The 125780-nt window shown below is 41.1% G+C and overlaps 2 protein-coding genes and 1 long non-coding RNA gene across 4 annotated transcripts; all 3 read left to right on the top strand.

The window, feature by feature from the left end:
• The first annotated feature begins 5131 nt into the window (after positions 1-5131).
• On the top strand, positions 5132-8561 carry HSPB3 (heat shock protein family B (small) member 3). Its single transcript, XM_054289684.1, has 2 exons — positions 5132-5349; positions 7973-8561. Exons 1-2 carry the CDS (start codon positions 5132-5134, stop codon positions 8559-8561), a joined length of 807 nt encoding a protein of 268 aa, XP_054145659.1.
• A 12501-nt stretch (positions 8562-21062) lies between these two features.
• SNX18 (sorting nexin 18) lies at positions 21063-68388 on the top strand. 2 transcript variants are annotated; one of them, XM_054289795.1, is made up of 2 exons: positions 21063-22633; positions 68324-68388. In XM_054289795.1, the coding sequence occupies exons 1-2, from the start codon at positions 21088-21090 to the stop codon at positions 68365-68367; spliced, it is 1590 nt and encodes a 529-aa protein (XP_054145770.1). In that variant the 5' UTR covers positions 21063-21087; the 3' UTR covers positions 68368-68388. The 2 variants fall into 2 exon arrangements, with proteins under 2 accessions (XP_054145770.1, XP_054145762.1); XM_054289787.1 differs by lacking the exon at positions 68324-68388 and adding an exon at positions 45658-48102.
• Positions 68389-88402: 20014 nt separating this feature from the next.
• LOC128945916 (uncharacterized) lies at positions 88403-94383 on the top strand. The gene is made up of 3 exons (XR_008483903.1): positions 88403-88466; positions 88812-88895; positions 91988-94383. It is a non-coding gene; the product is annotated as an uncharacterized LOC128945916 (long non-coding RNA).
• The last annotated feature ends 31397 nt before the right edge of the window (positions 94384-125780 follow it).

The raw sequence follows: 125780 nt of genomic DNA, 5'->3' as shown, positions 1-125780 counted from the left end.
TGATATCCTCAGTGAATGCTCTGGGAATAGCAATGAGAGTAGGAAGCTGACAAATTGGACAGATAACCACGAATTATTCAACATCCAGCTGCCTTTAGCTACTATCACTCAGTACAGTTTGCAGAAGGGCAGCTTGCTTGTATGCTAATAACCAAATTTCCTTGTGTTTAGAACATTTTGTCTTTCATTCTACTTCAATCTTCTTTATCCATTCATCAGTCATTCTCTTTGTAAAACTGAGTATGTTTTGAATTGATAACAAAATGCCAACAATGCTAAGTCCTTTGACTGCATGTCAAGGCCCCCTCTGTGGTTTTGCTTATTATTAACTCTTAGGAATTATTTTCCTGTGGCTTTGTTCATCCCTGCACAAAGAAGCCCCCACAACGAAGGCTTTATCAACAATGAAGTCCACAGTCTTCTATCTATAAGTAGTTTTAACTGGCCCCAAAGAAAGCTACAACCTCTATGGAATAGCTAAGTAAATACTTATGCCTAGTAAATACACAAATTATTTTTTGAAACTTCTCTCTAAGAGTAAGTAATCACATTCAAGCTCGGTTGTACTAATTACTAATTACTAATCTTTTACTACAGAACTACACCATTAGCCTGCACAGACTTAATTTACCTCCTTGGTACAGCAAAGATTAATATGGAAGAAAGAGCTTCTACTGTGAAAATAAAATTGTTTCTATAACATGTGAGTTAAATCTGCTTTTATAAATATTATTTTTCTCTCATGACCTCACTACAAACACTTTATTGCTTGCAGAGCATCCTATGTAAACATAAACCTTAGCAAAATAAAGTTTAATTAAGGAACTTCTGACCTTCAGTAGAACAACATAAAAGCAACAGATTTTCACAGCAGTTATGATCTGTGTTATAAAAATAGATGTACTGACAAATATGTGTTGGGAGGATAGTATTGTAGTAATGAAAAGAAAGGGCTACCTTACCTACTAATCAGGTTCCTGGTCATGTTAAATAAATGTGGACATGTATAGAGATCTTTCTTTAAAGGGTATGGCAAAGACTGAGTTAGATTCTGCCAGTATTTTATATGAAATAAGGGCTTTTTTATGAAGAAAAACAAATGTCCATTTTTTCCAACATATGTGGCATGAGGTCTTTGCAAATAGGCAAGTATAAAAGCAGGCCAGAAAACATTTTTAGATTTTTCAAATTCTAACATGCATAAACAGAAGGTTGAATAAGAGAGAGGAGAAAAAGAGTTCTAAATTTCGGACCTAATACTTTTTTAAAGCATTCATGACTCATGTATATGAATAACCTACTTATCCACATCCCATAAATTAAGTTTCACAGTAAATTAATTGGCAATCTTAAAAAAGAATCTAGTCAAGTTCTGTTTTCTGAGATGAACGCATACTAGGAAAGAAAATATAATTTCAGAAGTAGTATAGATGATAGTGTTAATATTAAGAACATAAATTCTGCACTGATACACACTTAAGGGCAAGTCCAGTAAAGATAAAGGATTATGTAGTTTATAGATCAGAATTTGTTCCTCATACTTAACTGAAAGCTATCAACAGAAAAGGATTTCTAGCAGCAGATTTTACCACCTCTGCAGCCTTTCTGGCATTGCCAAAGTCAGGAAATTAGGACAATATGAGACTTTTGTTTTAATTCCAACACTAAAGGAAATAACAGTTCTGACATAGGAGCCAGATTTTGATTGGCTTTCACCATGTGGAGGGGCAAGGTGAGACAGTATTTTTGCCAATGAATTATTTGCTTTCCTTCTAAGAATTTAATATTATCCACTAAGTTACCATATGAAAACAATGGCATTGAGACACCATCAATATCCCATCAGTCACTCTACATTTGAGATTTTGGAGTAAGCCTTCCACTCTCACTACTTACCCAGTCAGTCTCCAGCTGCTCCTTGTCAGCTAAAGATGCTTGACGCAGTAGTTAATTCCTAGTATATCGAAATCAAACAGCATGTTTATGTCATTCCGGAGAGGAATTGTTCACTAACCACAGCAAACTCTTCCTGTAAATCCTTCACAAATCCTAGCAGTTTCTTTTTAAAGACTTTCTGGATGAAGTACTTCTACCCCAGGATCACGTTGACACTCAGCCCCAACAAGTTCTTGGCTGAGTTTTCAGGGATTCTTTGAACACAGATCTTCTTAAATCTCTAAATTCATTTAGTGAGTTCAATTATTTTCTGGTAAGAACTTACTTTGACAAATATATCCCGAGGATCAATACACCACATATCTCCACTTTCTTCTTAGGAAAAAGAAAGAAACAAACATCAAAAACCAAAAGGAGATATTCGGTGTTTTGTGCTAACATACTAGCATATTTATGTGTAATGTAGGACCTACACAGTACATAATTTTAAAAAGCATAAATTTTGCTACTTCCAGAACTTCATGGGTGAGATTTTCAGTACTTGTATTATTTTTACTAAAGTAGTCCACACGAAAACATGCACAGCTGAAAGTGTCCCCATGGATAGGGGTTTCACATCTTAAATGTACATGCCAGCACTAGCTATGAAATTTTAACAGGCCCAAAATACATGAGTCTTATTGTACTTCATTGCCTTGAGATATTCCTACCAAATCTCAAGTAAAACCTTCAGTGAGGCAGAGGAGTAGGAAACCTGAAAATTGGCTTTCTTCTTGGAACACTAGTTGATTTTTAACTGGTGAAAACTAAGACTGTTTCTACAGCAAGAGTGCTTTGGATCCTGACTTTCAATAGTAAAACAGAACTTTTTGACCCCCTAAGGCACATTATTCTCTTTTAATTGTTCATTTCCTCTCCACTGTTTTGTCAGCAAAAATTGAACAGATTATTATCACTCTAAAGAGTTTGCTTTCTATAGGAATTCCTCAAGAATTTGTGAGGCACAGATGCATTTGCCTCTAGCATACATATAAATATTGAAAAACAAGCCATGTGAAAAACAAAGCAGATTTGTGTAAAGAGTTGCAAGACCTCACTGTAACTTTTACAGTAATGTGAAATTTAAAAATAATTGTTCTACATGTTGTAATTCATGCCTTAACTGTTCTGTAAAGCAATTGTTCCAACAGCAGCTGCTGTGGTCCTGCCAACTTTCATCTGCTTCAGCTTCGTCCTTCATTTGCTCTTCTATCATCTCAACATGTCAAGAAAAAGTCTTGTAATAGTGGTTGCAATGTGTCAAAATGATAGTTCATTCCATGATTACTTATATTTCTTACTATACTTCCTAACAAACGAGCAAACACTTGATTTTTAATGCAAAAGCTGGGATTAGTTTTCCACTTCTTAAAAGACCCATAAGTTACAAGAGAGCATCAGTGCCCTGGAGAGATTTTCCAAGAGGTTGATCAGATCCAGCCTTTTCCAGGTTCTGAAGGACATGACCCACAAACAGAAGTCTCCCTTCAGTAAAGCTGGCTATGTAACAACACAGTCTTTACTACTTGCAAGAATTTTTATAACACAGCGTGAAGTCTTGCTGCAGAAAGAGTTATGTTGTGATTCACTGACCAATATAAACACCATGTGATTGGAATGAGACATTACTTAAAAAAAAAATCCCTCAATATTTATTGAAAACAGAACACTTAGTATTTGCTGATTAGGCACTTGCAGGACTCGTGGTTACATTGCTTATTTCTTCAGCGCTTACACAGATCCAGATCTAACAATCCAGCTAAAAAGACAGCTTATAGGAGCAATGGATTCAAAGTGATGGAAGTGAGATGGTAATTTTCTCACTCTAAACAAATATATTAAATGTCATGTGGAAAAAGACTCTTTACCAAGGAGTTTTCATGTGTATCACCCCATTTACATTGTCACATATATCTTATCTTACTATCTAGCTCTTTGGTACCAGCCACAAAGCCTGTATTTCCTGATTGGGCATAACAGAACATTGCTAAAATGAAAGGAACTACTTTTTCTTTCATTTAATACGTACTGCAAAGTCTTAAGTGACAATATCTCTTTTGAATGACATGTGAAGTAGATGAGTGGCATCCCTGTGTGCTTTTGTAAAAGTAACTTCAGTGCTTCATCTAGATTCATTTGGATAATTACATGGCCCTGATTTGAATTTAGCCTGTTAGCTTCTTCTACAAGAGTTCTTGTTCAATTCAGCCTGCCAGCCTTTTCACATTTTCCCCTTTCAGCAGTTACTGAATTTCAATGGTAGTTGAAATACAAATTTATCTTTGGGGAATCAAGCACACAGAGGATTGTGACAGGGTAAGCTACTATTTCAAAGTTGTGTCAAGCAAGAAGGAGCTGTATTTATTTAAGAAATGCATCAAAAATGTGTTCCTTTCATGATTTTTTGCACCTTAGATTTTTGCAGTCTAAAATACAGCTTTACCAGGATGCCTACTTCATATATTTAATAGCATCGCACAATCATAGAAAGGTTTGGGTTGAAAGAAACATTAAAAATCATCGAGTTCTAAGCTTCCTGCCATGGCCAGGGATGCCATCCACTAGATCAGATGGCTCAAAGCCCCATTCAATCTGCCTTGAACACTTCCAGCAATGAGGCATCCACAACTTCTGCAGACAACGTGTTCCAGTATTTCACAACCTACACAGTAATGAATTCCTTTTGAATATCTAATCTAAACCTACTCTCAGTTTAAAGCCATCCCCTCTTGTCCTACCACTACATGTCCTTGTCAAAAATCCTTCACCAGCTCTCTTGTAAGCCCTCTTTACATACTGGAAGGCCACAATAAGGTGTCCCTGGAGGCTTCTCTTCTCCAGGATGAAAAACCCCAACTCCCCACCCTCTCTCTGCAGGAGAGGTTCTCCAGCGCTGTGATCATCCTGCTGATGCTCGTCTGGACCCACTCCATCAGCTCTATGCCGCGCTCACACCAAGGACCTCAGAGCCGGATGCAGCGCTGCAGGCAGAAGGGCAGAATCCCCTCCCTCGACCTGCAGGCCACGCTGCTTTGGATGCAGCCTAGGACGTGAATGAAATATTTTTTCCGCCACCGCCTTCCAAAATAGTGAGAAAGCAGCTCATACCGGTGTGAAGGAGAGCAGTGCCCTACTCCGGCGTTCCCTGACGCAGAGCGCGCGGCCGGCCGGGAGCAGTTCCCCGCCTCGCCAGGAGATGCCGCTGTGCCCCGCGGAGCCGGCACCGCGCGCTCCCGGCCGGCCGTGCCCGCGCATCCCGGCGCCGTGCTGGAAAAACGGCGGGGGAGGCGGACACCGGGGACATCGTCGTGGGAAGCCAAGCTGCCCGGCTGCTGCTTCGGAAGAGCATCTCTGCAGTGCTTTCCCTGGGCAGCCTCCCCGCTGGGCAGCACCGAGAGAGGCCTTCGAGGCACGGTAAAATCGGGAAACAAAACCTGAGGCACCGAGTTGGTGATTTAGGACATCGATCCTGCTCCTGTCAGATCTGCTCTGAAGGCTTAAAAACACCACGGTAATCAACTGTTATTAAAATGTATTGCTGGATCGAATCCTGCTCTAGGTATTTGAAGAACACGGCATCATAAGCGTCAGAAGTGCCTGCGTGTTGCAGCACTGCGCCCATGTTTAGATTTGAAAGCCGAAAATCAAGGGTGTTTGTGTGTTCCACTTGGCATGTTCCCCACGTCACTAACAAAGAGATAAGAAGCATTGTGCTAATTCATGAGACCACAGGTGACAAACTGAGAGAAGGGACTGAACAGAGGAGAGGACAGGATAGGAAAGCAGAAACAGGCTCTACAGCTTCATTATCAAAATCTTTCAGATTTCTTGTCCTACAGAGTAGAAAGGGATCCTATAACCTTCTGCAGCATTTTGCATGCAACATGAATTTAAAGGGTATTCAAAGAATCTTTCGTGCTAATTAGACCAGACAGCTTCAAGTATGCTTAGCACAGACATTTGAAAGACTAACACAGCTGTTTCTGGGAATAGATACAGCTGTCCCACAGTGACTTGCAGTGAGACTTCGGTTTCTATTTGAAGTGTAACTATGGGCAAGTGTATCTTTTTCCAGAGATAATGGGAATAAATAAAACAAAATTTAAAAGTAATATTCCTGTACAGTACATTTATTAATGAAATGCAAAACTTAAGTAAAATAGTCAGGCTACCATCACAGAATTAATTAGGGACAGCAATAGCTTTCAGGAATCTGTATAAGCATAATATCACAACCAGCCCGGCATACTGCTTCACGTCAGGGTTAAAGTTTCTTCATCAAGTGAATCATTTGCTAGCAAAAGAGAAAACACCTGAGCAGATAACAAGCAATGATCTAGGTTGGCTTTATCACTATTTTAGTCAATCATACATATAGAATTGCATTTTAAAATTATTTCTGGAGGACACTTTAACAGGAGAAGAGCCAACAGTTAAATAAAGTAGCCTCACTCTCCTTATTCACAATACTTCTTTCTCAGAACACTCAATTAAACAGTTGGCCTTTAATGTAAGTTATCTTGAACTTTTGAAAATTTCCTTACATTCCAATACAACCTTTATAAGTTTAAAATAAAATGGCAGCCTTAAAGCTTTAATTACACATACATCTGGTAATTCTGCCCTGCTATTAATGCAATAAAGAAGTCAATATGTGATAAATATTGACGTTTACATGCCTCTTTCTTCATTACTCCATTAGCAACCAAAGATCCCATAATAACTATGGTAATGGAACATGTAAGGACAAGGGAGAGAGAGAACTCTGAATAACAACAGCCAAACAAGAAGGAATAAAAGTGTCTTATTTGATTATTTCTAACTATAGGGCACCTTTTACAGCACTAACAAATCAAACAAAAAAATCTTCCCCATCAATTGCCGTAACACATTCTGCTTCACATTACCAAGCTCAGCTAGAGTGATATTCTAGCACACATGCTAAAATTTAGAAATTACTTTCCTTCTTTATTGCACTTTTCTCTTAGCTCTTGTTAAACAAACTATTGACCTTTGTAAGCATTATCTGCCCTACAATCATAGACCGGCAAGAAGATTATAAGGCAGAGGCTGCAGAAGCTCCTTCTCTGGAGACACTTCAAACCCACCTGGATGTGATCCTGTGCAACCTGTTCTAGGTGAATCTGATTTAGCAGGGGGGTTGGTATAGATGATGTCCAGAGGTCACTTCCATTCCCAAACATTTTGTGCTTCCACAATTACACCTCAGAGAGCCCTGGAAGTCGTCAGTCCTGCTTTGCAGACACATGCAGTAGATGAGATCACAGGTTCAAGCTGTTAAGCAACAGAGGATGGGAGTTACTGGGACAATGTGGTAGCATTAAGGATTTAGAATTATGCCCCTGGGGGAAAATAACTCTAGGCTCTTCTGGAAGCTCTGAAACATGAGCTTTCATTGTAGTTCTGTCTGCACTCTTGTGGCTGACTCCCTGACATGTTGGAGATGTCTCTGCTGTGTTTGTAGGTCATTAAGATTGCAGATTCAGCCCTACAGACTCCCCTTTTTTGAGCAGAGATGGTTCCCTCCTCCCACCAAAAACATGGTGTCCTGGGGTGACCATGCCCAAATTTCACCTATGCACAGCTTCTGCAAAAATGTTCAATGCACTTGCTAACTTCACAGTTTAGCTAACCTGAAATCTGCTCCATTCCTGCTGCCAAGGTAATTAAACCTCTTCCCTCACTAGCTACACATTTCAATTAGAACATACAATTCAATTAGAAACACAGATTTTGTACTTATTACCACATATCCCTTGGAAAAACCAAAGTACTGAATTTCCATTTAAATAAAAAAAATCACATTATTTGTGTAATCATTATTCATAATTATACACAGCACAATATTGCAATAAGACGTGCATTAAAATGTTTCTTTTACTATTCCTGCATGAAAGCCATGCATGTGTTGGAGCCACTCAAGACTGCAGCTATAAATAGTGCTCTATTGTTAGTGGATAAAAGACGAAACAAGTCTCACAGCACTGCAGCACAGGACACTGTATTAAACGTTAAGCTCTGCCTGTTCTAAAAGTGAAAGGCGACATCAACTGATAGACTGGTCTGTGGGTAAGACACAAGGCTGGGAAAAGCTCAGTGTGACTCTGCAGTTTCCCAGCACAGCAGGAGCAGCAGCTGATCCTTCTGCCTCAGCAATGGCAGAAGCTGTCATAAGACATTGGGTGGAAACTCCTGTACGCTACCAGGAGCAGTTTGTTGGCCAGGAGCTGGAGGCACACAAACTGAACCACCTTTTATATGCTTTGCCGGGCCCTGCCACCGCTGCGCCGAGCGACCAAAGGTGCGCCCCAGAAAGCACGGCTGGGGCTGGGAAGAGCGGCCAGGAGGAGGAAAACACACAATTCCGGGTCTTGCTGGATGTTGTGCAGTTCCGCCCCGAAGATATCATTATCCAGACTTTCGAAGGCTGGCTCCTGATTAAAGCTCAGCATGGACCCAGGATGGATGAGCATGGTTTCATATCCAGAAGCTTCACCAGACAATACAAATTACCCAACGGAGTGGAGAACAAAGACTTGTCTGCACTTTTCTGCCATGATGGCATTTTGGTTGTTGAAATGAAGAACTCAGTGGAAAAGAATTAGAACCATGTCTATAGTTATCGGTGAGATAAAATCATTCTTAATGTAACAAAATTATATAAGCCATGCAATGCTGTAGGGTGTAGTAAGCAAGTAGCCGTATTTACTAAAGGAAATTATTTGTATATATTTTTTGTATGCTGAGTTTACTGTTTGATGTAAACTGTTGTACTGCTTGCCTCCAGCTACACATAGGTTGAAAACACAGGCTGTTCAAACAGTAGCAAATTCAGGCTAGTCTCAGCAGAAGAAAAGAAAAAAATCTATTTGATAACATATTGAAAATGGAGCACAGTTTTGAGTTAAGTAGCAGGAATTGTATTTCTAAGCAGTAAGCATTTGTTATACATAGTCATAAACATTAAAGAAGGAATGGACAAGTTGTGAATCTTATAGAAATTTTTAAAATCTGTTTTCTAATTTTTGAGATTAAATTCTTCTCTCTGGAAAAGCACATGAACTGAAAGATACCATCAAGAGAAAATCCCTATTTCCACAGTTCAAGCTTCTATATCAAAAAACTCTCAAGAGATTACTTTTTAGAAGTGTGTTGCATGTTTCAATCTATAACAAAAAAAAATTTATTTACTTGACTTTATTTGCTTGAAAACACAATAAATAGAAATTATACTTTCTGTCAAATTACTTTGAATGAAAACTTTTAAAGACATTTCTGAAAATTGGTTTTGTTTAACATAACAACTGAAGAAAAGATTTTTGTTTACAAAAGTACCAAGTTCTTCTTTGTGAAACCTCAGTAATAAAAAGACATTGCTCTTGCACAAATGCCTTTTTTCCTGCACATTTTAGGTAATCTTGTAATTTAATCTGATGGGTATTTAATTGTCCATGCTGCTTTACAATTAAGGCAATCCCACAACTCTGTCTTCAAGAGCAAATTTTTCTGCCAATGATAATCCCCCTTTCCCCATAGGAACACAGGCCCTACATGAATCTAATTTTAAATACAGGGGTTCCTTGCTGCAGACTCAGCTTTAGTTTCTGTTCCAGTGTCTCACATTTCATGAGAGTGGCGGAGGTGAAAAAATATCCACCTTCTCTATCTATGTGGTCTTCTCAATATTAAAAAGAAATTATGCTATGGGTTTGTAAATACTCATATATTTGAGGGTAACTGCATCTGCAAGTCGAACTGCCTCCTTTTATGTGTACTGGAGACTACTATGACTGGTGTGCTATGAATAGTAAAGGAATGTGGAATGGAAAGTGCCAAGTTAAAAACAGACGTTTTATCACAGCCATCTGCTGTTTGGACAAATCAAGACCATATTCAAATGAAACTGAATACAAATACAATTTTAGGAATACAACAAAACTATGATGAACAAAACCTGGGCTCTCACTGGCTGAAGCTAGAGAGTTCCTTTAGTTTCAAATTAAAATCCCAAGCGTGTATGTCGGCACATGTCCATTTATGAGAAAGATTTACGTTTTTGCTGTTTAGACTTAAAGATATTTGAAGCAATTGGTTTTGGAAAAGTGGGTGGTACAATTCTTGTATTTTACTCATTAATTATGCTAAAAAGTCAGAAAAATTTGTGCAAGAAAGGCAAAATAAACTCTGAATTGCAAATTTCCATCACATGCAATTATATTTTTAATGCACCAGAAGTCAAGACTGTAATGTTTTCTAACAAACTAAACCAAATATAAAACAAATGTCCCTGCACTTGTATTCAACCCCATGCTTTTCCCTCATATTGCCTGTGTTCAATTTGCATGTTTGTTTAAGATCAAATAGCAAATCAGATCTAGATTTCTACATCTAGGAGCTTCATCAGACAGCAATCTGGTAGAAGATGTAACATGGACTTAAGAAACTGAATTCTAGATGCAGGTCTAGTGTAGAATTTAAACTTTACAGACCAGATTTACAAAAACTGTACAAGCTTAAACCCATGGTTTCTACACCACCTCATGGCACAACTATTGGGATAGTGTCCAGGATCACAAGTTAGCAATCTGTTTTGGTGATGTTTGTTTTGTAAATTTTGTAAAAACAGAGAGTTTTGTAAATTTCATCACTTAAAATTACAAGTTATTATAAAAACTATTCTAGCTTTGATTGTAGTGATGATATTCCTAGCCCTATAGATGAGAATGATGATCTAAAAAAAACATAACTGATTTAATTATTTCAAATTAGATCATGGTTAAGCTACTGGAAACTTGGCAAGGAGTTAGATCATACAGCCAAAATCATATCATCTGTTCTATATATGTTAATACCATGGTTACACACAGGCCTGCTTATGTACATAGGCTTGCCTCACAAAACTGGGTGGAGAATGTGACATCTGATTGTTCTGTATTGCAAGTCTCTCTGCATCACTCTGTGCCCACATCTGTACTTACTCACAGTGTCATTCAGTCAGAAAACACTGGAACACCTTGACCCAGACATAGCACAGATTTATCCAGCCAAACTTTACCTTCTCTTGTAGACAGATCTTTACAAAAGCCTATATCCATGCTCCTTGGTAAATGGGAACTTCCCCTGACCTAGTACCTGAGTCTTCATGTAACAGGTACCACACTGGAGTATGGACTTGCCACTGAATTCCTGCATTTCAGCATCAAGAAGAGCATAGGAAATGTTTCCCTCCTTTTTTTAAAGTGGTGATTTATCAAAAGATTTTGGATGCATGATTTTTATGTGTTTACCAGAACAACCTCAAAGTACTTGGCAGACAGTTTCTGAATAATCTGGAAAGATCTGTTCTCACATATCTTATATGATATTTTACTTTTATAATCTGATTAGAACTGAATGTGAATGTCACATAGAAAGGTGCTAATATTGCTCATGGGCAGCAGACTGAGATATTAATCAACAGCAAAGGATTTCAGAACAGCTACAGATTAAGACAGGTTTAAGACATGCTGATGCGGTTAAATTAGGAACTGTGAAATTGGCTGTCTATAAAATTCTGGCCCAGAATAAGTGATAAGCCTGTGCAAGCCCTGCAGACCAAGTGTTACTGAGCCTTCTCAGCTCCCAACAGTGAGGGATTACCTTTGTAATTGATCAAACTGCTCCTCCAAATGGCTAAAGATGATTTAATGCATGAATATAAGCACTGTGAAAAATGCCTTCATACAGAAGAAAATGTATCAATATGGCACTCGTCTCCAAAAAGAAGGTAAAAAAAATAAATTTCCATAAGATTCTTGTGGGCAGAAAGCCCAAAAATGCCTTTCGTTGCCTTGCTGCCGTTTTATGGTTTCTGCTGCACCCAGGGCATTTGAGATCTCTCTATAGGGTCCAATATTGGTGATACAGTGAGCCAAGGCTGATATGATACCTACCAGTCACTCAATAACAACTTAGATGCAGCACTGGAAAAGAGAAAAGGAAATCTCTGGTGTATCATGGTAGCAACACTCCTGCTCTGACAGAAAGGTCTCACAATCCTTACTTACTCCACATCCAGGAATCAAAATGTTAGTTTTTAATCTGAGTAACCATACAAGACTGGTTTTTAAAGTGAGTAGAAATATTTCTGAAAACATTAGGTACACCTTCTGTTTGAAAGAGATGCAGACCTCTGTCTGCCAATTACCAGAGACAGTTGCTGTCCCCTCTCACCCAGAGGACAGCAGCTCAATAGCCCAACGCTGTGAACACAGAAGTTAAGTCTAAACAGTTACACCTGTACTGTACACTGGGTACTGAGGTGGCCCCACTTGTGCTAGCTCTGGAGCCAGAAGTACTGTCCCTGTGTGCTCAGGTCCAGAAAACTCAGACTCTCTGCTTCTGTGCTCAGGCTGAAAAGTCATCCCTTATTAAAAAAAAAAACCACTTGAGAAACATGGCACTCCAGCTCAGGGCTCCCCATTCAGGTTAAAGCTAGAGTGGAGATTTCTGCTGTCTGTGCCATGGTGGGCTGCATTTTCACCACAAATCCCATCAATCTGCTTTAAAAGTAGCCCTCTTTAGCCACATGGTAATACTGCTGATGCCAGCCTTTTCAAGGGGAAGTAGGTCTAGCAGCAGCTTGCACAAATGGAACTGGTGCAAACAGAGAATAATTTACAGTTCCTCTCAGGCTCCTTGGTGTGTTTACAGTGCTTTGGGTTGCCCCTGACCTCAGTGAGCACTGGCAATTGATGAAGCATGCGACTGCTGAGCTCTGCTACATGGCACAGAAGCGGCAGCAGGAAGGTCTGTGCATGAAGAGGAGACAGAAAACTGTAGAACCAGGGCAGGTAGGCCTTGGCACACAGCTCTCAGGGAGAGCCAAAACATTCTTGTTACCAACACTGTTTCCAGCGAATCCACACCACAGCAGCTACTGTCAAGAAAATACACTCAATCCCAAGTCAAAACCAGTAGATATATAAAAAAGTACTTGAAGACATAATATTTAAACCTTCTGCAAGAAATATTTGACTTTTTTGTAAAATAAGCATTTTAGGGGCTGAGAAATACGTTTTAAAATTACTTCAAAATTTTTTGGTTGTTAATAGAAAAGAAACATGTACATGGACTGAACCCTTGGTATGCTAGGCTGAAAGAGATGAAGCTACCTCAGCTACTATTTTCAACCACGTTTCTTTTCAATTGCATATCTCTTCAATTACCTTATCTACTAATTGTATATTTCATCATGTAAGCAGATATATCCATGTCAGAATCTCTAAAAGTTTCATTTGTTCTTAGCAGAGTTGGATGACATGGGAATAAAAGTGGAAGTGCCCTACTTGAACTAGCCACCTCAAAATTCCTAGTCAAGTCTTCATCAGCTCAAACTGGTTTACTGAATCAGTAGAAAGTAGCTAATCTGTGCAGTTATCCTTCTCACTGGCTCTGCATGGAGCTGGTTTGATCCAGCGACTTCCTCACTCAGGTGCTAATGTGCAGCCCCCAGGGCTGGCTGGAACATTCCTCTTTTCCACCACAGTACCAGGAGTAGAAGCTGACTGCTCCTGCAGATGATTCAGACACCCAGAGGGACCCCATGAGTAGTTCTCTGTATGTGTCAGATTTCCAACAAGAAGCAAGATGGGACCTGAGAATGTTTTGGGTTCCAGTGGCACTAACTCCTTTATTTTTAGTTCCACTCCTCACTTTCCAGGATATACCCTTCCCTTCTCAGCCTGGGCATAGAAGTTATCTGTCCCACAGACATCACAGCAGCACACTGGAGTAAGCACAAAGAGCAGGCATGGCTTCTGTCTGTGAACAAGCTAATCTGGAATTTGGATGTTGGGTTTAAATAAGTCCAACTCTTAACTAAAAATGATCCATTGATATAGCTATCATGAAAAATTAATGAAGGGGAATGATTTTCAGAGTAGAGTGTGACTAATAAAAATATAATTCTTGTACTCTGTCTTACAAGGCAGACAGAAGCTCATAAGCTACCTGCTCTGGTGACAGCTGTATGCATTTTAATAGCAGTTCAATTATATTTTGCAACTTTACCACAATTACCCAAGCACTGGTGGCATGATTAGTATGTACTGTACAAGATACTCCATAAATAACAGCCTCTGCCTTAATGTATATATGGAGCCTCAGGACTTGACCCCGGAATGAAACTGAGAGACCCAATACAGATTAGGAGACTATGAGACAAGTAAGTGAAGAAATATGAACTCTAGAACTTATCATAATAACCATAGCAATATTTAACTTAAACCTGCTAGAAACCTCAGTCTGAAATGACTAGTGTCGAGACAGATAAGGTTTCCAGATTTATTTTATTCCAGATTTAAAGGGCAGAAGGATCAGTGATAATCTCTAGTGTGACACCCTGAACAGAATGTGCATTATCTCATTTGATAACTTCCTCACTAAGCCAGCCCATAATATGTTTGAAAAAGAACATGTATTTAAGTAAGAGATCAAAACTCTATTTCAAGACTTCAGTTGATGGAAAACTCATCACACCCCTCCATCAGTTATTAAAGTGTTAATAATCATCATGGTCTACAAAGAGCAGGTTTTCCCTAGTCCCCTGAGATTTGTTCAGTGGTAATTTTATCTTAAAACAAAAAGTAATACTCCAGACAGCTTTTGGGACAGTCTTTCTATTATCCTGTTTTTATGAGTTACAAAGATACAAAAGCATAGTGCCTTCTACTAAATAGTCTTATTAGCTACTAATAGAACACAAATTAATTTATCAACATGAAAAACTGTAAGCATAATATTTCCACATAGAGCAGAAATACGTATCAAATAACTTTGTATATATTTAATACCTTTGTACCTTATGGATACGTGTATCATCATTGGTAATTTTGCCATCTTCATGTCCTACTCTTTAAACTATTGCCAGGATTCTGTTGCTAATTGAATATGTTCTGACCTCCTACTGACCATATAATTTTTAATATATTTTGAGCCTTCTCTTGTATCAATTGATATTGCTACCAACTCCTTATTTTTTCCATTTCTACTTTCACTTGGCCTTTTATAAAAATGTATTTTAGATTTGGATAATTCTGCTTACATGAGCACAGTTTGTGTTTATGGGTAGCAATAAACACTCTAAATGCATACAGAACAACCAGAGACAGGTTCTGATACTGTTTCTCTTAGGAAATTATAATCTCTTAGGATTTTACTACTGGTATGGGATCCCCTATACATCTCTGCGTTGAACTCCATCCTAAAGCAAATGTTCAAAACAAGGAAGCACCAGGCTACACCACCTGTGATAGGGAATTAATGTCATTCACTTTCACAAATACATGGCCCTAAGCAAGCACAGCAAGAACCTTCTCCACTACTTCAATATTTACAGGCCTCTATGTTCTCCAAAAGACCAGCAAAACACGGAAGCTAAAACTGTATGTAGTGTCATTTTGAGTCACTCAGCTTCTCAGAACTCTCCATGTCTTGAGCTGACACAGACAAATGAGTAACTCCTTGCCATATTTCAAGTAGTCCATGTCCTCAAGCAACAACATGAACAAAATTTTTCTCCTTGAAGAGAAAAAATATCCCATAAATATCCAAATATTAATTAGCCTTAATGGAAATGTCACTATCTCCTGATACAGAATGCACTGTATCAGCTTAAACACAAGGTCTGAGAAAATATAAGATACTTTGATGGTCAAAATGCCACCAAAACTGGTTTGTTGCCTCAGCTAGTGAGCACTTGTCCTGGTTTCCAGGCTGAGACCGAGAAGTCACTCAATGACTTAAAAATAAATAACATAAAATTCAATGACAGACAGTAAAAATTCATAAAGTAGTCTCAAGCCTCATCTAACCTGACCCATTGACATATATTACTGAGGAGCTGCCAGTGACTAGTCCCTCAGTGGGCAACTAGCCTCTGCCAGGCACCTTTCTGCACTGACCAGAGCGACTTCAGCTCAAGTCCTGTGGATTTTTAGAGCCCATCAGTATTTATTTTCCCATGGTAAACCTCAGCGTTAACATAAACACAGACCCTGCTAAGGAGGTCTTCTCTGCAATTTCTCTGTTCTGGGTGAAGACAGGGAAATATGCATGCAGGAAATTAATGAGTGCTCAATTCTTTATTCTTACTATACTATGACTTATTCATCCTATACAATGGGCTTATTGCTGGGACAACTTTACTTTCATGCCACATTTATATGGTCCATGGATATAATGCTGGCCTCAACATCAGCTACCCACTTAGCTCTCAGTTTTGCTTTTTATCAAGTATTTGTTATTACTAAAGGTATTAGATTGATAAATGTAAGATTGAGATAATCCTTCAAGGACTTAGGTAGCTCAGGACAAAGTACACCAGGCTCATTCATCCTCTTTTGCTGTCTCAGTCTTTACTCAGCAGGTAATTCTGCCGGTGTGCAGGCCCAGGGACTGGCAGTTGGCATGGACCCATTTGTCCATAACCGTGAGAGACTCAGCGCCCTCAGAATGTCAGCCTAGCACATACCACCCCTGCCACAGGATGGAAGAACTGCATAAATAAAGGATTTATCCTGACAGCATCCTTAGATGGTTTGAAGCATTATCCCTTCAGACAGGAAATGGAGACAGACATACATTCCAAGGCATATTAAATGGAGAGTGGAGAATAACAGAGTAGCAGCCACCTATTACACAGACTGGGGCTGAGATAGCTGATACATATTGCAAAGGCCAAGCAAAAGTCTCAGTGTTCCTGATCAATTATCTCTAAAGTTACACAATATAGTTTGAAAAAAAGCAATGTAACTTTTGTTTAATTCATGCTTGTGACTGAAAAATATCTTGTTTCCTTCTATATCTCACTGCATCTTCTCCTAAATTTCAGTTTATAGAACACTATGAAGTATTTTCATTTCTCTCAGTTTTATGTTTTCAAGTAAGATTTTTTAAAACAATTAAAATAAAATCATATTCCATCTTTCAGAAACTGAAAAAAATGCCACTCGAATAACATGTTTTTTCAAATTTATAGCCCTTTCTTTGCTGATTTGATAGTTCAAAGTCTTTACTTGCCTTTAGCTTTTTACGTTTAGCAAGTGAAATGTTGAAATAATTTTGTGTTTAAAATCATTTTGTGCCCTCTAGTGGCAGCCCTGCCAGGCACCCAAACTGTGACATCCCTATCAGAGATTACATAAAAATGGAAGCAAAACAGTTTATTCCCCTACTAAGTGAAATTTATTATCAATCTGTATGGTTTCCAAAAATTAAACTCAGCTCTAGTTATGATGAAGTAGTAACACCAGCTACAGATTTATCACAAATAGCAAAATCCCTCCAAAAAATCACATATACTGTGTAAGCATTTAATCAAACTTGCTCCTAGAAATTATATGGATGAAAACCAACCTATTTGTAGCCATTTCCTTGCACGAAGCACTATTCAGTGTATTTCCTATTATAGCATTGCTCAATGTCCACACAAACATTTTTCCAGGGTCCACAGAGGAGTACCATCATAAAGAAAAGGCTTAGTGCCACCAAAGTTTCATCTTCTCTCATGAAAATTCATTTTGCTTTTCTTACTAAAGCAGCAAAGCAATAGCATAAAGGAATAGTAACAAAATAAAGATGGAAAGGATTGACACCTTCAGTGAGAAGTTACACAGGGCAATATAAGGTTCCATTACATTTTAGTTCAGAGCCTCTCTTCATTCATTTTTTCTTAATTAAAGATAGATTAAAACCATACTTTTTTTCAAAAATGTTTAAATGTTTCAAAATTTTTTACACTAATTTTCTGTACTTGATCAGCAAAAAAATCATGCTGCTTTCAAATATCTCTTTTAGCACATATTAATGGTGTCTTGAGACACCTAACTCACATACAATGAGATACCCCATATACATGCTAGCCATTTGGTTTTAGTCGGCTTTTAGCTTTACTCCCTCAAATTACAGGTCCCTTGGAACACAGTAAATAATAGACATTTTCACTGAATTACAGGTTATTAGTCTTTATACTAACATTCACTTTGCCTCTGAAAATTCAATTCCCAATGAAGATGGTAGAAATTCCTGACCAAGCAAAACACTGAGATACTTGCTTTGTGCAGCTAAAATGCTCTAAGTCACTATGTACCATTCTTACTTTGAAACCGTTGTCTCTCCTAGCCCAAACATCAAGAGAAAAGCTCAGTAAATCCAGCTCTTCTGCTTGGCACTGCAGATGGTTATTGAGGACTTTGAAAGCTGTTGTTTTGGGTTTTTTAACATTTTTTAAATGTTTGTTAGAATGGCTTCTAATTTTGCAGGTCAGTTTTCTTGAAAATAATAATTGATGGTTTTAAGATGTTATTTATAATATGCACAACAGAGTGCCTCAGCACTGTGGTAATCAGAATTGGCTCACAGGTGGGAAATTATGGAAAACGTCATTTGTAACCTTTTTATTGTTCCAAATTCTTTTTGCAGTTTTGATCACTAGGAAAATAACATAGCACAAATTTTCCTTTCGTATTTTTGCTTTATTGAAAACATTAGTGCTGGAAAAACCATGACTCAATGTCACATAACTTAATTTTTTTATTAAAGTCTTCACATAAAACTGAAAGATGTTAAAGAATAACTACTTTAAAAATTTCACCTGAGTAACTAAGAAATACTACTTTCATTAGCTTTATAGATCTTACACCTTCAAATTCTCCTGGTAGCAGTTTTTGTCCCTGTTGGCCTTGACACCTTTGCTTCTGTTCCTTTGAGATGCAAACATCAAGCCAATGCTTACTAGAGATAAATCAGGCCGAAAGCACTGAGGGGAGCATGAGGAAGCAGGACAGCTGCCACCTCCACCAGACCCCAGGAAGTAAGAGAGATGCCCAGCTCAAAGTTGTCCCTTTGTCCTGCCCTGGCTGTGACAGCCACAGCCTGACAGGCACAGTCAGCATGACCGCTTGGAGCAGGAAAATCCCATTCCTGAACCAGCTTTGCACTTGTGCAAGGCATCTGTTTGTCACTCCACATTCTCCAATGAGAGTAAATCTTAAATATCTGTTTAAAACAAATCAAGCTGGTCAGCATCTGTCTAGTACTGTTCACGTGACAAAAAAATTTTTTTCTCTATTCAGAGAAAACAACATTAATCATTGAGAACATTGAAATTTAGATGAATTGGAGTGAAAAGTTTAGGAAAGCAGTTGGATCAGGTGCAGCCAAATATATATATAATGCAATAAGTAGTACAGAGAAGGCAGATCAAGGACAATTCTTCTGCAGTTTAAGCTGTGAGGATTCACATGAACGCACAAGATTTCCCAGATCAATGTTAGCAGTAACTTTGGAAGGAATACAAAATCCCAATCCCTTAACTTGATCTGCAGCAGTCAGAATTTGGGATGAAGTCTAAAGCCAAGGTCAAACTGATCCACATGTATCTCCTGTAGGGGTTTTAGTCCTTGCTGTAAGTTGGCCAGCGGGCGGACAGCAGCATGGTGGCTGTGGGCCAGCTGCCATGGCTATCTCTGTGTCTAGCAGCAGAGACCCAGACCTGTGTGAAGGACAGACACTGACAGTGCATCAGCTGCAGGGGCAGATACTGACCGATGGAAAGAGAGCTGTGGTGGTTCTAGGAGCACTAACAGGTCCTCATGCAGGGTTTGAGGATCCCCTCAGGGCCTGCTGGTGAGTGGTGAGTGATGATGACCAGGCCAGGTCAGGGTGTTTCTACCAGCTGCCAGCTCTCTCTCAGGAGACAGCTGATGCTTCTCACCTTAGCACTGCTGCAGATACTCAGAATTGCTCTCTGTAAACTTGCTGCAACACAAACGTGTTCCACAGGGCTGGCTACTGAGGAGCTGGTTGTGTGGTGAATTACATGTTTCTTTGGTCATTGTACTCAGTAATTAAAACAGACCTCCAGATTTAAGCATTAAAGGAGTTTGGGGCTAACATGCATAGACTGGGGTGACCTGACACATTAAAAAAAAATAGAGTAGACAAACTGAGCAACAGTAACAGGAAAGTACTGTGATGATATGTGAACTAATTGTGGAGAAAATGAAGGTCTGAAGAAGTGTAAAAAGTAAACCCCAGGTACCAAACATTAAAACCAGCAGTGAAAGGAAACCGTGGGTCTTGTAGCATTCCAGTGAATTGCTTCCAGGTGAAGACAAATTATTCCACACAAATCTACGAAGTAACATACTCTCTAAACTATGGCAGAGAAATAAGCAAGATACCTGGATGCTACTGGGAAAACATGAAGAACTGGGGATCAGAAACTTGTCACATCTCCTCTGAAACACTTCCTTCTAATTGCTTGTGAACAGGTAGAAATTTTGAGATAAATTTCTGCCTAGGGATCCAAAGAGAGGTAAAAGATGATTAACGGGATGGGATCCATATGACTAGACAACACAGGACAAACAGGTGGGGAAATAATCACGCAGGGAAAAAAGCACCTCGACCGGACTGAGGCTGTTCCGCAGAAAACCAACATCAGTGGCATGACTACATTTTCTGCGAAGGCTAAAATACGCGTTATCCACCAGCAAAACGCACCCTGACATTCTTTTTCTCTGGCCGCAGCAGGCAGCCGGAGGAGCGCCAGCAGCACCGGCGCGACCCCTCAGCACCCGCCTGGCGCGGCTCCCGCTGCGGCCGCACTGGAGCTCGGGGACAAGACACGGGGGCTCGGGAGGCTTCCCGGCCGGACGCGGGGAAGCGCTGTCGCGCCTTCCAGGAACCGGGAGGCGCTGCCGGCGGCCGAGGGGCGCAGGCCCGGCGGGACCGGGACACTCCGGGCCCGGGGGCGCTGGGCGCGGCCCCCCGGGCCCGCGGCCGGCAGGGGGCGTACGGAGGGGAGAGGTGGGGGGGGTGGGCCATCGATGGGGGCGGCCGCTCTGCGCTCGGCTGCTCCGCCCTGCCGCTCGGCTCTGGATTAGCGCAACTGGCGACGTGGGACGGCCCGGCCCGGCCCCGCGCCCGCCGCCGGCTCCGGGAGCGGCACCGGACCCGCACCGGGAGCTGCACCGGGCAGGCCGCCGACAGGACGAGGAGCCCGAGAGCGGCGGCACTCTTTGCGGCAACCCCACCAGCGCGACGCGGTGAGGGGCGGCGGCGCAGGGAGCGCCCCGGTGGGCGGCGATGGCGCTGAGGGCGCGGGCGCTGTACGACTTCAGGTCGGAGAACCCGGGTGAGATCTCGCTGCGGGAGCACGAGGTGCTGAGCCTGTGCAGCGAGCAGGACATCGAGGGGTGGCTGGAGGGCGTCAACAGCCGCGGGGACCGCGGGCTCTTCCCCGCTTCTTACGTGCAGGTGATCCGCGCCCCCGCCGCCGAGCCGCCGCCACCCGCCCGCTACGCAAACGTCCCCGTCGGCGGATTCGAGCCGCTGCCGCCCCCCGCCGCCTTCAAGCCGGCGGCGCAGCAGCCCCCGCCCGAGCCCTTCCCGCCGCCCCCCGCCGGGTATCCCTTTCCGCCCTACGGCGGCTCCTACCAGCCCAGCCAGGGCAGCGATGACGACTGGGACGACGACTGGGACGACAGCTCCACGGTGGCCGACGAGCCGGGCGCCCTGGGCAGCTCCTACCCCGACTACGAGGCGGCGGGCGGCGGCGCCCCGGGCCGGTACCGCCTGTCCACCCGCTCCGAGCCATCCCTGGGCCCCCGCGGCGCGGGGCACCCACCGGGACACCCGCACCCCCCGGGCGGCGGCGGCGCCGCCAAGAGCTCGGCCACGGTGAGCCGCAATCTCAATCGCTTCTCCACCTTCGTCAAGTCCGGCGGAGAGGCCTTCGTGCTGGGCGAGGCGTCGGGCTTCGTGAAGGACGGGGACAAGCTGTGCGTAGTGCTGGGTCCCAGGGGCCCCGAGTGGCAAGAGAACCCGTACCCCTTCCAGTGCTCCATCGAGGACCCCACCAAACAGACCAAATTCAAGGGCATGAAGAGCTACATCGCCTACAAGCTGGTGCCCAGCCATACCGGGCAGCAGGTGCACCGCCGCTACAAGCACTTTGACTGGCTCTATGGGCGCCTGGCTGAGAAGTTCCCTGTCATCTCCGTGCCACACTTGCCAGAGAAGCAGGCCACTGGCCGCTTTGAGGAGGACTTCATCTCCAAACGTCGCAAAGGCCTGGCCTGGTGGATGGACCACATGTGCAGCCACCCTGTGCTCGCTCAGTGTGATGCCTTCCAGCACTTCCTTACCTGTCCCAGCACGGATGAGAAGGCCTGGAAACAAGGCAAGCGCAAGGCTGAAAAGGATGAGATGGTGGGTGCCAACTTTTTTCTGACCATCAGTGTCCCCACAGGCCCTGGGGCCAGCCTGGACTTGCAGGAAGTAGAAAGCCAGGTGGATGGCTTCAAAGCCTTCACCAAGAAGATGGATGAGAGTGCCCTGCAACTTAATCACACGGCCAACGAGTTTGCCCGCAAACAAGTCACTGGTTTCAAGAAGGAATACCAGAAGGTGGGGCACTCCTTCAAGTGCCTCAGTCAGGCGTTTGAGCTGGACCAGCAAGCCTTTTCAGCTGGCCTCAACCAAGCCATAGCCTTCACTGCAGAAGCCTATGATGCCATCGGGGACCTCTTTGCAGATCAGCCCCGGCAGGACCTAGATCCTGTGATGGATTTGTTAGCGTTGTATCAGGGGCATTTGGCCAACTTTCCAGACATCATCCATGTGCAGAAAGGTAAGACCCTGTTGTGTTTTCTGAAACAATTTAACTTTTATGTATCAGTGACATGCAACCGATACAGGAGCCAGTGCCTAAATTTGCCTTGTGTCTGGCTTGCTGGCTTTGTGTTCAATCTTCCTATGTTTGCTTAGGTAAACTCTCTCTAGAAATACAAAAAACACATCAATGAGAATTTTTATTATGTGCCAAAGGCCTAAACATAGTTGGGAGTTTTGTTGATCAGAAGTTGCTGTGTTCGGCTGCATGTCTCTCAAAGTAACCCCATTGAACTAAACTGCCTATAAAAAATTATTTGGCTTGTTTACAAGCTGGAAATCAAGTGGTATGCAAACATCTATTACTCTGAGGTATGTGAGGTATCTTGAATCTTTTTCTATTAGGTACTGAATATGAAGTAATATGATGATGCAGGTACTCCTCTGATTGACCACTCTGTTCAAGGTGCACATGGAAGTGTGTGTTTTCCAGCATCAGTCTGATGAGATGTTTAAGGCTGCTGGGGCATCTTTGTTCAGCCAAGTGTCCTGTGGTGTTTGTGAAATAGTAATGGTCAGCTACAGTGTTCTTAGTTGTTCAACCTTCACCCTTATTATCATGAACAGATGCTGGTCACCTGTTATCCTTTCAGCATCTTTCTAGCTGAAACACGCTGCCCAGGTTCAGGTTGCTAGTTGTAAGGTACTTTGTGACCTGTCTGAAAGAAAGAAATTCAAAAATGAAAAAAAATCTGCTGTATTACTAATGACACGTGTCCAGAGAAACAGAGTTTGAAGTACTGTATATGAGGAGATGCTGCTGTTAAGTTATTGATAGTCATACATTCTTTACCATTGCAAGTAGGTAAGTCCATCATTAATTCTTTTTCTTGTTATCTTCCTTACCTGTAGTTTTCAACTCAAAGTTCAGGAGGGTGTGGGCCTTTCAGTTGTAACACCAAGGCCAATAAAACATCACATATGCTCTGCAGAAATGGTTATCCATAAGTTACCCAAGAAAATGCATGAGTTTTGTAGAAAATTATTTTGGAGATTAAATCCCAAGTGAATTGTCACCCAGAGCAAATCAGTCTTCTTATCCTTACATGAAATTTCCAGGAGTTTTGCATCTAAAACAGTACACTAAGTTTGGTAAAAAGAGTTGGAAAAGTTTTTTCAACAGAGCAGAAAGACAGCTGTCTAGAGGTATGCATAGCTGGGAACATCTGAGGAAAGAGATTTGCTACAAAGTGCACAATTTGTTGTTATTTAAGAAAATAAGCTTTTCATAAAAATTGTATGCATCAAAGTCTGATTTCCATTATGCTGTCAAATATCAAAAATTGTGAGTGTTAACTTGAACTATCTTAGTTTTATTTTGAAGAGGAAAGAGAGGTGTGAAGGTTAGCATTTGAGGATTTTCTTTGCTAGCTGCTGTGGTATTGTTTTTTGATAACAGCTTTCAAATATTTTAGATGTGGAGAGATGAGTGGCCTTGGCAATGCCTCATGTTTGGGAACAGAGCATGTTAAAGTGAGTTGTCATCTAAAAGGATTATCTGTAAGCTTCTGGAAAAAATAAAGGGACAGATACTTGTATTAGATGGGAAAATCCAGCATACTGTATATACTATTTAAATAAAATATCCTTAGGCTTTAAGGTTATATGGAGGTCTTCACTGAAGTATTTTTGGAAACAAGCCTTTGAAGAGAGGACTGGGAATAATAAGATATGTGCTGAAACCATCCTTATTTCTTTTGTAGTTCTATTTGAATTTACGCTTACTGGTAAATTGTACTTTGCTGAACTGCTGAAGGTTCATGTAAATAACTAGAGCAGTGCATGAGCATGAAGTATGTAGAGTTGATTTTGGGCTAGGCACTGTCCTGGAGCGGACTGGAGAAATGTCCAGCTCCCCTGCCTGCAGCTGTTAATGCTCCAGCACCTCTGAGCTAGCACTGTGTTCACAGTATCATCCATGGTACATAGTAGTCATAGGAATATGGCAGGGGCTTCAGAGGGTGGTCTCTTGAGTGTACATGGCCGTGACAGGAAGAGTTGTATGAGTTGTGTGGTTTTTGTTGTTTCTGTTACCAGACAGCAAACTAGACAAAAACCGAGAGTAATGTTTTGTGCTCCATATTGCTGGTTTATTACTCTTAAAGGGTACTATTAAGAAGGTACAGCTTTTCAATGCCAATCTGTAAACTTCAGATGAAAATATGAACTGTTTGGTGTTCTTGCAACATAAAGGCTTTGTTTTAAATTTACTGTCTGGGATAGTTGCCAATTTTGGGAAATAATATTGTCCCTATAGACTACACAAATATCTGTTTGTATAGTCAATAGCTATGAAACTGTGTTTGTGATAAGAAGTCATATGAAAAATAGGGTTGATATGTCTTTCTTCAAGGGTTTTATTTTCTAGTGAACAAGCTCATTAAGCAGTAAAATTACCCCAAAGTGACCTTAAAAGTTGCAGAAGCAGCAGCCTGACTGATACATTGTATAAATGGCCATGCCTTTAAAACTATGAACCCTGAAATTAGAAGCAGTGCTCTTTTTTGGCTACATAATGCAAATATATTACTTACTTCTGATAAAACCCAAGATGATATTCCCTTGCATCTACAGTAAAGGCAGCTGTACCAAAGCTTGCCTGTGTCTGTGCACAGAGCTGGAGGACTATGAGTGTGAGAATGATCAACTCCCAACCCTCCCAGCTCAAGCTGGATCCCTGCAAATCTATGAGGCCTGATAGGGTTCATCCAAGAATGCTCAGAGGGCAGGGTGATATCATTATGAAGCTCCTCTCATTGATTTTTGAGCAGTCTTGGAAATCCTAAGAGGTCCCAGCTGACTGGAAACTGGCAAACGTTGTCCCAGTTCTAAAGAAGAGCAAGAAGGAGGACCCCCTTCCACAGGCCTGTCAGTCTGATGTCAGTGCCTGGTGAAGTTCTGAAGAACCTTATTCTGAGAGGTGTCGAAAAACACCTGAAAGACAATGCAGTCCTTGGTCACATCCCGCACAGCTTCATGAGAGTAAAATCCTGCTTATTGAGTCTTCCTATTTTTATGACAAGCTAATCCACAAAGTTGATCAAGGGAAACCAATTGGTGTGATCTTTTTGGATTTCACTAAAGCTTCCATTGCTCTCTCTCACTGTGTCCTTCTGGACAAAATGTCCAGCTCACAGCTGGACACACACACCATGGGATGTGTGAGAGCTGGCTCATGGGCTGGGCACAAAGGGTTACAGTGCATGGGGTGGTATCAGACTGGGGACCTGTCACTGGGGGGGTTCCACAGGGCTCTGTCATCAGGCCTGTGCTCTTTGACATCTTCATACATGATCTGGACAAAGGATGAAAAGGAATAGTAAGTTTGCTGATTACCCTAAACGTAGAGGAGCTGCTGACTCCCTTGAGGGCAGAGAGACCATAAAAAATTAGATGGGCAATCACAAACCATATGAAGTTTAACAAAGGGAAGTGCCAAGTTCTGCACCTGGCATGGGGCAGCCCTGGATGTACAGACAGCCTGGGGAATGAGAGGCTGGGCAGCAGTGCCATGGAAAGGGCCCTGGGGCTCTGGTCCATGGCAAGCTGAACATGAGCCAGCAGTGCCCTGGCAGCCAGGAGGGCCAAGCGTGTCCTGGGGGCATCAGGGACAGCATCAGCAGCCAGGCAAGGGAGGGAATTGTCCTGCTCTGCTCTGCCCTGGGGCAGCCTCACCTCCATTGCTGCGGGCACTCCTGGGTGCCACAGTATCAGACATTAAACTACTGGAGAACATCCAGAGGAGGGCCATGAGGAGGTTGAAGGTTCTGGAGGGGAAGCCTGATGGGGAACAGCTGAGGTCACTTGGTCTGTGCTGCCTGGAGGAGACTGAGGGGAGAACTCATTGTAGCTTGCAACTTCCTTGTGAGGGGAAGAGGAGGGGTAGGCACTGATCTCTGTGTGATTGATTACATGACCCAAGGGAATGGCCTGAAGTTGTGTCAGGTGAGGTCGAGGCTGAATATTAGGAAAAGGTTGTTCACCCGGATGGTTTTTGGGCACTAGAACAGGCTCCTGTTTTGGAGATTTCCATTTGGACAATTCCCTCAGGCACCTGGTGTGACTCTTGGCATGTCCTTTGTAGGGCTGAGTTGAACTCAGTGATAACTGTGGGTCTCTTCCTACTTGGCATAATCTGTGATTCTGTAATTTTAACTGTCTTACCCTGTTGTGCTTTTGCTGTACTGCAGTTAGCTGAAGAGTTGCTGAATATGATTTCTGAGTGCAATTTGTGCTATGGACTGAGAACTCTGCATGTCTGAGGTTTTGTTTAAAAACTTTCTGCAACTTATGCAAAAAGAGCCACAGAGATAAAAGTTCCCCTATATGTGGGCATTTTCTTTTTCTCTAGAATTATGAACCAAAGCCATGTAAGCCTTGCCATTGCTTTGTCTGCATCTGACCAAGAAAATGTGTTAACTGTTGTGCTTTTAATTGTTTTGGGATTCAGGTCTTTCTGCCTTCTATGCTGAGGATATCATATGTGATCTGATTTGTGTAATTTGTGTAAAACACATGTACCAACGGACTGTGGAAATATTTTCAACCTGTTAGCTATCTTACTAATATTGTTAATTGATATTTTATGAAATGGCAGTAGCTTCAATAGGAGATTTTACAAGATTCCTTTTCTTTCAACTTGAGTTCCTAGAGTTTAAGTAATTTTCTGCAGGAAGAGTTAATGTTCCGGCTACAGAGGAGACAGACAAAGTATTTGAACATTTCTGTACCACATGCCAGTCGAGGATCAACAGGTCAATGCTTTGAGACCTTTCTTGGTGTCTTGTGCACCCTAGTCTTGGTCTCGGATTCATTCGATTGAGTCCTACAGCAAAGAATGTGCCAAGTTGGAAACCCCACATTTCCATCTGGAAATACTTGGTTTGAGAGTCCCACTGAGGCTGGTATAGAACATATCAGTATCAAGGCATACATCCCTTACAATGACTTCTGTTCTATAGGTCTTATTTGGGTAATTAAGTGATTAGGGAGAACCAGTGCCTGGATAGGGTAGACAGTGGGAGAGTGGTGTCTCAAGCTTCTAAATATCCCAATACTTTCATGCATCTAGCTCTGAGCTCCTTGTAGGTAAATGCTTCTGATGTGCATGTATGAAAAGATACTTGGGCATGTATGTGGGGTTTTTGGAATGGAAGGTATATATTAGACAGAAACACTTGTACACAGTTTTCTTTAGCCTCTGGCAAAACATTTGCAGAAGAGGGATATAAAGTTCCAGAGGTGCAAAACACTAAGCTGCATTTATCATTTTCTATTGCAGAACTGGTGTATGGTTCAAGAAATACTGGTTCCGTTTTTTTTAATTTTGAGAAGCAAAGCAGCTTCCCATTTGTAATGGATAATACCTTCTCTTTTATGCATTTAAGGTCTACTTGGGGAAATTCCCTAGGCATTCTTGGTGAAATAATTTCTACGTATTAATTGCTAAAGCTTTGCTCAACTTAATGCAATCTTCCTATTTCTGTACAACACAAATGCTCGCTGCAGGCCCATGCAAGTTCTGAAAATTCGTGCACTTGTGGGAATTGGAGACAGTGTATGCTAGTGTCCTAGCTCATTCTTATCTGGCTCTCTTGTCTTCATATTTGCTTTGTGAGGGTAGAGAAGTTGGCAGAGTTTTGGATATCTTTCTTTCAAGTTTTGTTTTAGGAATTACTATAATTGGCCTCTTGCAATTCATGAACGTGGAGGAAGTACTGACTAACATGCTATTTCATCTGTGCTTTCCAGATTTCTTCTCTCTTAACATTATGATGTTCTTGTTTGAGAAATTTCTGGCTATGGTTTTTACTAAAGAGACCTTAAAAAGTGGTCTAAATGTTTCCTGAGATACAGGCAATTCCATTTCCTTTGCATGCCAGGATTTAAGAGAATTATTTTTAAAAAATACTTGAATGACTTACTGTTTTCTGATCACTGTTTGTGAAAAGTGAAGTAAAGCAAATAGTCTTATTTACCTGAAGCAAACTTAATTCTAGACATAGGCTTTAAAGAATGCACTTGCTGTGTTTTTAGAATATTTACAAATATTACATATATGTTTTTTTATTATTTACAAGACTGTAGATAAAAAATCTATCTAGATGGAAATGCATCAAAATTTAAAGCACCGGAAAATCCAAACAGCACTGAAACCTGGAACTCTCTAACATTTTCAGCTTCCCTCTTCTCCCTCCTCCCGCCATGGAGAACTGGTATTGGAATTAATGAATAAATCAGACTGGTTAATATTGGCACCTAAAACTTTATATCACAGTATAAAAGCAGTGCTTTTCTCTTATGCTTGCTTCCTAAGCTCTTAAATTTGTTGTGCAGACAGGGTTTTTCTCATCACTGCTTTTCCTATTATCCACCTTGTAGGGCTTTTTCCTCCTCTGTCCCTCAGATGAATACACTTTGCATGGGCTTCAACTCAGGTAGCTGCTGCGTAAGAGCTAGGCATGCAATCCTAGCCAGATGACCCTTGCAGCAGTAAAAGGAGATGGGTGTTTCATCTGTGTAAGAGCTTTGGTGAGAAAGGATGCTCCTGAATAATTTCTTTTTTTTGCCATGTCAGCCTCCCCATAGCTGTCACATGATGATGTAACACTGTCTGCTTGCTGCTGCATTACCCAATATTGTCTCACAACATTTGAACATCACCTTAAGGAAATGGAGCTAAAATGCGAAAGAATCCTCACATTTAGAAATTGTATAAAATTACAACTGCCTTAGTTTGTGTGTAGTCAGTGTCAGAGGACAGGAGTAATGTTGAGCAATGCCTTTGCTTGAAGAAAATTAAAACAGTAAGAGGGGGAAAAAAAGGACTGCTATGCCCTGTCTATATGAAAGATAAATCGGTCTTTTTAATGTATGATTAATTTTCCTTTTCTACTCCCTTACAATCTCTGTTGCTTTTTAAGGGAGCAAGATTCATGCTGTTGTGATGGGTTATTTTCCTGTTACCTTCTGAAACTGGTCTGGTATCATACACTTTCAGTAACAGAGACATTTCATGGCTAATAACACACAAGTGGGTTGTTTTTTTCAAAACCTGCTGGTATCAGAGGAAGACTATAGCTATTTCTTCTATGGGAGAGACTACATGCATTACTGCACACCAGAAGGTCTGTCCAGTCTACCCTGCTAGTCCTAACTGGAGAAGTTTTGATTGGAGCTCACACTTGTAGGTTTTACTACAGGCAGTGCATATTTATTTAAATACAAATCTTCATCAGCTTTGTAGTCAGATCATAGAAAATGTCCCAATACTATGTGCTCACCACAAGTAGTAAGGCTTTATCCACTGGGAAGACTCAGTGAGCAATGAGCGAGTAGTACAACAGTGTAGACATTGAAGAATTAAAAATTATACTGTAGAAAGAGGAATTCTACTTCAAAACCAAAGTAATGCCTTTTAAAAGACATATGGAGAATCTATGGAGAGGGCTGGTTCTTCTGAAGCCCTGAGTGCTCCTAGTTTGGCTGATAGGGCTTCTATCCAAGTATGGGAGACAAGAATTGGTAGACTGAAAATGGAAAGAAGCTCCCAGAGCTCTTCCAGTTCTTTGTTAGCACATTATCAAAAACAAACAAGCTGCCTAACTTTTTTAGTTTTTAAGTCACCTTTAGAACCTTTAGAACAAGGACATGTTTCAGCCTTTCCAGCATCTTTCCATGACTTCATAGTTAGACTTTGAACAGTTAAAATGCCAAGTCAGTAAGCGCTGACTGTGTAAACTTAGCCAATTGGCATCTTATGTATTTTAAATTTCCTGGTTCAAATAACACAGAATTTGAAAATTTTAATTGAAAAAAATATGAAATTACATTTGACTGAGTTCCCAAACATGAGCCTTATCAGCAGACTAGAGAAAACAAATGGCACATGCTTTCTTATGCGGTCTTGTTTGTATCTTTCATAAAAGTCATGAGGACTTAAATAAAATGGAAAAAAACCCCAGACAACCCACCAACATTTAAACAATCTGTTCAGTTCTTGCCAGTGGCTTTGGGTTGTTATTGTAGCAGAACAGGAAGAAGTGTGATGTTTTCAGCCTTTGTTTTAAGTAGGTACACATAATGGGTGGATAACTTCTGTAATCATAGTGAACTGAGCTGTGCTTTTTATGCCTGCATGCAGTTCATTAACAATGTGAAAAGCGGGTTCATCCTGTGATTCGGAGTTTACATTTCTTTGTTGTCCCATAGTAAAAGCAACTTACTATTCTGTGCTATTCTGATTTTTTTAGAGTGTTTGTGATTTTGAATCTTTATATGCATGAGTAGCTATGCTGCCTATAACTAGCAGTATACTGAAGAAACTTTTAAATAATGTAAGTATAGCATTATATTAAAGTTTTCACATGTTCTGCTTTTGTATTATTTAACATATTTTAATGGGTTACATTAATGATGGCTTACCTTGTATGTTTTTTTCTGCTACAGAAATTCTACTTATTTTTGTTTATACAGAGAAACTGCAGAAAATGCAGTTTTTCAAACAAGAAAACTTCTTTTTGTTCTTGCCGAGAAACATTCAGAAATCTAAGAGAGGGCAGTTAAAGGGTACTAGGATATCAAAAACCAGTATCTGCATTTCATTTGTATCTTGACTCTTTTATATGAATTTATGTTAAACTGCCTATACATGTTTTATTTGCTCATCTTATGACAGTAATGGAGCTAAACAGATGATAGTGGACAAGCAAACACTGTAAGTTGTAGTTGTTCTTTGCTTCTCTTTTAGTCTTAACAGAATGCAACATCCAAAAGTAGGTGTTTCATTGTGCCCCAATAAAGAAGTGATGTAAGAGTCAATGGAACTTGAATTTATACTTACTTGTCTCAGTAATAGTTGGATGTTGATACACAGTGTTACCTGGTTCCCCTGTCCATCCACTTCCCATGAATCTTACACAAATTTTTTTGTAACAAGGAAAGAAGTCAGCGTTTAATGTAATAGTGCTCACATCCATTTTGGAGAGGAGGAGAAGGAGGAGACATTTCTGCTCATTCATTGTTAACTATTTCTACTGAAAATTAATTTATTTTATCCATGGACAGCATAATTTCTGATGATTGTTGTCTTGAAGTCAGCAGTATGAACAGAGCTTTTACAAAAGCTGTTAAAACTCTGGAGCACCTTTCTAACATAAAGTGCTTGTTCCTAGCATCCTAATTAGGAAAAATTCACAAAACCTGTGACAACTGAATTGTAATAGACCAACTCCAATTCTGGAAAAGCAGAGTAGTTCTGTATTAGAAAGCTTGTTGATGCCCTAGTTAGATGTAAACTAATGAGAAGTACTAAAAATTACTGAAAGGTTTCATCTTGGTACTTCTGCAAATTCCAATTGCCTAGGTTTTCAAGTGTGGTCCTAAAAAACATGACTGCCTTCCTAATGGGCAAATGTATTGTGTTTCTGGTGACCAGTCTAGTTTATGTTTCACTCTTTTTGGTCCCCCTAGTCTGCACTGCCAGCTGAAACCACACCAAAGAAAAAGTCTTTTGAATGGTATGTGTGAATGCCAAAAAGTACAGAATGCCTTAGAACTGGGCAAACCCGGCATTAATTAGCATTTGCCTCTCAGGTTATGGTGCAAAATGTTATGTTTGTGATAACAGACAGCTGTACACATAGTTTAACTGGATTTTACAGTCAGTTTAAACATGCTTTAGTGTCTAAAATACGGTCATTTGTTTGCTTAGAAGACTGCTAGTGTACAATGCATCAGAAGATAACAGTTTTAACATCTCTGCATTCAACATTTGAATGGAAAATATTAATCACATTTTACACACTTTTTCTATGTGGCTACCTAGCATTATGTTTTGTTGGGTTTTAAAAAATGTTATTAATGGCATTATGTGGGGCGCTAGATGCATTAAAATGATAATTCTGTGGTGTTTCTTTCATTTACTAGACCATGTTGCTCTCATTTTCTGTTATCAACTCCTCCAAAAGCAAGCTATGGCATCTGCTCACATAGCAGTGTGGTGTACCATGGCCCAGCAAAACATTGGTACTTTAGGTGCTACACACCAAGGCTCATAGATTCCTCTGGGGTACTCTGGACTGAAAAGCACATTGACAGTTAGAGATTTAAATATTTTTTTAGTAGTGTGATCATTTTACACTCTCTGAACATGCACAGGTATGATTACAGTCCTTGTAGATTTGGGTAAATAAATCACCTTTTCCTCTGTGTAAACGAACGGACAAATGTATGCTTAATGAATCTAATCAGATCTTAATAATCATACTATTTAAAATTTAAAAAGATATTAGTTAGACTACCAGTCACACTGGTAGTTTTGAAGAAATGACATTTTACACTGTGTATTCTAGCATCATTGTTAATTTGGTTTATGTTAATTAAATGAATTTATAAGTTAAAACCATTAGATGAGGTTACAGCTAATTAATGTCCTGTAATATCTTGCAAAGATTGTGTGAGCTGTTGAGTTGTGTAAATTAGGAAGCAACTTCATTTTTAACTGAAGAATGTGTTTTTTAGTGCCAGCTTTCAATAAGCTTTGCAGCAGGGTAACTGAAAGAGCAAATAATTATGTCTGATTTTAATAATTCTGTAGTCAGTGTTGATCTAGATGTCAGCAGAGTGCTGTAATTTATAAACCTAAATTTACAGGATAGTACTATGCTGTTCTGGGCTTTTTTTGAGCAATGGGCAACAAAAAAAGCAAAGGGAAAACAAAGATCACTTCTTCAACTATTGTTAGGCTGCAGGTTCTAAAGGCATTATAGCCATTTTCATGTATCTACAAAAACCTCTATAATACTAAAGTAATTGCAGTTTGATGCATTTGAGTTATATATTTTTGACATTTCACTATGCTAAAGGGAATGTTGTTAAAGTGTTTTTGTGCCCTAAAGGAGAATGTCATCTTTTAAATGCAAAGACTGGGTTTGAAAACTATTGTCTTGGCACTTAGCAAAAGAAAGTGGCAGAATTTTGCCTTTGGTATTGAAAATCACTTGCTTCTTTTGGTGTAAAACTGTAATACTGGACTTTTTTAAAAGCAACTCATTCCAATATTAATAACTGTAATGGTACTTTTCCCCTGTCTTCTGGTTTTAATTTCAGGCAAATTCCTATTATGCTGCTTTCCATTATAAATCTTGGCCAGAAAATGTAAAGAATTTGCAGAATCTCAGTGTAGGCTTCTTTTGTTAATCAGTGTTTAGAGCATTCTTAAGAAAATAATCTGTCAGTGAGGCAAAATCTCTGTTCTGTTACCATTTCACTTTCGATTGAGAAGGAGAAGTTTGGGGATTTTTTCAGAGTTGGATTTCACACTATGTGTTATCTCATTGTTGTGGTTTGAGCTCAGCTGGAAGCTAGGCACTGAGCAATTGCTCACTCAACCCTTTCCTCTCTCTCCCCCCACCTTAACCCCAGTGGAATGGGGAGGAGACTCGAAGTAAAATTTGTATGTTGAGATAAGAACAGTTTCGTAATTGATACTAAAGTAAAATGCAATAATAATGGTAATTAATAATAATGACAATAAAAAGGAAACAAGCAGGTGATGTACAATGCAGTTGCTCAGCACTCACTGACTGCCAGACCCCCTCTCAAACCCAGATCTGCTGTGCTTCTGGGTAACCCCCCCAGTTTATATCCTGGGTACGGCTTCTGTGGAATAGAATGTTCCTTTGGTCAGTTCCAATCACTTGCCCAACTAATGTCCAGTTTTCTTTTGTGCACCTCTTCACTGGCAGAACATGAGACTAGGAGGCAGAAAAGGAAATCCTTGACTCGGAAACATGCCATAGCAAAAACCCAAACATCAGTGTGTTATCAACACCGTTCTCACTCGGAATCTAAGACACAGCACTGTAACAGTAGTGAGAAGACACTAACTCTACCCTAGCTGAAAACAGGACACTCCTAAAATGCTTCTGCAATTTCCCTTGTGTTGGAGCTAATGATTGTGTAACCCAGAGCTGACCCGGATCACATAGCTAAGCCAATGATAGAGCTAAGGCATCATCTCTCTCCCCAGGCCACTTGCATTCTTTTATTGGATTAGTCATTTGAGACATCTTGTAACAACATCTTTGCTAGATCTGGAGTAAGAGGGACAACAACGTAGACCAACTTGCTCTGGCAGCACTGCTGGATTAGAAATAATGTTGTTTCCATGCACTAGGGTGAGCTACCTAGGGTTTGCTTTTTCACATCTTTAAGCAAAGATCTCTAGTTAAATGATTTCATCATTAAGTAAGGAAAAAGAAAATGTTTCTAGTCACATTATCTGCTTCTACATCTTTTTATGAAAGTAGCATCATTAATATGTTTATTTCCTTTTCCATTAGAGACGGTTTCTTAGATTTCTTTTTTTTCTACTGAGAAAAGTAAAGCTAAGGGAGTTGTTTGACAAGTTCAAAGCTCTCTCTTCATTAAAGTGCTTTGAAGGACACATTATGCATCCTATTAGAGTATTTAATATGCTGGACATAAGAATGGTGTGGAAACTATGTTGTTTTACCTTCTAGTAAGTAAGTGCACTAAATGTTATTTTATAGCTTGCTGGTAATAGAAAGGAAATATTTATTGCATAGATAAGTTTATTGGCACAAGATTTCTGAGATACAGCTGCTGAGAGAACATTTAAAAATGTGTTTGCTCTGTTTTAGTGTAATTTATCACTGTGAAAGAGATACTTTAATAGCTGCAATGATAAAGGCATTACAATCATGGGGTATAAAAACATAACCTGCTGGCTCTTACAAGTGGGTGAGTTTTCAAGTTGAATATTTTGAAGTGAGATACTGAAGGCTTTGATATATTGGTGACTTAATGGATTCTTGAGATTGACAGTGGATTTCAGACCCCAGTGAATTCAGCTGGTGCTTAACACTGCTTCAGGTGCTGTATTTAACAGTGTTGAACTGATGCTTCTTTGTGTTTCATCCATGTGCAGCATTACTGTATGCAGTTAAATTGCTGCTGCTACAGCAATGTACTGTTTGCGTTTTTTAAGAATGGAGCAAGCCCTGCCATGAAACAGATGTCATTGTGGTAAACACTGTGCAAACAGAGAGCAAAAAAAGGGGTCCTGCCCTGAAGAATTCTTTGTGTGGATTAGTAGCTTTGGACACAGCTGATGTTTCACTCCTATCTGTTGCATGCAGCACTTGAGAGCTGATGTTTGGGTGTTTTGAGAAGAGGTGGAAAGGGAAAGATGATACATCCTTTGCAAGTATCACTGCTCTTTGGATTCTGATTGCATGGGCTTGTAGGCACAGGACAAGCCTGCCTTCCTAAGGAGACTAAGGAATTGAGTGAAAAGCAGTCTGGATTGCAATCTGCAAGAAAGGAACCCCAAAACTTCTGCCTTCTGGCCACGCTGAGGCTGCAGCTTGGACTTGGAGATGCATATACATCAGCATGGGTTCACAGGAGTACACGTGTACTAACTGGATGGAGAGAAATTGAGTATATGGATCCAAACCCATCCTTATCTGACACATCACACAATCTCAAAACATTTGTTACTGGAATAAAACTGCAGATGATGTGAAAATAGATTGCTTGACCCAAACCTAAGTGCTTTTGGGTTCGGGATATTTTCTTTTCCTGAATGTGTACAACTCCTTCTACCTCATAGCAATCTCATATTTGCATGAGTAGCTTACTGTATCAATACACTTATTTTTTCCTCATAACTCCTTAGCACCCATTTAAGTTGCTGCTAGTACACTGTTTTATGGCTTGAAATTATTTATTTCTATTGAGAACTCTGCATTGTTCCTGTTTTCTTGGCTTCTAGCACAATATACTAGCACTAATTTTGCTAGCATGAATGTTCCTTGTTGAATGTGTTTGTATCATCTTGTGCTGTCTAATTTCATATTTCAAAACAAGAACTGAAATCTGAATCTCTTTTAAACCCCTAGCTGCAGTGAGTACAGGAGTCTGTTTACTGTAAGGATTTGGGCAGTGACAAACAGCATTCATATAAGCTCTTCCCCACCTTTAAGAACAGAAATAGATGTGGCACAGTTTTTTTGCATCATTTTTAATCCAGGCCCTCTTCACTTGTTAAAAGCTAGTCCCTATCACTGGGAAGTGACTCCTGACAGAAGGTCCTCAAATGCATGAGCAAGATTGAACAGAATCTGTGCATCTGGATCTAAAAAAAAGCCCAAGCATTTATTTTTATGTATTCCATCCCTCTGGGAACTGTGCTCTGGTATATATTTATCCCAGGCATGTACTCTGCAGGAGGCTTCCTTGAGGTAATATGCATGGGGAGGTGACTCCTTCTGTTTCTTCTTCCTTAAATATGTTTTAGTCTTTTCTCTGACTGCTGTGATTCAGCCTTCTTTTCTTTTAAATACATCTTCCTTTTTTTTGTTGTCCAAACCAATACTAGGTATTCACATAATTAAAATCAGAAGCCAGGATCAATCTCTGCAGGTGTACTTGTAGGCCAGTGGGCCTTGCTCCCAGCAGTGTCGCACCCCAGGGTGGCAGCAGGAGCTGTGGGGTGCCAGAGTGGGCGCTGAGTGGGATGGATCAGTTAGTGAGGGTGGAGCTGGGGGAGTTGATGGTCTGCAGCCTGGTTGCAGCAGATCCAGAGTTGTGAGCTGGAAGTCCTTAAAGGTTACCATCACCTACTGAGGCATCTCTGCACAAGAACCCTTCTCTTCACGAGGGATATACACAAGGGGCTGCTCTCCACTCCCTAATTCCCTGTCTTCTGTTCACTGTAGGATGAATCATTGAACCTTCCACATGGAGAAATCTCTGTTCCCGCTCAGGGTCTTGCTCACATAGATCAAAGTACAAGAAGTGTAGATTACGGAAAGGTGTTTGGAGAAAAATGAGCAATTTTTTGTTACTTAAGCTGCTTTCAAAGCCATGAAAACTAATAAGTTTTGTTACTTTGGATTTGCTAAGCTAAGTCTTGCAAATGTCAGTAGATGCTGAACAGCTTAAAAATGACATTTTAAAACAAATAATTTCTTCTTAGAGAAAAGGATGTGGTTTTAGGTGTTTTTCTCTGTGTTTAGGGAGAATTCTTTGTCCTCAAATAAGATAATATTATCCCTCTATAGAGTTATTTTAAGATTAATTATATTACTAATTCTCAGGTATAATTAAAAGTTTAATTTAAAGGCGTTTGAAAAAAACCAAGCAATAAAGTACAGCCTTATACTAAAGCATATGTATGAGCTTTGTCATATATTGCTGACATCTGGTTAAAGTCTGTCCAGGTTTTAAAAGTAATTCCACTACAGGGCCAGTATGATCCACATGCATTAATAGAGCAGTGTTAGTGATTGCACCGTACTTTCCCCACTGGATTGCTTCACTAATTATAAATCTTTCTCTTTTATTTTTGATAGCAAAAAATACATAATATATCTTGTCTGGAGAGCAGTTGTGTTTGGTAGTGTATGTTTTTTATTGATGTAAAATAATCTGAAGATTATACATGCTTCATAGCATACTTACGCTTTCAGCTGCTGATGCTGTGAATTTCAGTATTTCTTTTTCAGTTTAGTCATTTTAGAAATAACATCTAAAGCTGTTTCCCACATCACAACTGAAGAATTGTCATGTTTATTTAACCAGCTACATCTGGCTTCCAGTAAGTCCCAAATTTCAGTTTTTCACAGCTGTGCATAGATTCCTGTCATGCCCACAGAGCACAGAAAAAATTTCGCTAAGCCTAAATTTGTTGAAAGAAGTGTCCTTCTTGTAGGAGAAGGGATTAAGTGTTTTTCAGATCATACCCTACCCCACGGATTCCTTATTCCTTAGAGGACAACATACAGATCTTCTGGCACAGTGTCACTGCCAGCACCACTGCATGTGGGAAAAGGTTTTTCAGTGATGTTTTTGGAGCCAGGCTGGAGATGATGAGGTGTCCTGGTTTAGAGCAAATTTGTTAAAGAATCTGCAAAGGAGGGCCCCTCCAGAAAGCAAAACCCACACGGCCCCTCCCCCCAACCGGTTTGGGGAAAAAATTCCTTGGAGAGAAGTGGAAAGAACCTGTTTATTTCAGGCACAGCACCCCCCAGCACACAAAATGAACAATACCCGATGACACCGCTCTGAGAAAGATGGCAAAATCAGAAAGTCTCTTTCGGGGGTGGTTGCTCTGCTCTCAGTCCCTCCGGCACTGGGGCAGCTGCTGCAGCCAAAACGGTGCAAACCTTCGGTGTTCCCAGTCCCAGTCCGGAGCAGGTTCGAGATGGTCACAGAAACAAGAGAGGAGAAACAGTCCAGAAAGGAATGTGGACTGTTTAGCTAGAACTAACTAATAAGCAGAGGCCAAAGCAGAGCAGAAGCGAGAGCAGAAAAGAGAGCAAGCAAAGCAGCAAGCTGAAAGCAAGAAGTGAAAAACAGCCCTATGTACTGCTCGTCTCTGTGTCCCTGATAAGAGAAACCCAAACAAAACTTCCACTCTTCAGAGTCGGTCTTAAAAGCACAGAACAGATGAATGGGGATACAAGCATCATAATGTCACCCCAGGACATTCCACCCCTTATCCCCATATCATCAACATACTACAACACATCATGCATTATTCATACAAAATTTCCATCTGTTTCCCCAAAATTACAAGCAATACCCATCATGCCTTCATCACATCCCCACACTGGACCACTGAATCCAGGCCCTATATTACAGAGCTGCAGGATTCCCCCTTTTCACTTTAGTCACTTTAAGCTCCATCTGTCACTTGCTCAGACCTTTGACACTTACACATTTCCTTCTCCATCTTCCACTTGCCCAGACCTTCAACTCTTACATATTTCCTTCTATCTCGTGTCTGTATGGTTTAATGTACAGACAATGGCAGTAACATCCAATGAACAGTGATATTGCATATCATTCTTACCCCACAATCAGACCTCCCTGAGGTACACATCGTGTTGTTCCATCTCTTTGCATTATCCACCACGTGCAACCTGGTCCCTGAGCAAAGACAACCCCACGAATGGGTTTGTCTGTACTCGAGGCAGAATTGATCCACACAGTCTTCCCTAACAAACCTCTGATATGTACCACTGGGACTTTGTCTCCTTCTGTTACATTCAGGGACTCAGACTGGACAGGACCTGCTCGGCTGGTGGAACCTCGGGTGTTAACTAACCAGGTGGCCCTTGCTAAATGCTGCTCCCAATTCTTGAAAGATCCTCCACCCAAAGCTTTCAACTGGGTTTTTAGTAGTCCATTGTACCTCTCCACTTTCCCTGCAGCTGGTGCATGGTAGGGGATATGGTACACCCACTCAATGCCATGTTCCCTAGCCCAGGTGTTGATAAGGCTGTTCTTGAAATGAGTCCCGTTGTCTGACTTGATCCTCTCAGGGGTGCCATGTCTCCACAGAACTTGCTTTTCAAGGCCCAGGATGGTGTTCCGGGCTGTAGCATGAGACACAGGGTAGGTTTCCAACCATCCAGTGGTGGCTTCCACCATGGTCAGCACGTAGCGCTTGCCCTGGCGTGTCTGGGGCAGTGTGATGGAGTCAATCTGCCAGGCCTCCCCATACTTGTACTTGGACCACCGCCCACCGTACCACAGGGGCTTCACTCGCTCGGCCTGCTTGATGGCAGCACACGTCTCACAGTCATGGATAACCTGAGAAATACTGTCCATGGTTAGATCCACCCCTCGGTCTCGTGCCCATTTATAGGTGGCATCTCTGCCCTGGTGGCCTGAGGCATCACGGACCCATCTAGCTAGGAATGACTCTCCCTTATGTTCCCAATCTAGGTCTATTTTGGACACCCCTATCTTTGCAGCTTGGTCTACCTGCTCATTGTTTTGGTGCTCCTCATTGGCCCTACTCTTGGGTACATGGGCATCTACATGGCGGACTTTCACAGGTAGCCTCCCTACCCTGGTAGCAATGTCTTTCCACTCATCAGCAGCCTAAATTGGTTTCCCTCTACGTTGCCAGTTAGCCTTTTTCCACCTCTCCAGCCATCCCCACAGAGCATTGGCTACCATCCATGAATCAGTGTAGAGGTAGAGCTTTGGCCACTTCTCTCTCTCAGCAATGTCCAGGGCCAGTTGAACAGCTTTGAGTTCAGCAAGTTGGCTTGATCCACCTTCTCCTTCGGTAGCTTGTGCAACCTGTCGTGTGGGGCTCCATACGGCTGCTTTCCACTTCCAGTTCATCCCTACGATGCGACAGGAACCGTCAGTGAAAAGAGCGTAGCGTGTTTCCTCTGGGGGCAGTTGATTATAGGGAGGAGCCTCTTCAGCACGTGTCACTGGTTCTTGTTCCTCTTCATCTGTGACACCAAAATTCTCACCTTCGGGCTAATTTGTAATGACCTCCAAAATCCCAGGGCGATTCAGTTTACCTATATGGGCGCACTGAGTGATGAGAGCAATCCACTTGCTCCATGTAGCACTGGTGGCATGGTGAGTGGAAGGAACCTTGCCTTTGAACATCCACCCCAGCACCGGTAGTCGGGGTGCCAGGAGGAGTTGTGCTTCAGTGCCTATTACCTCCGAGGCAGCCTAGACTCCTTCATAGGCAGCCAGGATTTCTTTCTCTGTTGGAGTATAGTTGGCTTCAGACCCTCTGTAGCTTCGACTCCAAAATCCCAGTGGTCGACCCCGAGTCTCCTCAGGCACCGTCTGCCAAAGGCTCCAGGACAAGCCATGGTTCCCGGCTGCAGAGTAGAGCATGTTCTTCACCTCTGGTCCTGTCCTGACTGGGCCAAGGGCTACTGCATGGGCAATCTCCTGCTTGATCTGGACAACGGCTTGTTGCTGCTCTGGGCCCCACTGGAAATTGTTCTTCTTGCGGGTGACCAGGTAAAGAGGGCTCACGATCTGACTGTACTCAGGAATATGCATCCTCCAAAAACCTATTGCACCCAAAAAAGCTTGTGTCTCTTTCTTATTGGTGGGTGGAGACATTGCTGTGATCTTGTTGATGACATCTGTAGGAATCTGACACCATCCATCTTGCCACTTCACTCCCAGGAATTGAATCTCATGAGCTGGTCCCTTTACTTTGCTCTTTTTAATGGCGAAACCAGCTCCCAGGAGGATCTGGATGATTTCCTTCCCTTTCTCAAACACTTCCGCAGCTGTGTTCCCCCACACAATGATGTCATCAATATACTGCAGATGTTCCGGAGCCTTTCCCCTTTCTAGTGCAGTCTGGATCAGTCCATGGCAGATGGTGGGGCTGTGCTTCCACCCCTGGGGCAGTCGGTTCCAGGTGTACTGCACTCCCCTCCATGTGAAGGCAAACTGAGGCTTGCATTCTGCTGCCAGAGGAATGGAGAAAAATGCATTGGCAATGTCTACAGTGGCATACCACCTTGCTGCCTTGGACTCAAGCTCATTCTGGAGCTCTAATATGTCTGGCACGGCAGCGCTCAATGGTGGAGTCACTTCATTCAATGCACGGTAGTCCACAGTCAATCTCCATTCTCCTTCAGATTTTCGCACAGGCCAAATGGGGCTGTTGAGGGGTGAGTGGGTCTTGCTGACCACCCCTTGGCTCTCCAGCTCTCGGATCATCTTATGGACGGGGATCACAGCATCTCGAGTGGTCCTATACTGCCGTCGATGCACTATGGAAGTGGCAATTGACACTCATTGCTCTTCTCCCGTCAGGCATCCTACCGCAGATGGATTCTCAGACAACCCAGGCAAGGTGTTCAATTGCTGGAAGCCCTCTGTCTCTACAGCAGCTATTCCAAACGCCCACCTGAGTCCTTTTGGGTCTTTGAAGTACCCACTTCGAAGGTAGTCTATGCCCAAAATACATGGGGCCTCTGGGCCAGTCACAATAGGATGCTTCTTCCACTCATTTCCCGTTAGGCTCACATCGGCTTCCACCAAAGTGAAATCCTGGGATCCCCCTGTCACACCAGCAATAGAAACAGACTCTGTCCCCACATGTCTTGATGGGATTAATGTGCATTGCGCACCAGTATCGACCAAAGCTTTGTACTCTTGTGGTTCCAATGTGCCAGGCCAACGAATCCACACAGACCAGAGAACACGATTTTCCCTGGCCTCTACCTGGCTAGAGGCAGGGCCCCTCTAAGCCTGGTTATCCTTCTTTCCCTGGGCGTATGTTTTGGATGTTCCTTCGAGGGGATCAGACATGTCATCATTATGGATTCATCAGACCTTCGAGTGTAATCCTTCCGTAGGCCACGAAGGTCCTTCAGGGAAAAGGACTCAATATTTGCATCTGATCTTGCACCTGCTGCTTTGACTCCTGATTTTATGTCAGAAGGCATTGAGGTTCCTTCTCCTTCATCATCATCATCATCATCATCCACTGGTCGATTGGTCTTGTCCGTGCATTTCCCACTTCTAGTGCTGGTAGCAACAGCCATGGGTTTAGGTGCTGGCTTCGAGCCTGGGCTGTTAGCTGCAGCCTGAGTCACCAGGACAGTTGCTGATTTATCTCCCTGCCCCCCTGCCTCTGTCTGCTGCCCGACAGTATCTAGCAGTGTGCGATAAGCATATGCCAGGGCCCAGCTCACTGCAATGACCTTCCTCTCCTTAGGTTCATCCTGGTACTTCTCTTTCAGATATTTCCCCACCTCAGCTGGGTTCTGAATTTGTTCATGGGGAAAATCCCAGACTGTAGGGTCAGAGAATTCCTTCAGGATTTGGCCCATATCCTCCCATTTTCCACACCACTTAGGATTTTCCACACAGGGGTTTACTCCTGAGTCAGGGGTCTCATCAGCCCGTCTAGAAATCTCAGCCCTCATTCTAGAGAAGCAGCAGGCTGTATAGAGGAAGGTTACCAGACTGAATACCAGGAAGATGGTTTCTTTAACATTGAGGGGAAACTGAACATCCTTCACTAGTGATGCAACTGATTCATAGGAGAAGAAGGAAAGCAGAGGCTGAAAAACCTCATTCCCTTCTGCTCCTCCTGCAACAAACTGGATGTATAACCATAGCCATGAACCATTCATACCTGGAGCAGACCCTAGCATGTTTATAAACTTCTTGTACATTATTGCCACCAAGCCCAGCAGGATAGCTACTCTGGTCACTGCCCTTCTGATGTAAAAACTACGTATTAGGGGCAATACTAAAGCTATTTCTGGATAAGAAAATAAACCTAGGTACCAGAGAGGTATTAAAATCTCAAAAAACCCTAGGGACCAGAAATGCATGCAAACCTTCACCCCAATAGACATTATGAATTCAAAAAGCATGGCTATTAGCTGATTTAAACGAACACAGAGTAATAGCAACCAAAATGCAGTCAAAACAGGGTTTTTCCACTCTCTCTCAAGCCCCACATTGGGCGCCAATATTTTGTCTTGGTTTAGGGCAATTTGTTAAAGAATCTGCAAAGGAGGGCCCCTCCAGAAAGCAAAACCCACACGGCCCCTCCCCCCAACTGGTTCGGGGAAAAAATTCCTTGGAGAGAGGTGGAAAGAACCTGTTTATTTCAGGCACAGCACCCCCCAGCACACAAAATGAACAATACCCGCTGACACCGCTCTGAGAAAGATGGCAAAATCAGAAAGTCTCTTTCGGGGGTGGTTGCTCTGCTCTCAGTCCCTCCGGCACTGGGGCAGCTGCTGCAGCCAAAACGGTGCAAACCTTAAGTGTTCCCAGTCCCAGTCCGGAGCAGGTTCGAGATGGTCACAGAAACAAGAGAGGAGAAACAGTCCAGAAAGGAATGTGGACTGTTTAGCTAGAACTAACTAATAAGCAGAGGCCAAAGCAGAGCAGAAGCGAGAGCAGAAAAGAGAGCAAGCAAAGCAGCAAGCTGAAAGCAAGAAGTGAAAAACAGCCCTATGTACTGCTCGTCTCTGTGTCCCTGATAAGAGAAACCCAAACAAAACTTCCACTCTTCAGAGTCGGTCTTAAAGGCACAGAACAGATGAATGGGGATACAAGCATCATAACGTCACCCCAGGACATGAGGTTAATCAGCAGAAGCAGCCAGTGCCAAGCTCTTAGCCATCCCACTGTTGTGCCATGGGAGCCAGGAAGGTGTGGAACACTGCTTCTGCCTCGCAGCCCCCAGAGACAGAGACTGCCCTTGGCCTTCAGGCAGTGTGCTGTAGTCACATGTAAGAAGTGTAATCTGATAGGAGAGTTACGACATTACAAATATTTACAGGAACAAGAATGTAGTGAGATGATAAAAGCTGTACTAGTCTGATTTGGTTTAGTTATGTGAATAAAATAAGTAAGGCGAAGAAGTTGATCTGTGGGAAATGGAGTCCAATATGAATGTCTTAAGATGGCTCTGCTTTGGGTAGGGTCTGTTTTGGATGATACTTTACTTTTGTAGGATGTGTGTGCCCTCATTAGCTATTTGGAGAGGGAGGATTGTCAATTCTATAACTCTGCTTTTCTACTACGTTTTATAACACTGCGTAAGTGTAAGGCCTGCTTGGGCATCTATGATTTTGAGATAAGCTTTTAGATTCTCTGGTAATCAATAATTAGTTTTGGGGTATCTCTGGTGTAAAAGCAAAAACATGTTTTGACAAGATTTTGTGTATTAAGATTTGCTTTTGACATTTCACAAGGATTGGGAAAGGGATATTTCACATAGTCCAGTTCTTAACAAGGTTATTTTTCTGATATTTATGTAGGCTTAAATTTTGATCTGACTAGTTTTCTTGGGCTTTCACTACTCTTCTACTGGTATAATGATAATATATTCTCAGAAGACACCATCGGATTTTTAAGGTTGTAAAATAGGATTTCTAGTAACTTTAGTATGCTTGAGCCTTAAAAAAGTATTGAGTTTTATTTTTTACACAGGATCCACTGGTCTGTGATTTTTCTTACATTAAAAAGCATTTGTTTTATTGTCTTTCATTTACACATATGTCTGTGCACACCAGTAAATACACTGAGAATAAGTCTTATACAAATCATTGTTGTTATTAAATCACTTGTTAAAGTTCAGTAGTCAAGTCTACATGGTCCTCACAGTTCAACTGTTTCATTTTGTTCTTTACACAGGAGCCCTTACCAAAGTAAAGGAGAGTAAGCGGCACGTGGAAGAGGGGAAGATGGAGCTCCAAAAAGCTGAGGGCATTCAAGAACGTTGTAACATTATTTCCTTTGCAACCCTCGCAGAAATTAATCATTTCCACAAAATTCGTGTGAGGGACTTTAAATCACAGATGCAGCATTTCTTGCAACAGCAAATACTTTTTTTTCAAAAAGTGACACAAAAGCTAGAAGAAGCTCTTCACAAGTATGACAGTGTTTAGTCCCTGATTTGTGGACTTTGCTCAGCATGAATGTGACCCAGGCAGCAGAGCAAATGCTGCTGAAGAGCTGCTGCCAGTGGTAGATGGCGGTACAAGGATGGGTTTGTGTTCACCTGGAACCCGGGTTTAATCTCTGATTATGTAGAAAGGAAACAGTTATAGGGCTATGTAGTAGAAACAGTACCACGCATTGTAACTAAGTTATACTGTGTATGCCTACACCATTGTAACTTTTTTGAAATAATGAGTATACTATTTGCCTTATTGCTTTTTGAAATACAGTATCTTAGTGCATACGTCATAGACCTCAAAGCCCTTTGGGTATTTAAGGAAGTTGGCTAGATAAATGCCTGCTTCAGATGCCTTTTTACTTTCGTAGATTTGGATTTCCTAAATTCAAGCAATTCTCTGTTTACAGACTCCTACTAGAGCAGCTATGTGATTCTGTGCCTTTAGACTCTATTTTTCCTTTTCTAGTAAGTCACATTTTTATGATTAAATGAATGAAGGGTTGGTGCCTGTGACAGGAACTGATGATGAAACCTCACATTGACTGGAAAAAAATTCAGCTGCCATCCAGTTTGCATAGCAAGTACTTTCTTATGACGAATGTTGGCTCAAAAGGGAAAAGTTAAATTTATTCACGCTTTCCCTGGAAATTGAGACTACTTGTTAAATGTACTAGGATGTTAAGCACATGTACAAAAATACACCACTTAATTCCCTTTCTGAAAGAAATAATAGTAAGGGGTGAGGTTTTTTGGTGTTTTTTGTTTGGTTTTTTTGGTTTTTTGTTGTTTTTTTTGTATACAGCATTACTGTAAGTAGAAAGTTGAAGAGCTAGCCTAATAAAAATTACATATATCAAGGGGATATTAATGCAAGCTATGTGGCTGCAACATTTTTTTTAAGTTTCAAATTATTTGCGCTTTGTTCAGTTGCTGATTCAGTTTAACTTCAGACTTGCATCTGCACTGCCAGTTGTCTGAGTTTAAACTCCACTGTGATTCATTAGTTTACTAAGGAAAAAGTTTTTGGGGATTATCAATAAATAAATTATCTGAAGGCTTGGCTGAACTGACTTGGAAAAGAGGTGGCATTTTTATGTTTGTAACACTCAAGAATTAACAGTTGTCTTAATTTTTGTATAAATATTTTTGACAAGCAGGGTGCATTTATAGATATGTAAACACTATCTTTTAAGGAGGTTTATGGCTTATTTCCCTTGAATTAAGTCTGTATTTCTTGCCTATTGATTTCCTTCTTATAAGTCAGTATGAAAGAGGAGTTTTGTTTATCCTATCTTTTCTCTCCTGAACAAAAATAAGAAAACTTTGCAAGGAAGCAAAATGTTTATTGTTTGTTTAATTACATTAATCAAAAAGAGCTTAAACAAATGAAAGCCTGGAAAAGGAAGTTGAGCAACAGTTACAGTTAAGTACAAATCATTCCTCACCTATGCAGCAGAAATGTGCAGTTCTTTCAAATGATCATGTGAGGTTTTGTAATTTAACCCCACACCTCTCTTTCAGAGGAATAACTGAAGAATGTAGTTTTGGCTCTAAGATTCACCTCCAAATTTTTGGAGATGGCTGTTTTGCACAAGCTGTGTTTGGTGGTGCTTCTAGTACACACATAAAGCAGTAAAATATAGAATAATGAAGAGGGGAAAGCGAGTATTTGTAAAAGAAAGGACAATCAGTGAGGAAAGACTCCATTTCCAGCCTGTTGAAACAGTTCTGCAAACAAGATTGACCATAAAATAAGGACCACAGTCATAGAGCTGACTTGCTCTTTACCTTCCTCATGGTGTCTCATTCTACATTCAAAACTCACCACTTCCCCTAACAGCTCTTCCCAGCAGTACTCCTACTTTCCCATACGTCATTTATTTATGTGACAGAGTCATGAGATAGGTTTGAGCAGAGTTCCATGGCTAATGTTTGCTTAAGCCACATACTGTTTTACTAAATGTCTTTACAGTAATTAGATCAGACTATAATCAAGGTGATTCTATGTGGACGTATTAAGACCTGTTCAGAAATTGATCTTGGTTCAGTAGAAGTATTTTAGGAGGTTGGTATTAATGACATGTTCATGTCCAGGAGGAAATTAAGCTGTGATATGTATTCATACAACGTTATCAGACAGGTACAGTTTTCCCTAATAAACTGTCATGGCCTTCACCTTACTTTCTCATTTGTGAATTTATTTGAGTACAGGAAAAGTGAGTGTAGTAATTGGTTAAATTTGATGTACCAGAAAATTTTGATTGGAATCCTGGTTTAAATTATTGCAGAGTACAGAAGGGTTCTGGTCTACATCTATATTAACGTTTTCTTATTTTCCTCAGTCATTGTAGAGTTGAACTGGCTGACGGGTGGAGCACAAGGAGTTGCAGTAAAGGGTGTTGCATAAGGCTGGTGACTGGTCACCAGTGGGGTTCCACAGAGCTCCATCTCAGGCCCCTTGCTCTTCACTGTCTTCATAAATCACTTGGACACAGAACTCAAAGGGGTACGAAGTTTGATGATGAGGCTAAGATGGAAGTGACTGTGCATGCCCTTAAAGGCAGAGAAGCCCAACAGAGAGATGGACAATTCAGAGGGCCAGGCAATCACCAACCATGTGAAGTTCAACAAGGGCTGGTGCCAGATTCTGCACCTGGCATGGGGCAGCCCTGGATGTACAGACAGCCTGGGGAAGGAGAGGCTGGACAGCAGTGCCATGGAAAGGGCCCTGGGGCTCTGGTCCATGGCAAGCTGAACATGAGCCAGCAGTGCCCTGGCAGCCAGGAGGGCCAAGCGTGTCCTGGGGGCATCAGGGACAGCATCAGCAGCCAGGCAAGGGAGGGGATTGTCCTGCTCTGCTCTGCCCTGGGGCAGCCTCACCTCCAGTGCTGGGGGCACTTCTGGGTGCCACAGTATCAGACATTAAACTACTGGAGAACATCCAGAGGAGGGCCATGAGGATGTTGAAGGTTCTGGAGGGGAAGCCTGATGGGGAACAGCTGAGGTCACTTGGTCTGTTCTGCCTGGAGGAGACTGAGGGGAGACTTTGCTGTGTTCTTTAACATCCTCATGAGGAGGAGGGGCAGACACTGATCTCATCTCTGTGGTGACCAGTGATGGGTCTTAAGGAAATGGCCTGAAGTTGTGTCAGGCGAGGCTTAGGTTGGATACCAGGAAAGGGTTCTTGACCCAGAGGGTGTTTGGGCACTGGAACAGGCTTCCCAGGGAAGTGGTCCAAGCACCAAGACTGACAGTTCCAGAAGTGTTTAGACAATGCTCTGGCATATGATGTGTCTTGGGGATTCCTCTCTGGAGTCAGGAGTTGAACTTAATGATCCTGACAAGTGTCTTCTAGCTCAGCATGAGTTTATGATGCAGGGTGCCTGCATTCTATTAATGCTTACTGCACTGTATAAGAACTATAGTATTAATTGAATTTGGACCAATTATGACACTGACTACTTATGACTGACTGACTACTGAGTAGCGTGGTCTGGGATCCAAGTGTACTCTACAGTAATGTGAATGTATATTGTGTGGGACTATGGAAGCACCAAAGGAAATCTAACAATTTGAATAAATAAATGTGAAAGAAAGCAAATTTGCTCTGTATCATAAACCCTTTTGTTTCATGTGATTCATGTAATTTGTTTTCAATGCATCACAGTTATTGTGTTGGTAAGTAGTAAGAATCTAGTGTGCTTGTTGGGGTTTGATATCTGCAAGAAGATCCACTGAGGTATTGGTTTATGTTAAAGTGCTGAATCCTGTGAACCCTGGAATGAACCCTTCAGGGTAATTATGTACTTAAAATCACCAACAAGTGGAGAGTGAATAATATTTCTGTTCAAATTGTAGGGTTTACAGTTAGAAATTAGCAACATACTAAAATTATTAGATGTTTGATTCCTATCCCTTTTTTTTTTTTTTTTGTGATATTTGCAGAAGAGAGTTACCCCAATGATTTGTGCATGTTCTCTACATTCTTGTTGCAAATAAAATTGGTTTGGTTTTAGAAAACCTTAATCAGCTGCCTGCACTGAAAATGCTGACATTACTTGGTGAGGCACAGGTATCTTTTTGGTGAATTACAACATCTGGTTGGCAGTACCTGATTATTTTGCCAGACCTTCACCATTCCAGCTAGCATCTTCCTTGCTGGTTGTCTGCTGCAACCTGAATTCTTCTGGGAAGCTTAAGTGAGAATTGCTCAGCTATTTCTCAAAAGGAGTTCATAAAAAATTTTCAAAAGGGTGTTTTCTTTCTAAATTCTGTAAACAATTTGGCTGGAAATCTTTAGTTCTTTCATACTTGGAGGAAGGAGTTGATATTTGGCAGACTCATTATCTTTTACAACCTTAGATGTGCTTTCTGCACAGCCTGTGAAAATTTGTCCATCTATTTCCAAGTTTTACCAAAGTTTTTCTGGGACCTGCAGTTTTGACAGATGAATTTTCTGTAACTCCCTTTTCCTCCAGGCAATCTTGATTCTAACCTTAGTCAGCAGCAAGTGAGGCTTTGACTGTAATTCTTTTCCCCTTCATTCAGAGGAGCTGCACCTCTCAGGCCACAAGCTGAGCAAAGAAGCTGTCGATAGGTGCTGGTGGCTTTTTGGGCCTGGCCACGGGAGAAGAGGAGCAGCAGCCTGGAACACAAACTTGATGTTGTGCCTGGCAGCTACAAGAAGGTGGATGTCAGAGATAGCTGAAGAAGAACATGAAGATAAGAAAATGGTGAGGAGAGAAGGCCCTGTGACTACAAAGGCCTGTTCCTCCAGTGCCTAATGAATGCCTTGAGCTTCCAAAGTATCCAAGACTTTTGCTGTTTCTAAATAGCCATCGTGAGCAGGCAGAAAATGGGCAGCTTTAGTTCTGCTCGCAGTGAGGACAGCAATGTTTTGTTTCCATCATTAGAAGTTACGTTCTTTGCTCAATGGTCTCGTGGGCAGCTGAAAACTGTTGAAGAACTGTAGGTTTTGGGGCGGAAGGAGATGCCATAATTCAGGCCCAGTCAGGCAGCACAGTAGATGTCGGTGTGGCCTCATGCGTTTCATCACACACCTTTTTTCTTGGGAAGAGGAGATCAGTTTAGGAAATTGTGCACATAAGAACTCCTGTATTAAGGAATACTAAGATTAATCATTCAGGGGGAAAAAAAAGAAAAATTAAAAATATTACAGCATTAAAATTGCCTGTGGTAACTAGTGTATCAAGACACCTCATGGGACATTTGCACTGTTTCCCTGCCTGATTAAGTGCACATGATATAAAGCATTGTACTAATCAGCTTAAGGTCTTTCAGAGAGGTTGTTGTCTGGCTAATTCTTACTTCTTTTTCAGCATCAGTTGTACTCTGCACTGTGAGAAAGTCCAGGGGAGTGAAGATCAGGTACGGGTGGCTGTCAGCCTGCAGAGTGGTGTTCAGAGAACTCGACTCTGTTCCTGTCTCCACCCAGGCTCTATGCAATATAAGCCATGTGAGATAAATAATTTATAAGCTCTCCATTTTGTGTAGGCTTGAGTTTAAACCCAGGAGTTACACTGAACAAGGTGCTGGGAATTCACAATTTTCACTGAAGGTTATACACGTTGTGCTTTGGATAAAGGAAATACTTCAAATGCAGAGTTGTCTGGAAAAAAATAATCAGGTATTCATTTCTTTGGGTAGACTTGCACAAGTTGGAGAACATTTGTAATCCATTAGCAGCAAAAGAGGAACAGTAAACCCAGATCATATTGTTGGAATGTTGCAAATGTAAGTATAATCTCCTTGAAATTAGTGTTCAGATATTGATTTATTTAAAAAAAATCCCTCCTGAGAAAATTAATATTTTGCCTTCAGTATGATGTGTGAGTATTATTTAGGAAATAAGAGATGGGGCCACATGCTGAGTAGCAAGGATTCTCAGTCAGGTACTGTTCATTCCATTAATAGAATGATAAAGGCCTTCTGAGATGAATCATAGAGTGATCATTTGGATGTATATTTTGGATGTATATTCACAGGAAAGCAGAATAAGCCACATGGGCTAACTTAGTTCTGTGATTTCCTAAGGCTTGACATGCTGCCTCATAATTCCATAATTTCTCAATGTAACACAGTGCAGTATAGAATCTGTTGCACATAGAAAAGTAAATTGTGTAATATATGTAAGTAATGTAATTTCTATATACTTCAGACTCATGTGGTTGACAGCAAAGCTCAGACATGCCCTGAGTTAATTTAAATACAAATTAGTAATAGATACAGTAAAAGTTAATTTTCTAAAGTTAAAAGGCAACTCCTGTACTGGCTGATAGACTTGCCACTTAATTTGGTCCCACTTTGAAATCAATGGGATTTTTTTTGCTTGACTCCACTGGGAAGAATATCAGGCTCAGTGAGTTGAAATTACAGCCCTCCATCAACCCAGAAGTGTTCAGCTCAGACTATTCCCCTCCTGTGCTCATTTACAACTGAATTTAACATACAGAATTTTGAAGTTGCCTGTCAGAAAGCTCTATCCTGCAATTTTAATCAAAACCATCCCCTATTTTGGGGAATATAACATTATTATTTGAAATTAAGAATGATACTGCTTTTGGTTTTAAAAGACATTTCCAAGGAGCATGAGAACCTTCTGTGAGAAGATAAAATCGAGAATTTTGAATTTCATCTTTTCTCTCTTGAGTGTTTTAGCTGGCATTAACAACTATTTTTTATGGATAAAATAATGCAGGGGAAGAACATCACATAAACACATTAAAAATTTTAGAGCTCAGTGAGGCAGTACAAAGTTGTATTTGCATTGAGTTAAGGTGACTATATTTCTGTTGGTACACCCCATGCTATTTTTAAAGATCTTTTCTTTAGAAAAAAACCCTAGAGTCAGTCTTTAATTAGAAGTGAAGGTGGTGAAATAGTGTTGAAAGAGTATCCTCCCTTCAATTTCGAGTCACTAGCCCTCAGGTAACAGTTGCAGGAGACATTTAGTTCCTCCGCTGTCCTTGAGGGGCACTTGGCTGGCTCCCTGTCCTGCAGTAGGCTGCCGCACCCATCACCTCCACCCCAGTGCTTCCTAATGTGACTGGGGAAAGAGCTGCGAAGAGCAGTTCAGTTTCACAGACAATTTCTAGTTCCAAACACGTGAACGATGTTGCAAACCGCACTTGCAAAATTATAATTGTCAGAGTCCCCCAGTGCCATCCTGGCAGGGTGCTGCCACGTTCAGTATTTTTCTTTTTGCTTTTCTTAGAGAAATTGCAGGCAAGATGACTATGCCAATTTTTAAATCAAAGGAATTTAGGACCATGCTGCTGATTCAATTTCTGTGTCAAATCTGTGCCAGTGCTTATCTATCAAGGGTAGATTTAATTTCATATAATTGTAAGAAATACAGAAAGAGTTTTTCAGAGCTTTAGTAAGCATTGGGAAAACCTTGTTTGCTTGCATCATTGTTCAGGATCTGTGAAGCAAGCTTATCAGAGGTAAGGTCCCTGCTGTCAGAGTGTGGTACTAGGTTTGCTTTGTGCCCATGGGTAGTTGCTGTGTAGAAACAGTCTGTCCAATAGATTAATGCAAACCTGACTCAGTGTGCTAATGAAGAATTGCTGGTTGGTAAGAAAAGCATACCTTCTCAAGCTCAATTACCTTCTCTGGGAGAGTCTTTAATTTCAAATATGCAGTGGTATTCAGTTTCTTTTCTTTTCCTTGCCGCTTTCTCTGTGGGAGTCACTTGTGAATAAGCATGGATAGCTGCTCTCAGACAGCCCGGACTGTTCCATAAGCAACATCCATTCAGAAGCTGTAGTTGAAAGGCAGCTGTATCTCTGCTTTAGGGTAAATGGTATGGCAAGGTGCCTTTAGGCTCTGTTTTGAGTGACATGAAAGTCAGATGTAAAAATGAAGTTATGATGATACGTGTTAAACCCTGCATAAGGATGTGGCCAATCCATCATGCTGCAGTGGTGAGCGGCTCAGTGGTGAGCTTGTCCTGTTCTGCTGGTCTTTTCCCCCAGGTGGTTGTCAGCAACAACACTTCATTCTTGCAGTGTCTCAAATAGGTAAGTTTCTGGGCTCTGCTGTCCATACCCCCACAGCACATGCAGTGACAAGGAAATGTGTCTCATTTCAAGAACTGGTTGCTCACACTTTGGGCCGCAGTTAAGGAGTGTATGTGGTTGAAGAAATTGAGCAATATGAATCTCCCAGTGCCTGGGAGTGGAGAGGAAGGAGTTTTAACTGCTCACAGTAGTAACCGGATAAAGGGCAGACTCTACACCTTGCAACATTGTTCAGTGTATCAGTGTGGTAAGGAAAGCCTGTCTGGAACTTGTTAGGGCAGGAAGATGAGAAGGAAGGGGGAAATAATTGTCTCTTTCCTCATAGCCCAAGTGCAGACTGTGGAGCTGTTTGTTGACAACCAAAGAGAGAAGCTGAAAGATGCTGCAGGTTTCCCTTTGGATCATTCTGAATCGTGAATGCCCAATGGGTGAAGTATCCTGCAGAAGGCAGTTGTGACTATTTTCTCTTTAGAATCATTATTGCTTGGTCTAAAATACAGGAGCAGCCATGCCAGGAGGAACCTCTGGCAGTAAATGTTCAAATGGCATCAAGGTCATCTCAAAACCTCCCTTGCATTCTTCTGCACTTGGAGACAGCAAGGAAAGGACAAGCCTTAGCTCACACTTATCACAGATGCTTGTTCCTGAGACATATGTTCCTGGATCTCTGAGGCCGAAGGAGTTGGGATTCCCTTATGCATGGGTGAAACTATTTCAGTGCTATCCAGGACATTGTGCAGGAGTTAGTGACATTCACACTGGCATCAGTCAGGGCTCAGCATGACCTTGTTCTTTAGCAGGACACGCTGTGGGTGCCCACCTTCCAAAGTGTAGTCTGGCATGTGAGTCCCCAGGCTATAAAAGCTTTCATCTGAAGCTGTACAGGAAGGACATAAGCTCTCAAGGGGCTGTGTGTTCATTACCCCAGTGCTCATTCCATCCACTGACTACTTCTGTACGATCTTTTTCTTCTCCCCCTGGGAAATGTGTACGCAAATTGTTCAAGGAGTCAAGTCACCTGATGCAGAGATCCTCTCCACAAGCCAGACACCTTAAACTAGGTTTACAGGGTCTGCATTCCTTATGGGCCTTAAGCAGTTATCTGCTTGGATAGTCAGGAAATTTCATTCAAAATAGATCTAAAGTACATTAGCTAAACCATGTCAAAACCTTATGTCCATGTGCTCATTCAGGATTCATGCTATCCCCATTTAGCCTTATTTGCTCACATACTGAACTAAAGTAAATCAAATTAAGCTTAATACTGAATAAGAGTGCCCAGTGTTTGCATAGGGAGTTATGCAGCTCTAATACCTAAATTCCCATATGTAGCTGACACATGCAAACTAGTCTGAAAATTTTTGCACAGAAAAGATGCCAAATAATTTCCTGTATATTCTAGAATTTATGCAAAATCTGAGCAACTTTTCTCACTTCCAGCATATTTTCTAAACTGGGATTAGAGGCTAAGACTGCTCTAGTACAGGTCAGATTCCCAGTAGGAGCTACAGCTGCCTATCTACAGGAATCCCAAAGCCAGAAAAGGCAGGGTGAGAAAAGGCTTTTCAAGCCTACGTGGTTCTCAGGGTTGCTGCAGTACATCACCATGTGTGCAAGGCACAATGTGCCTTCTGCCCTTCACAGCACACGATGCCATCCTTCTGCTCACAGCCCTCTGCTGAGCTGTATTCCCACAGACCAGTCACTGTCCCCGCTGCCCAAGGGAGGAACAAGCATAACAAAGGAAAACTGGCAAAAACAGGTTGATAAAATTGAATTGTGATCTGTAGCAGTTGGCAGTATTGTCTACATGTTTATGTAGACATGTAGGGGTGACTCAACTTTTTTCCTATTATTGGTGCATCAGACATGTTCTGTCTGAAGCAACTCTGGTTTTGTATAAATTTTCTTTACATGTATCCTTTCTACATTGATTACATTACTCCAGTTGGGCTGGCTGCATTCTTAGAACTTGTATTAAAAATTCATTAAAACTTTTGTCAAGATTTTACCTGTCACATACTTCTTTTCCCTTGTGAATAGCTGTCACTGAAATACTGTTTCAGTGGTTAATTTGAACTCTTTCTGACTCTTTTTAAATTCCTGCTCAAATGTTTGTAATTTCATAGTCTGACAGTGAGCAGAACCTAATCTCTGTCAGTGGGGAGATAATGTAAGTGGGCTTTTTCTGATGATGAATAATACTGATGAACAATACTCAGGAGCCCAAAGCAGAGATGTGTCTCAGAGTGTAGTGAAGCCATATAAGCTGCTGCCGTGATCTGCAAAACAAGAATGTTTGGGGATACATTCAAAGAGGCATCCAGTTCTCAAATTATATATTTAAAATACCTTCATCAGCCACCACTCAATCCTGAAAGTGCCTAATTCTATAACTATTTATATTTTCATGTTTATGTTTCTGAAAGTGATGCGATGGAGGTGCATCCATCGCACTTTGCACCTCCCTCAAGGTTGCTCAGGTCTTCCCATGGTCAAATACCTCATTGCTTAAGGTGCATGTAAAATTCATCAGCACAGATGTACTGGACCTTGCTCTAGCTGAGTTTCTTTGAGTTGTGATGATATTGCTAGAGGTTACCTGAAGGAGAGCAAGATCTAGATTATGCATCTGCCCCCTAAGTGCTGTGTCCAGAAACTGAAACCTTAAACTGTGTTCAGTTTCTTCTGGTTGAATTTGCAGGCTTTTCTCTGGTAGGAGAGTTCATGGTTCCAGAGGGTTGAGTCCCAACACTTCCCAGCTAAGCTGAGAGCCTCTCTTTAGGAATTCAGAGTGCCAGGTGCATTTGAACTTACACTCATGTGGAAATGCTGGCTATTTTTTTTTGCCTTAAACTGTCTTTCACAGAATCACAGATCTATTAGGGCTGGAAGGGACTCCAGGAGATCATCCAGTCCAATCCCCTGCCAAGGCAGTGTCACCAAGACAGGTGACACAAGAACATGTCCAGGTGGGTTTTGAACATCTCCAGTGAAGGAGACTCCATGACTTCTCAGGGCAGCCTGATCCAGTGTCACCCTCAGTGTGAAGAAGCTTTCTTCATGTTGAGGTGGAACTTCTTGTGTTTTAGTTCATGGCCTCCTTGTCCTCTCTCTGGGCACCACAAAAAAAAGTCCGGCACTATCCTCTTGGCACTTGCCTTTGAGATGTTTATATGCATTTGTAGTCTTAGATGGATTTATGTGCATCTCTTTTCCAAATAGTCCCAGCTCCCTCAGTCTCATAAGAAGATGCTCCAGACCCCTGATCATCTTTGTGACCCTTTGCCAGTAGCTCCTTGGCTGTCTGGTGCTGAGAAACCCAGAACTGGGCACTCCAGATGTGGCCAGGGGCAGGATCACCTCCCTTGACCTGCTGGCCACACACATCCTGAACCACCCAGGATCCCGCTGGGCCTTCTGGCCAACAGGACACCCAGCTGGATCATTGTCAACTTGTTACCCACCAGGATTCCCAGGTCCTCCTCAGCAGAGCTGCTCTTCAGTAGGGCAGCCCCAGCCTGAGCTGATATTTGGGGTTATTCCTTCCTAGGTGCAGGACCCTGCACTTGTCCTTGTTGAACTTCACTAGGGTTCTCTCCACCCAGCTCTCCAGCCTATCCAGGTCCCACTGAATGGCCCTGTCTGATAAAATAGCCAATATTTCATGTGTGAATTGTGGTGATCCTGCATGGTGCTAGGTCAGGCAGTAAGCTCTTCTGAAACCAGTGACAAGGTTTCGAGTGTCACAATTACTAGGAAACAAGGCTGAGTTACGGTAAACCACAAACTGCAACATATTCTTTCTCACCTTCTTCACGACATGTCTTTTTAACATAATAGAAGGTTAATTATCAGGGTATTTTGAAGTGGACGCTATGCCTGTGTCAGGGCTTGCTGATGCAGGTGTCACTGAGTAGCAGTAGCAGGTATCTACTTTCAGGTTGAAAGAAAACAAATGATAACAAACACACTCACTACTTCTTGCACATTTATTTATCAACATATAAGGAAATTGGTATCCTTCAATAAAATGAAAATATTAAAATCCTGTTGACAGCAGTATCTCCCAGCTATGATTTGTTGGATATTTATTGCCCACACTGATGGTTGGCAGCAGATGCCTGCTTTCTCATTACTGGCACCTCCCTTAAAAAAGAAAAATAAGAAGCTAAACAGACAAAAACCACAAAACACACAAAGAAACAAGTAGATATTTAAATGAGTCTATAACACACTGATGCAACTCTTCACTCAGGTTATAATTTCATGTGTTAACTAGAATAATAAACATAATGTCAGTATATCTATACCCCCTGTTCAGTGCTGAGTATTTAGGTAATTTTGTCATTCTCTTCTGCTAATTGTTTTGTGGCTCGCAGGCTTTGAAGTAGTGTATTTTCTCTCTTATCATACAAGCTGAAAGAGTGCCCAAAGCATATTAGCTCATCAGCCAACCATTTGTACCTGCTGCTCACTGTCTGCTACTGCTAAATGTATGCTAATGATGCTATCTGAGCCTTAGGATGAATTTGTAAATTGTGCTCATGGCAGGGAAATGAATGCTACTTACAAAGGTGACAAAGAAAGCAGCTGCTTTTAGATGAGATGAATCACCACATTATATTTTACTCTAGGGTAATAAATTATATTTTCAGTTTTGAATTTCTTTTTTGGAAATGTGATTATAGGGCAACAGTAGCATGTGAGAAACCTTTTAAAGTCTCCTGAGGCAGAATAAAGAGACTATAATAGATTTTTTTTAATGATCTGATATTTAAATACATACAAATCTGTTACAATATGAGTTTTTTAGAGGACTTTTCATATATTGTGTTGCAATTTAAAAACTGCAGCCTTGGAATACTTTATAAGGCTTTTTTTCTTTTCTTTATGTTACTTTTCAACAACACTGCACAATGGTCGGTATGTCTGAATTACTTATGTATAAGATATGTCAAAAGCAATGAAATAATATGAGAGCAAATCAAGCTAATTTGAAATTCCAATGTGCTGTAAAATAATGCAGCCTCTGTTAAATATGTTTGGTATGAAAGAAAAATTTGAGCCAACTGTAAGTACAGCTGGAGTTGGAATTGTTTAAACATTTTTGAAAGATTACTAAGATATTTAAAAGACTGTCTGAAAACTTGGGTTCTGCATTTCACAAAGATGCAGAGGAATAGCATTTTGGAAAGCTCTGCTGTTCCTCTTTATTTAGTGTTTTTGTAGTGCCAGGACAAGTCGTGCCAATGCCCTTCCAACATGCTTTTTCATGCCCTATCCCTCATACTAAAACAGGAACAGAAGGGGTGAAGAGAATCAACCAGACACACAGAGTGGGTATTTTGGCTGTCCCTGATGGGTGTCCCAGGGCACAGAGCTGCTCTCCCCTTGCCTGGCTGCTGGTCCCAGCAGTTCCCAGAGCCAGGCAGTGCCACAGGCTGGGCTGGGAGGCAGAGTCCAGCTTGGGGGAAGTCCTGCAGGAGTCTGCAAATGAACCATACCCAGAGCTGGCTACTCACTGGGAGCTGGGCTGACCTCAGGTACAGGACAGCATGTCACCCTGAGGTGCAGAACTGCTGTCTCATGGGAAGACCAGCTCTAGTTCTTAAACCCTGTTCACATGTAGTGTCCTAAATGTGCTGGATCAGTCAGACTGATCAGTCAATCTGGGAAAAACAGAGTCTCAATAATTTCTGAATAAGTCATAGAATTTTCTTTCATATGCTAAACTACTGGAAATAGAAACTTTTGAATTTGTCCTTGCTAAGGATGAAACAACATGAAAGAACTTTTGAAAATATTTCTATTTAGCCACAATAAAATAGTTATCAAAAAGCAATGGCCAAAAATATGTGCAGGAAGTGTGACTGAGAAATAGGAAAAACATCTAAAGAAGTAAACTTAGGACACCAGGTATTTCAGTCACACAAACATCACAGACCATGAGAGAACCACAGTGGCAGGAATCATCTTAACCCACAGTAATTTCTGGAGCTGTGCTTAACTCTCATAGATAGCACTGAAATTCACCATGTGAGTTTTCACAGAATCACAGAATATCTTCCTCCCTTGTGAGAGGAACCCACAAAGATCATCAAGTCCAGCTCCTAGCCCTGCACAGCACCATCCCCAAGAATCACACTCTGTGCCTGAGAGCATTGTCCAAGTGAGCTCTGTCAGGCTGTGATGTGACCACTTCCCTGAGGAGCTGTTTCAGTGCCCAAACACAATCTGGGGGTATAGAACCTTTTCCTAATATCCATCCTAAACCTCCCCTGACACAACTCCAGGCCATTGCCTCAGGTTCTGCCACTGCTCACTCAGAGAAGAGATCAGTGCCTGCCCCTCCTCTTCCCCTCCCAGGGAAGTTGTAGCTGCAATGGGGGTCCCCCCTCAGTCTCCTCTCCTCCAGGCTGAGCAGACCAAGTGACCTCAGCTGCTCCTACAACCCAGCAGCTTTAAAAGAAAACCCAAGCTTTCTCAGTCCCTGCACATACATCGTGGTTGGAAGATGACTGTGAAATGTTTTGAGTTCTTTGTGAATGTGTTCCTATTAGAGAATTATTATGGAAACCTAAATATCTCCAGAGACAAGACCTCTCTGCTGTGTAAACCTGTAGCCCTGAAGTGTAGTACTGCCTTCCAGCAAGAACCCATGAGCTCTGCAGGAGCTTTCCAAGGCCTTGTGACTGAGACTCCTCAGGTTTGCTCTGTCTGAATATTGACTTGCCTGCAGCTCTGTTTTGCTTTGCTTAACCTCCAGTTAACCAGGAGCCTATGGCTAGTTCCCTCTACCTGTGTTTGTCCTGTACTTGTGTGGTACAATCGTGCTTTTACACAGCTGGCAGTAGCAAGCAGTGGCACTGTGTTAAATGAGATGTTTAAGGCTCTGCCACACAATATGGGGCAAAGAAATAGAGGTGTGGTATGACAGCAGAGGATGTGAGAAGTGGAGATACAGAATTCATCACAGACTTAGGGGGGTGGAGCAGTAAGAGATGGGCCACAGGTCTGGCACTTGAGACTCACCAGTTGTCCATTTTAGAAATGTGGATCCTGATCTGGATTAATCTAATTTGACAGCTAACAAAGGGAACATGGAAATAATATCTAACATACATAAATAGTATTATATGTAATAAATGCATTTGTAAAATGAAGCCATAAACCAGGAAAGCAAAAGAAAGGTAAAAAATTGCTTTGGAAAGCATTAAAAAAACCCCCCTCTTATCCCAAGTGCATATCAGGAAGGAGGAAGAATCCAATATCATGACCATCACATTCCTCATGGTGAGTGACTCCAAGGGCTATGGTTGATGCTGTTATCCTCTCAGCTGGCCCAGAGTTCCTGAAGGTCCAGAGGAAAGTGGAAGGGTGAGCATATGTCCAAAGAAAGGGGTAGAAAATATTAAATACGTGCATGACAATTTTATTATTGCTATGATTGAGTCTTTTCCTGTACAGAAGTGCTCTAACTGCATTCCTGGTCTCCCTTCTCCTGCAATAATAACATCTACAGTCTTGAATTGTAGATTAATTAATAATTCTTGATTAAGACCATTAAGATTTTTGTTGCAGTAACAATAAATTCTTGGCTTTTTTTTATGTATGTGTCATGCTTTCTCTTAGTTCACAAAGAAGATTTTGAACATCATGGTGTATTGTTTCCCGCACAGAAGGCAAAGAAATGTTTATTGTCAACTCGGGGGTGCCTAAGACAAGGTAGGCCAGCACTCTGAGCTCGTTGCCCAGTACTGACACTGACTGCATGGCTACACTGGAGCTAGCACCCTTTAAAAGTGATTTACCTGGTCATATTTTCAATTTGTAAATTCTTTTGCAGACACTGTTTCCTGAAGAAACAAGATGTTTCCAGTCAAGGGCCTCTGTGGAAAGCAGAGGAAAGCAACATGCCTGTTGCTCAGTTTGGGTGAGCCCCTCCCTCTTGCTGAGTCCTGCCTGTCCCTTTCTGGCCCAGGTCTGTGTCTCTGGTCTGTCTGGGTCATCCCTAATGCTGACCATCAACCCTTGCCCATATCAGAGTAAAAGTCACAGGAGAAAAGGACAAATTTAACTTCAATCATTCTGAGAGGAAAGCAGGCTTGATAATAACCATGCCAGTGCCTGCCTGTGGGAATGGGAGGGCAGAGATTTAGCAGCCGTGGGAGACCCCTGGCCTAGATCTCAGAGAGCAGAGTGTTTTGTCTCTTCCCTGGCTCTGTCTCAAGAGCTGTTACCCACAAAGTATCTCAAGGTAAAAACACTACTCTCTTACCATTAAAGGCACCATGCTGAAGTCATGTTAGGGTCTCCAAAAGGAAATTTTGACCATGTCTGAAAGACTTGGACCTCCATTTCTGGAAATGATGTGTTTATATATTGAACTGAGGTTAACCATGAAAAGCAGTACTGTGCAGCCATAAGCATCAGAGGACCAAGGAACAACTTGAAATGTCAGGCAGGGGACAGTAGAAAAATCTTTACAGTTTTGGCAAAAGGAGATGGAAGTGGGAAGAGAGGTTTTTATTACAGATACCATCTGATGGTAGTTTTACCAGGAAACAACTGTATATTTATATTTTTAGAGGCAAGTCTCCAGCCTAATAATACTACTATTGCTGTCTGCTGAGAGTTGCTGTGCCTGTGAGAGTCCCATACACTGAGCAAATTGCCATAAAGCAGGAACTGTGCTGCTGTACAGAAGTGAGGGCTTCACTCAAACAGGTGAACTCGGGTTGCTGTAGGTCCATGGAAACAAGCATGCACAGATGTTAGTAGGCACAGAACAAGGCAATGGAATCAGCCTTTATTTTATATTGCTTTTTCTGTTGTCTGAAATATCAGGATCATAAATTCAAGTTATGAATGCCTATGTAGTTACACATGCGTGCATACATTCACATTCATTCCCTGTACCTTGAAAATAGCTACTCATGCAAAATAAACTCTTGTGCATAATAATTATCACCAGAGGATGTGAACTATTCTGATTCCTGACTTCTTACGATGAAATGTCCTCCAGCATATTCACTGCACAAATTTTCTATTTATTTCCCTTCAAGTATACACTGTTTAAATCTTATACTGATTTGCAGTTTCCTAGATTCAGAAGTTAATTACACCAACCTATATGTTGCCATATCTTGGATGCACAGTGCTTTGAGAAAGTACCAGAATTAATAGCAGTATCTTCAGAGGCTGCTCTGAGTGTAATAGGTTTGGATGTATTTCTCAAAAAAAAATCCACTTGCTTGGCATTTGATGCAAAGGATTAGACTACACACCATCTAGCCTGAAGCATGTAATCTGCATCTATATTGACTTTAGAAAGGTTTTGTCTCTGAATTTGAGGTGCCACATCCAGGCACCTCTTGAACACTTGCAGAGATGGTGACCCCATCTGGATTGGAGGGCGGTTCAACTTGTTCAGGGACACACAACAACAGACCCCTTCCCAGATCTCCCAGGTCTCCACAGTGTTACCTGCTGACAGCAACTGCTGGAGCCTGTGAAGGACTCCTGATCACAGTTTACAGAATACATTCTTTATTAATATAATAGAAAATTGTGGCATGTTAAAGTTCAAAGATTGATGGTGATAGTATTTGGCTGCAAAAATATATTCAAAGCAATAAGCCGACCAGCTCTAATCACCAGTAAAAGTTAGGTCTAGATAATAAATCAGCAAGCATGAAGTGCAATTCTTACCCAATAGGCATTCCCATGGGAAAGAAGACATGTTCACCCCGTTGACTGATCCCAGAAATTATGATGGAGTTTTCTTTTATTTCTCCCCATTTTAACTTACTTTTATACCGGTTTTGCCTTTAAGGAGAGCTTGAGTGACTCATCATGCATCATGTTCACTGGGATGTGGTTGCACTTGGGAAGTGGGTAATCCCATTCAGGGAGTATCATCTGCATTTCACCCTATAATTTCTCTACTGTTATTACTTCTGCTAGAATGTGAATACAACTTCCATGTTTTCTCTGATTTTAGCCCCAGTCATTTTTCCACACCACCCCTGATGCAATTTAAAGACATTTACTCCATCCTTTCACTTGAGACATGGCAGAGGAGACTGAACCTACCTGGCTATAACCTCCTTTCAGGGAGTTGTAGAGAGTGATAAGATCTCCCCTGAGCCTCCTTTTCTCCACACGAAGGAACCCAAACTGCCTCTGCAGCTCCTTATAAGACATACTTTCTAGACCCTTCCCCAGCTCTGTTGCCCTTCTCTGGTCTCCTTTCCTCACTCCAGCACCTCAATAGCCTTCCTAAACTGAGGGGCTCCAAACTAGACACAGCACTGGAGGTGTGGCCTCAGCAGGGCCCAGCACAGGGGGACAATCCCTGCCCTGGCCCTGCTGGCCACAGCATTGCTGATCCAGGCCAGGATGCCATTGGCCTTCTTGGCCACCTGGGCACAGCCTGGCTCATGTTCAGCTGCTGTCACCAGCACCCCCAGGTCCTTTCCAGCCACTCTGCCCCAGCCTGTGGCACTGCCTGGGGCTGTTGTGACCCAAGGGCAGGACCTGGCACTGGGCCTTGTTGAACCTCACACCATTGGCCTCAGCCCATTGATCCAGCCAATCCAGATCCCCCTGCAGAGGATCTGCAGCAGATCAACAATCTGACCCAATTGGGTGTCATCTGCAAATTGATTGAGGGTACACTCCATCCCCTTGTCCAGATGATCAATAGCAGTAATAAACATGACTGATCACAGCACTGAACCCCTGGGGAACACCTCTAGTGCCTGGCTTCCAACTGGATTTATTTCTATTGACCACCATAAAATCTTTTCTGCTAAGGTCAATGTGAGTGTATTTTTTATTCCTTACTGAAATAACAACCCTTCAAATTTACCTTTATTTAGGGCCTATTAGTGATTTCTCTGTGGATGTGACAGCCTGGTCAGAGAGTGAGAAAATGGGATTAATTTTCTTACAGTGGACTTGAGAGACTTTTTAGGTAGTTGTAGAGAAACAATGATAGCTTGTTAGTATAAACAACCTGCAGGTGGTGTTTTCCTGCTCTGTTTTTCTGTTCTTCTCAAAGACTGCTTGTGAGAAAGATGTTTTTGTTAATTAGCCAATCAAGTATAATGTGTCAAACCTATCTAGAAAAGAAGAGAATTTTCATATTGAAGCTGCTGTTGTGCAAACCAGCCTTCTGGTGAATTTGTGTCATTTCTTGCTCAATGGTGACAATTTGTCTATCTGGACAGGTAAGCAATCACTGAATTTAAATTTGTATTTTAACCAAGAGACACAAAAATGTGATAAAAATGTCTTCTGTCCTTTTTGCAAATCTAATTCCAGGCAACTGAGATAAATGGCTTCCATGTATTTTTACTAGATTTGAAAGACTCATCACATACCCTAAATTTTGAACCCCTAGTGCTGTTATTGTCATGGTGGTCTAAAATGATAAGAGAGTCAGCGTTCATAAATGTAGCAACTAAGATTTGGAAGAAAGACATGACATGAAAAATCTTTCTCAACTGCTTCTTTAGGATATAATGGGTTCAGTTGCATGCCCAAAAGCACACATTTGTCTCCAAAGTAGCATTACTTTGATAGAAGTTTTTACCTCTTCCTTCCTTCTAAGGTGGTTTTACACCTGGTTTATTTTTTGAAAGATTATTATCCAAAAGGTATCGATCAGTAAGAATTTTTTTTTGTATCTATTAGGTGTGAAAGTATTTGAATCTCAGCTAGAACAGAACAGAATCTGCACAGAATCTGTTCTGAAGCAAAAGACAGGGAGCTGCCCCCACATGATAATACAAAGTAAATCACAGAATCAAAGAATAGCCTGAGCTGGAAGGTCCCCATACTGATCATTGAAGTCAAACACCTGGCGCTGCACAGGATAACTCCAAGAATCACACCACATACCTGATAGTATTATCCAAGTCTTTTGTGGGATAGAGTGCTGGATTGAAATGTTGATATGCCATTCCATAAAGGTACAGTTGAGATGTATGGGAGTATGAAGAATGTTATGTTGAAAACAGATTATGCCTTACCATTCAATTTCATTGCATTGCTGAGCTGGCCTGTCTTTAAATTCATAAAGGTTTGTACTAGCTGGGTGTCTCAGTGGGTGTCAAGGAGATGAGGGTTCAACAGTGACCCGTTACACATATGCACAAGCAGGGTCTCCTTAAACATGGTAGCTTTCCAGGGCCAAATACAAGTATGGTGTATGCCTTCTTGATCTGAAGGCAGTCCCAAATATTGGGATGCTTCTTCAACCATGCAGAAATCTCAGGCTCTGCTCAAGGAACCTGATTTTGCTGTCATGTGAATCACCACGAGAAGAGGGCAAATCTGTCCCTGGAAAGGGAAACCTTGAGATTTATATGAGCTGACTCCAGTCAGAGTAGCTGCAGAGTAGCTGTGAGTGAGCATTATAACTGAATGACAGTTTGCAGCTGTAATGGATGATCCCATGTGCCTTGCACTGCCCAGACCCTGTTACTCACATAATTGTTAAAACTGTAATAAAAACTCCTTAATATAAGTGGAGGTTGGTGTCTGGAGCAAGAGTGGGAGGTCACGGTGCAGGCTGAACCCCAGTGCTCTCTACCTCCTTGCCAGTGTATGAAAACTGCCAGATACATTTAATTGATGTTTTACTAAGTGAAATGTATTATATTTGATACTTCCACCAATGCATACTTGCAATATTTTTCCTATCAATATAAATGTTTCTTGGAAATATCTGTAGTTGCTGTAAATAGAACGAATACACCAGATATAGCAGACTAAGGCAGAGTCTAAGTATGTGATGCTTTTACTGTAAACTTTGCTGAAAACTAAAATGTGTACTTTTTTGTGACTAAATAAAAAGAAAAATGTGAGATCTTCACTAGTATTGCAATCAAAGTACTGGAAACATTTTAGTGGTACTCGAATCTGGCAGGGATTAGCAAATATTCTATACAAGTTTCCTGCATTAATAGACTGGCTGCTGTCCAAACTGAGGCTCTTCTGTTAAAATAGACACCGCTTTAAGGAGATTACTCAGCAAATTCTTAATTTTTAATAATTAAATTCTAATAATGAAATAAACAGTGTAGTCAAGAGACACCCTCCCAAATCTTTGCAATGTTCATGCAGCAATAGCAGACAAGAATGTATGAGGGAAAATTACATTCACAGACACCAGCAATAGCTAAACCGGGTTCCTTAATATACAGTTTTTTCAGCAGGAATTTATATTTTGTGTGTTGGCTACTAAGAGAGCTCCAACTTTTCCCCTAATAAAGGGAAAATATGGAAGAGTTGTGTTGTTTATGAAACATAGATTTGACTTTGTCTCCTAGACTGAAAATTTATTGCATGATTTGGAAAGGGACTGCACAGAGGTGGAGGAGAAAAGCAAGGAAACAAAAAGGACAAAAAGAGATTCAGAGACAGACATTATTCAAAACCACAGTCAAGGACACAGCAATAGTAGGTTAGATATTAATAGGCTGCTGGATAACTTCATTGCTTCAAAATGCCGGTTAAGAAATCACATTTTATTCTTGCCAGAAGTTACTTCCCACAAAGAATGTTTTCCTGAAACTTTTTCCTTACCATATAATCACTGAAATAAGAAGAGATGAAAATAAAGAAGCAGGAACCTTCTCTTGTTGAGGTAGCTGGCAATATCTTCAAAACCAAAAAGTTAAATTCTCAGGAACCTGAATTTTTCAGAATAAAGTCCCCTAGCCAAAACCCCAATCTCAATGGTTCTTGAATTTTTCACACTTTAAATCCCTAATAATGTGTTAAAGAATCACTTCAAATTAGATGTTCAGAAAGATCATAGTGCTCAGCTGTATTGTGAGTTTTAAAAAGTGCCAGAGGGAATAATTTTCTATAAAGACAGATAAATTTCTATATATCTTACATTAGACAATTGCTTGTTTTCTCCCTCATTAGCAAAGCCCTATTTTAATATATAGATCAAATTATTGCCTGTCCATCGTTAAGTAAATCCTCCTCTTAAATCTGAGAGATAAAAAGTGAACTAATTGCAAACACATCCATGATAGGTTTTAAAACCTGGTGTTTGTTCTGAAAGTCATACTGCCAGGGCTAAAGTTATTACTAGAAAACTAGATACTTTGGCATGTATTTGTAAGAGACATTACTAAATCAAAACAGCTCTGGCCAAACTTGGACACTGCATTAAATGACTTCTTGATGTACTCAAGTTGGTATAAGAAGGAATTCTTTTGGCTGGTTCCAGCATTAGCTGGGGGAAATGAAAACTGTATGCAAAAAGCAAAAATTTCTGCCCTTGCAGTCAGAGATGCTGTCTCAACTCTTCTCTCTCCGCTCCTCTCCCCAGGCAAAGCTGCCAAATATCAGAGGGAGCACATCGGGTTGCAGTGATCTTTCCACAAAGGGAACGAGGTGATAAGTGTTAGGAATGTGTTGTTGTGGGGTAAGGTGTGTTACCATGCAGATGGAAAGGGAGCTGTGGGGTGCCAGGGCGTGCAGCAGTGAAGAAAGCGGCCAAGCTGGGCCACGGACAGGAAAGAAGTAGATCAGTGACAATCTGGTTCCAAAGCAGGCTGGCTGGAGTCAGGCAAATCTGCAGGTCAGAGTGGAGTCTGCCCAGTTTACGGGAATTGCTGTCAAAACGGTGCCAGACAGGCAACTTTCTCTGATGGCACCAGCATTCTCCTCCCCATGCGGAGCAGCAGCTGGAGTGGGACACAGGATGGGACAGCCAAGTTTGGGGGTGGCACAGCTCCTGGAGAAGTGGCTGGGGGGGTGCCTTTCACACATCTGCTCACTCAGCCCAGCTGCCAGGAGTGCCTCCAAATCATTCACACAATTGGTCTGAGCTCTTTAAAGAGAAGCAGAATGAGACTGCATGGCCTGAACAAACAGTGCTACCACAGTTTCTTGTCTCTTTAGCATAAAAGTATAAATAGCAAGAAAAAATAATTTCTTTCTCCATTTACTTCGTTTTAGCAATCAGTAAGGGAAATGGACCTGCCATATAAGACAAGCCACAGTTTTCTATCTCTGAAACACACTCCAACAAGCCATAAAAGCCTGATACAAAGGAATGGATTTGGATCCCCGGTTATGTCCCAAAGAATTAAAAGCAAAACACAATTTTTTCTACATCTCTATGTTATCCCCAATGCCTTGCACAATAGAAAACTATGAAATGCTAAATGCCAAACTTGGTCAATCAATAAGCTTACTCCAAGTGACATCAACATAAATGAGGTACAGATAGGACTTAACTAAGTCTACCCTACCTGAATGCCAAGAACAACACACCCTTGCATAAATGGGGCATATGCAGAATTCCTTTAAAAGAATAGAATACTCCAGTGATTCAGAAACATTAAATTCCTTGAAAATGTTGATGTAGAACAGAGAATGTACTGGAAATCAATACCCTCACAAATGTATATTGGAAGAACAGAGCTGTAAGTCCAGGGACATGGTTTACTGATGTACTTGGCAGTTCTACATTAATGATTGGACCCAGTGATCTTAAAGATGATTCCCAAAGTAAATTATTCTATGCTGTTCTAATTATTTTCACCACAACTGTCTCAAAACAGCTCTAATGCACTGAGAACATCTGCAGCCAGAGACATGGAGAAGTCAATAGAGTCTTGACACTAACACTTCTGCCAGAGATGAGTGATGGAAGAAGTGAGGAAGCCCAGTAAATTGGAGGGAGTTCATTTATTTCCAGTTTGGAATAAATTTGAGCTTTTAATCTTTATGAGTAACTGGTTGTTGGCAACCAGTTTAAAGCTGATGGGTCAAGAGTACCCCAGGATCAGATCTCACATGCAAGTGCAATCTCATTAAAACAGCTCAGCAGACCCAATGTGTGTCAGATTGTTCCTACAGAGCAAGAATAAAGGCAGTAATTCCTTGGCTGTTCTTTAATGTCTTCAGCACTAATGAAATCCTGCCTATGGTAGACAAACCAGATCAGCTGAGCAAAGAGCTATCACAGTCCCTGTGAAACTACTGAAGTGTTTGTGGCTGGCAAGCCTAGCTAACATAACATCTGGTATGAGAAAGAATCCATCACATAAGCAAAGATGAGGCATGTCACTGCTCAGAGACAGATGGGATCCATTTCCCCACAGACTGTGAAAGCTCTTTTTCAACAGTATTTGATTGAGATCACTTAACTGGCAGTGCATCAGACAGGATAAATGGAGACCTAGCCGCAGTCTGCCGCTCCATCCCTGCTGCCAGCTCAGCAGGTGAAGTTGCAGCAGGACCACTCTAAGGAGGAAGGGCAGGTGTGGACACATGCATCCAGCTTGCAGAGCTGTGGAGCAATGTGTCAGTAGGCTGCAGGGCTGCTCTCTCCCCCTCCATCCAGACACAGAGCAGGATGCTGCTGACTCAGGGATCCGCAAGCAGCTTTGCATGGCTTAGCTGGTGTTTGTATTCTAAATCTCTCTGTTTTGCATCTGTTTTGCCCACACAGCAAGGCAGCAATAAATAACCATAGTAAAAATGATGAGCCATCAATCCATCCTGTTCCCATGTTCCACAAGGTGGAACAGGAGAAAGAGCCTGGTGTGAGAGCGTGATCACAGACATGGAATTGGCTTGGCAAGGGCACCAGTGTGCACTGAGGCTATCCCAGTGGTGGGGAGGGGTCACTGGGTAATGACACTGCTCCCACAGTACACCAAATTAGTCAAAGATCAAACAAAGCCCTGATGTTCCCTCTAATTCATACTCATTTAAAGGATGTTTCTGTGTGGTTTTGGAAACTAATGCAATGAGCTGAATTTTGAGGAAGAACATTGTAAAATGACTCTTTTAAAGGACTTTATTGGTCAGGTTTTTATAATAGCACCCAGAACAGTAATTAATCAGAACTAAATAGAGATTATTCAAAAAGAAGCTTGGCCAGGAATCAAAAAAGACTATCAGTTAACATTTAAAAAAGGCTGATTTATGTAATTGTTAGCATGGCTTGTGCAATGCTCCAAACAAATGAATAGAAGTCAGAATACAGCTGCATTTTAAATCCATGCCCCAGATAGGAGATAGACACAGGGGATTTAGTGATTTGATCATGCAGAATAATAGTCAGCTTTTGGCAATTGGATGAAATGTTGTTGATTATGTGTACTATTTGTTGAATGTTTGAGGTGTCCAGGGAGGGAAGAGTTTCCATGTAATTTAAATATGTATTGAATTGGTATTGGAGAAAATATCTAAGAGAAACAGGACCAGCAAAGAGCACAAACGGAAAATCGCCCTGATGAGGAATCTGGGCTTTCCATTTCAGAGCAGATTAAAAGTATTTGAGCTCTATCAATTGAGAGTCTACAGAGGAAGATTTTAAAAAATGTGGAACACAGATTTGTTTCCCTGGAGCCACCCTTATCATACAAAAGGTCTGCAAGCACATTTAGTGTGTAACTCCAGAAACAATACCCCATTATATAAACCCAGATGTGCAGTGCAGTGGTACCTTTTCCAAGGCAGCACTGTTCATCTTGGATAATCCACTGCTACATATCTGAATATCTCTGGAGATTTGATTGCTATTTGTGGCTACTCTAAGGTACAGATGTGCAGTGCAGTGGTACCTTTTCCTAGGCAGCACTGTTCATCTTGGATAATCCACTGCTACATATCTGAATATCTCTGGAGATTTGATTGCTATTTGTTGCTACTCCAAGGTACAGCAGCTGCCAAAAGCACATAGGAAGGCTGCTATAGCAGAGGCCCCCGTGGAATCTACACACTCAGGCATCCTCCACTGTGGAGAGGGATGCTGTGTGAGGAGGGGTGGCGAGGCAGGGGAGAGTTCTTGTGTGTGCTACACCACTGCCACTGCAGCATCTCCATAGCAGCAGTGGGGTGGTGCACAGCTGCCTGAAACCAAAGTTGGAAACCTGGGTAGAAAAGAGTGAGACAATGCTTGGGCACTAAATGAAAAACAGGAGGAATTGGGGCATCTCCAAGGAGTTTGTCTCAATTAATGTAAGGAATTAGGATATTGCATATCTTCACTTAGAATTATGTGTTAATTGCAATAACCAATGTCCATAGCAATAGGCTGCCAGGTGAGATAACACAGATGTAAGAATGAGTGTGCTTTGAATCACACCTCATAAGTACAATCTGATAACAGAGTCAGTGAAATCCTAATTTCAGATTACTTTTGGTTACCGGGATGGAGTTTGTTCTTTTCACAGTAGCTTGTATAGGGCTGTACTTTGGATTTTGCTGAAAAGAGTGATGGTAACACAGAGGTGTTGTAGTTGTTGCTGAGCAGTGCTTACATAGTATTGAGGCCTTTTCTGTGTCCCACCAGTGAGGATGCTCAGGGAGGGAGGGGCATAAGAAGCTGAGAGGGGACACAGCCAGGGCAGATGTCCACAAATTACTACAGGGATGTCCCATTCCGTATGGTGGCATGCTCAGCATATAAAGCTGGAGGAAGAAGGAGGAAAGGAGTGAGAAGTTCAGAGTGGTGGTGTTTGTTTCCCAAGTCACCGCCGTGTATGTTGGAGCCTTGCTGTCCTGGGGGTGAATGGACACATTCCTGCCCATGGGAAGCAGTGAATTAATTGTGCAGCTTTTGCTCTCCCTGTTAAACTGTCTGTATCTTAACCCATGAGTTAATTCAGTTTTACTCTTCCTGTCCTCCCACCCATCCTACTTGTGAGGAGAGTGAGTGAAGGGCTGGGTGGGGCTGAGTTACCAGCTGGGCATCACACATGGCACCCTTCACAAGGACTATTTCTGAAGGGGAGGCAGTAGGGTAAGGCTTTACGACACTTCTTTGCCTGTCAAAATGTTACTGAGATTGAATCACAAGGCCAAAGGATTTCTCGCCGAAGAAAGACAAGTCATACTCTGGTGACGCCCCACATGGAAACCCTCATTATTTTGGAAGAATAGAGCTTTACACTGTGTCTCCAATTGAGCAGCTGCTTATGAAGAATTTTACTGCTCCCTGCCACATGTGTAGTACTGACAAGATACCTATGCTTTCATCTGGCATTGGTTTCCCATTCTGATTTCCCTTCTTTCCACATGTAAGTGGAATTTCCCTTCCAACAGGAAATCAGCAGAAAACCTCTCAGCAGCTGGAAAAAATAACAAAATAAGAGGACTAGGAAATTTGAATGTATGGAAGAATAAACTGTCCTTGTACCTGTTTACAAAAACTGACCTTGCATCGGTCTTCACATCCCATTTCTGCAACTTAAGTAAGGCATGGATAATACAACAGCCATACAAAGTATGAAATTCTAGTTCAGAAAAGCTTTTCATATTTTGTAGTATGACTTATTTTAAGCTGGATAACAGCCAAAAAATTCCGTTTTCTTCTGAATAAAATTCCAAAGCATTTTCCAGGCTGTTTGGTTTCAATATAATATACTTTATTGAAAGCTGTTCCAAAACACAAAAAAGTTATATTTTTTCCATTTTTAAACAGTTCCTGTTTCCTATGGTCTCTTTATAAACCATTTTGTTGCAATTGTACATTTCAGAGTGATGTTATTCCATTAAATCTCTCCAGCAAGCTATAAGCAGATCTTCTACCTCTCTTCTCATGGCTCCAGATTACCCCAAAATGTAGTTCTCTGCATTTGAGGAGGGGGGGGGGGAGGGAGGGAAGGTGGGGGAGAAAGTATTAATTAATGGAATAATTTTAGTATTCTGGATGGCTGAAATAGAAACATTTGTATTTCTGCCACACAAAGAAGCTGCTGCCTTGACAGCCCTGGAGGCAGGAAGATAAGAACTGCCATTGAATGCTCCCAGTTTGGCTCAGCACATCCAGTCTCCAACCAGAAATAAAGGAGCAAATCCCCACTGCAGCTGCAAGAGCCCCACGTGGTGCAGGGGTTTTCAGACCCTCTCTATGCCACAGCAGACAGCAGTTCCATAGGCACTGAGGGGTGATGCGGAGCAGTGTGCAGCTGGTAGGAATTATTTAAGGGCACTTTAGTAAGTTAGACTAATGATTCAGATGAATTCACTCACAGTGGTTGGTGTAGCTGGAGGGCCAGAACAAGATTTTCCCCACTGGAGTGGGAATCCCAGGCCAGCAACCAGCTAAAATGGGACGGTGCTTTACGGAGGGTTCCTGTCAGAGGGCTCACAGGGGCAAGCAGAGAGGCTTGAACAGGCAGGTTTGACAGGACTGGCACCCATGATGATAATACCAGTTGCTAGGACAATGCTGACAGATTTCCACTTGCCAGTCTGGTTAGATCTGTGGATGTTTCACCATTCACACCTTTGATGTTCAGCTTGCATTGATGGAAGAATAGAAAATAACTTCATCCCTGAAAGTATTTCAAACAAATAAAACAGCTGCCCATAAAGCCAGAGTAGGAGCATCCCATTTCTAACCAAGATGTGCCTTGCCTTTAGATAGGGAATGCTGTAAATTACTAAAGAGCACAAGTGCCTACCACCTCCTGTTCCCAGCAGCACAGCTGGCTGATTGCTGGGTGCAAATGCTTTGTTACAGAACATCTCCCGCAGTACAACGATAGCCACGTAATCTGCTTTGAAAGTTCAGTGATCTCATACAGGATTTTAGATGGGCTGGGCTGTAGGAAGACTGTGACCCAGCTAAGTGTTTACTTTAGCCTGTTTGATGGATTGCATGTTCCTGTGAGGTAATCCAGTTACAGTAAAATCCAGCTGGCTCAAATCTTTCCCTACTAATTAATTCACTTAATATGTAAAACGGGCAAGGTGAGATGGAGTAGTGCTAGGAAAAAAAAAAACAAAACGGGAAAAATGGGGTTCAACACCGTGAAAACAGAACTAGATAAATAACACTCACTCGCTGACAGGTTTTATTCTGTTTGTAGAACTCACTTGCTTTTACAAAATTGCCTAAGCAATAAATAAATATTTTTTCCTGAGAACTTGGACTTTGGCAGGAAAGGGCACCATCTTGTAAATGGAACAAAATTAGTCAGTTTTTATTGTTTGCTCCCAGAGAGCAGCCAGGCTGCACTGGCTGGCAGGAAGCCCAGGAGCCAGTCCCATTTTCACTCTGTGCAGCCGGGCTTGCCCACCCCTAGCAGGTCACATAGGAGTGTTGCACTGCGGCCCATACCATCATGCTGCTGCTTGACCCTGAATGACTTCTTGTTTCCCCCATTAGGCTCCAAATCAAAGGTAAGAATCATTTCACATCATTATTTGTCCTAAAGAAAGAGCCATGCTGAGAAGAAGCAAATTTTCAAAAACATAGTATCAACCTTTGGTTTGGAAGCCCACACCTTTTCAAATCTAGGCTCACTACCTCAGACAAACAATTCCACAACATGTCATGCTGAGCTGGAAGCTGCCTGAAATTACTGCACTGAAATCACTGAGAATAAAATGTACCTGAAATTCCATCACTCCCCAGGGCTTAGGTGTTTGCTCCAAGATTCATTTGTAATGCTGCAGCTGCTAAAGAACAAGAACTCTTCAGAGGTAAAGCAGTTAAGGCAGAATTAATTTTTTATGTGGAGAGAGTTTGCTCCTAGGCAGCATATGGGTTGAAAACCAGACCTTGACTTAGAAAGGTTTGCCCCTCCAACAATTAATTCAGTAGGAGATAAAAGAAATTGTTCTGGCCTTCTCATTCTTGAGCTTATTCAATTTTTTCCCTTTGAAAATAAACTATTTTAAAAATCAAATTAAATATATACCAATATGTCATACATTGGACACAGGACCCAAAGGAATTCTAAGTTTGACAATGACACATAAATGGAGGGCAAAGAAGCCCTGCAGAGAGATCTCAACAATTAGAGGAATTAGCCATTACCAACCAAATGAAGTTCAATGGGGAAAAGCGCCAGATCCTGCACCTGGGATGGGGCAGCCCTGGATGTACAGACAGCCTGGGGAAGGAGAGGCTGGACAGCAGTGCCATGGAAAGGGCCCTGGGGCTCTGGTCCATGGCAAGCTGAACATGAGCCAGCAGTGCCCTGGCAGCCAGGAGGGCCAAGCGTGTCCTGGGGGCATCAGGGACAGCATCAGCAGCCAGGCAAGGGAGGGGACTGTCCTGCTCTGCTCTGCACTGGGGCAGCCTCACCTCCAGCGCTGGGGGCACTCCTGGGTGCCACAATGTAAAAAAGATATTTTAACTATTAGAAAGAGCCCAAAGAAGGGCAACAAAGATGGAGAAGGGCCTTGAGGGGAAACCGCAGGAGGAGCAGGTGAGGTCGCTTGGTCTGCTTAGCCTGGAGAAGAGGAGACCTCACTGCAATTACAGGTTCCTTGGGAGGGGAAAAGGAGGGCCAGCCCCTGATCTCTTATCTGTGTGACTGGTGACAGAAGCCAAGGGAATGGCTGAAGCTGTGTTGGGAAGTTTAGGTTGGATATCAGGAAAAGGTTCTTCTCCCAGAGGGTGTTTGGGTACTGGAACAGGTTCCCCAGGGAAATGGTCACAGCACCAAGCCAGACAGAGCTCAAGAAATGTTTGGACAATGCTCTCAGGCACAGGTGTGACTCTTGGGATGGTCTGTGTAGGGCCAGGACTCAATGATCCTTGAGGGTTCCTTCCAACTCAGCATACTCTACAATTTTAGGACATTTTAGTCAATGAGAAATAAGGACAGCATAGTCTGCTTCTGCACTTAGTTGAGAACTGATGCATGTCTTCAACAAAGCAGCCACAGTCCCTACTCAGTCACTTCTACTGACTTCCAAAACCAGAATCCTGCAATATCCTGCTGATATTGTCATCAGAAGCAAAATATAATCACATGAGCCTGATCCTGTTATGCAGGTCTCCAGCTGGACCTGCTGACACTTCATGCACCCTTGATCAGGAAACCTGGCTGAATGGGCTGGAGGAAAGAAGAGACAGATGGCCACCTGGGACTAGTACACACTTACATACAGCTTGTGTGATCCACAGGAACTTGGAGGCTCCCGGAAAAATTAGCTTTATCATCAAGTAGAAGTTATAAGATCTGGTCAATATACAAGTGAGAGAGGGTATAGTCTACTAGTAATTGTTTTTGAGAGGTGTACTTCAAAAAATCTCAATTTTTATTATGACAGTTACAGTATGGATCACAAAATGATGCAGCAGAGCTAAGTGATGAGGGGTTAACATGATGTGATTAGCATGAATCCAAAACATACTTTTAAGGGTAATAGATTCTAAGAAAGCATTTGCTGGAGGTATGGTAACACAAGCCACATAATTTTTCTCCTATAGACTCCACATTCATTGCCATTTTCACAAAAATGGGCAAACAAACAAAACCTTATTTTATGCTAATGTTTGACCTGAAATAAGAAGAGCTAGTCCCACATTATGCCTTGCAAAGCACCTTTTGCAACCCAACCAACCCCTAATCTTCTCAAATTTAATAAAGTCCTTATTCAAAAATATATTCAAGAAAACATTAAGTTTATCAAGTTAGGAAAAAAAGAAGGCTTCTGTAGTCTGATCATTTTAGTTAAGGAAGAATCACTGACCATTGCCTTTCTATTAGTCTGTGCAAAACCAAAAGAAAAAAGAAGGATTTTTTAAGGATTTTGTAATTTGCAATAAATTTTCAGTTTCCTTTAAATGCTAGGAACGCCTTTTAACACCAAAGCAATGAATAAGTAAAACTCACTCTAAGTCAAGTAATTGCAAAAATTACAATTTTTGAGTTACAATGAGTTACAATGAGTTCAGGTACTCATCCTTTGCCTGCAAAGAAGGGACTTGTTGCCAGGGCATAGCAACACAAGGTCTGATCCAATTAATACCTCTAATATACCTAATAATTTCTTTTTCCAGTGTTAATAAAGGTGTTCTGTTTTCTGGAGCCTAGATTCACTGCGGATCAAGATTACTGCATCCTGCTGTTTAAACTTCCTACCCCAGCCCCTCTGAATCCACCTTCCCTCATAGCCCTACTGCTCTGTGCAGAGCAAATTACACAACTGCAGCACCACTGCCAGCTCAGCACCCTAGATTTAACCTGCCAAACACACCTGGCAGTGGAGAGAAAACAGCTGTGATTAAATTCATGCCATCACTCTCCTCATCCTGCCTCGGTTTCCCCCTTAAATTGTCTCTGCACCAAAGATGACAAAATATTGGCGAGTATTAGACAGCTGGCATGCATAACCCATCCAATTTATTTTGCAGTCTGATTCTGCATTTCTCCAGGACCAAAATGAAGATAGAACCATGATATATGTTAAACCCATGCTGTCTCCACCTAGCCACAGTGACATGTGCCTTGGCTCCTGTCAGCAGCATGGGCACCTGGCTGAAGGGGTGGCTTTCGTTTGGACATGTGTCAGAGCATGTCACCATACCTCCACTGCCTTGGTTACCCAAAAAATGGGCTCAGATTTGAACAGGCCATAATCATATCTATTGCCTACTCTGCCTTGTGCCCTTCCAACTTCTGGGCCTATTCTGTCAAATGATTTCAGAGGAGGAAAAAAGACCTTCAGCTCTTTCTTACAGGCTTGTATAGAGCCATGTACAAGGTTGGAGCATCTCAGCACTGCTGCACTATGAGCAGTGCTAACTAATTACTATTAGCCTATTACTAACTAATAGGCTCAGAACATGGCCATGAACAAAACAGCAGTGTGATTTTGGAAAAACTGTCAACAAGGAAAAACCACAAATAATCAAGCTTAACATTTTCCTGCTGCAAGGCATTTATTCACATCTCAAAAATGCCAGGGTTTTGAATCCATAATACAAAATGCTTTGCCCTTGACAGCCAAGCTGAGAAGGCTGTCCTTTCAACTTAACCATGTGGGAGTGAGGGAGACAGAGGTCTTCAGTGATCCCATCACTCTCCTCCATGGTTTGTGTTTTAAGGAGAGATGGAGAGAGAGCCAAATAGAGCTGAGAGGATTGTTCCAAGATCTATAGTCTCCAGAGGCTAGTTGAGAAAAACTGAAACAGCACAGCCAGCATCATAAGACTTTACATCTACCACATTTTTTCCTTTTTCTGAATTCACATGTTGTTCAATAAGCTCCCCACTAAGAATTTTAGCAAGGGAATACAGGACGTGCTAATGGTAAATATATAAGCTGTGAATGCAACAATAACAACAAAAAATCATATTTTACTACAATACATACATTTGATGCTCAAATTTTGCAGCCCTCAAGCATAGATTTTAACATAAGAAGCAATGAAATAGGTACCTATAAAGACTCTGAACTGGAAACCTCCCTTGTATCTATTCCCTTTAATTGGAAATAGGTTTGGTAGAAATAATATTAAATATCAAAAAGAATGAAAAGCAGGGACCCAAGAAGTCTGAAATTAATAAATCTCTGCTAAATAGCAACTAAATCCATACGGTAACATTGCTAAGATGCAGCCTACTGTAAGATATTTCTGCTTTGTCCAGTAATATGTTCTAATGCCTGCAGAGTGAGAATTGTGCTATTTACTCACAAAGTTATTTACTATACACCACAACAATTCTTATGATTCTGGAAAATATTTGCACGCATCTGACAAGATTTTAATTTATTACAATACTTGGTAAAACTTCAAGATTCAACATAGCTGAGTTACTTCAATATGAATAAGAGAAAAAGTTATTTATAGAGCTTCAAAGATTTAAAAGACTTCAAAAGAATATCTGGAGTTCAAGAAGTAAGAAAGTAGAGAAAAAAGATGAAAATTTGAGTATATGATTAACTATAGGAATTCTATCATTTAGAAAAAACAACCTTGCAAAAAAATTAAAAGATCAATCTAAAATGCAACATAGTTAATATCAAAGTCATATTACTATTCATAATTAAGGAAAGAATACTGGCATACTCAGTAGGTTCACATTCAGCCAGGCAATACCAGGATGCTATGTTACTTCCCTTTAGTAACAGCCTCATTACTCTCTTCACCGGTTAATTACATTAAAACCCTCCCATCTTTCATAATGTTTTTACAGAAGAAGCCAAGTTTAAAGATAGACTTGGCTATCTTTAGACATCTAAAGATAGGCAATTTTTTTGTAAAAGCAGTTTTTATTTTCTGTTCTAGTTCTGGGTAAGGTTTGACCTATCACGTCAATTATATGGCCTTTCCATTATTGAAGGAACTGTTAACCCCTTGTTTGCCTCCTCAGTCCTATTTACTAAACCTTCATGAATAATAGATGTTAAGCAAAAAAATAAGAGTTCATGCGTGTGACTAACTTGGCTGAAAACACCCATATAGTAATCTCACTAAAAATACTGAAAGGTTTAGGTAACTGAAGAGTTGGCTTGAGGTCCAGAACTAAAAAGTTAGTAATAGATTTATGAAAATACTCCACCACCCCTAGGGAAAACACAGAAAAAGCACATGATTTTTATTTAAAATATTTTCTATCCCTGCCTTTTTCCTACACAAGACTACAATGTTTTTACCATCAGGACAAGTCTTCCTAGTTCCTCTAGCTTGTATTTTTTCCTGAATATCATTTCTGATTTCCCTTGTGACCATCTCTCTGGACCTGGCAGCTCCTGTTCTTTTGTGTCAATCATTCCAATGTCAAACATCATAACCACTGCAGTTCTTCAGTTTATGACCTTCACTTATGACCTGAGGGGCAGCCTCAAGTCAGCTTCAGTCCCCCAGCTATTAATTTATTAAAACATGTGCTCACATATTAAAGCCTTCAAAATCTTCTGGATATTTTACTGGAAAAAATTTGGCTAAGAGTAGTAGCAGTAAAACTAGCTGCTGTTTTGAGATACAAGGGCTGCCCTTTTATCTTGAAACTTTCACAAGTTGCCCCTTTCACTTTTGGACAGGAGTTTTTGCTGCTGGCCATGGAAGCAGAGCTCGAGCTGGGGCAAGGAAGCCTCACAGGGTGGTTGGCACCACCTGTCACAGCAGGGAAGATGTGGCTTCTTCTACACTGAGGTTGAAAATGGAAGTCACAGTCAGCAATTCTGTCACAAGGACAGAGGGTGAGAGAGAGAAAGCCCATGAGAATTTATGGCTAACACTGATGCAGTGTTTGTGTTTTTTACATATGCAATTTTCATAAGCACAACTAAATTGGGTGTTTTTCCACTTAGGCCTCTACCAGGTTTATATATAAGACACAAAAATCCTTGCAAATCTGTGCAATAGGTTAAAAATACTGCAGATTGACTTTGTTGACATTATGTCCTGTGAGCAACACCTGAGACTAGAAGGCATCTCTGGCAATTGTCCTGTCCAGCCCCTTGCTCTAGGCAAGGTCACAGGCTGTCCAGGGCCCTGTTCCAACAGGCTTTGAGTACCTCCAAAGGTGGAGACTCCACAACATCTCAGTAACTTGTTACAGTGTTTAATCACCTTCAGGTTAAAAGAGTTATTTTCCTGTGTTCAGATGGAAATTCACACATTTTAATTCCTGCCTGTTGCCTCTTTCACTGAGCTTCACTGAGAAGAGCCAGGAATCCAGCTCCTTGATTCCCCCATCAGTTTTTAATCCACATTCATAAAATCCCTCTTGAGTATTCTCTTCTCCAAGCCGAACAGGCTTAGCTCTGTCAACCTTGCCTAGTTCATCAGAAGTTCTAGTTCTTTAATCACCTTCAAGGCCCTTTGCTGGACTCCCTCCTGCAGGTAGGTTCATGCCTTTCTCAGACTCAGGAGCCCTAGGGTGCACACAGCAATCCAGATGTGACCTCTTACCCAACTCTGGGCTACAGCAAGAACTGTATTCTTCAAATCCAACCCCAGTTCTCATGAAGAGGTCAGTCTGAATGGAAGGATTTTGTGTTATTAAACTGATTTTAAGTATCAGAGCTGCAAAAACAAACCACATAAGCCCTTGGACGTTGTTACAAGATGAGTCAAAGGCTGTGCCTCTCTGCCAGATGCAGGAGGGCCAGGCGTCAGTCTGAGGCTGCTGGCGGGGCTGACTCTGCTGATCAGCCGCTGGCTCACAGCTCTGCACAGGCTCCTCCTGCCAACTCCCTCCACAGCAGGGCTTGCACAGGACCAGGGAGGTGGCTGACCACAAGGACCACTCCCAAAGGACAAGTAAAATGGGGCTCGAGAGACACCAAGCAACTTTGTTAGCTCTTCAGCAGGGAACTCTATTGTTCAAGAACCGCTGGCATTGCATTTCATACCACTGCTGGAATATTTGTTCACATCCAGTCTTTGCCAGTTTCAATTTGGAAGCAGAGGGGAAGCTTAAAAACAGCCAAAGTGATGTTACAAAATCTGATATGAGCTATCCAACACACCTGACAAAAAAAGAGTAAAGAAGATTATGCTTCTTAGTCTAGACATGGTTGTCATAACTCACATCTAGTATCTTACCATCTACTCAAGGACATTAAATTTTAATGAATTGCTAATTGCTAGTGACTGGTTTATAACTGATAATATTTATTCTCAAAGGAAAATTAAAATTAGATTTATCATTATGCCTTTATGTATGCATGTGCATTTACCCACATGTTTAGGATAAAATCATCTAGACCTGAGATATTTTTGGAACAATGTGTCTTAAGAATGTATGACAGGTTTCAGCCAGCTCCTGGTTTTTCAAGATGGTTTTTGATACTGAAAGGCTGGACTCAAAATAATGCTGTTGTAACTCCTTCCACAAGACACAATATTTGCAAAATCCATTTTCTGATTATGCTTTCAGATAGCAGCTAAGTTTTGGTCCTTCACACTCCGTGCCCTAAAGAAAACGATTGTTTTCTACCATTGCATTTAGAAAGACTGAAAGAAATGTTAATAGCATCAGCACTCTGAAAAAACAGCAGGTATGAAGTGAATTAAACAGGGAACATTCTGGTGAACATGAATGTTGGTGAGGAAGGGAAGTGAGAAACCTTCTTCCTGATCCCTGCAGGGAGGGAGGGGATATTTTTGTAACTAAAACCAACGGTTTACAGAACTGTCATTTCTTTTAAGCCAAGTGCTGTATGAGTCAACAATTTGAAGGCTCAAGTTTCAAAGACTACCACTGTTAGCAAGCTCCTTATCCAAAGGGGCAGTGATTTTGAATCTTCAAAGACTCAGAACAGAGATTCAACACAGAGAAACTTTTTGTGGCATTTCAAAGAAAGTTTAAGACCTCACTATGTTGTAAATGCATGTAGAAAAAACAGGAAGGGCAGTGCTTCCCAACTTGGCAGTTTTCAAGATAACAAGTACATTCTAAGTGGAGATTGCCATGAATAAACATCTTTTCTACATCTAGAGAAGCAACTGCTTACAGCCCAGCCTGGCCCAGCAGCCAGTAGATAGATTGAATCAATCTTTTTCTCTGTATTGTACCTCTACCCTTTCAGAGGAGACAGCAGGGCACCATTCACGCTGGCAGTATTTCCCTTCTGTTTTTCACTTGTTTGCATTCCGGAACACAGCTTCAAGCTCCTGCTTTAAATACATCCCATCCAAGGAGCAATCACTAAGGACACATTGATATCATCCTGTGGATAGCCAGCCAAAACAATTCACACATCAAACAGTCCTCTCAAAATCATGGCATCTTCATCATCTCCAATCAAAGGGCCATGAAGAGGAGGAGGCATGGGCATCTTCCAACAAAGAGAAAGGGCACTCTGTGAGTCCGTGCCTGTAGCATCACTTGGCCAGCAAGGACCAGAAATGTGAGTGGGTCCAGCTATCAGAGGTTCAGTTTTCATTCAGAAGGAAAGTTCCCTGAATTGTTTGCATTCACAAGCAACATTATTTTAGAAAACATAGAATCATGGGATATTAGGAGTTGGAAGGGACCTTAAATTATCATCTAGCTCCAACTTCCCCTGTCATAGGGGACCCTTCCCATCAGACCACATTGCTCAACTCCTCCTCCAGGCTGGCCTTGTCACTGCAAGGGATGAGGCATCCACAACTTCTCTGGGTAACCCATTCGAGTGACTCACTACCCTCACAGTAAAGAATTTATTCCTATATTTAGCCTAAATTTCCCCACTTTCAATTTGTGTCCATTTCTCCATGTTCTATCCTCAAATGACCTAAATCCCAAGGCAATAATCACCACGTGGTGTTAAATAAGAACAGTCAGCTGGCTCAGGGAGCTGAGCAAACACATACATTTGCAGTGAAACTTTGCATTAGATGTACCCAGCCAGCACAAAGGCTCTGATGATTTCATTTGCAACAGGACACAGACACCCACAACAAGCACATACACAAATTTTATAACCAGAAAATCTGAAGAGCAACAAATGCCAAGGAAATAGAGAATTTGAGATAAATTTCTATGAACCAGTAATGAAGGAGGTTTAGGAAATAGCAATAGGAAATGAAAAATAAAGATGAAGGGGTACAGTGAAAATGAAGAGAGTTTGCAAGAATGAGAGCTGAAATCCTGCCTTTCCTGCAGGCCAGAGGACTTAGGTCATTGACTCCAGCTGAGCCAAGGAGTTTATTGAAGGAGCACTGTTAGGAGTCCAGGAAAGGTTTGATGTAAAACTGAAAGACTTAGTGTGTTAAAAGCCCCAAGGAGAAAAAAAGTATTTTAGGACAGAGCAAAGTTCAGCTGTGCTGAGGTTTTTAGGACTAAGAATATAAAAAACTAATACTGACTTCATCTCTATAATCTGCAGACACACCAGAGGGAGCTGAGAAAGAAGATCCCTGGAGCCTTTTGTTTTCCTGGGAACAACACCCCACCATTGTGTGCTAACCCAGAATGAAGAGTTGGGAAAGGCTGTGACTTGTGAATTTCTGAAGAGCAGGCTGGTGGTTACAAAGGGGTGCACTGGGGGATTAGACCAAGGGTAAAACTGAAGTGTGTCACTGTGAGTAACACCACTGGCCCTGGGGAAGGGCTGGAGTGTCGTCAACAGCTGTGGCCAATGCTCCTGATTTATGGATGATGGAGAGAACTGGCACATTTTTGTGCAGCCACCAATCTGCAGAGGAAGGAGAGAAATTTCAGAAGGACTTTATGCCGAGTAATAAATGTCTTTCACAGATTTATGAACAACAACAAAAACCAAACAAAATCACTGGAAAGCCTGGGTAACATAGCAAACTTTAAAAGTTTCTCATGTGAGCATTTTATGTATTTCTTTCAGTGTAACGATTTCTGCTGAATCTTTGACCTCTATTTTGCTATTTCTCAGAAAAAGATGAGGTTTTTTCACTATTTTGCAAATCAGCCACCAAGGATTTTTAAAACATTTTGAAAGTATTTTCCCTCTCCTTTCCTTTCCTTTCCTTTCCTTTCCTTTCCTTTCCTTTCCTTTCCTTTCCTTTCCTTTCCTTTCCTTCCTTGTTAGCAAGGAGAAAAGAAAAATCTAATAATCTACCTGAATTGTGTGGAGTAAGATAACATCAGAAGGAAGTTAATCATTCATCATATTCCTACACTCCGAAAAAGAGACAAAACAAGTAAAAAGGTCAGTGACTTACAAGAAGATGCCAGTGAGAAACATGTTTGAGCAATAGGAAGATTTGACCAGAAAAAAAAATAGTTTGAATTATTACATTGATATAATGAGATAATAATTAAAATTACAGCAACAACAGAAAAACTTCTCTATAATAAAACAAATTATTTACCAGCCACACACATTATGGTTTTGTTAGATTCACATACTATTTGTGATATAATTTTTCACTTCAAACATTTTGTGACACAAAACAAATCTTGTGCTACTTATCAGACAGATTACATGTACTCTAATTCTTTTTGTAATTCTCATGTCACAATTTTACAACAGATTCTTTTCTACTCTATTGATCACAGTATCTCTGATGCATTATGGAAATTTTTTTCATTTTATGAAGTTACTGTGGTTTGGCTTTAAGTAAAAAAGTGGGGGGTTTATGACATCTATAAAACATTTTCCTTTCTGTTTAACATAAAGTTTTACTGGAAGTTGCACTGAAGGAAAAGTTTTCCAAGCTAAGATAGGTGGCTGGCATATGATCTATACCTAAATTGATGTAGAAAAATTGTTCCTTCTGTGAAAGGCGTAGCTTAAAGAATTTTAAGAGTTTCAGGAAATCTCAGAACTTTATAAATAACCTACTATAAACCTTTTGACACCTGACAGGACTAAAAATAGCATTTTCTCTTTTCTGCCTGCACTCTAACTTTTGTTCTTGGAGCCTCCTCTGTGCAGACTTTGTCAGAGCAGCCCACCCAGAGGTGTTTTGGTAGGCAGCACTGGGGGAACCCAAAACCTGCAGCCAGGCTAGGACTTGGGAGAGACTAAACTGGAACTGAGTTTGAAAGAAGGCTTGGAGGGAAAGAGAGCTGAGTGGCGCAGCCTTACTTGGGAGGGGCTGCAGAATGACAGTCTGTGTGATCCAGGAACTACGGGTTTGGGTTAAGTGAGAGTTACACAATTGTGTGAAAAATGCACACTGGACCAAGATTGGGGCAGGGATAGGCACATTGGAGCATTGTTCGTCTCTTATCACAATCTTCTTTCTAGCTCTTGGAAGCACAGCAACCTCAAAAAGAGGCTCCAATTATTAAAAGTTAATTTAAAAGCATTAGAATATTCAGAATGTTACATTGTTATTGCAATCCCAATGTGCAAATATAATCACAGTAACACCACCGATATAGAGACATCTTGTCTCCAAAAGCACTAACAATTGTATATTAAAACAAGAGGCTTTCAAATCCAGCATGAGAGTTGAAAACAAGTATCCCCACCGCTACTCCCCCTCTTCCCACGCACGGTCACAGTGCAATGCCCATCCTTTTTTCTTCCTGCTCTTGCTCTAATGACCTCCAGCAGTTTGCTGGCTTTCTAATAAACTGCACGGAGCCAATCCTGGGTCTTGAGGAGGCCTGCTTGTTCCGTGGATATCCCTCAGGCTTGGCACTGCCTTGCTGTGACCCAAAAAGGCCTTTACCACGGCTGCAGTGGATCCTGGGCTACCCCAGCTGAGCATGCCCAGGTCTCAAAGCACGCTTTGCTTCCTCTTCATGGTTTTATCTGAACCTATGAAGTAGAGCTGAAACTGGGCAAACAGAGCAGCCAGATGCCCTGCTGCTCAGCCACACCCTCTTAATGAAAGCTACCACATATTGCACACACATAAAACCAGTTATGATATTTTGTTTATTCTGTTTATCCTGAAGTGTGGTGTATTTCCAGTATGCCAAGTCCCAAAAAATATTACATGGATGGAACCAAGCAACCCTGACAGCAAACTCAAACCAAGAAAAAATAAAAGTAACAACAACAGCAAAACCAAAACAAACAAAACAAAAAAAGCCATGCACTTACTACTCTGAGAATATTTTTGAAAGTAATGGTCACATCATACTGAGTTCTTGGTCATAATATTCGAAGAAGGATACTTACACAGCCATCCTGAGAACTAAATCATTATAGAAAAATTAAGGACTTAATAGAGTCCTTAAATTTATTGTAAAGACACTAGACCCATTGTGACCTCTCTGATGTCGGTCCCTGGTGTACAGGGTCCCTCCCTGTATTCCCCTGCACATTTGTCTACTCAATCTAATTAAACACATGTAAAAACAGTGTTGCAGAGCCTGCATTTAGTCTGTATTTACACACAGCTCATAAACCTTCCCTTGTTCTTCCTGGCTGTTTGAGGCTATGGGCAGCAGGACTGATGTTGCAGGTTGAGGGTTAGGGAAGGGCTTGTTGCAACCTCCCTGATCCTAACCCAGGGCTCTGGCACTCCTTGAAACTTTCCATAAGCTGATTAACCCTTCCAAAGAGTTGTTTTTTTTTTTCTTAAACTGGCAAACGGCCTTAAACTATGTTTCAGGCATAAGTTGCTTTACTAGCACTGGTTTTTATTCTCCCTTCATCTTAAATATCTTACTGTAAACCTTTTGAGTTTAGATATTGCATCAGCAGTGGGTAAATAGAGCAGCTCTTTGGCAGTGGCAGGGGACCAGGATGAGGTCAGATTTGTACAGTAACAAAAACTGACAGAATTTAGGAGATGATTTAACAGTGGCAACTGTATAACCACTGATGGAGACTGACTGCATGCAAAGGCAGCTGTACCATAGGAGTCAGGACATTCATTTTCTTGCTTTTTGGCATACCCATACTTCAGCTCTTTATGTACCACCATTTCTACAGGAGATTATTTCAGAGCAAATGCTCTGACTGGAACTAACCACGTGAGTGATGCTGCCCCATTCAGGACTTAACTGAAAAATACTTTCTACTGTAAGGGGTGATGCGAAATCTGACTTCAAATTGTCCTCTACCCAGATACACACCATTAAAAGAATTCTACAGTTTAAGTCTTGTCTTTATTTTTCTCTGGGTGGTACTGCTTTGGCTACTTTTTAGCATCCATCTCAAGCTATACCATTCACAGTTTCAGTAAAAACTCTCACTGTGGCTCAGAGTCATTTGCATCCCCTACCTCTGCTGGCCCAACAGGCAAGCACAGTGCTGACATTGCACTTTGCACTTCCTAGCAGCCTTGTGATTTCAGTTTTATTTTTTCCTTTTTCAGGAATTTTTTTTTCAATAGTTTGGGATACTCCAATCCCTCCCAGCTCCCAATTTCTCTAGGAGCCAAGGTGAGTACACTGTCAGTAGGTACATATGGGCCTCCGGACATTTTCAACCGAAGTCCTAGCAGGGAATTGAGCTTTGAAGCTGGCAGCAGGCAGAACAGTGTGACTCACTGTGAAAGGCAGGAGCACGAGGCCAGTTTAAAATAGTTTGTTTCTCTCAAGACTGGCCCTTCCCTGAGGCCAGCTGTGGTTTCAACCTGAAAAAGACATGTGAACAGATCTGGTTCAGTTTGGAGTCTGTGTCTGCATGCTGCATGTTTATTTGCTGCTTCTCTCTCTCCCAGGCTATATGTTTTTCTATCCTTTTTCTGGATCTTTCCTTTTCCTCCATCCCCTGTTTCCTTTTAGGCCTATGCTAGGGCAAGGACAGTGCCTGTGTTCCTGGAGATGTGACCCAGCTGCATCCCAAGCCTGCATCTGGGCAAGATGAAGGTGTGTCCTCCCTCTTATCCCGGAAAGGAATTGTGCTGTGGTCTCTCAGGTGAACCCATGGGGACTCCAGCAAGGACAAGGACTGCTGTGTGGACCTAAAACCTCGCTGGCCAAAATGTTTTCTGATTATAGAAGGAAGTGGCTTCTGTATGTGTCACTGTGTCTGTTCTGAAATATTTTCCCATAGAGGCAGTGGTTGGTAGTTCAGCTGGGGTTAAGTGTTAGATTTTTTGTTTAATGAATTGGATATAACTAAAAAAAGAATCCGCTGTAAACAAGGTTGAGAAACAGTGCCTTACAGTTTGTTACTGTATCTATAGAGGTCAGTCAAGCATACCCTGGTAAAATAATAACTGTTTGGTCTGTACATAATCTTCTTGTTCTGGATTGCATCAGTGCTTGCCCACGTACAATTAAAGTACCTGACACACCACAGCTAAAATTCTGCCAAAGGCCTCTCCCAACTTTACTTTACCTGGTGTTTCACACTGATCTAACTACAAAGCGTTCAATCTGTCTCACAATCGGGATGAGTGTTTCCCATGCTGGCTGGGGTAAAACCAGTTCAGTCTGCAATGTACTTGGCTGAAACCCAGAAAGGTTTTTAGGCAATTGCACTGTAAACCATGGCATAGAGGTTAGCTTTCAGTGAAGGGCAGGGCTACAGCAAGGTGAAGGGCTTTGGAGAAGCAAGAGATGTTAATCCATAGGTAGCTTCTCTCCACTGGAGGCAGACAGTGGCTGGTAACTGGCTAAAACCTGGGCAGAGGCTCGAGGTGGAGAGAGGAAACAGTGCCTGGAGTTCTGTCAGGATTACAGAGCACAGCAAGCACACAGTGCTGTGGGTTTGGTGAGCTGAAACATCTGCCTCCCTGCATTGCTGTCCTGTGGCCAAGCATGTGAGGACTGGACAAGCTCCCCTCTCAGTGAACTACCTCACTGCCTCAAGCATGGTCCTTTAAGCCTTCAGGAGCAGACATCAGGGCTTTGGACTCCTCAGTTTTCCTGAAAATCAAGGATGCTAATAGGAGGAGAAGGGAACACATTTTTTCCCCTGTACCATCTGTTTCATGGCAAAAAGCACCCCTGTGATTGTTTGCAGATCAAGCAAGAGGGTTTATGACTCCCAATGATGTGTTAGTGTGTAGGTGCTCTGCTCAGCCTTCCCTGGACTGGTCTTAATTTCTGGCACTCTAGTAACTTCTTGCTTCTACCTGCCTGGGCCTCTAGTGGGACTGGATTAAGTGCTTATAGTTTGATTTGTGAACAGGAAAAGGATCTCCTGTGTAATGGAAGTTAAGTGTTGTAGGGCTTGGCTGAGTCAGGGCTAGCTCCAAAGTAAGTCAGTGAGATCAGTTCTTCCAGGGTCAGTAAAAAAGTGAGAAGCAAGAGAAGAATCAGGCCCACACTTTTTATGAATCTTTTCCTTTTGGCTGAATCTGTTAATGCCAGCAAAATTTGGGGTACTTCAAAAAAACAAAGCCACTATTGTCAACATTATTTTAGTGATAGCAGAAGCCAGGACAGGAGATCATCATTAAGCAATATCCTATCTTGAAAGACACTGCATAAGAAGGCAGTCATGATATTGATCCTGGCTTTCTTTCAAAACTTTAAAAATGTTATAAATGCTGATATTATCAGTGTTGTTCTATGATGTGAGGGAACAGAGAATTAGAACTGACATTTACACACTTGTACTTTGAGCAAGTCATGCTGTTGATCACATAAGGATCCAAACATTTATGTTTTATTTATAAATAAGCCAAGCCTTTTCCAATTCACTTCCTCGTAAAAAGGCAGCATTCAAACCAGAGAAATCCTTTGTGTCATGTGTACTGCTCATTATTCTGGGAAACTCTGAGATGCCTATTGTACACTGAATTCTTTGTTTCAAGCTTCCAGAGGTTCTCCTGGGATGATTCCCCACAAAGTTACTGCGGCTGTGTTTAACAAGCACTTGAAACCCAGAGCATGTACTTGTAGGAAAATGAGAATATGTAGCAGCATGTTAAGTACTATGGAAAACTGCAGCCTGGCTCGATTCTGGGGGAAGGGAATTTCTGCCATTGTCAGCAGGAAACTTCTGGAGGTCTGAAATAATAAGAGGAATAATAGAAATCTTAGGAATGTACGTACTTTTCCATTTAAGTATTGAGTACCTGTACATTTCGGAGATTCTAGAGGTTTTGGAATTCTAGATATACATATCTATTTGAGAATTGATGGCAAATAGTAGTCAAATAATGCTTGTTTTGGTGTGATACAAAATCCTGCCTGTTAAATTGCAAAGTTATTTTTGTGAACACCAAACCAGCCAGCTTCAGAAAATACCATGTAACATCCATTGTGACATTAAATTTATGCCCCTTAAGAACAAGAGGAAATACAGTGGTGTTTTCTAGAGGCTGAGTTTTATAGAGAGACCGACTGTGTGAAACACCCACAGCAGCGCAGTCCATAAAAAATTCTGACCCTTATTTCAGCATTTGTTTAGCAATTAGCCCGGAAATCACTGAGTCCTTCGTACATCCTTTTGTTCTGTCTTCAGGCAATATGCTCATCATGAGCAGAAGTGTCTGCATCTCTCCCACAGGTGTCCAGAAATCTCACTGTGCAATTTGCTGCATAGCCTCTGACCAGGTTCAGAAGCAAACACCAGTGACTACATATGACAATTGCTGTGCCTGCAGCCCTTTATTGACTCATTTTAACAGCAGGAACTGCATCATTTGTAAAGACCAGTTACTTTTCCCTCCATTTAGAATTCTCATTAAAAGTTCAGTAACTTAGAATCCATCCCTTTCACAACTTCTACAATTTCTATAAATACAGTGCATTAACACTGTATTTATAACGTGTTACATGGGGAAATTATAAGACTGTTTCTAGACTGGCAATGGAAACATTTGTCACAGTATAGCAGTGTGATTTGGGGATCAATTTGGAACATCAGCTCCAGAAAACCACCTCAACATCTTGTCAACAGATTCAACATATTTGAGCCTGATTTAATTTTCTCTTACACTACTTCATTGCCATGACTTTTGCTTTTCCATTAAGGTTCGTGCACTCATTGTTCCTTTCTGCAGTTCAACAGCAGATGCTCACATTTTTCTCCTCCTGATGATGTTTCTATGTGAAGCAAGAAACACTGAATGTTTTCAAGCACATTTCTTTGGGAACTAATTTCCACCACTGCAGAAATTAATATAGGACACTGTTCTAAAGTCTTGGGCTTTCCAAAAGTCGTTCTGCAAGGATGGAGAGTTGGGTAACAAGCTACAGTAAAGTTATGTGGTGAGTGTTTAGTTTCCTCTTCAATGAACTTTACAGTTGCTTTGCATTTTGCAGCATTACTAAAATGTACATTATAAAGAGGGAATGATGATATATAGTTTAACTTACTGTATTTAGCTGTAAATCTCTTTTGCCTGTAGAAAAAGAGATTTCTGTTAGTAAAAAGAGATCTACCCTCACACTTCATATAATGGCACATTGACCATTTTTCTGCTGAAACTTTTTATTTTTGCTGACTGTGTTTTCACACTGACAGCATAAGAATGAGGTGATGAGTTGATTTAACCGTGTCAGCTATTATCAGAATGAAATCAATGGTGCAGAAATAGTGGTTACTAACTTAATGCATAGCTGATGTTTGCATCCTAGCTTTCCTTTTAATGGCATTCAAGTACGTGGCTTCAAATTTGGATGCACTTCAGTTACAGAATTAATATTCTTATTCCCTCTGAAGAACTTCAGGCCTGTCCCTTCAAGAAAGTGCTTATGATCTTAGAGGAAAAGCTTTAAGATTATAACAGAGAGAAGGACTGACTTCAAAAGGATTTTGTACAGAGATAGGAAATAACCGTTACCCTTCCTTTCTAAAATCCTGTGTATGTTTAGTGCTAACTGTGAAATTGTTTTCCTGCAGTTAAAAGCTGACTAAAATTCCCAGTGAAATAAGTCAATAAGCACCAGAGTGTCAAATCCAAAGAAGTAAAGGTAAATATTATTTCTTCCTGTCCAGAACAGAGTATTTTGCTTCTAAGATAAGCTGCCTAGGATCTTCATTCTTATTCATAAAATTCCCTAAGGAAAACCCTTTTAAGTACACTTTCAGCTATTTAATTCAGAGGGAAACGTCATGCATAGCTTAGAGCTGATGCACATTTCCCTTGCTGGTTTCCTGCAAGTGTCTCAGTTCCTTCAGGGATCATTCAAGTCACAGCATATTCTATCGCTGCATCATTAATCACACAGATAATAAGGAAGAATATTGTATTTGAATATACCTATCTTTATCTGAATGTGAATCTCTCTGAAATGTACTTTATCACAAATTCCAAGCACTCATTGAAGTGTTTGCTACCCAGCAAGGCACTCAAGTAAGCATGCTGGGAAAAGATTTTGTTAAATTGTGTTTAACTGTGGTTGACTAAGGCCTGAATTTTTTTCTCTGAAAATGTTGTGGTACCAGTGAGTTCAGGTTGTCAGATCTGCCCCTAAACAGGTGCCTGTCATCCTTTCCAGTTTTTCTGGCTTTTAAACCAAATTCTTAAGAGTGCTGCCAGTACACTACAGAATGTTGTGATTGGAAAGAGTCCAGCAGCAATCCAGCTAATAAAAGCAGGAAGCAGGGAACATAGACACCATATATTCCTAGGCCTGCCGAGGCGTTCTTCCAGAGATTTGCTGCTGAACAGCAGGGGAGTGCGGCCAAACACTTTGATAAGTGACCTCTATGGGGAAAATTAATGTTGCTTGCAACAGGAGATAACCCCCCCTTCTTTTAAAATACAGACCATTACCATGAATTTAGCCCATTACTTTTGTAGATGTGTTTCCAGTCAGCACTTGTGTTTAGCATCCCAGCACTGAATTATTCCTCCTTTGCCTTCCTGGCATGTAAATGGAATCTGTTTCACTGCTTTTGCTGATTAGATAACAAAACAGACTCTAATGAACATTATGAAGCTAAAGGCTATTTGTCAGAGCTGGTTGAAATCTTTCCAATTAATATTTCAGCAGGGTTTAATCTAAGATCCCCTTTCATAAAATTTTTACAAACAATGCAATTCTTCAAAAGGATATATTGTGTAAGTATCCTAGCAAAAAGAAATTCTTAAGGATTTGGAAAAATGTCTAATATCTTGGGATTTTTCTTAATCTTTTTTTTCTCTTTCCAGTTCAATTTCCTCCCCATTCCTGTTAGAAAATGTGTTTAAAATATGCAACATCTTAACTGCTGATTACTGAAGGTAAAAAAAGCACACAAAGCAGTCTCTGAATTGAACCTGACAGAAACCAATGAAAACTGTTCTGCCATGTAGTTTACCTTCTTCTTTTACTTTTTTGTGCCTCAAAGGAAACAAACTATTTCAAATCAAAGCTCCTTTTTCTCCTCAAAAGAATAAGATACTGTTAAAATATAATTAATTTTCTCATGGAGAATTACAATATTTACAGAATTTTAAAGAAAATGATAAATAATAAATTCACACAGAAAAATATGTCTCTCTGCTGTTTACTGTAACTCACAAGCTCCTGACAGAAGAGGAGGCTTTGAGTGAGAGTGCAACCCTACCCTTCAAAGACAGAGATCCAGTAAACACAGGGTTATACCCAAGCCTCTGCCTGGATCCTTACCTTCATCTGTTGGCTTATGTTTTGTAAACAAAAAAGTCACATTTAGGTCTAAAAAAGTAAAAGTGTGCTAGTTAGCCTAATGCAGGTTGCAGGTTTTCCTGCAAGGAAATCTCTGAAAGTATAAGGTGTTATTAGCTGACTTTTAACAATCTCCAAAGAGAGAAATTTCATGTGTTTTCTGGAATGTGTCCCACTGCTCAATCACTCTCATTATGAGGATTTTTTGTTCCTTTAAATCCAACTGCCATTTGGATATTTGTTTTTTGCCCACTGTGCTCAGGCTGTGCACTTCTGAGAAGGTCCTACTCTGCTTTTTCTATAGCTTCACTTTTTTTAGTATTATATTAGAGCTTTGTTTTCTTCAGGATGTCATTGAAAATAATTTTCTACAATAGGAACACTTTATAGACTAATATTATTCAAACATCAAAGAATAAAATTTTGTCTGTTTCATCAATAACCCATTTTTTTAATTCATTGAAAATTTCTTGTATAAAGTTTTCTTGAGTCTTCTTTAAAAAAATTCTATTTCACTTGTTTTTCCCTCTGCCTCTCACATTTATCTGAAGCACACAGAGTGAGCTGAAATGCTCTTGTAATACTGAAGATTGCTCAGCACTAGATAAAGTTTTTAAAACCCTTGCTTTTTCATTTTGATAGCTAGAGACAATTTTTCTTCCTTGTCATCTTGGCTCATATGTTTTGGGCTTTTTACAGGACCTGTTCTACAGGGCCAATATTTGAAGCAGGCAAGAAGTGGCATGGCTTAATCACTAAACACGGACTGCTGTCCACAGCCCGTCTGCACCTTCGACACCAGTTAGGAAGCCATCTGAAGGATGACAAATCTGTCCTGGGCTGCAGAAGTGGAGGAGTCACCACTTCTAGAAGTGTTTCAAGAGGCCCCTGGATGTGGCACAAGGGTTTAGGGTGACTATGTGGGAAAGGTGATCTTGAGGGTCTTTTCCAGCACTGATGATTCTGTGATTCTATGAAAAAAAAAAAAATATATATATATATAAGTCAGCATAAGTTACTCAGGCAGACAAAGTTTTAGTTTCAGGACTCCGTAACAAACTTTCTGTGCATCATGCTAGCTGTTTCATGAAGCCTTGGAGCCTTTCTTATCCTCCACATACAAACCAAAAATTTACACACTTCCCTACCACACACTGCCAGAGCTTGGAAGCCATCATGAGGTTTCTGGGAAACTCAGGTATTGCAGTAATTTTGGAAAGGAACAAAATGAGAAAGGAAAGGACATGGCTCTTATATGCCAGAAACAGCAGGACTAATTCTACTTCATTGTAAAGCAGCTGAGCTTCCAAAAACTGACTTTATCTGAAGCTATTTCTGAACCACAAGAGTGTTCTGAGCTGTACACAATTTCAGATCCAGCACCAGTCTTTAAATGCATGGCTAAACCTGGTCTTCAACACAGAAAAGCCTGAGCTCGTGTTTTAACTATTATAAATATGCAATTCAAGGAAAAAAAAAAAAGTTAAATTATTTATGATGTTGACATGGAAGTATCTCCTTTGTGTACCTTCTTGGGGAAAAGGCTCATGTTTGGGTATGGAACCTAATGATGCCAGCAGGCAGGGGACTGGAGCATCTGACTTAGTTCCCCTTGGAGGAAATCTGATAAACACATCAATAACTTGGAGGAAAAACACAGCAAATAGTAAAGAGAGAAACAAAATCTCCTCAAAACAAATTGCTAATACAGGCACCAGCTGAAAGATGTGTAAACACAATAGGTACTACTGTCTATTTCCTGATGAGTTTTATGAGCAAATGATTTCCTTGGAAATTGCTACAGTTACATTTCTAAAAGGAAAACTCTGCAGCTTTCAATACTCCAGCCAGAAATACACATTTGCCAGGAACCAAATACGTAGGAGAGTGATATGTTGTAGTTAAAAACTTGCAGAACCTTGAATGAAAGAGGTCTTGGAGCATGACAGCTGCAGTCCTGCCTTCCTTGGTCACACAGACTGGTAGTCTGGCATTCTTGTGAATATAAAATATTGAATTAACCAACCTGTTAGTGAACAAATCTTTGGGCCAACTTAAATAACACCAACTTGTGTCACAAGCCCTTTTAAGTGTAGAAGGAAACAAGGAGAGATTCTCTTGTTCTCTAGTGTTGTGTATATTTTGGGCAATACAGAATTAACTGCAGTTTTTGAAGGGAATTCCTCACACATATGAAAAATAGTAACCCTCTTTTTGTGAGTAGAAAAAGCAAACATCCATTGGCCAGCCAATGCCATCTACCTGGACTTCTGTAAGGCTTTTGATATGGTCCAAGGGGTATCCTTATCTCTAAATTGGAGACACATGAGTTTGAAGGATGGACTGTTTGGTGGATAAGGAACTGGCTGGATAGACACAGCCAGAGAGTTGCAGTCAATGCCTGTATATCCCAGTGGGGGTTTGTGATGAGTGCTGTCCCTCAGGGCTCTCTCTTGGGACTGGTGCCTTTTAATATTTTTATCAATGACACAGAGAGTGGGATCAAGAGAACCCTCCTCAAGTTTGCAGATGACACCAAACTGACATGAGCATCTGACAACAGAAAACAAGACACAACCCAGAAGGACCCGGACAAGCTTAAGAAATGGGCTAACAAGAACCTCATGAAGTTTTACCAGGCCCAGTGCAAAGTGCTGCATCTGGTTTGGGGCAATCCCAGACACGGGCACAGACTGGAGAAGTCACTGGGACCAGCCCTGCTCAGGAGGACCTGGGGGTGCTGTGGGCGAGAGGGTGGACATGACCCAGCCATGGGCACTCACAGCCCAGAGAGCCACACGTGTCCTGGGCTGTCTCCAAAGCACCAGCATCCATGCACTGCATCCCTGAGCAGCAGGTGAAGGGAGGGAATACTGCCCTCTGTTCTGCCCCTGTGAGACCCACTCAGAGTGCTGTATCCAACCTCTGGCGCTGCCAATACAAGACAAGGCCACCAAGATGATCAGAGGGCTGGCACGTTTCTCCTCTGAAGACAGGCTGAGAGAGTTGAGGTTGCTCAGCCTGGAGGAGAGAAGGCTCTGGGGGCACCCTGTTGAGATCCTTCAGTACTTAAAGGGGGCTTATGAAAAAAAGAGAGAGGAACATTTTACATGGGCAGATAGTAATAAAACAAGGGAAAATGTTTTTAAATCCAAAGAGGAGAGATTTGGGTTAGATATTGGGAAGAAATTCTTTACTCAAAAGATAGTGAGGCCGGGGAACACATTTTCCAGAGACATTGTGGATGACCCATCCCTGGAAATGTTCAAGGCCAGGCTGGATGGGGTCCTGGGCAACCTGACCTTGTGTGTGGCATCCCTGCCTGTGGTGAAAAACAGGAAATGGGTGATATTTAAGATCCCTTCCAGCTGAAACCATTCTACGATTCTCTGATCTCTCAAGGAAGTTTTGCAGACACACTTAGCCATGTATCCCCAGTGTGGCCAATTTAAAAAAAAAAATCTAAGATTACCCCAGCACCTTAGGGACACTTTTGTGAAGATGACACAAAATCAGTGTATTCAGGTGCAGGGGCAAATTAACTGTAAAGAGAGAGTGCTGCCTATTGCCAGCTGGAGAATTGCCAGCTTTGAGACACCTCATTTTTGTGAGGCTTCCATGCTGTGCCATAAACTGCTACTGACTGTGTGAAACACTCCAATATCAACTGCATCACAAGGTGAGAGCTTTCCAGGAGCACTGGATGATATCTGCTCCTTACCTGGGATTATCTTTGCTATTGCATTGTAAATATATTCTGGCTAAGATTAGCATGAACCTCTCTTGACGTGGCTTCCTGTTATGAGCAAGATGTTTCTCTGTGCATCCTCTAAAGCACAGAATATAAGCCAAGTGTTTCAGAAGCATATTCATTGTTTCACACTGGGAATTGCCACAGTAAAATATTAAATACAGTCAGGCTGAAATAATAGCTGCTCTAAAGGGCTCCATTGTGTTATCAATCAAATACAGATGGACCAATTAATATTATGCAAACTCAATATCTAGCCAGAAAAATTTCTCGCAGCTAGTGTCACAACAGAAAATGCTTTCCACAAAATGAAGGATAATTAAGCTGAAAAGGCTTTTTTCCTAAGGAAAATCTGTAAATGTCAATTTAAAGTACAGTTTCATTGCAAGGTCTAAAATATTTTTTAATAAAAATATTTGGGACTCCTAATGAGCCTAGTAATATAGACAGATATTTGTTAGATGTCATAAAGAAATTGTATGGTATGCAAAAAAACCCCACAAACAAACAAACAAACAAAAAAAAAAACCAAACAAAAAACCCCCAAGAAAATCACAAAAAAAACCCCAAAAAGGAGGTCAAACGCATTCATACAGCTGCACAGTTTAGAAATTCTAGTATAATTCAGGATTCCTGTACTTTTTTCAGATCTTAATAAAACCAAGAAATCTGACCTCCATTGTGATATTTTCCTTGGTTGTTATCCAATTCTGTATGTGCTATCTCTTAAGCTTCACTAAAGACATGGCATGAGATGTAAACTTCTTCCTCCAAAGCAAGTTGAATATTCAATGCCTACAATGAGTAGTCTACAGATGAACAAATAATCCTGGGCTCCTTTATCACACTAGTGAAGAGAAACACATTTTAGACATAACCCACCTTGCCCACCTTAGGAAGTAAAATAAATCCAAAATTTTCTCTTTCTACTCTGTCTTTATTGCTGTCAATACAGGGTCATCAACTCAAACCATTCAAAAATGAGATTATTTCTATCAACTACTCTGGGACTAGCTCAATAGGGTAGAGGATAGTGCTAATAGTGCCAAAGTTGTGGGTCTGATCCCTGTATTCACACTCTCAACTCATTTACTTTTGAGTTGGACTTGGTGATCCTTCCAGTCAGATTGTTCTGTGATTCTGTTTCCCCAGAAGTTCAAAAGAATTACGTCAAGCTTTTAAAAAAAACACATCTTAAAATTAAATGCATTCACTCACGGATTTACCTTCTCTTCCTATTATCCAGAAAATATCAATATGTCTCTTGACCTGATTTCAGCAGTTGCTTTTTTTCTCTGCTAGCTTTGACATGTAGGAATAACAGCCACTGGATCACAGAATGATAGAATGGTCTGAGTTGTAAGGGATTGTGAAAATCTTCTCATTCCAACTCCACTTCCATGGTCAGGGACATTTCCTTCCTACTAAACCATGTTGCTCAAAGCCTCACCCAATGAGGCCTTGAACACTTCCAGGGGTGAGGCATCCACAGCTTCCCTGGGCAGCCTCTTCCAGCGTCTCACCACCCTCAAGGTAAAGAATTTCTCCCTGAAAATAATCTGAATCTTTCCTCTTTCAGTTTAAAGCTGTCGCCCTTTGTTCCATAAATTTCCTGTTAACAATATATCAAAAATGTCTCCATGAAACAAAAATTAGAAACAAGCCACCTTCATGAGTACAGCATTATCAATATAAACTATATCTGGTAATATCAGATTAAAGTCTTAGCACCTGCTCCAGTAACAAGAAGGAGAAACTTGCCCCAGAATGGCCCCTAGGCCACTTAAGCTACTCACCAGTGGGTCCCACCTTGTTATAAACAAAGTTGGCTTTCGTAGGCAGAGTTATGAATTGTTAAAATGTAATTTTATTCCGAGTTGTTAATTAATGTAATAGATTGTTATACCTAATTTATGTAATAAGTTATGAAGTAATAAGTTATGGAGTTAAATAGCACTTTAAATAGTACTGTAACCTGAGTGTGTGCCCACTAGAAGGGGGGGGGTGGTGAAGTCTGAGTGAGAGAATTTTATAGAAAGTTACCTCATGAGCTGATGGCATTAATATCGACTGTGATTGGAAGACTTGCCAGCCAATGGAATTCCAGAATGATTGGCTAGGAATGCCCCATCTTATGGACCAGCCAGCCACCAGAAAAGGGACCAATCAACAAGTGGATTGGAAACGCACCAATCCTGCACCTCTGAGAGACTTTAAAACCTGCGGATCTGAGCACCTCTTGTCTTTCTACAGTACTTTGTGTCCAGAAAAACACCTTGTTGGACAAAACTGTTCGTGTTACCTCTGGCTTTTGCGTAGGCCTTAAGCTTACCTTGAGGCCTCGTCCACTGTTGTTCTTGGTTTTAATAAACAGGCACTTTTTCTTTTCAAAATCATCAGCCTCCTTTAATTTCTTTTTGCCTGTTTACCACAACCTGGGACCTGCTGTGATCCCACACTCACTTGCCCACGCTCACCAGCCCAGTGAGCAGGGCTCTGAGTCTAGCTGCTCAGCTCAGACCCCCGTGCCCCCCCACACACACACAGGGTAAATTGAGATAGCACTGTGTGCCTCTGATGGTGCTAAAGCACTCACAAATAGCGAAACTTTGCATGGGCTGTTCAAATCTAGACACTAAAATATCTACATGCACTGTATTAGTAAACCACTACAAGTGAGGAACAGGAATGGCCTTTTTTATGTGTTTAATTCCCAAGCAGATGGAGCGTTAGGTGCATAAAAAGGTGAGTTACTTAGAATGAATGATTGTTTGGCTATACCTAATCACAGCCTACTGAATTCAACACAGGCTATTATTATCTTTACAACTGGGTAATACTGTGGCTGCTCTACCAAATGAATAAGCTTTTCAGGCCTGTCACAAGAGCTGTAAGAAACTGGCCCTTGGTATCAGTCAGCATCAGCACCACTGGTAGGCTGACTGCTCTTTCCCTGCCTTCCCTGCAAATCCACATTCCTCTTCTGCTGCTCAGCACAACAATAAAAACAATCTATTTACAAAGAGTAACAGCCCCTTTTGAGATATGCATGCAAAGAGGTGATAAAACTACCTGAGGAAGAAGAGTAAAACAAGCTGAGTAATCTGCTTGGCTTATTTTTTTGAAGTAGCTCCTGTTTCTCTACAGTACATGGGAGAAACAGAAATCTTATTCCCTATGGAAACATTTTAAGAAAACAGCCTATTTGCTTTGTGTATGTCTCACCCTGCAACACAGGAAAGGAACAATTTATGTATGTGTACACCTCAGCATTGCAATCAGACAAAGAGCCTCTCAAAATGATGTGACCTTGCCCTTCACTTCCCGCCACTGCAGCAAGCATTCCCATAATAACACAGCACAGCTGCTCTAAGGTGTGCTCAGCTGCATGACCAAGTGTCGCTCTAGAAATGGTGATTAAATCAGCCAGTAATGCATGCTGCAAACACTAAACTTAGGAGGGTTACAGCCATACAGTCCTGCCAATGCCAATGTACTGGGCTGAGCTGTGTCTTTCCTTTGGGAATCCGCCAGTTACATTCCATAGTCTTAGGAGAAGAGAGAGATTGTAATAAAACATTTTAATCTCTTTCTCAATCCGTTTTATAAGCTGCCTCCTTGAAGCACTTTGAGATATACACATTCATCTTGGCAAAACGCCACAGTGGGTGGATTCCCAGCTAGACTCTTCAGGATTACAATGATTCAAGCTATTTCAAATAACCATAATGCTGCTCTTGAATTTTCATCTATTGTCATGAAATAGTTTTTTCTTCACACAGGTTTGTAGAACTCTAATACCAGGGTCAACATCCTTCTTAATGCTTCGTTCTTCTAAGTAGAATAATCCTCTTCCATTGTCCCTTTTAATGCTTTTTTCTGGTATTAGCAATATGCAAATATTGGGCTGAAGATTACTGTGCTCTATTTTTGCTGGCTATTTTCCTGAGAAAAGTATTCTATTTATGGCATATGTTGACACAGCTGATTCCAATTTTCCTTCCAGGGGAAGCCTGCCATAGTGCTGTATGTAAAAGCAATCATGCCAGGGCTTTGTTTCAGAGAGCACCCCAGACTATGGGCCCTCTCTGCTGTCTGGGGAGGCAATCCTTGCTTTATTTGCCAGTTTGTCCTCATCTTCCTCAGCAGATGTCCCCAGAACTATCACTGGGGTCATGGCCAAGGATAACACGGAGAGGGAGACAATGCTTCTCTGGCTTAAGGACTTGTTCTCCACCCACTATTCTGGAATGGGAGTGTCCACACATGGAGTTAATCAGGGATAAGTCCCTGTACGGACAAGCCCTTACACTTAACACACCACTCTGAAGGATGCTGAGGCTTCTAACCACATCCTGGGAACGAGATGTTGATCACAGAATCCCTCAGCACTGTGCCATGCACTGCAATCTGTACCTGAGCCTTCAGTCTTTGCAAAGATCAGAGAGTGCATAACTGCAGTTCTGCTATTCACTTCTTAATTAAGACTTTTTACAATGATTATAAATGTGATGGCTGTCATAATTCACCTACACACTTAAAAAGCCTTTGAAAATAACTAATTCTTGTCCACAGTACAACTGTACAGCAAATTATCGCACTACAGAGCAACTGAACTGCTGCTGTTTTGGGTTGGGGTTTTTTTGTTGGCTTTGTTTGTTTATTTGTTTGTTTGTTTGTTTTGTGGAAAGTCATGGGGAGCAATTGGGAAAATTATTCAATGTGATGACCTTCTGAATTCCTGTGGGACTCCCTGTCGAAGGCATACTTTTTCTATTTACCCATTTTTGGACAAAAAAAATTTAAAGGCAAAGACCTAGGTTCGATTCCCAGTTACCGCTGTGTAAAATTGGAGTACCTCCACCAAACCATGGGTATTAAACTAGATTTATGCTACTTTGAGAGCAGACTTTGGACAGCAGACTTTGTGGTCTCAGTGCTTGACTATAAAGCTTTTTGACTAGAGGCTTTTGTAATCACATTTCCCAGAATTCTTTACAAATGAACTTCAGAAGTCACTTTAACAATGCTGCATTTTCCTTTTAAAAATCTTTATTTTGGATAGTAAGCAAATGCACTTGTAATCTTATAAGTACAAAGTACAATAAAACTAGAGTAAGGAACTAGCAAGTCCAAGTCATTTTATTTACTCCCTTGTATTTGCCTGGGGTTGCAATCAGATGGCCCAATTTCTTTGGTGAGGCAAAGGGTGGCACAAAAGGCTGAGTCTAAGAGGGGATATAATGGCTTGTCCTACAGGCTGGCTATGTGTCACCCATTTGACTGACCAGAATTAAGAACACCATGTACATCATCAGCTATGTCTGCAGCCCTGGTACCAGCCATAGGGAAAGAAATAATTAATGTTGTTTTGGGGTGATAAATCATCCAGCTGTACCAGTGTGCATTAATCACCTCCCCATAGTGACAGGGCTGTAGATGCAATGTCTGTTTGTCTGTTCTTATGCCTTTGCACCAGCAAGAGCTGCATTCAGTAGCATCCTGCTCCTCTCCCAGGTGCTGGCTTATCACACTGCCCAATGATTAAAGCATCCCAAGGAGTGTAACCCAGCTGCTGCTGCTCTGTGCACAGAGTCATCACAAAGTGCTCCATGTATGCACTGTTGGAGCATTGAACAACAACTGTCATAGTGGAAGGGGTTGGATGTGTTATTGTTTTATTTTTTGTGGTCTTCAAATAGAATAGGGTAGGAAAATTATGAATCCTATTTGGGTTTTTAAATCTCACAAGTAGGAACCCAACTGCAGGTTTAATTTCTACTGCTGTGACAGTCAGCATTCTTCAAATTTTTGAGCTGTCAAAAGCACTCCAGAGTTTATTTATACATTCCTTCACTCTTGCCCCCCTCTCTCATACAGTACTCCCAGATCCTGTGAGGCTATCTTTAAACTTGCAGGCAGTTTGGAGAGTTACTTGGAATCACCAGCTACTTTAATTTTAATCTCAAGTCTAAAAAAGCCAACAAAACACTGTGAACCAAACTTTAGCATATCATAAGCTATGAAAAACCTGTGAGTATTTGTACAGTCTGGAGACTTGTGAATTTTCTTAAAAGCTTGAGCTGCTTAACATAAACTTTTTCTGAAAGTTTCACTGTTACCCCAGTCAGTATCATGCTATGCAGTAACACCCTGCCAATGGAAATGGCAGAAGATTAACAAATCATGGGAAAGATTGGAGAATATCTCTAATGTGGAAAATGCAATAGTTCTTTGAATACGCACCACAATGTCCACACCAACTCCTGTATTTAGGAATGGAGGAACAGGGCAGTAATGCCTATTGTGAAATACCCTATTGTGAAATCTTCATTCAGCGATCACCTCTACTCTTGAGCAATAGACATGTTATCAAAGATGCAGAGCAAACCAGACATTGACCTGTGCAAATAGACAGAGCTGAATCAACTTCTGCATGTTTATAGAATACAAATTAATTTGAGTAAGTCTTTTATTCTCCATATTTTCCAGCATAGGTACTATATTTGAATATTTGAGCCCTGACGTGGGCTTTTCTAACCAACATTCAAAAATTAACATGTACAGGGTGTATTTTCAGGACAACATATGACTAAGTGATTACATTTAGCGTCTGTGCTGAAAATTTACTTTTTAAAGAGTACTGAGCATATAATCATGAGGATGATATCCACATCCAAGCTTATTTGGAGCCTATGCTATATTAAGGACATTATCTTAGATTCTTGCTTCACTGCCAGGCTCCATCCAGCTCACATCTCCCTTATGGGAACAGATACTTTCTACATGTATTTTAATCTGAAGTGTTGATGTATGGTCTCATAATTTTAATTTCTTCACTGTGAACTCAGTTTACTTCACCCTTTCTTTTTCCTCCCTGGGGAAATCTACATTTACATGCAACATCTGTCACCTATTGACTTCTTGGGAAAAAAGGCTGATGTCATTACAGTTTCCACCCATATGTCAAGCTTCCAGTCTACTTCTGCCTGTCTCTTACCCACAGCTCATTTTTCTTTTTATGAGAGTTATCTGTTCTGTACCTTGCAACAGGAAGTGGGACAAATCCTTTGCCTACAACTAATCCAGCTATAGTCTGTGCACCTCTTTCCCAGAGACTGCCAGGCTGCCAGGACAGCTCCTCAGAGAAGGCCATGGGCCCAACAGTATGGAACAGTGTGTGCCTTCAGGCAGGGTGACTGTGAAGCATTCTCCTGCAGCTGATTTATGCTTATTGCTGATGGCAGACTGGGAGGAAACTGGCTGAATGCTAAAGCCTGAATTTAAAGAAAAAAAACAAACAAGACAAAAAAAACAAAAACAAACCACCCCACCAACTCCCCCCCGCAAAAAAAAAAAACCCAAAAAAGAAAAACATACATAAAAAATAACAACAAAAAAAAGACACACCAAAAATTAAAAGAAGATAGTTATGTTCATCAGCCACTTCAGTTTTGCTTGTAAAGCAGAAAGCTCCTTCAGATCCTCATTAGGATACAATTCTAAGTGTTTGTTCTTTCTCCAAAAGCAAATCTGTGCGCTAAATGTGCTGCAAGTCTGTGTTTTACTCTGTCTCGGATTGTCCTCACCCAGGTGCAGCACCTTGAACTTGTTTTTTTTAAAGCTAATGAGATTCCCATAAGACCACTTCAGCTTGTCCAGGTCCCTCTGGCTGGCATCCCATCCTTCAGGTGTGTCAACAGCATCTCTCAGCTTGGGGTCAGCTGCAAACTTGCTTGAGGATGCCCTTTGTCTATGTCGTTGATGATGATGTTAAATAACAATGGTCCCAATACAGACCTCTGGGGGCACCAGTGGTCACTGACTCAGACTCTGAGTCCTTGACCATGACCCTCTGGATGTGACTTCTCAACCAATTCCTTATCCAAAGGACGTTCCATGCATGGAATTCATCTCTCGCCAATTTAGAGAGCAGGATGTTATGAGGGACCATATCAAAGGATTTACAGAACTCCAGGACATCCACAGCCCTTCCCTTGTCTAGTGATGCAGTCAGTCCACTACAAAAGGCCACTGGGTTTTGTCAGACAGGACTTAACCCTGGTGAAGCTGTGTTGGTGTCTCAAATCACATTCCTGTCCTCCATGTGCCTTAGCACAGCTTCTGGGAGGCTTTGTTCCATGGTCTTCCCAGGCACAGAAGTGATGCTGACAAGTCAGTAACTCGCACTGACTCAAAAGGTGTGGGAAGAGATAAAACCTTTGAAGAGTGAGACAAAAGAGTTGTTGAGTATCTCAGCCTTCTCCTCATCTGTTGTTGCAAGTTTCTCAGCCCTGTTTATCAGGGGTGATACATTTTCCTTGTCCTTCCTTTTCTGGTAAACACACCACTGAAGCTCTTTTTGATGTTCTTTGCATCCCTTGTCAGCTTCAGCTTCATCTTGGCCTTTCTCACCCCATCCCTACACAACTGAACTTCATCTCTTTGTTTGCTTCTTTCCCTTTAGTATTTCCAGCAGGACCCTGCTCAGCCATCCTGGTCTCTTGCCTTCTGTGTCCATATTCTTGCTCCTGGGGTTTGTCAGGTCTGACACTCTGTGGAAGATTTCCTTAAAGAGTTGTTCCACTCCATTGGACCTAAGGGCAGGGTCTAAATTTTCTTAGGTGAAGTTCTGGATCCTAACTTTGCTCCTTACCTGACCCATATCCCTCAGGACTGCAGATTCCAGCAGTGCATGATCACTGCAGCCCAGCCTTCCTCCAATCTTGATGTTCCCATCTAACTTCCATCCAGAGTATCTGTGATAGGAAAAAAATAGTCTCTTGGCACCTATGGTAATGTAAATTCTGATAGTACTTTTTGAAATCATAGATTTCTCTTCTTTCTGCATCCAATTTCCAGTTAGACAGCATGCTGTTAGCTTTACTTTAGGTAAAGTTTTCTACAGATTGGAATCTTTTTCCTTCATTCCCACTTCTCCCAAACTGAACAGTTCCAGTACTTGCTCATGTGTTCATGGTATCTGAGGATGACAGTAACTACTCACATTGCACATAGTCTAACTTGCAAAGTTTTATTCCTGCAGTGGTAGTACAATTTCAATTCAAATCAAACCTTCTGTCATATTAGCCCCTCAGGTATTAGCCCCTTCATATAACTTGCTCACCTCCTACAAAATTTTCTGCTCCACTGATTTTTAGAACATTGTATCGTGGTTGTTCTTGCTGCATCCAAAACTCAAAGGCACGGTACGTAGTTGCAAATAAAGGGAATTACAATGTTAGGCAGATCAGTTGAAGGTGAGATGAGTAAGTGTGTGATGCTGCAAAGCCCACTTGCTGAGCTGAAAGTGGCTCTGATGAGCCAGAGTAAGATGATCTGACAGTAAAGAAGCACATTTTCTCTCATGTTCCTATCTTGAAATGGTTTCTTCAGTATCTAGGTGTTGAATATGAAGATTATAGAGCTGAATCCACATCATACCCCTCAACTGCCTCCAGGCCCAAAGAGGCAGCTAACATCCTTCTAATGGGTCTCACGCTCACAGGAATGTCCCAGGGTCTCATCAGCTTGGCTTGAAGCTCACAGACTTCATGACTGAATATGAAGTGGTTTTGTTGCTCAAATTATATTGAGAGATTATGATCCCATCAAAAGTTGATTATACTTCTCTGAAGTTCACAAAGGAAATAGATTTTTTTTTTAATGATGGTATGTAGCTGCTGCTGGTAGAACAGTGTCCATTTTCATCCATTGTGAAAATATGGATACAAAATAAATCAGTTTGTCAGATATGAACCATTACTTCATTACATGCTTCTACCACTATCTCCAAATACCATGGTTTTGTGGTTTTGCTTACAGACACTCAACAGTGACCTTTTTCTATTACTTTTTCGGTGCTTACCATTTTTCTGCTGGTATTATTCTTCCTGTTTTCTCTTGAGGCATTAGGTTATCTACACACGACTCCGTATTATTTCCTCCTTATTCACTCCATGCTTATTTTAGTTGTTTGTTCCTTCCTCTTACTTTTTCTACCAACTTCCTATGTACATCTATGTATTCCTTGCTTTTTTCCCACACTTCAGGGACTTGCCTCTTCAGAAACCTCTCGTATTTGAACATTGTGATGTGAATGTGATTCGTTGAAAACCTTAAGAAACAAGAAAATTTTCAGCCTCGTAAACAGTGTTCTTATTTGATTATGACAGCCACAACATTTGCCCCCTACTTCAACCATATCTTTTATCTAAACCAGAAAAACAGTTCCCTGACTCAGTGCAGCACATGGGAAAAGTGGGGCAAGAGGAAAGCAAAGCCACCAGGAGGGGAGGCAGTGCCTCTCTGACCAGGTCTAAGCCAGCAGGGACGCCTGAGCCTACCAAGGCTCTGCTCAAAGTGACCTTTTTGTGCCTTGTCATTGTCAGTAAATACATGACAAAACTGAGCTCCGGGCCAGGACTCCAACTTCTCAACTGAAAGTTTGAATAGTCAATACTTTGTTTCCACTTTTGTCCCTGCCCCAGTCAAAGCTGTACCCGCCTGGAGTTAGAGAAAGGAGCTGTCAGACAAAGTCAAACTTACAGTGACTTTTCTACAAGTAGACTATAAATAGAGTGTATGCATTACTTTCTCCACATCAATGCTTTTTTCCTCTGCCTTTCTACATAATCTTGCACTTATTTTCCATATTTACCTGCTTCCTCACTATAAATATGAAAACTTCAGATAGAACAGAGTGAAATAAAAGAAGGAATGCAGAGTGCACATAAAGCAAATCACAACATTAGTAACCATTTTACCAAGCTGTCTTGTACTCTACACAGTAAGTTAAATCACAACCACATGAAAAAGGTCCGCCTAAATTTAGGATAAATTGTTCTCTTTTCTGTGATTTGATACTGTATTTCAGAATTTCAATGTTTCATTCCTGCTGCCCCACTTCACTGGCCCTGCAAAAAATTAGAAAGCGACACTAAATCCCACAGATTGTACAAGAGCTTCTATATAGGCTTACTGTTTGCCTCAGAAGTAGAGTCTGAAAAACTTTTCTATAGTGTAGTGCCAATTTTTTCCCAAAGAAAACAGGCCATGTAAAGTATTGCAATACATCCACTCTTTGCTGGTTCCTGTGTGCAACAGCATTTTTTAATATATAGCATTTAACTTCTTATAAACAAAAGTCATTCAAAACACACCATTTCAATTTTTTTTTAAATGGGAAAACAGCTTTTCCCCCCTTTTTCTACCTTTCTAGGTAAAAAAAAAAAAAGAAAAATTGAAAAATTAAGTTAACTATCAGATTATAGAGACCTTTTGAGTCACCAGCTAGTAAGAATGTTTAACTTTTTAGGTTAAGATTTCTCCTTTTCACTTGAGACCTTCTGCTAGCCTACTTTGCATTGTCCAATTATATACCCAGGAGAATCCTCCATCCCCTATTTGGCTGTTGTCTGACACATTTTTTGTATTGTGCTATTCTTCTTTCAATTTGAGTAATTCAAATGTTTCACAACACATAAAAATTAGAAATTTTATTTAAATTATTTTATAAGGGTTACTAAATTCATTTTTGTTATTGGTGGAAATGAAGGATGAATGCACAACAAGTAATATTAACAAAATATTAACCAAAAAAAGGCTATGCGGGAAGTGTGTATAATATTATTACCTAAGCAAATTCAGACAGCAAAAGTCCCCGTGTCAAGAAGCTGGAAAAAACAAATATGCATGATAAATGAGGAAATGTGGTGTTTTTTTTAGCATTCCGGATGGTAAATATCTGGAGGAAATTGTCAGGAACAGTGATACAATCAAATGAAATGATGTGTCCTGACAGTTCCCTGACTTGGTGTCCTTGCAGTAAGACAGGAATACTCATTGTCTACTTTCACATCCTACAGGACCAGCTAGATCTTCCTAGCTCCTGAGTGGGATAGCACACAGGCAACCTTGAAGTCAGCCCTCAGCTGTAGGGGCAGCCTCTGATCCTTGCTCTGTAGGACAGGGCCACAAACTTTGCTAAGGATTCATCCTACCACCTTGACCCTACAGAATTTCTCATGTCAGTAAGAGACACAGAATCAGAAGTGCAAGATGGAAAGTGATCACTGAAGACAGTACTGAAGAGGAGAACATGGAGGGGATCTCAAAATCAAAAAACAGGGTTAGAGCTGCTCAGGGGACTGGATTGCAGCCAGGACATAGCCAGACTCTGTTGCATTGTGCAGGGTGTGGCACACCACATCCCCAGCCTCACCACATCTCCAGTCTCACAACATTCCCAGGCTCACTGCATCCCTGAGATTGCTTCTTCCCAATGCCAAGGAGATTGGCATAGCCTCACAAACAGGTGTTAACTGAGTTCTGGGTGGGAATCCCAAGGGAAATGCTTGAGAGCTGCCAATAACTTAGGTGACAGCTACAGTCCTTTCTTATTCCAATAGAAGGGCTTCGTGTACTATCCACTCAATCCCAGAAATAGAGATAAATCTTTATCTTAGACATCAAAAATAGCAGATACTGCATGCATTGGGTCATAAATAGGGCAAAATTCAGAAAGATGCACAGGTTGATGTGCTATGTGAACCAGATTTGCTTTCAGATTATATCTTCTTTGCATGGTCTGGGCTCTTAAGGTCTTTTCCATCAGGGACACTGGATAATTCAATTAGAAAATTCACTTCCACTCAAGAGCTCATTTGTCTTTCAGAAGGAGAGGAGTAAATGACAGCCCCATGAGCCACAGCACAAGAGAGCGGCTCTGCCTTCCACCTTGCTCATTGATGGGACTGACAGAGCACATCTGTCTCCGAGGTCTGGAGTTGGCCTTTGTGCCCCTGGCAGCCTGGCTGTAGGAGTGTCAGAAAGAGCCAAGCAGCTGAAGCAGAAATAACACCAAGCAGGAAACAAGTAATTTCCATGCCACTGGAAATGCATGTGCAGAGAGCAATCATGTGTAGCATGCAATTCATGTGTTCATGAATAAATATTTCAGCTATCATTCTTAATATGAGGTTATTGTGAATAAATATTTCAGCTATCATTCATATGTATCATTCATAATTATCAGCTATCAATACTGGTTATTGCTGGCAGTGGCCTTGTGCTGAACAGTGGTGTCACTGGAACTCAGTTTAATACTCAAGCTCAGCTGAAAAATGACAGCAAAACATGTTTTCTGCTAATTTTAATATGAGCTCAGCAATTAAGCAAAGCATTCTTTACAGATACTTCATTTGGGGAGCAGAGGGATTGTTTTGCAGAGCAAGTTAGATAATTTGGATTAGCCAGTAATGCATCTCTATCAGCAAACACATTTTCTTTTACAGGCATTCCCCAAGGGATAAACCACTTGAATTTAGATGTTTGTGATGTGTCTTCATTTTCTAGCCATGACCAGGATTACCTGCTTTGAGGGTGGCACACCCTCTAAATGCATTCAATATGCATTTAGACAAACAGTGCTATCCTACAAATAAGATCCTGACTGGACTCAGATGACTGAAAATACAGAAGGACCATATAGGCTGGGACTGGAAAGTGGCAAATCAGAAGAGATATTAAAGACATAGATAAGCTCATGAATACCATGAAGAGATTCAGGCTAACACTCTTCTCTTTTTAAATATCCCAACGTAGTGCTAGTTATTTAGTCATGCACCACAGAAACTTACTTATGCAAAAAAAATTTCACATATGTTTAGGAAACAACCAAACAAAATAGCAGTAGAGAAAGCTAGAGAAAGCTTGTAAATCTCTTGATTTACATTTTGGGTAGGTATCCAATATTGGCCACTGGTGGACACAGGATAATGGAATAGATGGACCTTTGCAGCAGTGTGCAGCGTGGCGCTTGTTACATATCTACCTTCTAAAAGGTACTGGAATCATCCCAGTCTTCATGGGTTTGTAAATCATATATGGATTCAATGTGCACAGGACATCTTGAAAAATGGGTGATAACATGGAAGAAACAGCACTATTTTTTAAACTGTCTGTGGGAACTTCACCTCCAAATGTCTTAAAACTCGTATCCAAGTGAGAAATTTTAAAACATACTATGTCTCTGTCACATACAACACATTTTTCTATAAATGAATCTGTTTACTCAGAAGGAAACACTAAGAAAGGCCTTGTGAATTTTACAGCTAACCTAATTTCTGAGGAATACTAATGTTCAAGTGGCACCTTCTGCTTTGTCCATTTGTGTAATGCTTGTAAGGCAATATGTCACTTTGTCTTGATAAAGGTTAAGTGCAGGTAATGGACTAATTGGATTATTTGGAGTAATGAAAATAGTCCCAGAAGAGCACAGATGTAACGAAACATGAGCAAGATTGTGGACTACCAGCAACAGCTGAAATAACTTTTATTTCAGACATGCCGATCATGACCTGACTTTTAAGTGTAGTGATCCAGCATATGATTTACAGTGGAGTCTTGGAGGAATAATCACCATTGGTGGTTATTTTCTGAAATGTCAAGGCAGATACATAACTCTCCCAGTATCATTCAGTGTGAATATTTCAGTCTTCCTGGATTAGCACCATAGCTTTACTGGCAATTAGTATGTTACAGTGAGCACTCTTTTCCTCATTTTGAGTAACTCAGACATTATATCCTACCGATGAAATGACAGAAGTAATTTAAAAGCATTTTACAATGCTCTCTCCTAGTTTACCATTTTTAATTTATGATCTGTAGACTATTACTGTGAGGTTCACAAGCAGCAACACAGAAAGCCAAGCGAATTGTCAGCAGGCTTAAATTTCCTCTAAATGAGCTGTATTTTTCCATGCAGTGGAAAAGACTGGTAACATCTGCAGATGAAAGAATAAAATAAAATCAACTTGTGCCATTTCAGATAGAACTTTTTAAACACCTAGTTTTTTCCAAAAGCAGTCCCAGTTTTATAAAAGGCAACAAGGAACTGATTTATCAGTTAATTCAATACTACCACAGTTCTCTGTAGAGAAGCAGAAAAGTGTGCACTGTGCTTTTGTTAAACATTGCTCAATATATGCAACTGCACACGGAAACTGATGCCTTCCCCATGTTTTAACTGTTAATGCATAAACCAGCACAAACTCTCATGACCTAAAGTCTGCATGAGGAACTTTTGTGTTCTCTCACTTCTTTCTTTTTGACACTGGGAGTCACGGAGGTTTTTTTGTTCACACTACCTTAAAATATCGTAACAAAAGGAAGAAGGAAGAAAAATCAATTTAGGCAGTCAGTCTAAAAGATTTTTTCTTTCACACTTTTTGAAATGTCTAATGTATGTAGGGCCAAATTCTGAGCCTTTTTAAACATGAAGTCAGGATGAATAATAACAATAACTAACAATAGCAATAATTTTTAAAAATGTATTATTTCTATGCAGAGTAATTTCCATGTTGATCAGCTTAACTACTCATTATTAATAATTCATCCATTTCCATTAAATAACTTTATAACAGTGCATCAGGTTGTCCAACTACCTCTCCTAGGCTACCAATCACACTAAAATGATGTGATCGTCTGCAATACTAGTTGTGAATATTTAAAATTTAAATTTTAAAATATTTAAAAGTCTTTTAAAATTAAATCCCAATTAAGGATAGAGTAGCTAGTGTGGAATCAGAAGCTGAATGTGTATAAATCAAGTTCCTTCCACTGAGGTGAAATAATCTGAATTCCCTAGGAAGTGAAGGACTGTCTTCAGCTCTTCACTTTTAAATGTGGGTTCTCATTTGTTTGAGCAGGGCTGTTAGATCATAGTAGAGATGTACTCAGTCATTCAGTTCAGTGGTGTGCAACTAAAACATCAACCTTTCCTTGTTTCTTCCTGGAGCCATGCTGTCTATTCTCTTCCAGCTGAGCAAAATTACTCTAAAAGAACCTAGTTTTTTGTACTCAGTTTGCCATGTTAAAGTGCACCTTGCTGAGAAATTGAATATAGGGTAGGCAACCTCAACAGATTGGGATGGGTGATAATTGTAGGATCAGACCTTTCTTTCAGGAAATAAACCCCAAGAATTTTCACATTTCTTTTAAAAATATATCAGAGCTAAGCTGGTAGATTAGTTAACAGTTCCTGTTTGCTGGAGAAGAAATCTTTTCAAACTTACTCAGCACTTTGTGTCAGATGCTGAATGTCTGCGGTCATAATCTTAAATTCCTGTTTGTTTTCAGTCAGCTGTTTTTTCTTTTTTCCATAAAAACAAGTCGTTTCACAGGACTCAGTTTCCCCCAGATGTCATACTTTTCAAGAACAGGGTGTAAGCCACTTCTTGTCTTCCTCAGTGCTGAGGTCATGAAAATCACTCTGATCACTCATTTCTCTCCCACTCCCTTCACATGCAACATCCTCTAGAGAAGATCTGCCTACTAACAGCTTGTTTCATAAACATAACCAGTACAAAAGCCATTCCCTTCATCTTCTGCAGAATAATTCAGTGCCAAGAGAATCAGGAAGCCAAACCACACATATGAACACATATGCTTTTTAAAGATTGGCTAACACAACTCATTAATGGCAGCTATATATGACAGTGAAGTCACTGGGATTCTATATTCCCTTACCATCCACTATCAGTTTAAGCATTTTGTCACTGCATTTTGCTGGTGTCAACAGTCTTTACACTTTTTGATGATGAATTGTGCCCCAGATTGATTTTATATGTGGAAATCTTTCTGGGGACTTTGCAGTCCCACAGAAGGTGGGGCTATTTTTCCCCACGACAGTGCCAGAGCAGTGGAATATACAGCTGTGAGGCACGGGGCACTGCTGTACCTGTGCTCTCATCTCCTCCAGTGGAGCCTTCAAGTGCTCAGGGGAAGAATCTCGCTTTGAAAGAGGCTTAATATTTTGGGGACTATGCACTTCTTTCAACATAAGGTCCAGGAACTGAAACATTGCCCAAAAAAGTGATGCAACATGGTGCTGCCACAAGCTGCACCACTGTGTACAGGGGGTTAGCACTGCACTGGAGCTCAGGAATACAGTTATGTTAAGTAGCTCAGTGCTAAGGAATTGAACAGTGCTGTGGCATTTGCCTAAGCAGTGACACTCAATGGTGTTAGATCACTAGGATCACGCTCAGTGTGGTTTAGGTCTCACAAAACAAGCAGCCTCCCAAAACCTCCTAGATATGGCAACTTCCAGTTGCAGCCATCATGTTTAGAAATGTAAGTGGGGTTAACAAGTTGTGAGCTCAGAATTCTAAGAGGATTGGCCTCTGTGCCATTTAAAATCTGTTTTCATTGATATACAAGCATAAATGTAATCAACAAAGGGAACTCTTATTTCAATGATTCGCTAATTGAGATCTTTGGATTTTATTATTACAATAGCTGGTATCTACAAGATTTTAGGTATGGCCCCTAAATCTGCCCCAGAGCATGCACAGCACAGTAGGGTAAAACCCATAGCAGCAGTGCCTCACTGTCTGCAAGACTCCTGACTTGACCTTGGCTTAAATCAAACTTTTTCATCTTCTTTCTGAGGCTGACACAGATGATGTGAGATCTTGTTCCATGAGTACCTTTCAGTGGAAGTGATAACTGCACCAGCAGGACTGGGTATCCCCAGTACACATCCTTCTGGACAGCTAACACAGGAAAATGGAACTTGTCTTTGGAAAAAAAAAGCACTGACAAGTTCTTGTGCTTTCGGAATGAAATTTAAAAGTAATTTTTTCTGGATGAGAAAAGAGAACAAATACCAGCAATAGGACCTCAGTCCAAAGAAGCCAATAGAAGTTTTATTGTTGGCATTTTTATGAACAAACCACATATGAAATTACCACTCATAAAAACTGGCTGCTTTTTTTCTTAGTTTTGGTCTTCAGATATAGTTGCAGCTACAGTTCTGCAAACTGTCGTGTTATCAACTTGTAATGTCAGAATAAAGCAAAAGAGCACAAGTTTCAGAAAAAGTGAATATCATGCAGATGGTTATATTTAATCAGTGTATCATCCCTCTAAGTCAGCAAGAGTCCTATAGAAACAAATAACTTCAAAATAGTAATAGATAAGAGCTACTTTATTCTTTGTGCAGTTTGAAGCTGCCTTGTTATTTAAGCACTGGGACAATTACTTTTGCCACTATATTTTCCCCCTGTATTTCCCTTTCATTTTTTGTTTCTTCATCAGACCAGTGAAAAATAAAATTGGAAAGCATAGGTGCCCATGGAACAAAGGGAAAACCAAGCACTGCAGGAGTGGAGGACAGAAGGGATCTGCAATAGTGGATTTAGTGTAGTTTGTAGTGTCATCTTTCCAGACAGCCCAGCAAGAGGCCAATTGCTCAACTCGTCATGTTTCAGTGAAAGAGAAACCCATGACTATTGCAACCAGGAAATGTTGACATAATGGAGTTACTAAGAAAACCTGAATCTTAGTAATTCTCCATCTTAGACACATTGCAAGCAAGGTCACACAAGTTTTATGCCCATTAGTACTACCACTTTTTTTTTGTTTTGTTTTGCCTTGAAAGGCCTTATGATAGTCAAACAAAATGGTTTTGTTGTCAGTACACAAAATAAAATAGTGCTTTCTACAAACATATGAAAAAGAAAATGTTGAACCTGTAGCATGGTTGTATCCTGTGAATAGATTCATTGCAAGGAAGGGGAACTGCCAAGAACTGCCACTAGGACAGATTCAGACATGTGTGGGTATCTGCCTCCAGTTGCTACAATTATTGCACTTTTAATGCCCTTGAGGAGACATTAATCATGTATTCAGGAATTCTCTCAGTATTGAAAATTCTGGACAATGAGCAGCCTATCAGACTACAGCATTACCCCATCACACATTGATGTGTGTGGAATTAGCCATAGCTGGATTTACAGAAGATCAAGACAGTTAAGTTCAGCTAAAGGGACCAATTCAGCAATTGCAGGCAAGGGCTCTGTGGCATCGAGCAAGCAGGAGAAAGGCAGAGTTAGCTGTGTGATGTAGCAGGATGAGCAAGGCACAGAGAGGGATCGACCGCCATGAGCAGGTGTGGGACCTCATGCCCTTTGTTACAGGTGGGTTATTCCCACTGCAGTGGGAAAGGAGGGGGTGGATGCCACAGCAGGCACTGGCTGTCTGCCTGCTGCCCACTGGGGTGATTGGCATGAGGGGAAGTGAGAACACGAGTTGCAAAACATTACTAGAGCCTGTGCTCCTGCCTTAGCACCCCAGACTGCTGCTAAGTCCTTGCAGGGACCTTTCCTTTCAGGCCACTTTCAGATCTCCCACTCCTATGTTCTCCTATTAGCAGCAATTCACTTTCCATGCTCTCCTCCTTTTCTGAGACTGTAATATGACTGAATTGCATATATTTAGACATAATAAGCATCAAAAAAAATTTTAAAAACATTAATATGTAAACATTTGTGTAAATCAGCAAATATGATCATCATTCAAAGTCAATAAAATTTTTTGGGGACAAACAAAAGATAAGGTGTAGGTGTTTATTTAGCCATTGTTTTCTGATGCTCTTAATATTTAGGCACTGAAGATGTATGCAAATGGTCTCCATATGAATGAACTTCAGCTAAAGATACTGACTAAATCAGTGTGAATTACAATGCAAAGCCAGATTTCTAAAATCTTGACAGGCATATTTAGCTACCTCTTATTATCTACTTCCTCCTATTCAGAGCAAGTGATCACGGATAAACCACAGATCTGCACTTTTTTTATATGGCATAATAATTGTGGAAATAATTGAACTGAAATATGAGGAGCACATAGATAAAATTTTAATTGCTTGTCTTAATGTTCCTGCCTGCTGCTAAGCTTGAAATCTTGAATTCTCTTCAATCCTTGAATGCTCTTCTAATCAATACAGGAAAACAAATATGCCTTTTTTTTTAGGAAGTCATGAATATATCAGCTTCAACTGAAGTAAGCAGAAATGAAACAAAAGCTTATATTTTCCTGCAAAATTGAGCAAAATTTACCAGTGGTAAATTCTGGGCAATAAAAGGGTTTTGTTTCATGATAGAGAGATCTCAGGCAAAACCAACCACAAGTATATGTCATTCTCTATTTATTGTGAAGTTAAGAGGGGAACACTAGTCTGCCTTTAACATTTGAAAGCTAAAAGTCACATTCAAAATATATTCAAGTTATTAGTAAAATTAAGATCCTTACACCTGCTATAATTCCCTAAATACATAAATACCCTGTTTTGAATATGTACCTCAAATATATAGTTCTTGCCATTACTAATGTAACCCAAACAACCCATTAGGAATCTTTCTAATTGATTGGCAAACAGTTTCTTTTGGGATGGTATTACCATCTAATGGCCTTAAAAAGCATAAAACTACTGAATAATTGAATCTAATTTAAACTCTGCTCTGAGGCAGAAAGCCCACAACAAATCTGTTCTTGCTCAAAATAATCTTTTGTTGTTGAGATTTAAATGTTTAATGAATTTTCTGAAACCTGATTTTATTTATTTTGCTGATATATCATGCTTATAAGGTACTGCATATTTTTATAATGGGAAAGGCTTATGTCATTTACTTCTTGAGTTGCAATTAATGGTATTAAACCTGTAATTTTTTTTTGTATTGTAATAATTTTCATTGTTTTCACCCTAGCAATTTAGCTATTATAATTCAAAACAGTAGTATCAAAAGACAAGAAAATGAGCTTTCTAAAAATAAATCATTTTGGTTTTATTTGTATTTTCCATCATTTAATTTAACACAAACATTTATTTCCTGATTAAGATGCTCAGGACAGGCATACAGCACCCACCATGTGGGGCTCTGAGCAACTGGGTCGAGTGAAAGGTGTCCCAGCTAATGGGAGAGGCAGTGGAATTAGGAAACTTTAAGGCCCCTTCCAGCCTAAGCCATTCTATGATTAGAAATACAGCAATACCAAAAACTTGGCATCAGGGTGTTTCACAACATTTTTGTCCAAGAAAAAACAAAGCCAAAAACCCACAAGCTCAACCAAAAACCTTACACAGTTTAACAGTCTAAAAAAGGTCATTAAGGAAACGTTACTTTCCTATATCCCCAGAGATTCTGGCCTCTTTATCAATTACTTTGGTAATTTCCACTGATAAAAATACGTGTTCTGACTACTTTCCTTATTTCACTGAGGACATTAAACAGCAGCTAGGTGTTATACAATAAAAATACCTTTTAGGAATTTAAAAACAGAGTGAAAACCACATTTTCTTCATTTTTCCAATATGAGCGGTATACATAGTGGGAAAATGCAGGACAAAACATGTAGAATATTTTTCTTCAGTACCGTAGACACTTCCTGCCTTGCTCATCGAGGTAGATAGGTTCATTTTCATGCCAATGTCATTTCCTTTTGAAAAGGAATAGTGACTTTTCTGTTTAAACATGGGGAATGACCCAAAGGTCATCTCTGCATTGGTCAGTAGGAGAGCTGCTGCGCTCAGGGAGCACAGCACGGTGAGGACTGTCTTTGCTGGGCTTTGCACAGGCACCCAGCTGCAGCCAGATGGTTCCTTGACTCTTCTAAAAAAGAGTATCAGTTAATAAAAGCCTAAGGAAGTACAGGGCAACCCTTCCAGATTTGCTCTTTCTTTTCCAGGCCTTGAACTTCCCTCCCAAACCAAAACTTGACTAGTCTTTGAGAAAAACATCTTCTAGGACAGAGACTGAATGCACTGGGGCCAACATTAAAATTTAAGGTGGCTTTGATTAGACTCCAAAATGCCTGGCAGAATACTTACACCATAGATTGATTCCAAAAGGTAAAGAGCATTACCAAGAGGTAAAGAACTGTTATTTTAGGAGAACATTTGCCACCAGCCTGTTTGTGAGAGCAAAGTGTGAAATAGTCAAGACTTGAATGATCATCCCACCACTGCAGAAGTCCATGTGTTCAGGCAGTCAGTACCTACCCTCACTGGACCCAGAAACTGGAGACTGTTGGAATGGAAGAAAGTAGAGACAAGGAAAGGGAGAATTCATGTGCTGTGCCCATGATGGTGTACTCAGGAATCAGGATAGGCCAGCCATTCATCTCCCCCTTCTTCAAGGAGATGAGGTGAGTAGATCTCTTTGCTTGGCTGCTGGCATTAATTTTTACTTCATTCTTTCAGCACAGCACTTCATCTTGACAACACTTTACTCTGTCCTTGAGTTCATAATTTTTCAAACTTTAAGTCTGGTCAAGCCTGTGAATGTCTTCGGGTCTTCATTTTTAAGAAAGGCTTAATTTGAAGGCTCAATTTGAAGACTTCCAAATAAACAACAGTAAAATTATGTTCCCATGTATGTTTTTACAATGCTTAAGCTGTGCACCAGAAATGTTTTCTATTCACTCTGCCTTTTTTTGTTACTTTGGTTACTTGTTAACCTACTACAGGCCATCATCAAGACAGATCTTGTTCATTTTCTCATAAAGCAAAATATTTGTGACTTATTAATATTCTCACAAGAGGGAGAAATTTGATTTACTCAAATATCTCTCCTCACTATAACACTGGTCTAGGTTCCTACCTTTACAAACATGGAGATCAGCATCAAAAAATCTATTTCATTTTGTTCCTATCAGTGCTGCATGGATATAATACTTCTTCCTTAAGCTACTAGAGCCTAAGATTATCCTCTTTGACATAAAACTGGGCTGCAGACCAGGTTACACTGGTCAGGTTTTCTACTGTCATCTGCATTTATGTGGAGGTCCTGTTCAGTGTCACTGATTTCCAGGAAGAGGAAAAAACTTCATTTTGGCCTTTTTTTTTCCTCAGATATGGTTATGTGTGAATGCAGTTGGAGGTTTTTCCAAAGTCTGCTCTCCTTTTGCAAATGAAGGACAGAAAAGAAAAAACGGAGTCAGAAGTGGAGTAAAAAAAATAACCCAATAACTAAGAGTACCACAGGAAGAAGGGGAGGGAAAACTTTAGCAGTGTGTTAATAACATCTATCTCTGACAATCACAGAACATGTCTTAAAACACAATTCCTTGCTCTTCAATTATCTACAAATATCCATGTTACTAGGTACTGTCAGTGTAGCTGTTTTACATTTCAGTCTTTCAATATAAGAAACATCGTAAAATTACTGAAATCTGAATTGTATTTCTTCCTTTCTAGTTTGTTTTTCCACAGGAACCATCCCTGTACAACCATGCCATCTGCCTGTCTGCCTCCCATCTCCAAATTCAGTGTAACATCAACCTTGAGCCAAGTTTGAGAGAGGTGCAGCATTCTCAAAGATGACAAGTTATTACAAATTCATTGGAAAATTAGCAGCCTAAAAGGGGAAACAAGCCAAATTTAGTATCTCATGGTGAGTCAAAGTCAGATCCAGCTCAATGTCTCTATTTGAAGAGGCAGCAGCCATCTGGCCAGCATGTAGGCACATTTTGGCTGGCTTGTCAAGACACAGAATCACAGCATCACAAAATAACAGAATTATTTAGTCTGGAAAAATCTCCAAGCACACCTTTGACTGATCACACCTTGGCAACTAGACAGTGGTACTAAGTGCCACATCCAGTCATTTGTTGAAGACATCCAAGGACAGTGATTCCACCGCGTTCCTGGACAGCCCAATCCAACATTTAACAAACATTTCCATGATGAAATTTTTCCTGAAGTTCAACCTGAAACTCCCCTGGCACAGACTGTGGCCATGTCCTCTCATCCTAATACTTGTTACTTGGGCAGATTGAGGCCAACTCCCCCCTGGCCACAGCCTCCTTTCAGGCAGCTGTAGCGAGTGATGAGGTCCCTGAGCCTCCTTTTCTCCAGGATAAACATCCCCAGCTCCCTCAGCTGCTCCTCACAGCACTTGTGCCCCAGACCCTGCCCCAGCTCCATTGCCCTTCTCTGGACTCTCTCCAGCCCCTCAGGGCCTTTCCTGCAGTGAGGGCCCAGCCCTGGACACAGCACTGGAGGTGTGGCCTCAGCAGGGCCCAGCACAGGGGGACAATCCCTGCCCTGGCCCTGCTGGCCACAGCATTGCTGATCCAGGCCAGGATGCCATTGGCCTTCTTGGCCACCTGGGCACAGCCTGGCTCATGTTCAGCTCCTGTCACCAGCACCCCCAGGTCCTTTCCAGCCACTCTGCCCCAGCCTGTGGCACTGCCTGGGGCTGTTGTGACCCAAGGGCAGGACCTGGCACTTGGTCTTGTTGAACCTCACTCCATTGGCCTCAGCCCATTGATCCAGCCTGTCCAGATCCCCCTGCAGAGCCTACACATGTAGCTATGGATCAGCAACAGGAAACACTGAACGTGTTTTGTGTAAGACTGGAGGGAAGGAGCTGAAGTTGAAGCTGAGCAAGGGCAGAACCAGGGCCTATAAAAACACAACCACAGGAAGGTATTCATGTTGCTGCTCCTCATCTCCCACCATTTAATATTCAAGAAATTACCACCTTGTTAATGAGAACAAGGAAAGGAGAAGCATTGATAAATTCTGGATTCAGTACCAGATGATCACTGGCTTTAGTTAGCTATTTCACTATAATAAGGAAAGCACAGACAAGACACTGGGAAATTCCATTAAATCCAGAAAACTCAATTAAGAGATGACAGCATTATACAAACACACCTGTTATGCCAGCTTTTCCTAATGTGCAGTCATCACCTCACACCATCCTTACTATATGCAAAAGATCACTGTACCAAATGAAATATTTGAGCTGATTAAATTTTATATCAGCTTCCAATAAAAATAATTTTTATTTACACTTGATGGGGCCCTTAATTTGTGCCAATATTGCCCCTACCCTATTTGTAGCTTAGACATGTGTAGCTCTTTGTATTGCTTTCAGGTAAGTACAGAACCAGGTTTTGAAATGCACAAACCTGAGAAACCTGGCAAGATGTCACAAGGGATTCTGCACCCTTATGGTATTATTCCCACTCTCAAAAAGTAGCATTTAATAGAAGTTTATTCAGCAGCAAGTTTGGGCAGTGTTCTATGAAGACTCCTGCATTTTTAAAAGCAAGTCAAAATAACCTCTTGCAAAGTGGTTCCAAAACAGCATGAGTTGAGTTGAGTTGTACTCATGAGTGTGATTTTGTGTTGTACTCATCTGAGAAAGAGACTCTACCATGGTGAAATCACATCTGCTGCCAGCTGGGCCCATTTATTGGATGTTAGAGAAAACAGAAGAAGATGCAGAAGCAATTGGAAAACAATCTGTCAAGACAAAGAAGACATTGTTGAATATAAGCCATCAAAACTTGAAAACCAAGTAAGCATTGTTGCAAAAGCAATGGGAAAATGTGTCTGTGGGATAACTGCTGTGTGACAGTAAAATGTCTGAAAATTTGCTTTGCCTGGGGCTGCAGGAAAGTGCGATGATATGATTTCTGTGGGACCATTTATGTGAGAACTGAAAATAACAAAAGAAGTCATAAAACAATTGGAAAAGAAAAATCCTTGGTATTAACATCATTACATGTGGTTGTCTGGAGAAGAAAATGTATGCAATGATGTTTTTGCAGAATACCTGAATACTTAGACAAAAACATGCTGGGAGTCAGTGGCTTTACATCAAAAAAAAAAAATTACAAATAAAACCATCAAGGTAATGTGCTAGACATGGAGCATTAGATATCGGAAAAAACTTTTCATAGTAGCTACTGATACAGACCTGGAGCTGCCTCTGTCAAACCAAAGGAACAAGTCTGTGTCATGAAAGAGGGGGTGGTTTCCAGCTGTGGGCTGCAGGAGAGGGCCAGTCTCCATTCACCATGGACTCCAGCACTCACCAGTCAGGGACTCAGGTAACAACCAAACCAGCTCAGCAGTCCTCCCCAGAAGGCCCTGGAGAATCATCAGCAAGAAAACATATTCTCCCTTGCTTTTTGCACATAGTAATGGAAAAAGAACACTCACCTGGCTTAGAGAAGTCTTGGTTGTCTGGAGAGCACCCTGTATGATTTAGTGTCCTCTTGCTCCTTCAGTATTTTTGCAAAGAGTCTGTATGGCTCACAGGTTTGGACTCTCTTCTGGGAGTGAAGGGGACATTTTCTCAGTCAGAGACAGAAGGTTTAAATCTGGATTTCCCCAATATTACATGAATGCCCCAATCATGATCCTTATCTAACCTCACCAAGACTTTCCCAGAGTATATGGGATTTGCAAACCTAGTGGCAAGATGTAGGCTAGAGCTGGATCACTTCAAACCCTGAACTGCCAGGCTCTCTCCTCCATCAGTCAGCAGAGTGTAAATCCCAAGCAAGCCCAAAGAAAGACCATTCTGATTTCAGCACCTTCCAGTGAAACCAGGCACTGTCAGGCTCCAGCTGGGGTGTTGAAGGTTTAGTGAATGCTGGTGTATGCCATCAATATGCAGGTATGGTGATTCCAGGTCCTTCTTGCTCTTTATCCTCAGAGTGAAAGAGCTCACTTGATATTCTTCCTTTTTATCAGTGGCTATGGCCAACCCAGGAGATTTCACAGGCTGAGCAACACCCTAGTGCTAACAGTGCTTGCTCCCATTACACCTCTGTGTGAGATCCCCGAGCCAGGTTTGAAGGAGAAAATTGACACAGAGGAGTCACTTCCAATCAGACAGCCTACAGATTTGCTGTGTAACTATCCAAATTTCCAGCATCCATTTTATTTTCAAAGAATGTAGGCGTCCTGTTTGTCTGCCCTAAAAGCAAGAAAGGCCATGCCATTTCCTGTGTCTGTGGAATCTTCAAAGGCAGTTTGCAGAGACTTTGAGTCAGGCATCTCCCCCTTTCCATATCACGTGCTTGTGTAGAAGCCATTAGTCACTTGTGTCATCTATTCTAGCATGGGACAAAAAGCTGAGCTCAGTCAAATGCTTTGTAAATATAAGTATCTCCTAACAGGAAAACAACAACATCCATTCCTCTATGGAAACCGTAAACAAGAAAATAAAACACCTTTTTGAGATACTTGCTGGATACTTGCTCTTGTATTTCTTAAGCATATGCTGTCAGTATAACCAGCTGGATGATTTACCCACACAGCATCCAAACACATTTCCAGTTACAGCTGCTCTACACTTGCTAAAGAAAAGCAGTCAGTCTCAGTGGACTCTGCATTGGCTGTATAAACAAATGGCATCATCATTTTTGCTTTATTTTATTTTATGAATAGCTAAGAAATAAACAGGTCCATGTCTTGCATACCAGAAAAGAGTGTTTAGACAAAATAAATTTTGCTATTTATTTCAAATTATTCTACAGCTACCCACATGTAACAGGGTTGGTGTATTTTTCCCAAAGTAGTAAAAGTTGGACAAGTTGTCAGCAGCAGCCAAGCTATTCTTTGAAATGCATATATCAGATCCAAGATGTCTGGAGTTACAAAGACTTTCAAATATTTGAAGAACAAGACACCTTCTGTTCCAAAATCTATGCACAGGAACATCTTCTCATTTAACTTTCCCATAAAATAAACATGTATTGATGACTTGCAGCCAATGAGCAATTAAACCACATAACAGTTATCTAAGAGAGACATGTAAATTCCTAGGCAGTCAGACTTGTTAAAGAAATGAAGAATGACTTAAACTATCACTGAGGTA

This window comes from Melozone crissalis, unplaced genomic scaffold (assembly GCF_028551555.1).
Source record: "Melozone crissalis strain CALT ecotype California unplaced genomic scaffold, PUWL_Pcris_2 ptg000005l_1, whole genome shotgun sequence".
In the NCBI taxonomy this organism is placed as follows: domain Eukaryota; kingdom Metazoa; phylum Chordata; class Aves; order Passeriformes; family Passerellidae; genus Melozone; species Melozone crissalis.
Note: the sequence above shows the minus strand (reverse complement) of the source record. Positions and strands in the feature narration are given on the sequence as shown.

Excerpts from the sequence above, each read along its gene's own strand:
- HSPB3 (XM_054289684.1), top strand. The coding sequence starts at position 5,132 with ATGCCGCTGTGCCCCGCGGAGCCGGCACCGCGCGCTCCCGGCCGGCCG. Across the intron at positions 5,350-7,972 it reads AGAGAGGCCTTCGAGGCACG|CTCTGCCTGTTCTAAAAGTG; the intron begins GTAAAATCGGGA and ends TTAAACGTTAAG.
- SNX18 (XM_054289787.1), top strand. The coding sequence starts at position 21,088 with ATGGCGCTGAGGGCGCGGGCGCTGTACGACTTCAGGTCGGAGAACCCG. Across the intron at positions 22,634-45,657 it reads CATCATCCATGTGCAGAAAG|GAGCCCTTACCAAAGTAAAG; the intron begins GTAAGACCCTGT and ends TTCTTTACACAG.